General features: G+C 39.4%; 4 protein-coding genes across 4 annotated transcripts; 1 reads left to right on the top strand and 3 right to left on the bottom strand.

The window, feature by feature from the left end:
* The first annotated feature begins 72,119 nt into the window (after nt 1-72,119).
* On the top strand, nt 72,120-107,932 carry LOC133782387 (putative DUF21 domain-containing protein At3g13070, chloroplastic). Its single transcript, XM_062221681.1, has 14 exons — nt 72,120-72,954; nt 73,040-73,137; nt 73,244-73,337; nt 73,755-73,832; nt 73,948-74,051; nt 74,619-74,700; nt 75,376-75,515; nt 75,595-75,673; nt 75,785-75,848; nt 76,833-76,924; nt 77,066-77,131; nt 77,500-77,616; nt 106,661-106,834; nt 107,098-107,932. The coding sequence occupies exons 1-14, from the start codon at nt 72,382-72,384 to the stop codon at nt 107,335-107,337; spliced, it is 2,001 nt and encodes a 666-aa protein (XP_062077665.1). The 5' UTR covers nt 72,120-72,381; the 3' UTR covers nt 107,338-107,932.
* A 1,892-nt stretch (nt 107,933-109,824) lies between these two features.
* LOC133785336 (uncharacterized) lies at nt 109,825-110,214 on the bottom strand. Its single transcript, XM_062224586.1, has one exon. It carries the CDS (start codon nt 110,212-110,214, stop codon nt 109,825-109,827), a length of 390 nt encoding a protein of 129 aa, XP_062080570.1.
* A 1,590-nt stretch (nt 110,215-111,804) lies between these two features.
* On the bottom strand, nt 111,805-112,638 carry LOC133785335 (heavy metal-associated isoprenylated plant protein 47-like). Its single transcript, XM_062224584.1, has 3 exons — nt 112,633-112,638; nt 112,380-112,548; nt 111,805-112,218 (listed from the first exon to the last, which is right to left on the bottom strand). The coding sequence occupies exons 1-3, from the start codon at nt 112,636-112,638 to the stop codon at nt 112,067-112,069; spliced, it is 327 nt and encodes a 108-aa protein (XP_062080568.1). The 3' UTR covers nt 111,805-112,066.
* A 1,520-nt stretch (nt 112,639-114,158) lies between these two features.
* LOC133785334 (heavy metal-associated isoprenylated plant protein 16-like) lies at nt 114,159-114,854 on the bottom strand. Its single transcript, XM_062224583.1, has 3 exons — nt 114,849-114,854; nt 114,674-114,752; nt 114,159-114,563 (listed from the first exon to the last, which is right to left on the bottom strand). Exons 1-3 carry the CDS (start codon nt 114,852-114,854, stop codon nt 114,418-114,420), a joined length of 231 nt encoding a protein of 76 aa, XP_062080567.1. The 3' UTR covers nt 114,159-114,417.
* Between the last annotated feature and the right edge of the window lie 29,325 nt (nt 114,855-144,179).

Below are 144,179 nucleotides of genomic sequence, written 5' to 3'. Positions count from 1 at the left end.
AGGACGAGTTTGAAGTTTTTTAGAAGTCCCTAAACCCGAGGTTTGAGCTTAAAGTTGAAGATTACGAAGAAAAAGCATGCGAGCAGATTTCGGGCTATGGTCGCAGCCACCATGATTCACTGGTCGTGGCCGCGGCCATCATAATCTCTTGGCCGCGACCGCCGCGCATAGTTGGTCGAGAAATGTCCTGTGGCCACAGCCGCCAGGAATCACTAGTTGCGGCCTACGATAGAATTTTTCTTGAAATTTTGATTTTGAAATGTAATTTTTGATGGGCTAAAAAAGGGATTAGGGTTGACTTTTAATACAACTTTGGATTGCAAATTTTAGAGGCTAGAGCAGCAGAGGAGGAGAAAAGACATCAACATATACATTCTTCAATCTAGTTTTTCTTTCTTCTCAAAACTCTTTTATTTTCATTGAATATTTATGTTTGTGAATATGAGTGTGATTATGGAGTAGTTTTTTTTATATATATAGTTGAGTGTTATTTCAAAACCCTAGACATGAGATTTTGAATGCATTGATGAATTTTATTTCTTCTATTCCCTTATATTAAATTGCTTCTATTTTCTATTTGAATGTTATGAATCTTGTAAAAGTTTGTTTAGATGGCCACTAATTAGGGTTTTGCATTGTTCTAATATAATCTTAGGATTGTTATTCACCTAATAGGTTAGGATTCTAAGTGGAGTGATAAATTACAATTAGGATATTGTGACAGATATCTTGATTGTGATGAAAAATAGAACCTAAGTTAAATGAATCGCATGCTTAATGAATTTGTTACCTAGATTAATCTGTTTTCATAGAGTGTAATGCTTTTACTATGTTAAATAGATCGCATGCTTAATGAGTATATTGTTGGGTAAAAAGGATTAATTAAGAGCGCTTAGCTTTAATTAATTATAATAGGGAAACTGGGATAATTGACTACTTAAGTGTTATCTGCGGGGTCAATAGTTTTATTGGGAATAGAGAATATTAATTGTCATTGTTGATAGATTGATTGTCGAAGGTTGAGAGTAATTCTTGACTATTTCTTTAATATCATTTCATCCTTAGTTATATGATCTTTGATCATTATTTTACTTTATGTTTTTAGGTTTTAAAAGTAAAACCCCTATCTAATTTCAGTTTAGTTCCTATTTTGAATAATAATTTGATCATAGTCCTTGTGGGTTCGACCCTTATTTACCGCTATACTGAAGTAGCTGGTATAAGTGATTGATAAAATATACTTAAATTTGATACGGCATACGACACCCATCAAGAATATGATCTTGTATTAGTATGCGAGAATTAAGAACATATATAATGAATAAAATAGTCAGTAACATTTAACGTAAGGAATCTTTAATAAATGGTTACAAGTGTGGTTTACTAAGCATATAGGATGCGAGTGATCTAGATTCAGATTACTGATGTGACTATACTTCTTAGTAAATATGTTGTATATAATAGACATTATATATGAAAGGACCAATGAGAATTAATTATCTTTATAAACTTGTCGTTTGACATAAAGATTTAATTCTTATCATAATAGATGATCATTTGCAGATTAGCCTAAATCTTGAATATTAATGAAGTAATGTTTGTGTTTATTGGATCTTTTGATTCACTCATTAAGGTTTCTTAGTATAATGAGGCTAATGACATTTGTTTTGGAGATTCAATATCATGAGTGGCTGGGAACATAGTTTACAATAATGGAATCCATACTTTCCTAACGGATCGAATATTGGTTCCCTTAAGGGTTAATTTTGGAAATGAATAGTTCAAATCTATAATATGATTATATATTAATTATTTGCTAGTGAATTAATGGTACTTAAGGATCAAGAGGTAATTAGAAGGGTAAAACGATAATCTTGACCAGCTATAATTAACGAACCAATAAATAGAGGACAGAACTAGATTTATTGATTATATCAATTGAACCCAACGAGACAACAATGGAATAAGGTTTTTATTGCACCCTACTGTGGTGATGGTTGTTCAGAGGAGAACCCGTGAGATTTTATATTATATGTGTAACAAGCGCTACAGACATTGGCCTAATGAAACAGTGTGCCAATATTAAGGGGCCCAAAATTTAAAAAGAAGTTGTGTATGCACATTGACATGGGGTAATCATTAGCATTGCATGCATTACTTTGCTTAATGAGATTTAGGCTCACAATTGTCTTGTGTTATAGGTAAAGAAAGAAATGAGTGAATGGCAAAGGAGAACTGAAGCATGGTCCTGACCCTGATTTGTACATATGAACATATCGACCTTATGTGGGTTATTTCAGTTTATCAGTGTGTATGTTTGTAATAAAGTGTGAGGTAATGTTTTGAAAACGAAATGGGTTATTTAATACTTATGTATAATATGTTTGAGACACACTTTATGTTAAATATAAATAATGTGAAAAAAGTTTTATATAAAAAAAATATTCACACTTCCGCTGAAAGTAATTATGATATAGTTTAAAACGTAACACCTCAAACATGGTTTTAACTAAAATATGTGAGGATGTTACAGCCCAAATTGGAAATTAACTATTCACTTCTTGTGGATACCATCTCGATACTCTGAGCCTATTCTGGCTCGGTTACATCGAATCTTTAGCCTCGTTATTTTGAGCTTTCAAGCTCGAATTTTCGAGTTATTCTTTCCAATTTAAATCTTTTAAATTTTTTGTCCCTCATCTTTTTCTTTGTTTCTAGATGATAAAGTTTCCAAAGAATCGATGGGGACCCAAATTCACCATTCCATACCAACCTCCATCCCCTCGAACTGAATCTCCATTTTCATGCAACCAAAGATTGATTCGAAAATACGAAGAACAATCTGAGCGCGAGGACATCAGTGCCCATTTTCAACGTCAAAGATCTGAGATTCAAGAAAGACAAAGAAAAAGATTGCGAGTAGATATTTATCCTGTTCCTGATCAAGAAATTTGGCCCATTAATTTGGAGTCGCGAGCACATGCGAGCAAAAACACTCCTCCCCTTGACGGATTACTTCTGAAATTTTACTGATTGGATCAGAATGGCCCCTTTTCAACTCCACTCCAACTCGTATAGAATCCAAGCGGCATTGAGGTCGCTATACCACGAAATGTCATGGGAGGGACCATCGGCTTACAAGATCTTATATCTATTTTGCCTTAAAAGCAACCCTACTTGAGCTCAAGGTGGGGATGGCTTCTATTACTTGTCGAGCTACCCCAAAGAAGACATAGCTCTTTTGGACCAACAGACTCGATCTATCCAAGTTTTACTCTTTTGAAAGACTCTGTAACTTTTTATCTCGATTTTCCAACTTCGACTTTTCCTTTTTGAGTTCGAACATTCGTCCCTATTTTTTGTGCAGCCAACTTCGATCTCCCGAAGCCTACCAAAGACATGGTGGATCACAAGAAAGCGATCATAGGACTTCCATACAGAAGAAGGTCTCTCATCTACCTCCTTCATGAAGACAAGCTCTGCTTGTGTGGTCTTCTTAGTAAGGGCGAATTTACTGATGATGTTGGGACTCATAAATATGTGAGGTGGGAGGATGTCCCGATACTAATTCCTAAGCCTCCTACAAAGAAAAGGAAAGTGGGCTTGAGCTCGAGGGCTTCTGCTCCTTCTTCCGCTGAACCCTCGAGCTCGGGGAACGAAGCCTAGGATGAAGCTTCTTCTGATCCATCTGATGGAGGTAAAGTAGTCCTTGATATGTCTAAATGATCCCCTACCCTCCTCGAGTGAGAACCCAATGTTTTAATTTCCTTTAAAAACCCTGAGTGTAATTTTATGACCTTGCCAGGGGTAGACTTTAAGGTACATAGGAATGATAGTTGGCGCATAGAATCCCAAACAATGTATAACATTAACGAGGTATGGGAAGGTATTGGGCTAAAATATGGCACAAATGAGTGGAGAGATTTCTCTTAATTGTCCCCCTCTTTCTGAGGTGAGGAACCCGACATAAATATTATCAAAATTTCCTTAGAGGACATAGATATTTCTTGGACCTCAAGTTCTAACCAGGGTGAACCCTCCAGTTAGGTTTCTTTTCGAATGTTGTACTTACTTTTCAACTAACTATGAATAAATATTGATATTTTTCTTTCCATTTTTAGGTGATATGGATTATGATCTCGACAACATACTCGGGATGCCCCCCAAGGCTCGGGGTGGAAAATGAGGCCGAGTATCCTTGAAAAAAGACGCTTCACTTCCTTCTTCTAAGGTCAGTAAGATCTCCGAGGATCCTTCTGTGGTGGTCTCGAAGTTTCCTTCTTCTGCTCCAAAGATAAAGACTCATCTGCCACCTTCGAAGTTGAAGACTCCCCCATCTCCCCCTTCCCTCAGCCGGACACCTGCTGAGGATAAAGGAAAAAAGGTTGATGACCATCCTGTAACGAAGCCAGCTAGCACTACTGCTCCCATTATTACCTACATGGAAGTTGGTAGTCTCTAAGAGATGGATTTGATCCTTATCAATAGAGGTGGATAGTAGAGACCTATCAATGTACCTAATTGAGTTAGCCATGGAGGATTTCGATATGATCTTGGGTATGGACTTATTAGCCAAGTATAGGGCAACCATAGAATGTAAGAGAAGGATGGTGACATTTAAGCTTGAGGGTGAGGACCCATTTGTATTTGTGGGTACTGTGAATGGACCCCACATTCCTATCATATCAATATTGAGGGCTAGAGACCTATTGCCAGGTGGTTGCATAGGATTCCTAGCTAGTGTGGTAGATACCACTAGGGTTGTACCAATTGGGCCTAAAGAAACTAGATTGGTTTGTGAGTTTCTAGTTGTATTCCCAAAGGATTTACCAGGGTTGCCGCCGCACCAGGTGTAACGCCCTGGATAGCCAAGAGCGCTACACTGTGTGTTTATAAAGGTGCAGGACTTGCTAATCAAGTCATTTAGTTAAAAACGTGTCACTGATACCATTAATAAACTAGGGTTAAAAGGTTTTGGTCATGAAAGATACATTTTATATAACTAAACATTTTGTACAAGGGATCCCAAAAGAAACAGTGTTTGAAAGTCAGTTTACAAAATATCTAGATTACAAGCAACCACTAGCCACTCTAAGGGAAAAACAGATATTTGTGGCCCTCCTGTTCCTGTCTCTTCCTCAACCGTGGTGGCCGAGCAGCTGATCATGTACACTCTGCCTTCAGAGCTCTCCGATTCAGGGCTGATCAAGCTTACCCTTGCCTTTACCTGCACCACGTAGCACCCGTGAGCCCAGGCCTAGCAAGAAAACATGACATCTTATCACAAACAATGATAACAATTTGATAACTCTTAAGGAATGTTCATACACTTAGCATACCACACTAATCACATAGTTCATAGTCATAACCAGAGAATTAACAAACCAACACTCAGCTAATCATCATGAAAAATCCATCAACCAATAATAACAATCAAGTCAAATGATAATCAGGGTCGACGCCCTTAGGTCGCACCCTCTGTTTAACCCCACTGACTTCGGTCCGCTTAAACCAAGCTCAGTGAATAATAAGCTATCCTCGGCTACCAGTGGCTGAGCCACGCCCTGTGCGCCAATATAAACTCCGACACTCTTAGGCTGTTTGCTTGTTATTCACATGGCATAATACCATCCTTTATTAAGCATACAAAACAGGGAACCCTTAGTCCCATAATAAATTCACAACCGGGTGCAGTTTTCTTACCTTTAATTTCCAAATGTACTGATTACGAGAGATGTCCCTTGAGCACGATCCGTTTCCCGAGCCCCTATCTTATACCTAGTCACAACCAAGATAAGAGATACCATTAATAATTGTAAAAAGGTTTCCATATAAGGTTCTAGCCACCGGGACATCGAATTCCACCAAACACGGTAGTAGATTCGATTCCGAGCACCCTAGGTTATGTTCCCGCGCTTAAAAACTCCAAAAGGCCACAAATGCCCTTAAGGGTCGCATCTCAAGCTCCCTATGCCGCGGCATGGCCCCAACCAGTGGCTCAGCCTCGACCAAAAACTGACACGGGTCGCGGCCCTACATACCCCATGCAGCAGCCCGCCCTCCATTTCCAGCTCCCATCAGCTTCAGAGGGTCGCAGCACACCAAGAACTATGTCGCGGCCCGACCCCTTCGAACCCAGAAAACCACCATTTTTAACACCCAAACCTTACTCAAAACCACCCATAACCATCCCAATAATATACTCCAATTATCACAAACATTCTTGCATGATTTCATAAGCATAAGCCAGCGAAAACCTAATCTAAAAGCTCATCAAAACACCATTTTAATTTCTGAAACTCACCACACTCAAGAACACTAAAACCAGTCATAAAAACTCATAATTCAAACACTATATCATAAATTGGAGCTTACCTTGACTGAAGACTCAATCCTCCAAGAAATTACTGAGCTAACACCCAAGCTTTCTGCCTTAATTCAACCTTGAAGTTAAGAACCTAAGAACTCTTAGAATCCATCCCCAAAACTACATAATCAATTGATCAAAAATGTAATTCAATGCTTACCTCTGATCCTGGTTAGTTTCCTTAGCTTCTACTAAGTTAATCTTCCAAAATCTCTACTAAATTCATTGAATTCCAGCCAAGTTCTCCTTGGTTCCTTATGGTTTCCCTTAGTTTTTCTATAGTTTTCCTTGAGAGAGAAAAAGAGGAAGAGAGAAGGGTCGGTTCTTGATGTTTCCACCACTTTCTAAGTTTTGTCTATCTATCCTTAGGCAATTAAGTCAATCCCGAGGGCTCGGGGTACCGAAAACGTCCCCGAGGGCAAAATGGTAAAATTCCCTAGTATTCCCACCTAAGCTTCCTAACCTCAAATATATCTCCAATTATTTATTTCCATAACCCGACAACCCAAATAACCTTCTAATACCCGAAATACCCCTTGACTTGCCCCAAGTCAAGTATTAGGTCCCGTTGTGACTTTCCCACTAACCAGCTCCCTAGGATCGCCTCAAGTCGCATGTTGCGGATTTACCCACATAATAATGTGGTCCTCACAATTATAACATATAATCACATTTACGCCCTCAATAGGCTAAAATTACAAATATACCCCTTTAAGCTAAACGGGGCCTACATACATACTGGTACTCGTAGACATGCATCTCACATATACATTCATATAACCATACAAGCATGCTTGTCACAAAATCATGCATTAAACTACTTAATTTACACACAAACCAATCGTGCCCTCCCGGCACACTAATCAAGGCCCTTAAGCCTTATTAGTGATTTTGGGTCATTACACCGGGAGATTGAATTTGTTATTGAATTGGCACCATGGATGGAACTAGTGTCCAGGGCACCATATAGAATGACCCCAACAGAATTGAAGGTATAGTTACAATAGCTACTTGATTTGGGGTTTATCAGGCCTAGCTTCTCACCGTGGGTGTGCCAGTCTTGTTTGTGAAGAAGGAGGAGGGTCGCTGAGGATGTGTATTGATTATAGAGAGTTGAATAAGTTGACTATCAAAAACAGGTATCCATTGCTAAGGATCGATGATTTATTTGACCAGCTATAGGGTAGGAGAATGTTCTCAAAGATTGATCTTTGATTTGGTAATCACTAGCTGAGGATCAAAGAAAAGGATATCCTGAAGAAAACTTTCTGCACGAGGTATGGGCATTATGAGATTTTAGTCGTGTCATTTGGATTGACTAATGGCCTAGCAAATTTTATGGATCTAATGAGCAGAGTGTTCAAGGATTATTTGGACAGATTCGTGATTATCTTCATCGACGACATCCTGGATTATTCTCAGTCAGAATCAGAGCATGAGCATCATCTTCGATTGGTATTACAGAGGTTGAGGGAGCACAGATTGTATGCCAAGTTCAAGAAGTGTAAGTTCTAGTTACCTCAGGTGACATTCCTTGACCACATTGTTAGTAAAGACGAGATTAAGGTGGATTTCACCAAGATTGAGGCTGTCAGGGATTAGCCAAGGCCAAGAAGTGCTTCAGAGATAAGAAGTTTTCATGGATTGGCAGGGTATTATCGACGCTTTGTAGAAGGATTCTCAAGGATTGCTACACCACTGATAGAGTTAACACGGAAGAACCTAAAGTTTGTATGGTCAGACAGATGTGAGAACAACTTCTAGGAGTTGAAGCAACGATTGATCACTGCTCCAGTTCTAAGTCTTCCTTCTGATCAGGAGAAGTTTGTGGTCTATTGCGATGCATCAAAATAGGGGTTAGTGTGTGTTCTTATGCAGGCTGTAAAGGTGGTTGCCTATGCATCATGAGCACAAGTATACACAATTTTTGTAGAAAGTCTATAATGGTGTTATCCTAGCAGACATGAGTCAAGGTTTAATTCTGACATTGATGAAATAGCTAAGAGCATTGTTCCATAGAGCTCGTATGCTTGTGATGAGGTAAGAATACGTAATGGCACTAATGGTACTAATGGCAATAAAATACGCTAGTGAGGCTGAGGGCCCAATAACCATGGACCATTATTAGACTGATGTTGCCACACCCATGACAGTAGTTGATAATTGATATGACTACTGCTTAATTGGATATTGATATGATGCATGCTCTCTCTAATTGATGTTAGGATTCGTTAATTCGATTAAATACAAGAATGAAATAGAGAGATTATTGATGTGATGGTAATAATGGCAATAAAATATGCTAGTGAGGTCGAGGGCCTAATAACCGTGGACCATTATTAGACTCGTGTTGCCACACCCGTGATAGTAGTTGATAATTGATATGACTACTACTTAATTGAATATTGATACATTGCAAGATTTCCCTTATTGATGTTAGGATTCGTTAATTCAATTAAATACAAGAATGAAATAGAGAGATTATTGATGTGATGCATGTACTCTAAGAACTATATTAGGATGTGATTATCCAAATTGCATAGGAATATAAGTTGTAGAGAACTTATTTGGGGTCGAAATTATAAGTTGCCTCTAGATAACATTTATTGGTGTTGTTGCTGATAAGATTGCTCAATCATTGTTCTGACTACTCTATGGTTACAGAGATTGTTCTATATATTTGTTTTGCTCTGGGATCTTCTGCGTGCAGGTTTGATTTTGAATTCGTTTATTGGGCATGACCACAAGTTTTCCAAGACGCTTACGCATTCTTGAATTTTATGTTTAGGTTATAGCTTACCCATTCATACCAGAACCCTAATTCTAGTTAGATTTATGAATGTTGTTGTTATAGCTAAAACTTGGTTGTGTTTATTGATGTTATTTGTGTTGGGTTGATCTTACTAACCATTTTTGCTTACCTAGTTTGTTTCATGTTGTAGGTAAGCTAAAAGGCAAGGCAGAGAAGTGAGCGCAAGAGTCTGCGTTGTGGAAATGTACATGTGGCTCGACCATGGGAAATATACATGTTATCTATGTTTTGGTCGTCCGACACGTGGAAATTATTAATAATTGGGGATAGGCCATGAAGTCCTTGGGGTGTGAATTTCTCAATGTAGTCCAGTCTGGCCGAGTCGGGGATGTCTCCAGGTGAGGCCATACCCCGAAGTCTTCTCTTAGGCGAGGATGTCTCCAAGTGAGACCACGTTCTGAGCCAGTTTCCAAAGCATGGATACCTCCAAGTGAGGTCATGCCCCGAGGTCTTCCCTCGAGGAGAAGATGTCTCCAGGTGAGATCACGCCCCGAGGGGCCCTTCTCACTCGGCCATTCTCCAAGTCTATGACTCCGGTCCTCAGGCCCGGAATTGATGTCAAGTGTCAATCACTGCAGATGTAGGCCTCGAGAGGATCATCTGACAACTTTTTGCGATGCTCGATTAGTGGTGTCGAGTCTGTACACTCGACAATCGTTATTTCACACAACACCGCCTGACATGGGCAAACGTGCGCCGCACCCTGACAGTCACAGATATGTTCCCCATAAAGTTGTTATGTGACTTTCTGCAATGGGACCCGTATAATCCACGTGGGCCATGGTCTTTATTTCAACACAGGCCTTTATGTATTAACTTAACATTAATACCTTGATGTTAATGAGAGATGATAAAAATTGATGACCCAGCCTCTATAAATAGGGATGGGGTATCTCCTTGTAGAGGGTTTAGTTTTTAGAGAGAGAAACTATGTACTCAGTGCAATATATACACTACCTAAGAATCACCATTGAAGCTTGCTACTACAAGCTTCAAGCTCACTAAATAATAGGGACTCGTGGACTAGGGCTCTTTTATAGCCTAAACCACGTAAAACCTTATGTTCTTTCCTTGTTTGTCCTTTAATCTCTTAGATTAAGTTGGCAGCGAAAAAGGCAATCAACATTTTGGTGCTTTCATTGAGAGCTTGAAGGAAGCTTGGAAAATAGTCGCGGTGACCACTCGAAGGAATCCATCAGATGATATCACCTGTCACGTCGCAGCTAAGGGAGGAGAAACCAGTCACAGGCCGCCACAAGACCACCCTGATGCGGTGGAGGACTACAACGAAAATGCCGAGTACGATGGCATGGAAGACGACATGGATGATGGGGGAGATGATGAATACTATGAGGAATATCCTCATCCCATAGACGTGGAGGAGACACCAGAAGTGGTGGCGCTCTGCGATCAGGTGGCCACTCAACAACAGAAGATCAACACACAAGAGGGTAATATCACCGCCCTGCGGGAGATGGTTAACGCCATGAGGGCTACTCTGACAGTCCAAGGGCTACAAGTGGACCCCCATGTCAAAGTACTGTCTGGACAGCCAGCTGGTGTGCCCCCTGTGCCCCCAACTGGAATGCCACATGTTGCTCAAGTCGGTGTGCCTCCCGAGCACCCAACTGAGTTGGTGCGAGATCTGTTAGCTGACATGCCTCCCGTGCACCCAGCTGGAGATGGAACCCCACCTGTGCCACAGGACCGTGGCAAAGGTAAGGTTGACGATAACCCTGCTCCCAAACCAAAGAAGGCTCGTTGAAACCCCAAAGATAACTAGGTTCTGAGGCCAGCTAGCATAGGTGAAGACCCAGGAGCCCAAGGACACCGCCAGGCCGCCAGCACCCGTGGAGCCCAGGGAGACCGCCAGGCCACCAGCACCCGTGGAGCCCAGGGAGACCGCCAGGCCACCAACACCCGTGGAGCCCTAGCACGCCAATACGGATCGCACGAGGCCTGGAGGTGGTGTCCCCTAGGCACCTCCCCATCACCACAGGAACAATGGTCGAGGGGCCAGCATGCAAAATTTCCCTGTCAAAGGAGAGTGCGGCATCGACATCTCGGTTAACAATGAAAATGTTGAGCCTGACAAAGAAACGGAGGTGGCTCATCCTGAGGACAATGGCGTGTTCTGAGGTCAGGCTGACCTGCGGGACGACCTTAATGCTCGTCAATGCAATAAGACCCATGGGTATGAACCCACAAAGAAAGGTCCATCAGACCTCAGGGAAAATCTCAACGCCTGAAGGAGAAATTACCTGGCACAAAGCGCCAACCAAGACAATAACCCACTCCACGCGGGATTAGAAAGCCTGAAAACGATCATGCTTAGAATGGCTCGACGACAGGGCCACGACTCCGACTCAGATGACAAAGATGGGGAGTCATGTGCTCCTCACATAGTGGAAGCCCCTTTGCCGCAGGGCTTCAAGATGCATGCCATCACGTCTTATGATGGAGGCACGGACCCCACCGACCACCTCTCAAAGTTCAACAGGCTGATGTCGATGCATCGCATCTCCGAGGATGCCAAGTGTCATGTGTTCCCGATAACTTTAACGGGACTAGCAAATGAGTGGTTCAAGAAACACATGCTAGGATCCATTCAGTCATGGCACCAATTGTCATCCTTCTTCCGGAGACAGTTTATAGCAGCTCAGAAGGTAAGCTTCGAGGTCAATGCTTTGGCTAATATAAAGCAAGGACCCTTCAAGTCCCTCAAGGCATATATCAAATGCTTCAAAGAGGAAGCTGCGAGGACCAAGAGGGTTGACAATGGCCAACAACTGATGGCATTGCAGGGGGCATCCGTGTGGGGTCCCCATTGTGGGATGACCTCTAGCGGAGAGGGTGCTGACGGCTCGACGACTTCATCCGTCAAGCACAAAAATATATTAGCTGGAAGGATGCCTAGATTGGAGCATTTGGGGGGGAGTCCAGTCCAGTCCAATTGTCCTGCCAACTTGCTTTAGTGCCATGCCAACCGTTGATTTCAGTGTGGCTCCGACGGGATACGGATCGGTGCCCACTTGGTACAGTTCTGTTCAGCCTGCATTCAATGATGGAGTTTCCACTCCATCCCAGTCGAACCCCCAGCAGTAGTAGACGCGGGGGCAAGGGAAATGGCAGAAAGCCCAAGGGAAATGGCATCATGCAGGCTGAACAAAGAACTACCCCTAGCGAGGAGAATGTCTCGCAGTACTCCAAGTACACTAATTTAGTGGACTCCCGGGAGAACATCTTTGTCGCCACGAAGCAACATGTCCATTACCGAAAGCCACAACCCATCCATAGGGACAGGGATAGGCGAGATCCTGACAAGTTTTGTCGTTTTCATAATGATATAGGATGCCACACCAATGAGTGTCACCAGCTCAAGGACAAGATTAAGAACCTCATCAAGTTGGGACACTTCCACCAATACACTTGAAGCGGGCCTCACCAAGCTCTGGCCCTAATAGTAGGAATATATGCACAGCCCACTGCTCCTATATCTCCGAGCACAGTGCCCATAGCTCTGCCACAGCCGATAACAAATAGGCCCCCTCCGGTGAACGGCAAAGTGGGTACTATTTCGGGAGGACCCCACTAGGGGGGCACTTCTAGAGGCTCACATAATAGGTGTGTACGGGCCTTAAACCATGATGATGAGGTGTTGGCCTTGACTCAATTGCCAGCCCAGATGCCACGGATGACTGACCAAGTCATCACATTCTCTGAGGGCAATGCTCAGAGAGTTCACTTCCCATACCATGATCCTTTAGTGATCGAGAGCCATGTGTCCAACAAGATGGTGAATAGGATCCAACAAGATATCTCAGTCCACTTTTGAGAAGATCGGGCTGACCACAAGAGACCACTCTTCATGCACCTTGACTCTTTACGGATTCTCAGGAGAGGGTCTCGTACTAATGGGCCAAATCAGGTTACTCGTGACACTGAGGGAAAAGCCTCGCCAGGCCTTCAAATATTTCCCTTTTGTGGTGGTTGATTGTCCCTTTGTGTATAACGCCATTTTAGGGTGTCCGTCCTTGGTGGAGTTCAATGTCGTCACCTTAATTTGGCATCTATGTATGAAATTTCCCACAGACATAGGAATTGGTACAGTCTAAGGAGACCAGAAGGAGGCAAGGCAATGCTATAACATCTCCCTCCGATAACCAGTAATGGTAGTCGAGACGAGGGACCACGAACAGTCTCTTCCCAAGAATGCGGAAGTGCTAGCAGTGCTGACTAAAGAGACAGATGAGCTGGACTCGTGGGTTCAAAAAGAGATGGTGGTTGAGCCGATGGAGGAAGTCAAGAAGTTGGCTCTCGACCAGCCACTCCTAATAGAACCAAGATTGGGAAAAATCTGGAGGAAAACGTCTGAAACTCGCTCCTAGCCTTCCTCTAGGAAGACCAAGATGTCTTTGCTTGGTCTCACTCCGACATGGCAGACATTGACCCAAATATAATTTTCCATACCTTGATTGTTGTTCCAAACGTCACTCCAATCCAACAAAAGCGGAGAACGTTTGACCATACTAGAGTGGAAGCCCTAAAGGCGGAGGTGGACAAACTGCTTGCGAATTGTTTCATCCGGAGCGCGCAGTATCCTAAGTGGGTATCCAATCCAGTCCTCGTGCCTAAGCCAAACGCCACCTGGAAGACTTGCATAGACTTCTCCAACCTGAATAAGGCCTACCCTAAGGACTGCTTCCCACTGCCGAAGATTCATCAGATGGTCGATGCCATCTTCGGGTATGGGCTTTTGTCCTTCATGGACTCCTACTTAGGGTATAACCAGATTTCCATGCACGTTGTGGACCAAGAGCACACCAGCTTCTGAATGGACAAGGGAGTTTACTGCTATAAGGTGATGCCCTTCGGACTAAAGAATGTTGGGGCCACCTACCAAAGGCTTGTGAACTGAATGTTCAAAGAGCAGTTGGGACGGAATATGGAGGTGTATATGGATGACATGTTGGTGAAGTCTCGAATGGCCCCCGACCACGTGAGGGACCTCGCAGAGGTGTTCTTGGTGCTTTGAATGCTTAGAATGAAGCTAAATTCTCAAAAGTGCACTTTTGGCGTTGCCTCGGGAAAATTCTTGGGCTTCATTGTTAGTGCTCGGGGAATAGAGGCAAACCCTAAAAAGATTAAAGCCCTGAACGACATGCCCTCTCACAGAAGACATAAGGATTTCCATAGCCTCACTGGGAGGATTGCTACTCTGAGTCGTTTTATTTCCAAGGCGACGGACAAGTTCATCCTATTCTTTAACATCCTCCGAGGAGGACAGGGGTTTGAATGAACGAAGGAATATGACATGCATTCCAGCAACTGAAGGCTCATATGGCAAACCCTTCTATCTTATCAAGGCCTGTGGACAAGGAACCCCTCTTACTCTATATGGTTGTCTCTCAGAATGCCATCAGCGCCGCCTTAGTCCATAAGAAGGGCCATGTCCAGCACCCCATGGACTATGTGAGTAAAAGGCTCCTTGGAGCGGAGACTAGATACCTACTCATGGAGAAATTGACCTCTTGCCTGATGGTAGCTTCTCGAAAGCTAAGGCCTTACTTCCAAGTGCATCCCATCAAAGTCCTCACGAACCACCCCTTGCGGCAAGTCCTCCAAAAAATGGAGTCATCTAGGAGACTCCTGAAGTGGGCTTTCGAACTTAGTCAATTTGACATCACTTATATCCCAAGGACGGTCATAAAGAGACAGACACTGGTGGATTTCATCACTGAGTGCACAAAAAATCATAAGGGACCTATGGGTGCCCTGATAGAGGGGCCCACGTGGAAGCTGTATGTCGATGGGTCGTCGAATGAAAATGGGGCTGGGGTAGGTCTCGTTTTAGTATCCCCCGAAGGGCACAAGGTCCACAACGCCCTAAGATTTGGATTCGACACCTCCAACAATGAAGCAAAGTATAAGGCGTTAATTGCTGGGCTTCAAATTATGCTTGAGCTTAAGGCTGATGACCTCGAGATTTTTAGTGACTCGTAGCTGGTAGTTAATCAGATACTTAGGGAGTACCAGGCTCGAGGAACAAAAATTGCCGCTTACCTAGATAAGACCCAAGAAATGCTACATGGCTTCAAAAAATTCACAATTTGACAAATGCCACGGGAACAGAACTCGAACGCTAACGCCCTGGCCAAGCTTGCAACAACCAAGGACGTTGAACTGATCAATGTAGTCCCCATCAAATACTTGTCTTCTTCAAGCATCTCAACGCCCGAGGAAGTGGAGGCGATCCAGCCCCAGGACGGGTGGATGGAAGCCATAATTAAATATCTCGTCTCAGGGGAGTTGTCACGGGACAAGAAAGTAGCTCAAAAGCTACTCTACCAGACGCCTCAGTACATTATCATGGAAAGCAAGTTGTACATGTGAGGATATTCGTTGCCCCTGCTATAGTGCGTATCCAGGCAGGAAGCCAACATGATACTCTGAGAGGTGCATGAAGGTTTTTGTGGGGCCATGCAGGGGGCAGAGCCTCGCCAAGAAGATCTTGAGACAAGGATACTTCTGGCCCACCATGAATGGAGATGCAATGGACTATGTTAATAAATGTGCTCCTCTGAATGAGCTCACTCAGATGACAAGTCCTTGGCCCTTTGTGGTCTGGGGGATCGATCTTATCGGGTCACTATCCATAGGAAAATGAGGTGTGAAGTACGTGATAGTGGCGGTCGACTACTTCACAAAGTGGGTTGAGGTCGAGCCACTCGCTACTATCACATCCAGGAAGGCGTTGGATTTTGTTATCAAGAATATCGTTTGTCGTTACAGGATTCCTCGGAAGACAGTCTCCGACAACGGTCTGCAATTGAACAGCGAGGTGTTTATAGATTTCTGTCAATGGCACGAAGTCATGAAAAGTTTTTCTTCCATCGCACACCCGCAGACAAATGGGCAAGTGGAAGCAGTCAACAAGATGCTCAAAACCACCTTAAAGAAAAGGATTGAGTAGGCAAAAGGTGCCTTGCCCGAGGAGCTTCCTAGAGCATTGTGGAGCTACCGCACCACTGCTAGGACCTCCACCGGCCACTCGCCATTCTCAATGGCCTATGGGTATGAGGTCATGTTCCCAATTGAGGCAGTAATCTCCACGCACCGATGGGACACATATGACCCGACCACAAACCACGCTTTACTCCGAGAATCCTTGGACCAAGTGGAGGAGCGCCGTGAAGCTTCTCAACTTTGAGTAGCGTCCTACCAACAAAAGTTGGCCAGGTATTTCAACTCTAAAGTGAAGGATAGAAATTTTGGGGTTGGGGATCTGATGTTGCGAATAGTCTTCTTAGCCACCCGAGACCCTAGTGCAGGAGTGTTGGGACCTAACTGTGAGGGCCCATACCAAGTCCGAAGTGTTGTATGTCTAGGGACATACAAATTGGCCCGACTAAATGGGGAGTTGATACTCCATGCCTGGAATGCCGAACATCTTTGCCGGTATTACCAGTAATATGAGCAGTGAACTTTATTAATTTTTGCAATCTCCCTTGTAGCCTCCCGACACATTTAATGGAAATTGTGTATATAAAACACGGTAAAGAAGAAATTTGTTTGTCTACTTATATTTTTTTGTTTCCTTTATTCTGTTAACGCTATGTATAAGAGCATCTGCTCACTGGCCTAGACAAGTGAACGCAGACTAGTCTCCGATCACTTGGGGGACATGGATTTGGGGCAACATCATGTCTGGCGTGGAACGACCTAGGAAACTAAGCTTGTCAAAAGCTGAGTAAGCCTAGTGTAACTACCCCGAGAATATAAAAACCTAGGAAACTAGTCAAGTCTGACCTAAGAGGCGAAGCTAGTTCTAAGCAGAGTAGGGCTTAGCATCTAGAGACTTGAAAAAGAATCTTAGTAGTGTGAGAACGGACCTACATCACCTCTCATGGACATTGCGCCCAAGGAGCTCTGATCAAGTCCCTTAATCACGAGATGCGAACGGAAGACCGAGTACTCTGTACTTGGACCTGGGGCAGACTTAGGACACCTCCCGTGGACATTGTGCTTGAGGAGTTCTGCCCAAGTCCTCCATATGCCTTGTGCATGTAGCGTTAGGAAGTCTATGAAATGGGGAGCTTGGCTAGTTGACGAGTGAAGCACCTCTAGTGTCATGGGACCCCATAGCTAAATGGCTTGGTAGAAGATGGAGCCAAAAAGATCCAAGTAACGTGAGATTGGATGCGATGCATTCTCCCAAGGACAATGCGCGCTCGAGGAGTAATGAACAAATTCCAATCCTTGAGATATGAACGGAAGCCCGAGTTATCGGCACTCGGGCACAAGCATAAGTCGCCTTAGACTTAAGCAGAGTGCTCTGCGGGATATTGACCCTAAGAGTAAATAACACCTAAGTAGCACGAGTATGGACTGATGTTACCTCCCGAGGACACCGCGCCCGAGGAGCAATGACTCAATCATATGATCTCGAGATGCGAATAGAGGCCTGAGCCATTGGAACTCAGGCCCAGACCTCTAGCTCTTAAAATCGAGTGTCACGATATACCTAGTCAAAGGGCGGGGAACTCAACCTCCTAGGCTAAGATAATGAGTTCACGACTTCCAAATGATTAGGTCCCGAGCTGTGTACTAAGGGGGCAAATCAAGAATCCCAAGCTGGCCCACTGATGACCACGTTCCCGGGGGCATATAGATTAGTGTGAACGACCCCCTAAAGTGCTGAGTCATTAGGTTTCGGAGGCACGGGATGACATTAAGGTTACTTTCAAGGATACTGAGCCTGGAAGGCAATACTAAATGTCTTAAGGGTCAAGCACTAAGGCAGAACCCCACAATATAAGACCTCCTAAAGCCCAAGTCGTTTGAACTCGAAGGTGTAGGATAGTTAATTGCCCTCACTTGACACCGCATCAAAGTTACTCTTATGACCTCGAGCCTAAGATGAAACACTAGATGCACAAGCATCTAAACACTGGCAAGAAGATCCTTAATCTCTAAGTACCACAGGCAGGCCCTGTCCGGAGTCGTTGGAACTCAAGAACGTAGGGTCGCGTCGAGTAATCTCTTGACCTAGCGTTAAAATTACTCTCGAGGACCGCGAGCCTACAAAGTAACACTAAGCACATAAAAATTTTCTAGGTACTAAGAGAAGTCGATAAAAACTCGAGTCTTCAAGACTCGAGTACAGGACCCGGTTGCCTATTTATTAAAGGTCAAATTTGATAATAATAATTCAATCATGGTAGTAAGGTAGTGCAGGTTGCATAAGTTTAAATGGAAAAATAGTTACAATAGTGCTCAGGGGCTCAAGCGTTGATTGTCTATGCCCAATAAACTAGGGCACGCAGGCCTACTTAGCTAAAATATAATACAAGACAAAATTACTGAGGCCCTTGGCCTGAGGGCACCTCCGCCACCATCTCGATCACATATTCGGCTTTAGGAATGCGACCTGCCACCAAGGCTTCCCTCTCCTGGGCTGCCCTGGCCTTTTCCGCCTCAAGACTCACCTCGAGCATTGTCTTCATGTTGGGCTCATCGGCGAATGAGAGATCCATATCTCTGTTGCTCTGCCACGCAACAAAGAGTGTATCATCGGCTATCACATCGAGGTCTTCTCCAGTTCTTCAGCTCAGCGACGTAGGTCTTCAGCCTCTTTGGTGCCCAGCACAGCATCCTCCCTGGTTTTCTTCATATCCTCAGCATGGGCCTCTAAGTATAAATGTAACGCCCTAGTTAGCCTAGACTGTTACACTGTGTATTTTAAATAGTGCTAAACTCACTAAATGAGTTATTTGGCCATAAACGTGCAACTAAATGTGATTAATGGTCCAAGGTTAAAAATTTCGGTCAAAAGGGATAGATTTTTCATTAAAACGTTAAGTTGTACATAGGATCCCATAATAAACGTTTACAAAGTTGTTTACAGATCCAAAAAGGGTAATTACAACTCAAACATTATAATCTGCTGATCTAAGCTGTAAAAGTAGGGTTTAACCCTAGTTCTTCTGAGAAACCTTGTTCGTGGTGGTCAAGCGGCCTAATATGTACACGTCGCAACCTAAGCTCTCCAACTCATGGCTGGTCCAGCTTCCCTTTCCCCTTACCTACACCACATAGCACCCGTGAGCCAAGGCCCAACAAGAAAACTTAAACATGCTCATAAGCAGTTAATAATACATTATCAAACCATAATAAGCATGCCTAGCAGTGATAACCCTACTCATGCATGCATACCATTCATATAAATGACTACAATGTCATATGAGGCTAGATGCCCTAATTACATGATTAATAAATCATTCCGGGGCCCCTTGCCCAAAACACATGATTAATAAATCACGTTGGGGCTCAGAGCCCTAGGATATGGGACTAATAAGTCACCCCAGAGCCCATTGCCCTATCCTCAGTATAACTAGCCATAGAGACAGGCCAGCGTACCTTGCGCTCAATTTTCAACAACCATTGGGTCGGACAAGCGTATAATGCACTCCTGATTAGATCTAACCATATCGATCAGCGCTCAGCGCGCTATTGCCTCCCTTGACTACTAAGTCAATGATATTCGACCAGTGATATTGTCATCCTTGACTCGTAAGTGAAGCCTTTCCCAATCAAACAATGCAGACAAGCATTCATTGAACCGGAGCTGGTACCACACTCGGCTGTGGTGGTATCCCAGTGGCTGGTGGAGGAGTTGGTTGCCTCAACTGACTAAGCTCTTCCTCTGTTTTCTTCAACCTATCCTCCATCTCGGCTAAAATCTGCTGCCAGTTCTGAGGAGCAGGTGGAGGGTCCTGCCCCTGGTTGTCATCCTCGGCCTGAATGCCGCAGAGTCTCGATGATTGGCGAGGCATTACAACTAAATGCCTGTAATCAGTGACACCGCTCATCAGGCATGATAACAAGGTCCAATTTCCACCTCTCAATCTCAACAACGACCATGATCAATCGACCAAAATGACATACAAATATCATACAGCATACAACGGGCCTTGCCCTGGCATCCTGCATATGTTATTTCAATCATCATGCTCATAATAATCTAGGCAGGTACACAAAGCATTAAACACATATTCATGAATATATCAATCGACCATACCAATCAACCCTGAGTCGAGCTTTTCAATGGCAGCGTGCGTACATGTTCAGTCAATCTCCAGAACCAATAAACCTGGCTCTGATACCAAGTTGTAACGCCCTACTACCTTAGAGCCGTTACTTAGTGAGTTTAAAATAGAAATCGTGCTTTTGACTGACTCTAAGTGGTTTCTAAAACCAAAAGTGTGAATAAACCAGAGTTTAAGGCTGTACTCTTTGAAAATGTTTAGTTTCATTGAAAACGTTAAGTATAAAACATCTGGGATCCCAAAATAAGGTTTGCAAAATATTTACAACTCAAAAATAGATTTACACTTGATCAACTATCAAAAGAATGGTTTAATACAGCCATATACAAAATGCCCCCAACCAAAGCAGTCGGGCAGGTCGAACATGTACGCGCCGCCCCCACGCTCTCCATACTCATGGTCGGTTGACTGATTCCTTACTTTTACCTGCCACACGGAGCACCCGTGAGCCGAAGCCCAGCAAGAAAACCCAAATAGAACATAACATATGCAAATAATATAGCTGGCATAATTCAATGATAAATAGGAAAACCATCAGATTAAACAAGCGCGGCCATGCCGCCCCAGAGGCCTTACCAAAGCTTGGGGTCTCGGTCCTCACCGTAGGATAACTCATGTATCCCTTAGGTCCCACCCTGGCTATAGCATCCCATGTGCTGAGCGTTACTTCCGGCCCCAAGGCCGTACCCGGCCTTCGCCGTTCATTTCATTATAATCACACATATAATACATTCAGAAATAACCATTCAAACATATAATAGTTCATCTAAGATTACACATTTGCACATAATACAATCTAGGGCCATGCCCTGCAATCACACAGTGGGCCCATGCCCTATTCTCGGGTGTTACGGTTTTCTTACCTTTAGATTCGGTAGCCTTGATCACCTGACTCCTTGAGCACGATCCTACCCGAGCCCTAGCGCTTACCTAAGAAAAATCCACAAGTCAAAGTCATCACCAACCTCAAGTCCAAAACCTAGCCTCGGGACTAATCCCGAGCCCCCGGGAAGTCCTAGATCCCCAAAACAAAGTGGCGGAATCGAGCCCCGAACCCTAGGTCAAAATCCCTTCATAAAAGCCCAAAAATCCCCTCTGTGAACAGTGCAACGCTACAGCGCTCAAAAGAGGGCGCTGTAGCGCTACAAGCAGAACCACCCCATTAGAAACAGGGGCTAGCACTACAGCGCCCTCTGACTAGCGCTGTAGCGCTAGTTGCAGCCAAACCAAACCCAAAATCGCATCTTGCGATTTTCTTCTCCCATTTCAACTCCAAACTTGCCCAAACCTTTTCCAAACCCAAAAACACACATAACCACACCTCACACTCATCCCAAGCATCCCATGAACTCAATCCCAAGCTCAAGCAACCCAAAACTCAAAATCTAACACAATGAACCCAAAAACCAGAAATTCACTCAAACAATCAAGGATAAAGTCTTAGAAATCATACCGTGGGTGGAATTTCGACCTTGAATTGAACCCTAGACCTCCTTGGCTTGCACCTTCACAACCTTGACCTGTTTTCCCCAAAATCCCCATCCATTTAGCTCAAAAACACAGTTCAAACCAGTCAAGCCCTAAAACAGAAAATCCCCAAGAACTTACCTCAATTTCTGATGTGATCTTGCTAACCCCTTGCCAATCCTCAAGCCTAGCTTAGGATCCTTGATGCTCAGCCTACCCTAGCTCTCCACTGAGCTTGACCCCAAGAAAAATGAAGGAAAATGGTTGGGAGAGCCACAAATCGATTCTTTGGACAAAACCCTTCAGCTTTCCCTCTTTTCTTTTCTCTTCCTTCCTTCTTTCTTTTCAGCCTATAACTTTTTCTCTACTAAATCCACTAAGTATAAAGCCCTCCTTAACTCATCTCTTCCAAGCCTAAAGACCAAAATGCCCTCCCTTAATAATTCTAAACCTTTATGCCCATAAAGGGGCATTTTAGTCATATTACCCAAGTTCCCACTAATTCCTCTAGTGTTCCTAATAATTCCCGCTCGCTACCCAATACCTGATTAATCATCAAATATACATTCCTCATCATCAAGATTAACCTCAATATATTTCCAAATTCTCATTAAAACTCCCCAGGCTTTAGCCAAGCCGGGTATAGATTCCCGCTTTGACTTTTCCGCTAACCCGCTCACTCTAGGATCGTCTCGAGTCATGGATCACCGATATCAACACAAAACATGCCCAAAATGGCCAAATTACAATTATGCTCAATCAGGTCTATATGCATACTAATTCACATAGTCATGCTTCACAAATAATCAAATAGTCAAATAACGTGCATTAAACCATAATCATGCATTAAACTCATTAAAGTCACACACAGAATCCCATTATGCCCTCCAGGCACACTACTCAAGGCCCTTAAGCCTTGATAGTGAATTTGGGGTCGTTACACCCCTAATCAAGGCCCTAAGCCTTATTAGGTCATTTTGGACATTACAACTATCCCTTCCTAACAAAAATTTTGTCCTCAAAATTTTACCTGAACAGCTCGGGATACTAATTCTGCATATTTGACTCCAGCTCCTAGGTCGCTTCCTCGACCTTGCTGTTCCTCGATAATACCTTAACCAAATGTATAGTTTTGTTCCTTACGACTTTTTCCTTGAGGTTTAGTATCTGGACTGGTTGTTCCTCATAGGAAAGATTTGCCCCAAGCTCCAAATCCTCGTAACTCAATACATGAGTCACGTCTAACACATATTTCCGAAGGGCCAAAATATGAAATACATTGTGTACGACTGACAGTGCCGAAGGTAAGGCCAATCTATAAGCCACCTGACCGATCCTCTCTAGGATCTCAAATGGTCCCATAAATCTAGGGCTCAGCTTGGCCTTCTTCCCAAATCTCCTCACCCCTTTCCATGGTGAGACTCTAAGGAAGACATAGTCTCCCACTTGGAACTCCACATTCCTGCGTTTGGGATCAGCATAACTTTTCTGCATGCTTTGAGAAGCGAGCATCCGAGCTCTAATCTTCTCATTGTTGGGGTTTTATGCGCTAATTAAAACCCAATTTCTTTGTAATCTCATTTTATTATCAATAAAAGAATAGAAATCATTTTTTGACTTGGTCAATCACTTTGTTCACATGTTTTATTTTCATGATTATTTGTTTAATATAAACTTCTATTAAATTCTAAGCATATAGCTAATCGTATTTATAGTGACGTAATCACAGTGGAATATAAATATGATTATATGTTCAAAATAAGTTAGTCCTAAGATTAGTCAGTGTACAAGATTTACACTGACTTGCCAATCTACGATATGATCTACTTACACATTGTGGTGTTATGATCTTTCCAGAACATTAGCAAAGTAGATAAGATCAGATGTATTTGTTACATCAGACAGGACCGATATTGACAGTTGAAAAGATAAGTAAACATATTGTTATTATCTATTCTAGTCATATCATATAGTTGACCATAGGTCAATTCAATCTCAATTCTGAGTAGTTAGTATTCTAATTGATTGTATTATTTGAGTTCTTTGACTTGTTCATTACCAGCTTACCCTACGGACTAGCCCATACTTACATCTTGGGAACTCGGTAGTATAATTGTGTGGGAGTGTTAATCATAGATATGAACATCTATAACTTCTGATGAAGAAGTGACACGATGGTTTCCTTTTAGTTTGGTTCAAGGTGTTAAATGATAGAGATCTCATTTCAGTAATTAAATTAGTTTACTGAAATATCATTTACAAGGAACTAAGTGTTTTAAGGATAAAATACAATGAGGGGTAAAACGGTATTTTAGTCCCAACTCATTGTAGACCGTCTATAGAGGATTGAGTGACAATTATGGTTGTAACAATGGATAATTAATAGCGTATCTATATTTGTTATAGAGCATTCTATGAATTCAAGAGTACAATTCTGAGTCTTTAGTGGAGTCACGAGGAATTAATAAGTTAGTAAATTTATTTGTTATATTTATGATAACTTATTGGAGCTTGATTTCATAGGCCCATGGCCCCCATTGTACCTTGGATAAAATCATCTAGATAGTCTCAATTAATTGGTTTAATTATCAACTAGAATTATCAAAGTTGACCAGGTCAATTTTGGATAGTTTCACAGAGGTATGTAATTTTGAGAAGAAAAGAGAAATTAGGGCAGCTTTATTTATTAAGATAAATTGGTATCTAAATTAATAAATAAGTTGAAATCAAGGTTCAAATTATAAATAATTAATTTGAAAAAGGATTTAAATAATTATTTAATTAATTAAATCAATAGGATATAATACAGGCCTTGATTTTAAGTCCAATGGGCTTATAATCAAATGGAAAATTTCACGGGCCTAAAGCCCATGATAATTTCGACCTAGGGCTTCAAATTGGCTATTATTTTATTGATTTTTTAATTAAATTAAATGGCCTAATTGAGTCTATAAAAGGAGTGCTAAGTGAGAGATGAAAAGATAAGTTCTGATAAAAACACAAGTCACAAGTCAGATTTTCTTATAGTTTTTTAGATTCTCTCTAAACAGAAGTCATTTTCTAAGCCTCTTTGTTATTTTCTCTTCTTCTCTCTGTATCTATCTCATGTGTTGAGAATTGCCCACTCTAGTCTAGGTGATTCTGAGGATACTTTGGAAGACTGTGAAGATAATAGAAGATCGGTTCAGTTTCTTGATAATACTCTGCGACAGAACGGATACAAGGGTTAGAGAAACTGAAGGAAGGACTCATTCATTCTGCTGCGTATACTGTAAGTATTCTTATAATTGTTTTCTCTTTGAATTCAATTTTAGAATCATGTTATAGGTTATCTCATATTGATTTGTTTAATATTAGATCTACATGAAAATATATAAAGATCATGTATAAGTTTTCCCAACACTCAATAGCCTCATTGGTCCTCTGAACTGCCTCAGGACCCAAGTATTTCCTTTCTCCTGTCTCATCCCAATGAATGGGGGATCTATATTTCCTTCCATATAGCATCTCATAAGGAGCCACCCCAATGGTTGACTGATAGTTGTTGTTGTAGGAAAGCTTTATCATAGGCAAATACATACTCCAGGACTCTTCAAAGTCCAGCACACATGCTCGTAGCATGTCCTCTTATATGTGTATTGTCCTCTCAGATTGTCCATTTTTCTGAGGATGATAGGCTGTACTAAACTTCAATTGTGTACCCATATCATTTTGCAAACTTCCCCAAAACTTGGAAGTAAATGTGGGGTCCCGATCTAATACGATCGACCTTGGAGCCCCATGAAGGCACACTATCTCTTTCACATAGAGATCTGCGTACTGGTCAACTGTATAAGTTATCCTCACTAGCACAACCTGAGTGGTATCTACCACACTGGCTAAGAATCCTATGGAAGATTCTTGCAATAGATCTCTAGCCCTCAATACAAATATCATAGGTACATGGGGTACATGCACAGTGCCAACAAATACAAAACGATCCTCACCCTCAGGTTCAAAGGTTACCATTTTCCTTCTGCAATCTATGGTTTCCCCATACTACACTAACCAGTCCATACCCAAAATCATGTCAAAGTCGGTCATAACCAACTCTATCAAATCAACTGACAACTCTCTACCTTCCATTGTCACTGGCAATGTTCTGACCCATCTCCTAGATACTACTAACTCCCCAGTGGGCAATAAGGTCCTGAACCCCATAGCATAATAATCACATGGTCTACACAGTCTATCAATAATTCTACTAGCAACAAAAGAATGTGTAGCACCAGAATCAATCAAAACAGTATAAGGGGTTCCAGCATTAAAAAGCTTACCTGTGACTACTGAGGGACAAGCCTCAGCTTCTACCTATGTTAATGCGAACACTCGAGCTGGGGTCGAGTTTTTCGCCTTTCCTAGTTCTTCATTTCTTACTTTCAGGCAATCTTTCCTTAAGTGTTCCACTATCCGGCACAGAAATCAGGCATTTGGCCGACATTCCTTGTAACGTCCCAAATTTCCTAATAAGGCTTAGGGCCTTAATTAGGGGGTCAGAATGGAAAATCATGGAATTATGTGCATCATTATGTGATTATGTGAGTAATATTATAATATGACTTGATATGCATGTGTAGGTGTATTAGTTATGCATATGGGCCCATTTCTGTTTAATTGGGCAATTTTCATAATTTGGCTCGTTTTGGGAATATTTGGCCTATATGTGAGATGTGTGTGTGTGAGACCACATTATTATGTGAGTATGTTTGGGTTACTCGGCACGAGATGATCCTAGGGAGCAAGCTAGTGAGAAAGTCACAACGGGACCCATACTTGACTCGGAGTGAGCCAAGGGGTATTTTGGGTATTTAGCACATTACCAGGATATTGGGTAATGGGAATGATTATTTGATGATATATTGGGAGTTGGTGAGATCAGGAGGGAATTCTGAGAATTTTGACTATTTTACCCTAGAGGGCATTTTTGGGACCTCGAGCATTAGGATTTGCTTGAGGTACTTAAGCTCGAAGTAACCTGTCAGAAACATAAAAGAACATTCAGTACGTTTTCTCTCTCCCCCGTTCCCTTTTTGACCATAATCACATTTTCAAAGGAAACTTGAGTTTTAGGACTTGGATTTAGGTAAGGATCAAGGCATAGCGATTCTAGGGAAGATTAGATGTTTATTAGCTGGAGGATTTAATTGAGAAACAACTCAATCAGAGGTAATCCGAGTTTTAAGTTTTCGAGTTTTTAAGCTTGAATTGGATTTTATGTTTTGATGAGTTTTTGGATGGTTTGAGATTTGGGTTTTGATGGTTTTAGATCCGCAGCCTAGGCTTGAAGAAGGAGGAGGCTTGCTGATGGGCAGTTAGGGTTGCGGCGTAGGGTAGGCGCGTCGTGTGGCGTGCTGCCCCTTTGGCACACCCACATGGGGCCATTTTGTAAGTGAGCATGCCTTGGTGCTTGATCATTAGTCAAGTCTTGCACCAAGCAACCTCATGGGGTAGGGTACTGGCAATTTTGTAATTATGCATATGTCTCCCAAACAAAAATCATATATGTTACTGGGAAGACCTTGTATCCCTAGAAGGCTCCTTAGGGAGAGGTGACTTGGTGACTTAGGGAAGCACCATGGCCACCAGCAGATAGGGGCCAAAGTTGTGTACTCCCTTGCCCTATCAAGGCTATATATTAATAAAATGATGTTTATCCATACTTGCCCTTGTATGCTTCCTTATTGCCTATGTGTTACTTGTTTGTCATCTTCGTTGGGCCATCGCGTGCCACTTGCCTTGTTGTGTGCTTTGTGTTGTGAAAACATTCCAAGGAATGACTTGCTTTGTGCTTGCTCATACTTCGTTATTGCCCGTTGCCTGTCCGAGATGTGTTTGAGGCTAACCACTAAATTTTTTTGCCCGTAGGTGTGTATTATAGGCTAACTTGCTAGCTTAAAGTGTCTTCAAGTGCCGCACGTTCAGTCTACTTGGAGTCCCCCAATAGCCGGCCCGTGACAATTGGTATCAGAGCCAAGTTAGAGAAAGCTTGGCAAAACACACTAATGGTGAGCAACACTTAAAGGATCGAAGCACTTGAGAAGCGTGTGGGGGAATTATATGGCCTAGACGAAAGGGTCAGGGATCTTTCCTCTGCAAGTCATAACTCTGGATCGTCAGATGCAAGCAATCACATAGCTGCGTTAGAGAAGGAAAATGATGTTTTGCTATCCAGAATAATTGCGTTGGAGCAAAGAAACACTCCAACAAGTACTTTTGTTTCCCCTCAGTGGGAAGAGCACATTGCGGCGGTGGAGCGCATGTTGAAGGAACAACAAGTCCCCATAAATGACACCATGGAAGACTGCAGAGAGGCAGTTGGCGTACTCAGAGAAGAAATGACTGAGCTAACTGCAAAGTTAAACCTAACCATGCGAGCGGTTGGGAATGCACCTACAACGGGGCCAATAGGTATGGAATATGGCCGAGTTAAAGTGCCTGACCCAAGGCCTTGTAATGGGGCTAGAGATGCAAAGGACTTGGAAAATTTTCTCTTCAACATGGAACACTATTTTAGAGTCATGCGAGCCGATTCTGAAGAAGGAAAGGTCGCCATGGCTACCATGTACTTGTCTGGAGATGCCAAGGTGTGGTGGAGGACAAAGTATGACGACATTCAGAATGGTAGATGCACCATCACATCTTGGGGAGACTTGAAGAGAGAATTGGAGATGCAATTTCTGCCAGAAAATGTCGCCTACATGGCTCGACAATAGTTGAGAGAGCTTAAAGAAGTCGGGATAGACTGAGAATATGTGAAGAAGTTTTCAGGACTAATGCTCGATATAAAAGACATGTCCGAAGTAGACAGACTCTTCTGCTTCCTCGAGGGATTGAAACCGTGGGCCAAATAAGAACTTCACAGACAGCATGTGTCTGACCTAGCCACCGCTCAAGCTGCTGCTGAACGCTTGACAGACTACACTCCGGAGAGTAGCTTGCCGAAGAGGGCTACCCCTCCAACCAGCTCAAGTAGCGCTGGGAGTAAAAAGTCTGGGAAGTCATGGCAGGGCAAGAGTGAGGGAGAGAAGAGGACAGCAGAGTCCAGTTCTTCTAGCGGTACAGATGCTGCTGCAAGGAGGAAGTCGCTAGCGTGTTGGCTCTGCAAAGGACCACATAAGTCAGCAGTTTTTCCTTACAGGGGCAAGTTGAATGCCCTCATTGGCCAAGAAGAACAGCACGAAGGAGAAGAGGAGGCTGAAGATTATGCGCACATGGGCGTTGTCCGCCTGTTAAATGCTCTCAAGAAGCACGGCGAAAAAGGGAAGAAGACTTTGGGGAAGGGGCTAATGTTCGTGGATGCCACCATCAACAACAAGCCAGCCAAGAGCATGATGATTGATACTAGCGCCACCCATAACTTCATCTCAGAACTCGAAGCCAAGTGACTGGGACTAAAATTGGAGAAAGATACAGGCCGCATGAAAGCGGTCAACTCAAAGGCCTTGGCCACAACTGGAGTGGCTAAGGGCGTAAAAGTTAAAATCGACACGTGGGAGGGACAGACTGACTTAGTGGTGGTCCATATGGACGACTTCGATATAGTTTTGGAGATGGACTTCCTAACCTAGAAAGGTTCTATCCCAATTCCTGCCGCTAGGAGTTTGCTCATAATGGGAGAGACTCCTTCAATGGTGCCTGCAAAGGTGAAACCACCCCCTGGTGTGAAGCTTCTATTAGCTTTACAGTTCAAGAAGGGTGTGAAGAAGCAGGAGCCCACTTATGTAGCGGTACCAACCATGTTCGAAGAAACAGTAGAAGAGATTGTTCCACTAGAAATTACGAGGGACTTGAAGATGTATGGGGACGTGATGCCAAATAAACTCCCCAAAGCCTTGCCACCAAGAAGGGGGATTGATCACCAGATAGAGCTGGTGCCAAGAGCGAAACCTCCAACAAAAGCGCCTTACAAAATGGCACCCCCTAAGCTAGAAGAGTTGAGGAAACAACTAAAGGGGTTATTGGAGGCAGGCTTCATCAGACCATCGAAGGTGCCATTTGGTGCACCTGTGCTATTCCAGAAGAAATGCGACGGGAGCTTGAGATTGTGCATTGATTATAGGGCTCTCAAAAAGGTGACAGTTCTCAACACCTACCCCATCCCTCTGATCACTGATTTGTTTGACCAACTAAGTGGAGCCAAATATGTCACAAAGTTGGACCTGAGATTGGGCTATTATCAGGTGAGGATCGCGGATGGGGATGAACCAAAGACAACATGCGTTACTCAATATGGAGCATTTGATTTTTGAGTAATGTCGTTTGGGTTGATGAATGCACCTGCCACTTTCTTCACACTGATGAACCAGGTATTCCACGAGTATCTAGATAAGTTCGTGGTGGTGTACTTGGATGATATCGTGGTTTATAGCACCACGATTGAAGAGCATCGAGAGCACTTAGCTCAAGTGTTTCAGAAGTTGAGAGAGAACCAGCTCTATGTGAAGCGCGAGAAATGCTCATTTGCACAGGAGAGCATCAAGTTCCTAGGCCACGTGGTGGAACGTGGCCGAATTCGTATGAACCTGGAGAAGGTGAAGGCAATCCAAGAATGGAAAGCCCCCACAAACATGAAAGAACTATGCTCTTTCCTAGGCCTATCCAAGTACTACAGATGATTTGTGGATGGCTACTCAAGAAGAGCGACACCCTTGACTGAGCTGTTGAAGAAGGGTGTGACTTGGGCGTGGACTGACAAGTGTGCTGAAGCATTCCGAAGTTTGAAGGAAGCCATGATGAAGGATCATGTTCTTGCCTTGTCAGATGTTAGCAAGCCCTTCGAAGTACAAACGGATGCGTCATATTGTGCTTTAGGAGGGGTATTGGTACAAGAAGACCACCTGGTAGCATATGAAAGTCGCAAGCTGTCCGAAGCTGAGAGGCGGTATACTGCCCAGGAGAGGAACTCCTCGTGGTTATCCATTGCTTACGAGTGTGGAGACATTACTTGCTGGGGTCAAAGTTTGTGGTGAAAACGGATAATGTAGCAATTATTCATTTCCTTACCCAGCCGAAACTGACCCCTAAGCAGGCTCGATGGCAGGAGTTCATGGCAGAATTTGACTTCCGTTTTGAGCACAAGGCTGGACGCCTGAACTAGGCAGCTGATGCCCTAAGTCGCAAAGCAGAATTGGCAACTCTAAAGATCTTGGCTAGTTTGTCGGCTAGCTTGGTGAACACTCCACTCAAGGAGCACATCAAAGAAAACCTGGAGAAAGACCCGGTTTTCAGAACCATCCTGAAGCTCGTGAAAGAAGGCAAGACTCTCCAGTTCTGGGTGGAGAATGATCTTCTGTGGGCCAAAGGGGGCCGCTTGTATGTTCCGAAAGCTGGAGAGTTGTGGAAGACATTACTAAGCGAGTGTCATGACACCTTGTGGGCAGGTCATCCAGGGTGGCATAGAATGCATGCCCTATTGAAGCAAGGATACTACTGGCCACAAATGCGAGATGATGTAGTGGAGTACACCAAGACATGTCTCATCTGTCAACAAGACAAGGTCGAAAGGAACAAGACACCTGGGTTATTGGAACCGTTGCGAGTCCCAAGCCGACCATGGGAGAGTGTGTCGCTTGACTTTATAACCAGTCTACCGAAGACAGGGGATTTAAGTGTGATCTTGGTGGTCGTGGACAGATTCTCGAAGTATGCAACATTCATCCCAGTGTCGAAGTACTATTCAGCAGAAGAGACAGCACGATAATTCTTCAAGCATATTGTCAAATATTGGGGAGTGCCCTAGAACATTGTTAGTGACCGAGATGGAAGATTCACTGGGACCTTTTGGTCCGAACTATTCAGTCTCTTGGGGTCATAATTGAACATATCCTCGAGCTACCATCCACAGACAGATGGGCAGACAGAAAGATTCAACGGGATGTTGGAGGAGTACTTGCGCCACTTTGTCAATGCCAATCAGAAGAACTGGCCGCAACTACTCGATGTAGCTCAATTTTGCTTCAACTCTCAAAAGAGTTCTTCATCAAATAAGAGCCCTTTTGAAGTTGTTAATGGACAGCAGCCACTGTTGCCCCACAAAGTGGATGAATACTGCGGTCGGAACCCGCGAGCCTTTCACTTCACAAAAGACTGGAAGAAAATGACAGAGATTGCCCGAGCTTATTTAGAAAAAGCATCAAGAAGAATAAAAGAAGTGGGCAGATCAGAAGCGCAGACCACTGGAGTTCAAAGCAGGTGACTTAGTGTTAATCAAGCTAAGGCCCAAACAATTGAGATTCCGAGGGGACAAAGACATCAGACTCGTTCGCAAGTACAAGGGTCCGGTCTCAATCATCTCAATAGTTGGCCTAACTTCCAACAAAGTCGACCTACCAGCATGGATGAAGATACACCCAATCCTTCACATCAGCAACTTGAAGTCGTATCATGAAGATCCAGCAAATCCAGAGCGCAACTAGTCAACCAGAGGAGGACTCATCATTCAGCTAAGGAGCAAGCGTCAACCTGAAGAAATCTTGGCGGAGAGGACGGTCACCACTGATCGTAAAAAGCATAAGGAGTATCTGGTAAAATGGAAAGGGCTCGCAGATGACGAGATTAGCTGGGAGAGGGTGGAAGACTTGAAGAAGCTCACACAAAAGATTGAAGATCTACAAGCTACTTCATCGAGGACGTCGAAGAATTGAGTGGGGGAGAGTGTGGCGTGCTGCCCCTTTGGCACACCCACATAGGGCCATTTTGTAAGTGAGCATGCCTTGGTGCTTGATCATTAGTCAAGTCTTGCACCAAGAAACCTCATGGGGTAGGGTAGTGGCAATTTTGTAATTATGCATATGTCTCCCAAACAAAAATCATATATGTTATTGGGAAGACCTTGTATCCCTAGAAGACTCCTTAGGGGGAGGTGACCTGGTGACTTAGGGAAGCACCATGGCCACCAGCAGATAGGGGCCAAAGTTGTGTACTCCCTTGCCCTATCAAGGCTATATATTAATAAAATGATGTTTATCCATACTTGCCCTTGTATGCTTCCTTATTGCCTATGTGTTACTTGTTTGTCATCTTCGTTGGGCCATCGCGTGCCACTTGCCTTGTTGTGTGCATTTTGTTGTGTGGATGTTCCAAGGAATGACTTGCTTTGTGCTTGCTCATACTTCGTTATTGCTCGTTGCATGTCCGAGATGTGTTTGTGGCTAACCACTGAGTTTGTTTGCCCGCAGGTGTGTTGTAGGCTGACTTGCTAGCTTGAAGTGTCTGTAAGTGCCATACATTCTGTCTACTTGGAGTCCCTAAGTAGTCGGCCCGTGACACGCTGCAGCGCAAGGCGCAGGCAGAGAAGAGGCTTGACCTCTGTTTGGAGGCGGGTCACGGCTCAGGGCAGGGGGGTCGCGGCGCTTAAGGGCAGTTTTGCCCAGATTTGGTTTTTAGTCATGGGAACTTAACTCTAAAGGCTCAGGATCAATCCTACTACCCAGTTTTGTAGGATTCAACGTCCCAAAGGCTAGGATTTGGTTTGGAAGTATTTATTTACTCAGTTTTTATGGGATTCTATATTATGGTTGTGACTAGGTTGTCGCTAGGGACTTGGAAACAGGATCGTGCTTAAGGGTCGTATATTGGTAACCTGTGCTTGGACCAAAAGTAAGAAAACTGCACCCAATATGAGATGCATGTGATTCATATGGTTATGGCATGGCATGAATGTTGAATATGGAATTGATCAGAGCTTGAGTCTCTGTAATTGTGCATGATTATGATTATGCTTGCGATTATTGATTAAGCATGTTGAATGCCTTATATCTGGATATTTGACATATGATATATGCCTATTTGCATTACCTCATTGAGAAAGCACTGACATATTAGTTAAGAAACGGCAATGGTGTTTAGTACTGGTCATGAAGCTTTGACTTATCAATCATTATCGGCAATAGTACAGAGCGTTGGTCGTATGGAATTGACTTATTAGTCAAGAAAACTAATGCGCTTGGCTAGTCTATGGCTAGTTACTCAGAGCCAGGGCTACAGGCCCAGCAGACTTGTTAGTCACATGGCTTAGGGCACAAGTCCCCAGGTTGACTCCATGGTCATTTATTCAGGGCATAGGACCCCAGGTTGACTCCATGGTCATCTATTCAGGGCACATGACCCCAGGTTGACTCCATGGTCATCTATTAGGGCAAAGGACCCCAAGTTGACTCCATGTTCATCTATTCAAGGCGCAGGACCCCAAAATAACTACAGGTCATCTATTCAGGGCACAGGACCCCAGATTGACTTAATAAGTCATCTATTTAGGGTGCAGGACCCCAAAGAGACTGAATAGTCATCTATTCAAGGCACGAGACCCCAGATTGACTTGACAGCCATCTACTCAGGGCGTAGGACCCCATAATCATTTATTTGTACTTGTCTACATGCATAAATAGGGTTATTACTGCTAGGCATGCTTATTATGATTTGATGACATATTATTAACTGCTTATGAGCATGTGTTTGAGTTTTCTTGCTGAGCCCCAGCTCACGGTGCTATGTGGTGCAGGTAAAGGTAAAATAAAGCTGGACCATCCTTGATTTGGAGAGCTTAGGTGACGATGTGTACATATGCGGCTGCTCAACCACCACAGCCAAGGGTTTAAAGAGGAACTAGGATTAAACCCTATTTTTCCGCGCTTAGGTCGGTTGGTTGTAAATCTTTTATTGCAATTAACATTTTAAATGTATTTTGGGATCCCAATGTATATAGTAAACGTTTTAGTGAAACGTTGTATCTTTGACAAAAAAATTTAACCCTAAACCGGTAATCACATTTAGTTACATGATTATGGCCTAATGACTCAGTTAGCGAGTTTAGTACTGTTTAAAATACACAGCATAATGATCTCTCAGTAGTAGGGTGTTACACTCCCTTATATGGCGCCTCTTACATCTGGCGCACTCTGGAAAAATCCTCCAGCCATCATGTTGCCTTGGCGGCCTATCTGAATACCACGTGGTCTCCTATCATGGCCTGGAGCTGGAAAGGCATCAAGAGCCTTCCTTTTCAGATCACTGGGGCCCCTGCCCCTACCTGAACTCATAAATGGAGGCCCCACCCTCCTGGTCTTGTTCTCGCGCCAAATCTTGTTCTCTGTGCCCTCAGAAGTAAGGGCCATCTCCACCACCTGTGCATAAGTAGTCACTCCTGGCACAGTGGTGATATAAACATCCCAGGCTATCATAGGTTGTAGCCCCTAAAGGAATCTTTCCTTCCTTGTCCCATCAGTGGGCACCAAGTTTGCAGTGAACTTGGCTAGTCTATCAAACCTCAGTGCACATTCTGTAACTGACATATTCCCCTTAAGCAGTTTACTGAACTCTTCAGCTTTTGCAGCCATGATGGCATCATTGTAATACTTTTCATTAAACAGAGTTCTAAACACTTCCCAATCCATGGTATTGATGTTTCTAGTCTGGGATACCACCTCCCACCAAATTCTATCATCCTCCCGAAACATGTATGTGGCACAGGCCACCCTCTCATTACCAACCACCCTCATAAAGTCTAGGATGGTGGTAGCCATGCTCATCCATTGTTCGACCTAAGCCCAATTTGCACTACCCTCAACACTGGAGGGTGTTGTTTCTTGAACCTTTCATAAAGAGGTTCCCATCTGTTCCCAGCCTTTCGCGGCTACTCTACTGTTGGCATCATCACAGGTGGTGCCTCTTGCAGAATGTTCCTTACAGGAACCTGTTGTTGTCTCAGGAGTTGGCAGAGGGGTTTGACCCTGATTTTCATTCTGACCCTCTCTATCATTTTGGCCTTGATCTTCCTAGCCAACTGATGATTCAATCTGCCTTGGAAGCATTGATCGGTAAAATATGATGTGCAAGTACACACAATCAATTCAAGTAATAAAATAGTAAGTAAAGTATTGTTCCCACAAGGATTATCAACCAATTACCAATAATTGCCTTAAAATTTCTATTTGGCCGTCGAAAATAGAATGATTTTGAAACTAAGACTTCAAATTGAAAGAAACTTTGCAATAATAAATATTGATTTAATAATTAAAAACCTAGGGTATTAACTTCATCAACTTTTCATTCTATTAATTTTACTAATCAGTTCTAAATATCTTCTTCTTATTCTAATAGCAGGTTAACAAAAATCAATTCCTATTCTATAAGATCTCAACCTATATGCAGGTTTTCTACATCTCTGTGATAAACTTAAACACATAGCAGGCATTAAGCATAGAAACCCAATTGCTACACAAGCCATACAGGTACTTTCGTCCAATATGTAACCTGTGTCTATATAACGATAGCATATTCAATTCGCATCTTTCAAATTTTGAATCAAAATCATAAATCAAGCAAATATTGATCAGGTATTTATTAGCATTAGGCAAACATTATATAGATTAGAATAATGAAGAAGAATCAATAGAACATCATAATAAAATTAAATAGAAATTCAAGTGACTACATTAACCCCTAGATATAGGATTTAGTTCATATCAGACATGACTAAAACAACAAAATAATTATTCAAAAACATAAAATCCAAAAGCTTGAAAAAGAAATAAAAATATGAAATTGCAGAAAACAGTGTCTCAGAATCAGAATTGCTCTCTAAATTCATAATAAAAAATCTGACCTAATTCCTCTTTAAAACCTAAAGTCTGAATTTATACCAAAAAAAATGAATTCCTCTTTTTTTTTCAAAGGTGGGTCGCGACTTGGCCTTTCTTAGGTCGCAACCTGTGTCTTTTTTAAAACACTCCACCATTCATCAGGATCTCCAGGCACCGCGGCCCTCTTCACCCAAGTCGCGACCCGTGTCTCCATGTGCCTGCTGGAATTGCCTTTGTTTCTTCTAGTGTCACGACTCTCTGGACCAAGTCGTGGCCCTAATTCACCTCAACAGGTTATGCAGCCTCTAACTTTACTAGAGTCGAGACCCTTAAGCCCATGCCACAACTCAAATTCTATTTTTTTTCTTCAGAATTTGACAAATTTAAATCTTCCTTCATCAACTTCATCAAAAACTTCTTCTAGCTCCTCCTTAATGCTAATTTGACTCGAACAACCACCAAAAATTCCATTTTTCCAACATTTTTTCTTCTTTTCATGTTAAACTCATGATCTAAAGCACCGACCTACAACAAAGACAAGCACAAGCGTAATCTTGCCCAAAACAAACATAAAGACTCAAGATTACCACAAAAATACATCCTAAAACAACACTAAAATGAAGTTATCAAACTCCCCCAAACTTACTCTTTGTTCACCCTCGAACAAAGGACTCAAAACTCACACAACAAAACTCAGAACCTAAACAACCAACACAACTGAATCAAGCTGACAACAATAATTCATGCCTCAAGCTATGATGACTAACACACTTATATAATCTTTAGGAAAATTAACTTATAATCCAGAATTTCAGTCAAAGCATTCTTCCAATTCACTTAAGTCCAAGCAAAAATAAAAGCTCTCAAAATCATGATTAATAAATAAAATGCATTTGAATCAATTCATGCTCACCAAATTTTTTCATTACAATCAATTAATATCATTATTCCATAAGCTTCCTATACTTACTAATCTTCACTAATGTAGACAACACATGCTCAAGAATCAATAGGACTTTCATGGCTTATAATTGAGTGGCTTAGGTAAAGGTAGATGAAAAAGTCATTTAGGCTCAAAAATACCATAAGCACACAAACCAAAAAAAACCTTTATCCACTCACGAACCCAAAAAAAAAAAAAACCGATCCCAAATTGTAACGCCTTGGATAGCCAAGACCATTACATTGTGTGTTTATAAAGGTGCAAGACTCGGTAATCAAGTCATTTAGTTAGAAATGCATTACTAAGACTGTAGTTGAACCAGGGTTAAAAGATTTCGGCCACAAAAGCTACATTTCTTATAACCAAACAGTTTTACATGGGATCCCAAAAGTAATAATGTTAAAAGATAGTTTACAAAATTTTAGGATAAAAGCACAGTTACTAGCCACTCTAAGGGCAAAACAGACATTTAGGCTTTTCCCGTCCTGTACTACTCCTCGGCCGTGGCGGCCGATCAGCTAGCTATGTACATTCAGCCCCAAAGCTCTCCATCTCAGGACTGCTCCACTTTGCCCTTGCCTTTACCTACACCACAGAGCACCCGTGAGCCAAGGCCCAACAAGAAAACACAAAAAAAAGAGCATAATCATCAAACAATCAACCAGATAACTCATACAGTATAATCATATACTCAACAATCCAAATATTCACAATAATTAAGTATTCAACATACCAAGTTCATCATTTCATACTAACAACCAATTCACATATGATAACTAGGGTCAACGCCCTTAGGTCACACCCTCTATTTATCCCACTGACTCCGGCCTGCTTAAACCGAGCTCAGTGAATATCAAGTTGTCCTCAGCTACCAATGGTCGAGCCGCGCCCTGTGTGCAAATATTGATTACGACACTCTTAGGCCATTTATCACATGTCCCATGGCATAATACCATCTATGACATTATACAGATATAGGGAGCTCTTAGTCCCAACACAATCACATAACCGGGTGCATTTTTCTTACCTTTGGATTCTGGTAGCTTTAATCAATGATGACAACCCTCAAGCACAATCCCTTCTGGACCCTAGCGTACACCTAGTCATGGTCACAAGTTAGAACCACTACCAAACTTCAATCCCAAAAACCTAACCTCGGGACCAATCCCGAGCCCTCGGAAAGCCCTAATTCCACCAAACGGGGTGTGGCATCAAACCCTGAACCCCCGGGCAAAAACCCTAGGAAATAACCCAAAAATCCCCTTTTTGGAACACGATAGCGCTACAACGCCCTAAAGTGGGTGCTACAGTGCTACAAACAGAGCCAAAAACACCCCAAGCATCCAAGCCTAGTGCTGTAGCGCCCTAAGGCTAGTGCTACAGCGCTAGTCATAGCCAGGCAGCACCCTGTTTTCACCTCTTCGAACTTCTTCGAGCCAAAACCCTCCAAAATCCTTCCAAACCTCAACCAAACTCCAAAACAAGCCTACCAACATCTATATCCCACCCCATATGACCCAACCATACAAAACACAATCACATGCACCTCAAAAATAAGGAAATCACCATAGTTGAGCTTAAAGCTCAAAACTTAGCAGTACAACAGAAATCTCATAACTTAAAGCTAGAACTTCTTACCTCAGATGGATGAATTCGACCTAGGTTATCTTCCACACTTCCTTAGCTTTCACCTCCTCAAATCCTTAGGCTTAATTCCCTAGAATTCCCACAGAAACTCAGCTTAGAAAACCAGTTCAACACCAAAAACCAAGAACTGAATAACAACCTCAAAACCTTACCTCAAATGGATGAATAACCTCTGCCAATTCCTCAAGCCAAATCAAGAACCCTAGTGTTGAGCCTTAGCCTAAGCCTTCTCTAAAGTTTAGCTCCAAATTCCTTCAAGAAATGGGGAAGAAGTCCTAAACCGATAGTGAGAAAATAGGACCTCTGCTTTTCCTTCTTTCTTTTTTTTGTTTTCTTTTCCTTTGTCTCAATCCTTCTTTCAGACTTCTACTGCTTTCTACACATTCCATTAAGGCAATAAAGTAGAATAATACTTATCTCTGCTTTTAACTCAAATGACCAACTTGCCCTCCCATAAATCCTAAGCCATTAAATCATTCTAAGGGCATTTTGGTCATTACGCCCAATTCCCGCTAATTCCTCGAATGTCTCTAATATTTACTGCTTACTTCCCGTCACCTAGATAATCACCAACTATATTCCTCAATATCAGATAATCTCCAACATATTTCCTAAATTCCTAGAAATACCCCCAGGCTCGCCCCGAGCCGGGTATAAATCCTCGCTGTGACTTTTTCGCTAAACCGCTCACTAGGATTGCCTCGAGTCACAAGCTACAAATATATCCACATAATAATGTGGTCTCAACAATTTATCACAGATATTTACATTTATGCCCTCAACGGGCCAAAATTACGAATATGCCCTTCTAACCTAATCAGGGCCTACATGCATACTAATACACATAGTCATGCATCACAGATATCCAAATAGTCATATAAACATGCTTTTAATCATTTATATCACATATAATCCAGTTATTCCCTCCCGGCACACTAATCAAGGCCCTTAAGCCTTATTAGTAAAGTTGGGTCGTTACACAAATTTCCCAATATTTTTAATTTTGAGAGAAAATTCATAAACTAATTTTTTTTTTCTTTTGATGATACTATACTCCCCCAAACTTATTTCTTTGTATTTTCAATTGGAGTGTAGTTCATATTCAATATACTTTTTCTCTTCTCTCAATTTTTCTTCTTCTACTGGCACAAATTTCCACAAATAAATCCCCATTACAAACCATCCCCCAATCACTTTTTATATGCTCATGGTATATCAAAGGGAAGGAAAAATAACAAAGTTTCAAATAAGCTCAAAAAAAGTGTCAAACTAGGATAATCAAATTAGGCTCAAAATTCAGTAACTAGCGATTTAATAAATCAAGGTTAGCTTGAAAGCTCAAATGCTACAAAGAATGGCCTAAATCATCTTCCTAAGCATGCATCATCTAGGATTTCATCTCAAATAGCAAGCAAACAAGTTCTAGAATAACAATATTTTCATAATTTATTTTCATTTTCGAAATTCAGCAAGCATAAAAATTGTTCAATTACACAAAATTTATTAAAAACATGATTAAGCCCTCAATTATTTAAGTAGACAAAGTAAAAATTGGAAAGAAATATTCAACCAAGCACACGGATTTTTATAGCTTCATTCTCATTCAATTTATACAACATATTATTTAATCATATTATCATTGTCAACTTGATTCAACTAACACTCTAAACAACCTAGAAAAAACATAACAAACACAGCACAACATAACTAAAAAAATAACATAATAATACAAAACAATAAATCCTTTCCCCCAAACTTAAACTAAACATTGCCCCAAATGTTTAAATAAAATCTAAGGAAAAGAAACTTACTTGACACCTCAGACTGCTTAAAATGATACGGATTGAGATGGTGAATCAAAAATGGGGAAAGAAAAATTTTGGGTTAGCCCATAATTCATTATGTCGGAGCCCAAAGTAGCACTGGAACTCAAATTAGTCTCATATTTAATAGAAACTACAATCAAATAAAAATAAATAAACAAAATACAAATTAAAGTGTTCATAATCCAAAACTTAAATAAAACTAATAAAAAGAATGCAAATAAAATATTGGAATGCCTCCAAATGCACTGTCGTTAACATCATTTAGCCGAACACTTGTTTTATTTCATATTTCAACTTGGATCAAGACTACCCCTCACATCCTTGAGAGCCATAGTGTCATGAGTTAGCCCCATTTCTTGATATTATAAATTGGTGGAAATTTACCCCTCTCATGTAATATTCGAATCCTCTCACTAAAGAACATTTTTAAACGATGAAGTACTTTTCACATTCCACTTTTAACCATGGATCTTTGCTTAGAGACTTCCAACTTGTTCTCTCCTCTTTTTACCACTTCAACTCTGCAAAAAGTTGGAATTTTCGTTGGTGCAAAAACATTAAATATTATCTCCTCTTTTTTCATTTGCAGCTTTAACTCACCCTTTTGTACATCGATTAAAGCCCTACCAGTAGCCAAGAATGGCCTTCCAAGAATTATTGGAATATTTTCATCTTCCTCCATATCAAGAATAATAAAGTCCGCAGGAAAGATGAATTTGTCCACTTTCACCAATACATCCTTAATCACTCCACGAGGGTGTTTGACTGATCGATCAGCCATCTGCAAAGACACGGTAGTAGGCCGAGGTTCTCCCAAATTCAAATTTCAAAAGATTGATAGAGGCATTAGATTTACACTGGCCCATAAATCATATAAAGTCTTTGTTTCTACTGAACCCCCTATAGAACATGGAATATTGAAACTACCAGGATCTTTAAGCTTGGGAGGTAGCTTCTTTTGAAATATCACACTGCACTCCTCGGTAAGTGCCACTGTCTCATAGTCCCCCAGTTTCCTTTTCTTTGACAAAATTTCTTTCATAAACTTCACATAACTTGGCATTTGTTCAAGTGCCTCAACAAATAGGATATTGATGTGTAGCTTTCGAAAGATATCCAAAAATTTAGAAAACTGCTTGTCAAGCGTATTCTTTTGAAGCCTCTGAGGATATGGAATCTTTATATGGTGATCTATGCTTATTTCTGGTTGTTTCTCTTAGGTCTCAATAACATTTGACCTACTCACTTCCTTCTCCTTATCAACCACTTTTGGCTCTTTTAACTCCTTGCCACTCCTCAAGGATATTGCATTACACTGTTCTTTTGGGTTTACCTCAGTAGTGCTTGGTAAGTTCCCTTAAGGACGGTTGGTCATCAAAGTAACCAACTGCCTTAATTGAGTCTCCAAACTCCTGATAGATGTCTTGATTTCGGTCATGAAATGGTTCAGTACATCGGACTGTGCGTCAGGTTGTTCATATGTGTTGGCTAATGTGGTTGTGGCTTGGGAGGTGGGTATTGTTGCTGATTTTAAGGGAAAGGCTGTTGCGCAGCTTGGTTATTTGTCCATGAGAAGTTAGGGTGATTCCTCCACCCTTGGCTATATGACATCGAAAATGGGTTGTTAGTTGGTCTTTAAAAATTTCATATAGCTTGGAGTTGTTCCATAGGTATATTATTCATATCCATGGTAGGACACTGATTTAATGGATGAGCACTCCCACATGCCCCACATAAACTCTGTACTTGCATGGTTTGAGCTGATAGGTTGCTCTATTGTAACTGCTTCGTTAAAGCTGCCACTTGCGTTGTAAGCATGGACATAGCATCCAATTCAATCATACCAATCACCTTCTTTATTTGTCCCCTTTCAGTTGGCCACTGGTAGTTATTCATTGCCATCTCATGTAGTAATTCATATGCCTCATTAGCACTCTTGCTCATGAACGCCCCTCCTGCTGCAACATCTGTTATGGTACGAGTAGTACCAGTCAACCCATTATAAAAATTATGGACTAGCATCCACTTCTCTATACCATGATGTGGATACTTCCTTAACAACTCTTTAAATCTTTCTCATGCATCATACAATGAATCCCTTTTTGTCTGGTAGAAATTATTAATTCCCTTCTCAACTTTGCAGCTTTTGCTGGAGGGAAAAACTTTGCTAAGAACTTCGAAGCTAACTCCTCCCATGTTGTGATCAAATTAGCTTGCAGTGAAATTAGTCAACTCTTCACTCAGTCTTGTAGAGAGAATGGGAATAATCTAAGTATAATTACATCGTCACTCACCCCATTCATCTTAAATGTTACACATAGCTCCAGGAAATTGGCTATGTGAAAATTAGGATCTTCCGTGGGCAACCCCCCAAACTGAACAGTAGACTGCACCATTGTAATATTGTTGGGTTAATCTCAAAACTATTTGCAGTAATAATGGGGTGTATGATGCATGAATGCACTCCTGTGACAGTAGGAAGTACATAGTCTCTAAGCGTCCTTGGTCCTCTTTCCACTGGAACCTTTGCAATATTTGGGATATTATTAACATTAGCAGCATTGTTTGCTGCATTTCCTTGATTCTCAACCATGGCAAAATCCAGCCTTTTCTTTATCTTTTGTTTTGTCGCACGTTCTTTCAAGTTCAAGATCTACTAGTATGAGCTCATTTTGCCTACTTTGTCGCATATACCAATAATTCCTGAAACACAATACAGCCTCAATCCGAATGAGTGCTAAAATAAAAAACCAAAGTAGAACAAAAAACAATTAATTTTTATATTGGATATTAGTCCCCCGGCAATGGTGCCAAAAACTTTATCGATAAAATATGATGTGCAAGTACACACAATCGATTCAAGTAATAAAATTGTAAGTAAAGTATTGTTCCCACAAGGACTATCAACCAATTACCAATCATTTCTTTAAAATCTCTATTTGGCTGTCGAAAATAGAATGATTTTTAAACTAAGACTTCAAATTGAAATAAACTTTGCAATAATAAATATTGATTTAATAATTAAAAACCTAGGGTATTAACTTCATTAACTTTTCATTCTATTAATTTTACTAATCAATTCTAAATCTCTTCTTCCTATTCTAATAGCAGGTTAACAAAAATCGATTCCTATTCTTTTTCAAGATATAAGATCTCAACCTATATGCAAGTTTTCTACGTCTCTGTAATAAATTTAAACACACAACAGGCATTAAGCATAGAAACCTAATTGCTACACAAGCCATACAGGTACTTTCGTCCAATATGTAACCTGTGTCTATATAACGATGGCATATTCAATTCGCATCTTTCAAATTTTGAATCAAAATCATAAATCAAGCAAATATTGATCAGGTATTTACTAGCATTAGGCAAACATTATATAGATTATAATAATGTAGAAAAATCAATAGAAGCCAAGTGACTACACTAACCCCTAGATAGAGGATTTAGTTCATATCAGACATGATTAAAACAACAAAATAATTATTCAGAAACATAAAATCCAAAAGCTTGAAGAAGAAATAAAAATATGAAATTGCAGAAAATAATGTCTCAGAATCAAAATTGCTCTCTAAATTTGTATTAAAAAATCTGACCTAATTCTTCTTTAAAACCTAAAGTCTGAATTTATACAAAAAAAAAAATGAATTCCTCATTTTTTTTTCAAAGGCGGGCCGCGACTTGGCCTTTCTTGGGTCATGGTCCGTGCCTTTTTTAAAGCACTTCACCATTCGTTAGGATCTGTAGGCACCGCAGCCCTCTTCACCCAAGTCGCGGCCCGTGTCTCCATGCGCCTGCTGGAATTGCCTCTGTTTCTTCTAGCATTGCGACTCTCTTGACCAAGTCGTGGCCCTAATTCACCTCAGCAGGTTATGTAGCCTCTAATTTTTCTAGAGTCGAGAACCTTAAGCCCATGCTGCAACTCTAATTCTACTTTTTTTTTCAGAATTTGATCAATTTAAATCTTTCCTTCATCAACTTCATCAAAAACTTCTTCTAGCTCCTCCTTAATGCCAATTTGACTCGAACAACCACCAAAAGTTCCATTTTTCGCCATTTTTTCTTCTTTTCGCGTTTAGCTCATGATCCAAAGCACCGACCTACAACAAAGACAAACACAAGCGTAATCTTGCACAAAACAAACATAAAGACTCAAGATGACAACAAAAATACATCCTAAAACGACACTAAAATGGAGTTATCAAGCATACTTCCAAGCTTATACCTTGCTGCAATAGTCAATTTGGCCAGTTAGGTAGAGATAGCTAAACCTCTTGCTACCTCACAGTCCAAGACCCAACAAATAATCATTCACATTCAACAGTCATGCTAATAAGCATGTCGATTCATAATCATATCAAAGCATGGTCTAATAAACACATCCTGACATTTATAACCAATAGCGATGCTAATAAGCATTTACTACCATTTATAACCAAATAACAATGTTGATAAACATATTTTGGCATACATGTATCTATGATAGCACTAATGAGTGTGTTTTGACCTACATGTCCATACAACAGTGCTAATAAGCGGTTCATTTGCATTCAAAAGCAATGTCAGTGCTAATAAGCACATCCTTTTAAATCATCCAGCAATCAAGGGCCAGGTCCTATTAGAATATTTCATGCTACCTAATAAGGCATGCAGATTAGGCATTTATATCTTATTTAAGTAGTTAAACACATAACCACGTAAATAGTTACCAAACCCTGAGTTGAGCTTGTCTTTTGTGGCGAGTGTACATGCCCAGTCTGTCTTTAGGAACCCTTAACCTTGGCACGCTCTGATACCAAGTTGTAACGCCCTAGTTAGCCAAGACTGTTACACTGTGTATTTTAAATAGTGCTAAACTCGCTAAACGAGTTATTTGGCCATAAACATGCAACTAAATGTGATTAATGGTGCAGGGTTAAAAATTTCGGTCAAAACGTTAAGTTATACATGAGATCTCATAATAAACATTTACAAAGTTGTTTACAGATCCAAAAAAGTTAATTACAACTCAAACATTATAATCTTCCAACCTAAGCGGCAAAAATAGGATTTAACCCTAGTTCTTCTTAGAAACTTTGGTCGTGGTGGTCAAGCGGCCGCATATGTACATGTCGCCACCTAAGCTCTCCAACTCATGGATGGTCCAGCTTCCCTTTCCCCTTACCTGCACCACATAGCACCCGTGAGCCAAGGCCCAGCAAGAAAACTTAAACATGTTCATAAGCAGTTAATAATATGTTATAAAACCATAATAAGCATGTCTAGTAGTAATAACCCTACTCAAGCATTCATATCATTCATATAAATGACTACAATTTCATATGAGGCCAGCTGCCCTAATTACATGATTAATAAACCATTCTGGGGCCCCTTGCCCAAAACACATGATTAATAAATCGCGCTAGGGCTCAGCGCCCTAGGATATGGGACCAATAAGTCACCCTGGGGCACATTGCCCTATCCTCAGTATAACTAGCCTTAGAGCTGCCTCAGCGTACCAGGCACTTAATTTTTCACATCCATTAGGTCAGACAAGCGTATAATGCACTCCTGATTAGATCTAACCATATCGACCAACTCTCAGCATACTATTGCCACCCTTGACTAATAAGTCAATGTTTTTTTACCAGCGCTCAGTGCTATTTCCGTCCTTGACTCGTAAGTCAAGCTTTTCCCAATCAGATAATGCAAACAGGCATTCATTGAATAACAAATATCGAGATGCAGAGCAATCAACATGCTTAATCAATCAATAAATAGGCATAATCATAATCATGCGTATTTACAAGGGTCCAAGCCCTAATCAAATATGTATTCAACATTCAGGCCAAGCCCTAATCGTGTACATCACGTATTTGGTGCAGTTTTCTTACCTCAGGTCCGAGTGTAATGTAAAATAAGAATGACCCTCAAGCACAATCCTGATCCTGAGCCCTTAGCGATAACCTAGTCACAACCAAGTATTGAATCCATCAATATTGAGCAAATAAAGGCTTCTGGACCGAGTCCTAGCCTCCGAGACATCGAATCTTACTAAACCGGGTAATAGGATTGATCTCGAGCCCTTGGGTTTGAGTTCCCGCACTCAAAACCTGCCCAAGGCCCAAAACCCCTTAAGCGTCGCGACCCGCTCAAGTCAAAGGCCCAAGGCTCATCCCTGACTACACTTGTGCTAGGGCGCACCATAACAGGCGTCGCGGCTCAAATAGCCTAGTGGCACCTGCTTCTACCTCGTCCAATTTGAGGCGCGATGCCCCAAGAACAAGGCCGCGACTCGACATGAAACTTTATTTTTTCCTCCATTTTTCTCAAACCAGATCCCTCCATAAACCTATCCAAACATAGCCAAATCCCAAAAATAAAGTTCCCAATCAACTCAGCTACCCAAAAGCAACAAAACCCAAGATTCAAACAAATAAATAACTCATCAAAACCATAAAGTCCAATCAAAGATTAAGAACTCAAAAACTCAAAACTTAAAGCTTGGATTACCTCTGATTAAGTCATTTTCTAGCTAAATCCTCCGGCTATCAAGATTCTAATCTTTCCTAGAATTGTGATGACTCTAACCTTGCTTGAATCCGAGCTCTAAAACTCAAGCTCCCTTCGAAAATGCTATCGAGCGCCAAAAAGAGAGAATGGGAGAGAGAACGAGAGAGTTTGAACGTGTTTCTGTTTCTGTTAGGTTACTTCATGCTCAAGTAACCTTAAGAAAATCCCAAAGCTCAAGGTACCCCAAAATCGTCCCCGAGGATAAATTAGTCAAAATTTCCAGAACTCCCTCCTAATATCACTAACTTTGAATATATCCTCGTATATTCATTCCCATTACCCAATATCCCGATAATGTACTAAATACTCAAAATACCCCTTGACTCACCTCGAGTCAAGTATTGATCTCGTTGTGACTTTCCCGCTAACTTGCTCCCTAGGATCGCCTCATGCTGAGTAACCCAAATATATCCACATAATAATGTGGTCTCACACATGTATCACATATATGCCAAATATACCCATAACAAGCCAAATTATGAAAATTTCCCTTTTGATAAGAAACAGACCCACATGCATATTTAATTCACTTAACACATGCATATCTAGTCATATTATAATATAACTCACATAATCATGCAATGATAGACATATATATCACATAAGCACATATTTTCCATAAATTGACATCTTGCCCCCCTAATCAAGGCCCTAAGCCTTATTAGGTAATTTGGGACGTTACAATAAATCTCCTTGGGAGCCCCACCACGATCAAGCTCCTTGGAGTGGAGGACGGAATGGGCGAATTCGCAGATGAGCCGACCAATCTCCTGTGTCAGATTGGTCTCATACTAAAACCACGTGGCATACATAGTCGTCATCTCGTCAAGAGTCACGAAGCCTTGGGGGTGTCTCTTCCTCCTTGGATTGAGGAGGAACATGTCGATGAGGTCCTTGTAGTCTTGATACTCTTCCTCAGACCAATGATGCCCCGAGACTTGGCCACACTCAAGAAGCGAGGGCAAAAATGATGAATGGTCGGGACTAGTTCCCTCCCCTACATGCTTAGCATAATAAAGGACAATCGAGGATTTACCTTCAGGCATGGAAGATGACTCGATCCCCGCCTCGAGCTCCGCCTCGAGCTCTTCATCTTCCTTTGCCTCTACGGCTTCTTGATGGTGAGGACGCTTCTCAAATGCTCCTCACGAAGGCGCTGCGTGTATTGAAATTGTGCCTTGCCACCACATAGTCCGTGTGGAGCCTCGTCGAGATTGCTTTGAGTCCCAGAATTTGGTAAGGACCACCAGGCTTATGCTCTGCTCCGCATGCAGTAGCCCATACTACTGGAGATGGGCATCGGTTACAAGGAAGGGGAGTTCCAACTCCTCATCACGAAGGGTGTTCATCGCCCTAAGTCTTTCGTCGAAGGAGACAACGAAAGGTGTGCGACTATAGGGACCTGAAAATAGTCATTTTTAAGATCAAGAATCAGTTACGAGCCAAATACTATTAGAAAAAACTATGCGAGGACGAATGTGCTTACCAACTCTAGCAAAGTCTAGGAGTAGGGTGGGATTGGTCCTCGTCGGGAACCCATTCACCCAGAAGAATTGATCCTTATAGTTCTGAGCGTGATTCTCATTGCCACTCAGAGCTTTGTAACTTCTCCCTGGAATCGTGTGCTTCTGTAATGACCCGACTAATTCTAAGTCCTCGGACCATTAAGAACTACTAAGACATATAAGGCATTTGGACACATATTCTGCTACGTCTTTCTTCATTCCCGGCCACCAATATAGTGCCTTAAGGTCGTGAGTCATCTTGGTCGATCCCGGGTGAACTGAGTATGGGGTATTGTGTGCCTCTTCTAAAATCTTCATCTTAATTCCATGGTCATTCAGAATGCATACCCTTCCTTTATATCTCAAGAACACCTATCTTGATATGGAGAAATTCGTAGTCCTGCCTTCTTTGACTACAGCCATATGCGATACTGATGTGTCATCATGCCCTTCCCCGATCCGTATATCTTCTAATAGACTGGAATATATGGACAAGTTAGCCAGTTGACCAGTGACTACTTCTATTCCGACATTAATCAGCTCTTGCTGTAGCAGTTTTTCTATTCCGGATAATGCTGCTAGATTTCCGTAACTCTTCCAACTTAGTGCATTTGCAACTACGTTTGCTTTTCCTGGGTGGTATAGGATTTCACAGTCATAATCCTTTACTAGTTCTAACCACCTGCGCTGCCTCACGTTGAGCTCTTTTTGTGTGAAGAAATACTCTAAGCTCTTGTGGTCCGTATAAATCTCACACCGTTCTCCATAAAGATAGTGGCACCAGATTTTCAATGCGAAGACCATCGCTGCCAACTCCATATTGTGTCTTGGATAGCGTTGCTCATATTCCTTCAGCTGCCTTGAGGCGTAGGCTATCACTTTGTCATTTTGCATCAGCACACAACCCTAACCTTGCTTTGACGCATCACAGTATACTACAAACTTGTTGTTGGGTGTCGGTACACAAAGTACTGGTGCTGAGCATAACTTATCCTTGAGCAACTGGAAGCTCTCTTTACATCTATCCGTCCAGTTGAACTTTTATTGTTTCCAGGTCAGGTTAGTAAGTGAAGTGGCTATCTTAAAAAGCCTTCTACAAATCTCTGATAATAGCTTGCTAGCCCAAGAAAACTTCTAACTTCTGACGCATTCTTATATCTTGGCCAATCCTTCACAGCCTCTATCTTAGCTGGGTCTACTGCGATTCCGTCCTTAGATACTATATGGCTAAGGAACGCTACTTGTGATAGCCAAAATTCGTACTTCTTGAACTTGGTGTAAAGTTGATGCTCCTTCAGTCCCAACATAGTCAATCTTAAATGTTCCTCGTGCTCGACTTCATCCTTGGAGTACACCAAAATATCGTCAATGAACACTACTACGAATTTTTCCAAGTAATCCTTGAAGACCTGATTCATTAAATCCATAAATGCGGCTGGAGCATTGGTAAGACAAAAAGACATAACTAGAAACTCGTAATGTCCATATCGAGTTCTAAAAGTTGTCTTTTGTATATCCTCTTCCCGTACCTTGAGCTGGTGATAACCGGACCGTAGATCAATCTTTGAAAAAACAGTCGCTCCTCGAAGTTGATCAAATAAGTCATCGATCTGGGGTAGCAGGTACTTGTTCTTAATTGTCACCTTATTCAGCTCGTGATAATCTATACACATCTACATGCTTCAATCCTTCTTCTTCACAAATAGAACTGGTGCTCCCCATGGCGAATGCCTTGGTCTGATGAAACCAAAGTCTAAGAGTTCTTCCAACTACATTTTCAACTCCTTGAGTTCTGTTGGTGCCATCCGATATGGTGCCTTTGAGATAGGCTCGATTCCCGGTACTATTTTGATTGTGAATTCAATTTCCTGAGTAGGCGGTAACCCTGGTAAGTCGTTAGGAAATATCTCTGGAAATTCCTTTATAATGCGGATGTCTCCAACCTTTAGTGGTATTTCTTTTGCCACATCCGTGACGCTTGCTAAGAATGCGTGACATCCTTTCTTTATCATCCTCTGAGCTTTGAGAGATGAGATAAGTGGTGTCCGTAGTCCTGAAACCTTTCTGACCGTCAGAAGTATCGAACGTCACTTGCTTACGTCTACAATTGATGGTTGCACCATGCCTTGCTAGCCAATCCATGCCCAGTATTATGTCGAAGTCTTTAATTTCTAGCTCTATCAGGTCTCCTTCTAGTTTTGTGGCCTCGATTTTGATCGGAACTCCTCGTACTATTCGTGATGATAGGACTACTTCGCCTGAAGGCAATTCCGTAACAAACCTAGTTTTAAATCGTTCACAAGGTTTGTCTAATTTCTCTATTATTCCTAATGAGATATACAAGTGTGTTGCTCCCGAATCAAATAATACTAAACATATATTATCGAGGATAGGAATCTGACCTGTGACCACTTTGTTACTAGCATTGGCTTCTCCCTGGGTCAAGGCAAAGACTCTGGCTGGAACCATCTTGTTGGCCCTCTTTTCTTCTTGTTTGAGGTGTGGACATTTCTTTTCCCAATGACCTTCCTGGCCACAATTATAACAACCTTTGGTGTTCGCACGACACTCCCTAGGATGTCTTTTCTGGCACTTGGAGCACTGCGGGTATTCTACATAACCAGACCTATTACTTCCATTATTTGTCCGTGCTTTTTTGTCACCATCGGCTTGCTTATTACCATAATGCTTTCTTTTCTGCCCATTATTGTTGTGTCGGTGGTTGTTGTTTCTACCATTTTGAGTTTGATTCTGCTGCCTGGGTTTAGACTTGCTTGCCTCCTCCTTACTAACATTTGCTTGGAGCCTTTCCACCTCTATACTTGTTTCTAGGGCATCAACGTAAGAAGTGGTTCCAGGATTTGCAAGCTTGACTCCTAGCTCAATCTTGGGTACGAGTCCCCTGGTGAACTTGGTAACCCTCAAGAAATCGATCGGGACCAACTCTGGTGCCAACTTGGCTAGACGATCGAACTGTCGAGCATACTCGACTACTGTTAAGTTGCCCTACTTCAGACTGGTGAGCTCTTCTACCCTCGTAGCGATGACTATTGAGTTGTAGTACTTCTTGTGAAACAGTTACACAAATCTAGCCCAAGTCATGGTGGCGACGTCATGATTCTGTTGTACTAAATCCCACCAAATTCTAGCATCCTTCTTCAGAAGAGAAGAAACGCAGGATATATGATCCGCATTGCTGAGGTTCATGTGTGCTAGGATCAGCTCTACATTTTTGAGTCATTCTTCCGCCTCAAAGGGGTTGGTTGTCCCTTCAAAGTTTCGAGCGTGCTGCTTATGAAAACACTCGTAGATTTGCTCTATGTACTGAGCTGGATAAGGGGCTAGTTCGCTATCGGCCATCCCCCATATGGACCTACTTGCTGGGGTGCTTGAGCCGCTAGCTGAGGCTGCAGTTGCGACTGAGGCTAGGGCTAATTGAGGCTGCGACTGAGTTTGTTTTCATTGTTGCTGCAGCAGTTCTTCCACTTGTTGTCGTAGTCGGATAATCTCAGCGATGTTGTCAACTGGTGGTGGTGCATTTCTATTTGCAGCAGCATTGGTAGCACGCGTTCCCTTTCTTCAGATTGGAGGAGCTTCGATAGTCTCGTTGGTAGCGTTGGAGGCATTACCGTTTGTGCGTGCAGACCTTCAGAGTGACATCTTCAACAAAGTCTTAATAGTCAAGAAAAACATGTTAGAACTTACCCTAATAAGCTCTAAGGCAAAACTTAGTATAAGCAAACATAACTCGGACCTATCAATTATGATTTCTTATGAAAAATTATGTAAGCCTTCTTTATAATTAATGTATGTTTCTATACTTAGAAAACCAACCATCTTTATTATTTTCTAAGTATGTTTCTAATCACCCTATATGACTTAATTCTCAGGCTCGAAACTCGTCGCTGTTCCAAAGTTAACCATATTGAGGGAAGGTTAGGATTAGTAAAATCGTTCCCACTACTATGCCCCCCTAAACTCTCAATAAAGAACCTGGTCCATTGATTTGTATCCACCCTCACTGAACTCAGTCATTATTCATTGAATTTATTATTTATTATGATTGTAAAAGAAAATCAAACTCATACATGTCATTCAAAAATAACAACTTTATTCATTTGGAAAAAAAAAAGATTTTCACTAAGTACAATCATAAATTCAAAAATTAATTAATTAATTAATTAATTAATAAACTAAACTAAAAATAACTAGGGTAAATCTAAAAATCAAGATCCTCTACATCTGACCCTTCATCTAACATATCATCATCTATTTCTTCATAACCATCATTACTATGAGCCTGAAAACTACCTCGAGGAATTTTCATTAAGATACTATGCTTTTGTTCATTTATGAATTGAAATTCAAACTTAGAGGTGAACCTTAGTATAAGAAAATAATATCTCATGGCTACAAGTAAATCATCTATAGTCTCCCATAATTTTTCTAATGTTGAAATTACAGAAGGAAAATCTTTAAAAAGCCTAATTACTATGACATATTGTTCCATAGCTATCATCATAATTTGCTTAGTAGTTTGAAGGTGAACTATCCCCTTGTGAAATAGGATCAATATTTGAGTTATTCTTTCTAACACTCCTATTGTATTCCTTGGCTCTTCAATCCTTTTCAATGCCCTAATGGCTCGGATATCATGATAGGTCAAAGCTCCATTCATTTTGACTGAAAACATAAGGACTAAAACATTAGTTATTAACATAAACATACTATTCATAACATAAACACTTATATTGGCGGTTGGATCCGGAGCTTGTGCGTGTGTATCAAGGAGAACTTCATGCATATGAACTGTGGGCTCTGATACCAACTGTAATGACCCGACTAATTCTAAGTCCTCAAACCATTAAAAACTACTAAGACATAGCTACTATTTTGGAATACATATATACATAAAATATTAGAACTTTATTAAAAATCCAAAATACGGTACTGAATACAAAATATGGGATCTCATTGTTATTTACATAAAAACATAAACATAAAATTTAATTAATTGTTTAAAAACTAAGTGCGGAAATACATAAGAACATAATTATTAAAAGACTTGAAACAACGTCATCCTCGATCTTCCAGCAAACCATTCAATCAATCCATCCCCAATACACATGCTAAGCTGCCACAAATCCATCCCGCCTTCCAAGATCATTTTCCTGCACCATCTAAAATAAAAGGAATGAGCCTAATGCCTAGTAAAGAAAATCTACTAAAAACATATATCATACATCATAAGACTATATCATAAAACATATACTACAAAACATATGACGTAAAAACATATATAATATAGGACTACAATATTAATGGCCATTAACTCATTACCGTGGTATGTGATTAAACCATCTAGGTCCTCAGTCTACTAATCGAGGTAGGTTAAATCACAAAATAGTATATGATAACCCATCTAGGCCCTCTGTCTACTAATCAAGGTAGGGTAAATCATAACTCTAATCCACGATAATGATAAAAATCTTGGGGTTTGCTATCTAAGCAACTATAAGCCCTAAGTGACTATAAAACATATTTATACATATATACATAGCACATAACATATCATAACACATATAATCTAACCTATTTTCCTTACCAAAAACTGGGATATCGGAGACAAGAACGGGATTGAAAAACTCCTAAAATCAAACAGTAAGAGTCATGAGTTCTAAAGAAATGGAGATGAAAAGGAGATATAAACCATCAAGATAGAAACTTACCGAAGAACCTTAAGTTTCAAGAACTTAAACACCTAACCAAAAGCCATAATAATGAGTTAGGATCTGAAAGAAAATAAAAGAACTATGATGAACTAAATCTGAGGATAAGAATACCTTGATAGAAACATCGATCTACACCTCAATACCAAAATGTCACTCTATCTTACTTCCCAAGTGTTTAGAAAAGCTTAGATTGGAAAGCTTTTATCCCAAAACCCTAGTGTTTTCTCTCTAGAATAAACTTAGCAGCTTGGAGCCTCTGAAGAATGCTTGAATAATGAGTGAAATGGCTGAGTACTAGGTCCTATTTATAGAGTTCAAGGAGTGAAACTAACTCATTTTAAAATAAATAAATAAATGAATATAAATTGAATAAATTTGAATTTTTTGTTTCAACAGATGCCCAGAACTCGGTCAAAAACATTCAAGAACAAGTCCAAGTGGTTGAGGGTTGTTTCTAGGTCGAATTCCACGAATTTTCAAAAATGGCTCCAAGAGCTGATATATCGCCTAGGGTAGGCGATATATCACCCCTACCTATGTCCCGAGCTTCCGTGGTTTCGTTCTTGCGAAGTCGGCGTGTTTTCCGTATCATCCGTAGGCAACATATCAGCCCTTACAGCTGCGATATATCGGCATACACTGATATTTTAAACACGTTTTTTCACATTTTCAACACACTTGAAGTTTGTTAAAATAACTTTGACTGAGTGAAACATAATCCTAACAGCTGCTGGAAGGTTCTAGAGCTTCTAGATCTATCTTTTATTAATTTATTCATCTAAAATGCTAAAGTCCTCAATAAACATACATGTGACAAGTGTCACACTCTTAATTATTCTATCTAAACCTTAGGTTATAATAAATAATATTTCTAGGACCAGCTATATTAATCAAACCTTATGTTAAAATTAATATTTCTAAAATGTAGGTTAAACTTATAAAATCTATAATTGTTTCTATGAGTTTCCAACTAAATCCCGGCTTGAACCAATAACCATGAAAACAAAAATACTACAAGTTAAGTAAAATTATGAGACGCTACAACATCATCAAGGTGTAGTACTATCTAGCTAAGTAAAATTCTGAGATGCTACAACTTCATCAGGGTGCAGTACCCATCCTTTTCCCCCTTCTTCGGGCACTGCTGAATGCTGTAGACATACAAGGTGTAGTACCCATCCTTTTCCCCCTTCTTTGAGCATTGCCGAATGCTGTAGACATACAATATTTCAGCGGGAGATGGTGTGGGCCAGTTCTGCCTCTTGTACAAGACATAAAGTCCAGCCAGTACCTAATATCCATTCAGGGACAACTAGAAGGGAGTTATGCCAACGAACTTGAGGAAGTCGACATAGTATTGGTGCAATGGTAGGGTTGCACAAGCCTGGAGATGAGAGGCCCTCCAGGGCCTGAGCACGCGAATGCTCTCGTGTGCCCTCTCGTCCTCCCGAGATAGGCGCACTAGCATCTCACGAACGTCCACTCCGTAGTGGTCGAGAATCTTCTCTAAGGCTCCCCGGTGTTGGAGCTTGTTGGGGATGTCCTCCACCTCAAACCCTGCGGTAGTGTAGGTGTTGTTCAATGACACCGGCCCTGCATTGGCTTCTTCCTCCGAGAGGCCGGCTCGAAGAGGTCTTGTCACCACCGGGTCGGAGCCCTCTCGTATTACGAGGGCTTGACTGCTACCAGCCACCTGTTTCCCCTTCTTGGGATGTTGCCCAGCTTTTCGAGCCATTTGGAGGATCTTGGCATCAAAAGCATAGAATCCTTGCTTATATAATTGGTGAAGCTCCTTGGACATCCGAAACAACAAACCAAACAGTTAACGCCTTGTCCCAAAGAAAGATGGGTCAAAGTGAGAATCCCTAAGACTACTGCTTGGGGAGGGGAGGAAAGAATTTCTAAGGGATTGGAATGTCCTCGGGGCCAAAAAATCAGCACCGGAGAACACCACCAGAACTCATGAACACTGCCAAAATTTGGGAATTTTCCAGATTCCGGTCGAGTGTCAAGAAAGGCAAAAGTTACCCAAGGTGGCAATAGGCCATTTTGGCCACTCCTAACACCAAAATGTGCCTAACAAGACCTGTAGAAGGTCAAAGCTTTCCCTCAAAATACCACAAAAAGACCGTTCCTAAGCATGCATCTAAACTCCCAAATTAAACCGCAAACAACAAAACGAGTAAATACTTACTCGAGATGTAGTGCCGGTAAATGCTGAAACCGGTTCGGACGCTAAAGAATCACTTGCCATTCGCCCAGAAGTAAGACGACTCTCGCCAATTGTCCAGACTTGTAGAAGAAACTTCGAAACGGTTGAAGGACTTGGAAGTTTAAGGAAGAAGAGAGAGTGTTGGGGGTTTCAAATTTCGAATGGTATGAGTGTTTACTTAAAGGCGGTTATCAAGTTTATACTCAGAACTTGGAGGGGAAGCAATTACACCCTGACCGTTGGATTACCCATGACATAGGCACTTGAGAGTAATCCAACGGTCAGATTCTCAAAGGCATGGATCATGATCATTGGCCTTGGGAAATGACGTCTTGGGTATGGAGCGAAAGGACACCTAGGGTACGGAGTAGACATTTTGAGTAGTGGAATGGACTTCTCATTAATTGCACGGATTGATGGGTACAACAATAGGGAGTTAAAACGTGGTGTGAACTTTTCAGAGAAGTCAGAGGAAGCCCAAGTGTCACCCCTCGAAGACCTTTTTGAATTACTCCTCAATCTAAGTCTCCACTGTTCAAGGACGAGTGAAGACTTAGGGGGAAAATGTTGTCCGTGTTTTGGTCGTCCGACACGTGGCAATTAGGAATAATTAGCAACAGGCCATGAAGTCCTCGGGGTGCGAGTTTCTTGATGCAGTCTAGTCCACCCGAGTCGGGAATGTCTCCAGGTGAGGCCATGCCCTGAGGTCTTCTTTCAGGTGAGGATGTCTCTAAGTGAGACCACGTTCCAAGCCAATTTTCGAAGCAAGGATACCTCCATGTGAGGCCATGCCCCGAGGTCTTCCCTCAGGGAGAGGATGTCTCCAGGTGAGGTCATGCCCCGAGGGGCCCTTTTCACTCAGCCATTCTCCAAGCCTAAGACTCCAGTCCTTGGGCCCGGAATTGATGTCAGGTGTCAATCACTATAGGTGTGGGCCTCGAGAGGATCATCTAACAACTTTTGGTGATCCTCGATTAGTGGTGTCGAGTTCGTACACTCGACAATCGACATCTCCCACAACGCCACCTAACATGGGCAAACGTGCGTCGCACCCTGACAGTCACATATATGTTCCCCATAAAGTTGTTGTGTGACTTTCTGCAATAGGCCCCGTAGAATCTGCGTGGGCCATAGTCTTTATTTCAACACAACCCTTTATGTATTAACTTAACATTAATACCCTGATATTAATGAGAGATGATAAAAGTTAATGACCCCAGCCTCTATAAATAAGGCTGGGGTATCTCCTTGTAGAGGGTTCGATTTTTAGAGAGAGAAACTCTGTACACAGTGCAATATATACGATGCCTGAGAATCACCATTGAAGCTTGCTACTACAAGCTTCAAGCTCACTAAATAATTGAGACTCGTGGACTAGGGTTCTTTTAAAGCCTGAACCACGTAAAACCCTATGTTCTTTCCTTGTTTGTCATTTAATCTCTTAGAGTAAGTTGACAGCGAAAAAGACAGTCAACACTACACTTTTGAAAAATATGTCTTACTTTTATAAGAACATATTTTGGGCTATATATTTTGAATGTTTAGAACTTTATATTCCTGTAATAACTATTTAAGTATGCACATACTTCGAAACTAAAGCTATATCTCTTTCAAAATGTTTTTTTATATGGATTTTTGAGACTTATAAAACTATGAATCTTTGTTTTGCAACGTATGGTCTTGTATTTTGTTGGGTCCTTACAATTTTTTTTTTGTAAATATAATTATAAATTTGATTAACAAAACATAATGTCGATCCAAGACGTGGTCAACAATGATCTTTATATAAATGACAAAATTATGAACACAAAACTCAAGAAAATAGGAAAATAAGTTTTTACGTGGCTTGGTTGTAGAATCAACTTATTTTTTCACTAAAGAATGATAGTTTCAGGTTTCGATAGACAACGAGTTTAGAATACAAAAGTAAAAAAAAATTCTCTCTTTTTATAGGACTTAAAAGAATGTAAAAAGTGAAATAGTTCATTCATCTGCTATTAATAGGAGAATTATTGTCACATTTAAATCTTGAACATACAACTGAACCCTTACTTTTAGGGAACTTCCTATTTAATTAATTGAATAAATAATTTATTAAATGAATGGTAAAGCCGTTTTGCATTGTTCCTAGCAAACAAATTATTTTTACGCGAAGATACCATTGTTCTCGCTACATCCGTTCATGAGCATCCATGTCAGCATCGCTTTTGATATGTCAATTTTCTAAAATTAGGTATAACACATAAAATCTAAAATAAATCAAATTCAAATTTAAACAAATCTAAATTATATGCTAAGTAGATTTGGAATATATATAATTTTGGGTTTATTAATCAATTTTATAAATTGTTTACAAAGTATTATAAATATATTAATGCTTAAAAATGTAAAATATATTTTAAAATTTTATTAATTTATTTTAATTTAATTTTTTTGATTAATTTTATAAATTATATTTATGAGAAATAAAGATATTAATAATTTTAAGTAAGAGATATTTTTTTTTTATAAAGAAAAGTTCGACTAAAAATATGTAGATGGTATAATAATAAAAATAAGGCTATTTATGATTTTTGCCCCCCGAACTATGACATATACATTATTGTGCCTCTTGATTTTTTCGAGCCGTTAAAAATTCCCCTTGAACTATTCACAGTGATGTAAAGTGAGACTTCTGTTAAGTTTTATCCAATGTGGCTAACGGAAGGCTGACATGGCTATCCACTCGCTGATGTGTCATTGCCATATCAGTGCCACATGTGTAATTCATTTTTTAAAAACAATATTTTCTTATTATAAATTAATAAATGAAAAATGACAAAAAAAAAACCCTTTACAATATATTTCAATTTGAAACTTAAACTTAAAAAAATAAGAAAAAAACATTAAAAACAAAACTAAAAAAACCCTAATTATTTTCTTCCTCTTCTCCCGATTTTCTTCTTCTTCTTCTTCTTCTTCTTCTTCTTCTTCTTCTTCTTCTTCTTCTTCTTTTTCGCAAGTGACGTCGACGGAATGGTCAAATCTTGGGCTATGCTTGCGGACGAAGGTGGTGGTCGCATTTGGGGCTTTTGTTTTCAAACGGAGGGTCAGATCTGGGCTTGGGGGTCGTAGGAGAGGCAGGTGGAGGGCTTGAGTTCTAGGCAGAGATGACGAATGGGCTTCGACGTGACGAGGTTGGAAGATTTGGGTATGAAAGCACTTAGTTCTTGCTGGGTGACGAAGATGAGAAGATGGCTTGGAAAATGCAATTTTCAGGAAGGTAGCAGGACGGGAAGATGGCTTTGACGAAGATGGCGATCTGTGTTGTTAAAAGATTTGAGTTTTTGTTTTTCAAATATGGATTTTCGTTCTTCAAATCTGGGTTTTGTTTATGGATTTGGTTTTTGTATTTTGATTGTATTTTGGTGAGATTTGTAGATTTTTTTACTATTGTATACCCAAATTTGAGAGATTTTGAATGAAATTCAATATATTTGAGTTTATTGTGTTCAACATTTTGAATGGATCTAGATTTTTGTTCATTCATAATTCATTGGAAGAAAATGATGAATATGTTTTTTTAATTGGTTGAATGTTTTTATGTGTTCTTCATTTTTTTTAAAATTTACTTTTTAAAATTAATTAAAATATGATTTAAGTTTTAATAATAGTAATAGAATGGTTGAATGGTTTTTTTTATAAATTTTTTGTTTGTTTTTTTTTATATAAATTTTCGTATGTAAAACTTTGATTTTGTTGACCCAGAATTTGGTCAACTGACACGGAGTCAGAATATGTTTGATATGAATGAATGTGTTGAGAAGAACGTAATGACAAAAAGTAATAAGAACACGATATTTTTATAGTGGTTCGGCCCCAGGATCTGGTAATAACCTACGTCCACTTAGACTGATATTGATATAAGAATCAAATGAGTGATCAAAGAACAAGGGTTCAATGAGTTTCACTAACCCCTGAAGAATAATACAATATTCCAAAGAGAATTACTCTAATCTCAAATAATTCAAAAGCCAAAAGTCCCTTCCTTGAGCTATCTTTTCCTATTTATAGGCTCAAGGGGGATTACATGATTTATTTGCCAATATTATCTCCTAAATAATCGGATATTCAGGAGATTGTGTGAGTTAAATTCGGGATCTACAAAGATCTTTACAGTAATATGACATTGCATGCGGAACTATCGACCAGACTGGTCGCAGGTAAGACTGGGCTGCTTACTGTTTCTAGTACGTCCTCTGGTCGATACCCTAATAGAGCTCTTCCAGGTGTCAGCCACGTGTCCAGGAAATCACTTTCCACGTCATCAATGCTAATTTTTTGGATAACATTTGCCCCCCAAGTTTATTTATCACGAGCAATAAATAAACTTTTGAGCGAACGACTCTTCGGTAACCCCACCATACGTGTTAGAACCCTTCGTGTGTTCTTGGAAAAAGTAACCTACTTCTGTCTAATCATGACTTTTCGGTTCCCTAGTAATAATTCGACGGCCATTTCGCTTCCCCATACTTCGAAAAAGGGAAACTGATGATTACACCTTTTTAATGCCACAGACAAACTTATATAATACCTTCGAAATCTTCCCTTTCTTTTTACGCACGCCATTGTCTTCTCAAGAAACCCTAAAAACCAGAGTTTTAACCTTCTCCAGTGAACGTTCTTCTGCATTTTCAAGACTCAGTCCGAGAGTTCCCTGATCTCCGAAGACCCTTTTTCCATCTCCACGATCATTTTCTTGGTAAGTTTTCGAATTCTTATGCTTCAAATTTTCATGATGCATGCTTCTGTATGTTGACTGTTTGAGTTCATCTGCTTCTGGTTTGAGACGCTTGTGAGTAGAATGTTTTATGAGTTAGTTTGATAGTTAGGATCATACTTTTAGGACGTAAAATCGAAGTAAAATTTCGATCTTTAGGCTAGTTGGAAAATAGGTTTTTCCCGCCCTAAGGGGAGTTGAAAAAGCTTTTTTTTTTTTTGAAAAACTTTTTACTTTCACCCTTTGATCCGTTTTTCAAATTGTTCGTGCGGAAAAATTTAGCCTTTTGTTAGAATGCTGTTGTATAAAAGCTTGGCTTTTATACTCGACCAGCGTTATTCTAAAAAGCCTTTAAAAATTCTTTATCCTCACCTCCCCATTCTTCTGTTTGCAAACATTGATGCCAGATTTGTGGGGAGGTGAACGGCCCATCGACGACGATCTTCTCGCCCAGCTGCTCGAAGGCGAAGAACAACCGGCCGCCCGAATCCACGAGATTCCCTTTTCTCGATCCTCATCCAGACCTCGTCCTTCCCCTCCTCAAATGGCCCGTTCCAAATCTGTAGGCAAGAAAAGACCTGAATCTGCCGATAGTCCAAACCTTCCTGCCCAGCCTGATTCGCAGGCTAGGGCTCCCTCGACCAGCGGTCGAGACAATCCTGTCCCTAACACTAACATCCAAGTTAGAGCCCGCCCTCGGCATCAGAATTTGCCTGATGTCGAGTGGTATATTTCCCCGACCAGCATAGTAACCCTTCAGATGGTTGCTAACTATTTCAGGAAGTATCCCCTCACAGGGGTCACCATCAAACTTCCTGCCGCAGACCAAAGGGCTAACCTTCCCGAAGGTATATACAGCGCCTGGTCTCGGTATCACATAGAGGTGGGGGCTTTCCTCCCTCTACATCCTTTTTATCAGGGGGTGGCGAATTATTTTGACGTCGCCCCCTTCCAAATTACTCCAAACGGATATAGAATGCTGGTCGCACTCTATATCTTGTACAAACTTAAAAAATGGCCAGAACCTACTCCCCACGAGGTCAATTATCTTTTCGACCTTAAATCCAACCCGCAACAATATGGAATGGGTTTCTTCCACTTCTATCACCAGGAGACAAACCGGACATTCCTGAGTGACACTACGCACATATCTAACATGGGGCAGTACAGTAAGGAGTACTTCCTTACTCCGGACATAATCAGCAACAACCTGGCCTTCGCTCGAGGAGGTAAGTACCGTCTTTGACTGGTCAATACTTTTAATCAAGGAGTTTCCTTTCATTTTTCTCAAACTGCACTTTGTCTTTCAGGCCCATGGTTACGTCCGACCCCAACACTAGACATGGTGTTGAGGTCCAATAGACTGGCCAGGATGACAGACGCAGAAAAAAGCATCAAGTCCTTGGTTACTGATGAAAACTTGAGGCTGTCTGGCCTCGTGGCTCCTCGCCATGAAACAAGAGGGTCCTTGGTAGACGATGCCACTGCCGAGGGGGTTCCCGAGTAGCAACCTCCTGTGTCTCCTCCTCGAAGGAGGCCAACGGGGGTTACAATCAGGGAGCCCTCAGGCAATCCTTCCGAAGAAAGGCCTTCTGCTCCCCAAGGCAAGGGGAAACAAAAGGCCAAAGAGCCAGTTGTGGATCTGGGGGAATCCTCTGATGAGAACGGTAAAATTATTTTGCTTTTAAATAGTTTGCCAATTCCCTGTCATTTGTTTGACGGGGAGGGCAACTTTACATATACTCCAAATCTAGGGCCAAACTTCTTCTTGCCAGATAGTGAGTGTGTGACTAATATGGTCAATAGTATAGCGACCAGTAGTTGTAGCTCGGGTACTAACTTTGTGACCTTCTTTTTCGTTTTGATGAAGAGTCTTCATCTGCTTTTATCTTTACCCTTTGCATGTTTTTACTTATGTGTAGATATGACCACTCCCAACGTCTTCGACTTATACCAGGCTGAGGAGGAAGAGGAAGTTCCTCAACTTCGGAGAAAGTCGTCACGGAGACACACTGGCGAGACGAGCCAGGGACCTGCCAAAAAGAGTCGAACAGAAGACCCTCCTAGGGACGTGCCTACTGGGCAAACTTCTGCTCATCCTCCGGCCCCTGTTGAGAAGGAGACTCCCCCTGCTCCAATGAACCCTCCTCCGGCTGTGCCCAGAAGGGTACAAGACAAGCGGGAAGAAACTCTTGGGGCCAAACTCTCGAGCCGTGCCGTACGAGAAGCCAAAGAGCGTATTGCGCACATCGGGAAAAATGACCGCGTCAAGGATGCAATGGTTGAGGTAGAGAGTATGACGGTCGACCTGATTCTAACAGGACCCTGAACGAAATAGCCAGCGTAAGTACTTCTTTATCTTTTTGGCCTTATTCTTTTAGTCTTTACCACAGGTTCTAACTTCTATCCTTTGTCCTCAGGCTTTGCTATCTGCCACCACTGCTCGTACCCGCACCCAAGCCACCATCGAACAGGCTAGGGCAAAGGCTATCGAGAGGCACCAGGTGAAGGCAGCCGAGGAACTTTCGGCTGCAGAGGCCAGGCACGCAAAGGAGTTGGAGGCGATGGCTCAGCAGAGGGATGCCGCGGTGACAAAGTTGTCAAAGGCTGAAGCTACAAAGGCAGCTATAATAAAGCAGAGGCAGGATTATCAAGATGCCAGCCGAACCCATCTTCGCGAAGTCAAGAGATTGGAAGAGGTGCTTAAGTCCAAGGACGATGCCATCGCTACTCTTGAGGGCAAGGTGGAGCAGCTGAAGCTCGACAACTCCAAAAATCTGGAAAGGTATAAGAAGACGACGCTCCGGTGTTTTTACAACTTCTGGAAACACAATCAGGGTGCCGACTTCAGCTATCTTTCAGAGGATGTCCGGACTGCTGAGCTGGCTCGCTGCACTGCTCAACTGGCTGAAGAGGAGGCAAGAGCGAGGATCCCTGCTTCCCCAAGCTTGGCTAGTGCTGAAGAAGAAGGGGTCGTTGAGGACGTGACCAATCAGAATGCTGATAGAGACCCTCCTGCTCCCAACGCCTCTTAAGCTTTTCTATTATTTATTTTCTTTTTCTTTTGATTACACGACCCACGGGTTGTGATGTAAAGATAATATTTTTTATTTTAAACTTTGCTGCATGGGCAGCAAACTTTTCCTTTTATTTGAACAGTTACATCCAAGCAGTGATGCTTACGGTGTAAAAGATTGCTTCATGATGCTATAATATTTTTATTTATTATAACACTTGTCCGTATGACCGAACTTAGCATAGTACTTTGGCTTGATTTGACAAAATATAAATTTTGAAAAATACTCTAAGTACCTTAGCATGCTTTCACTCATTTTGTTCATGTGTTTACATACCTCATGGTACGCTTTGCTATCGATGTGCCTTATATGCCCCCCAAGTGATCGAGGAGCTTTAGGTCCTTGGTCACTTGCCTTGACCACGACCTGTTCGAACATTTCTGCTCGGGTGAAAAAGTAATACTTGTAATACAGCAAAACAACACACGTAATGAACAAATACTTGTAAATATAAATCCACAAAGGTTGGCAAGAATGACTGGCTGCGCACAGTCCCTTATAATCTCGTATTAAAAATGGACTAAACATGTCTTTACGAGCGATTCTGGAATAGAATCTTACATATACGAGCGATTAGCCATACAGCGTGGCTAACCCTCTTCGCTAAACTTGTAAAAAGAAAAATTAATACAAGCCAGTCCTTTAAAAAGGACTGTTCACTGATAATACTTGCGCAGGTGTTCTCCATTCTGGTAAGGTCCTTCCCAATTAGGTCCGAGCACTCCAGCAGTAGGGTCGCGGGTATTTAAGAAAACTCGTTGTAGCACCAAGTCTCCGACGTTGAATTTTCTTTCTTTAACTTTGGAGTTAAAGTACCGGGCGACTTTTTGTTGGTATGCAGCAACTCGGAGTTGGACCTTCTCCCGTATTTCGTCAATCGAGTCTAGGGATTCCATCATCAGTTTGCTGTTCTGGTCTTAGTTGTATGTTAGGCGTCGATGTGAGGGGGGATCTAATTCGACAGGCAACATTGCCTCATATCCATAGGCTAAGGAAAATGGGGTATGTCCTGTCGCTGTTCGGTGAGACGTTCTATACGACCAGAGGACTTCAGACAGTTGCTCTGGCCACGCTCCCTTAGCTTCTTCAAGCCTCTTTTTCAGGGTGTCTTTAAGAGTTTTATTCACGGCTTCAACCTGCCCATTCGCTTGGGGGTGTGCAACTGAAGAAAAGCTTTTAATGACTCCATGTCTTTCGCAGAAATCGGTGAATAAATCGCTGTCAAATTGGGTCCCGTTGTCTGAAACTATCTTTGTAGGCAAACCATATCGACAGACAATGTTCTTGATAACAAAGTCAAGGATTTTCTTGGTCGTGATGGTAGTGAGCGGTTCAGCTTCGGCCCATTTGGTGAAGTAATCGACTGCTACGACTGCGTACTTTACTCCGCCTTTCCCTGTAGGTAGGGATCCAATCAAATCTATCCCCCATACTGCAAAAGGCCACAGACTTTGCATCTGTTTTAATTCGTTTGGAGCTGCTCATGGAATCTTGGAGAATCTTTGACATTTATAGCATCTTCGTACAAACTCCATCGAATCCTCGTTCATAGTTGGCCAGAAGTAGCCTTGCCTTAGAATCTTCTTTGCCAAACTCTGCCTGTAACGACCCCAAATTCACTATTAAGGCTTAAGGGCCTTGGGTAGTGTGCCTGGAGGGCATAATGGGATTCTGTGTGTGACTTTAATGAGTTTAATGCATGATTATGATTTAATGCACGTTATATGACTATTTGATTATTTGTGATGCATGACTATGTGAATTAGTATGCATGTAGACCTGATTGTCTTAAAAAGAGCATAATAGTAATCTGGCCATTGTGGGCATGTTTTGTGTTGATATCGGTGATCCATGACTCGAGACGATCCTAGAGTGAGCGGGTTAGCGGAAAAGTCAAAGCGGGAATCTATACCCGGCTTGGGTTAAGCCTGGGGAGTTTTAATGAGAATTTGGAAATATATTGAGGTTAATCTTGATGATGAGGAATGTATATTTGATGATTAATCAAGTATTGGGTAGCGAGCGGGAATTATTAGGAACACTTGAGGAATTAGTGGGAATTTGGGTAATAGGACTAAAATGCCCCTTTATGGGCATAAAGGTTTAGAATTATTAAGGGAGGGCATTTTGGTCATTAGGCTTGTAAGAGATAAATTAAATAAGGGCTTTATACTTAGTGGATTTTGTAGAGAAAGGGTTATAGGCTGAAAAGAAAGAAAGAAGAAGAGAAAAGAAAAAAGAGAGAAAAGTTGAAGGGGTTTTGCTCCAAAAGAACGGTTTGTGGCTCTCCCAACCAATTTCCTTCATTTTTTTCTTGGAGTCAAGCTCAGTGGAGAGCTAGGGTAGGCTGAGCATCAAGGATCCTAAGCTAGGCTTGAGGATTGGCAAGGGGTTAGCAAGATCACATCAGAAATTGAGGTAAGTTCTTAGGGATTTTCTGTTTTAGGGCTTGACTGGTTTGGATTGTGTTTTTGAGCTAAATGGATGGGGTTTTTGGGGAAAATAGGCCAAGGTTGTGAAGGCTCAAGCCAAGGAGGTCTAGGGTTCAATTCAAGGTCGAAATTCCACCCACGGTATGATTTCTAAGACCCTATCCTTGTTGTTTGAGTGAATTTTCTGGTTTTTGGGTTCATTGTGTTAGATTTTGAGTTTTGGGTTGCTTGAGCTTGGGATTGAGTTCATGGGATGCTAGGGATGAGTGTGAGGTGTGGTTATGTGTGTTTTTGGGTTTGGAAAAGGTTTGGGCAAGTTTGGAGTTGAAATGGGAGAAGAAAATCGCAAGATGCGATTTTGGGTTTGGTCTGGCTGCAACTAGCGCTACAGCGCTAGTCAGGGGGAGCTGTAGCGCTAGCCCTTGTTCTGGTGGGGTGGTTCTGCTTGTAGCGCTACAGCGCCCTCCTTTGAGCGCTGTAGCGCTGCACTGTTCACAGAGGGGATTTTTGGGCTTTTGTGAAGGGATTTTGACCTAGGGTTCAGGGCTCGATTCCGCCACTTTGTTTTGGGGATCTAGGACTTCCCGGGGGCTCGGGATTAGTCCTGAGGCTAGGTTTGTGACTTGAGGTTGGTGATGACTTTGACTTGTGAATTTTGCTTAAGTAAGCGCTAGGGCTCGGGTAGGATCGTGCTCAAGGAGTCAGGTGATCAAGGCTACCGAATCTAAAGGTAAGAAAACCGGAACACCCGAGAATAGGGCATGGGCCCACTGTGTGATTGCAGGGCACGGCCCTAGATTGTATTGTGTGCAAATGTGTAATCTTAGATGAACTATTGTATGTTTGAATGGTTATTTCTGAATGTATTATATGTGTGATTATAATGGAATGAACGGCTAAGGCCGAGAGCGGCGTAGGCCGGGTACGGCAGTGGGGCCGGAAGTAACGCTCAGCACATGGGATGCTATAGCCAGGGTGGGACCCAAGGGATACATGAGTTATCCTACGGTGAGGACCGAGACCCCAAGCTTTGGTAAGGCCTCTGGGGCGGCATGGCCGTGCTTGTTTAATCTGATGGTTTTCCTATTTATCGGTGAATTATGCCAGCTATATTATTTGCATATGTTATGTACTATTTGGGTTTTCTTGCTGGGCTTCGGCTCACGGGTGCTCCGTGTGGCAGGTAAAAGCAAGGAGTCAGTCAACCGCCCATGAGTATGGAGAGCGTGGGGGCGGCGCGTACATGTTCGGCCTGCCCGACTGCTTTGGTTGGGGGCATTTTGTAAATGGCTGTATTAATCCATTCTTTTGATAGTTAACCTGGTGTAAATCTATTTTTGAGTTGTAAATATTTTGTAAACCTTATTTTGGGATCCCAGATGTTTGATACTTAACGTTTTCAATGAAACTAAACATTTTCAAAGAGTACAGCCTTAAATTCTGATTTATTCACACTTTTGCTTTTAGAAACCACTTAGAGTCAGTCAAAAGCACGATTTCTATTTTTAAACTCACTAAGTAACGGCTCTAAGGTAGTAGGGCGTGACACTGCCCCCCAGCGTGATCCCCACAGAAGCCTTCATGCACTTCTTTCATGAGTTCCTTAGCTTTTTCTGGTGTAACGCATCTGAGTAGTGGCAAGGAATTTCCTCTTCGGTACATAACACCATCGACCAGTATGTACCTAGCAGCTCGCCTTTGTAGAGTTCTGGCTTTGTTTCTATCCGTTGGTAGCGTACCGTTTGTCAGATACTCCAAATAAGGTGCCATCCATGTATCCTCCATCCGAATCTCCATCCCGAGGCCCGTACGTACCTTCTCAAGTGTCCTTGTCTAATAAGGAACTCGCTTTCGTCTTTTAACTGGTTGCATTCATTGGTGTCATGTCCGTAGTCGTTATGATAACGACAGAACTTGGTAGTGTCCCTCTTCGAAATATCCTTTCGGATGGGGCCAGGATTTTTATAAGGCACACTAGAACTTGTGGCCTGATAAAACTCTCCCCGAGACTCAACGAGGGCAGTGTAGTTAGTGAACCAAGGTTCATAACGATTACCCTTGGCTCGTTTATTGTCGGAGGTGGAAGGCTCGTTATACGGCTGTTTTCCACCATTTTTACCATTGCCGTTGCCGTTGCCATTAGGTTTGGAACCATTGGCGACTTTGGCGGATTCGGAAGCCTTCTTATCTTTGCTTGAGGGCTTTCCATCGTCAGCAATGGCTTCTTTGAGCTTGATGTAGCGATTAGCCCGGTCCAAAAATTCTTGGGTAGTTCTCACTCCTTCCTTTCGGAGACTTTTCCAGAGGGGAGAACGGCGTTTAACCCCTGCGGTTATGGCCATCATTTTGCCTTCGTCCCCCACCGTTTTCGCTCCGGCTGCCGCTCGCATAAAGCGCTGGATGTAGTCCTTCACCGATTCTCCATCTTGCTGGCGAATTTCAACTAGCTGGTTTGCTTCAGTCGGATGCACACGACCTGCATAGAACTGTCCGTAAAACTCCCTTACAAACATTTCCCAGGAAACTATGCTTGCGGGAGGGAACTTAAAAAACCATTCCTGCGCGGCTTCGGAAAGTGTTGCAGGGAAGATCCTGCACCGAGCGTCTTCGGACACTTTCTGAATGTCCATTTGTATTTCAAACTTATTGACATGAGACACTGGGTCTCCATACCCGTCAAAGTTTGGAAGTGTAGGCATTTTGAACTTGCTTGGAGTTTCGGCATTAGCTATCCTCTGTACGAAAGGAGTGCCTTTCCTCCTATCATGGTCGATATAAGATGTCCTTCCCCCGACCAGCTGTTGCACTGCTTGGTTGAGGGCGTCTATCTGGGCCTGTACAGCGGCAGGAATCGCTGTGGCATCTGTTGCTGGGGGGACGTTCTCGCCATGTCGCTCCCGGCGATCGTTGAGTATGTCTCTCAAATCTTTGTCTCTTCTCCGCTGCTCACTACCCCCGAGCCGGTTGAAGACATTATTTTGCCTGGGCTGCCCCCCAGCATCCCGTCTATCGGGTTGGTCATCTTGAGGTACCTGGCTCCTGCCTTTACCTCTTTCTTCATTCCTTCGGCTAGCGTTTCCCTTGCCTGAGTCGGCCTCATTATACCCATGCCCATCTCTAAACCTTGATTGGCTATGATGGGACTGACTGTTCCCTCGATTTCCGTCCCTGGCTGAAACGTTACGAACGTTAGAGGGCGGCCTGCGCTGGTCGTGGTGTCCCCGTGCATTATCATGCCATGGGGGACCCCGGACTGCAGAGCCTAACTCTGAGTCCCTCCTGTTACCAGGGGGATACTGACCTCTGTTCGGTAGGTTTGGCTCATCGCCCCTACGACGTCTAGGACTACGAGGCTGATGCTCGGCCCTATTCTGCCTCTGCGGTGGGGGATTGCCGCGACCAGCTTGGGATGGTGGCTGCGCCTCGGGGTCCAGCGGGACATCGTCATGGGGCACTTGAGGCTGCTCGGGCCTTTGTGGACTCGAAGGCTGGATCGGTGGGCTGGGATTAGGACCCCTCTGGGGTGGCCCATTGACAGGTTGGTCAGGCTGCGAAACAGGTGCGGCCTGATTCCTTGCCAGTTGCAAGGCCGCCTCAAGGGCTGCCATGGCTTCGCTCTGGCGGCGGTCCATCTCCGCCTGCCTTTCACTTAATTCCGCACGCTGCCGTTCAATCTCCTGCTGCTGTCGCGCCACAACTTCGGCGGCAGTCTCTTGACTGGCTTTCAGGCTAGCCAGCTCCTCCTGCAACGCTTCCAGGGTACTCTTCAGCGTTGCATCATCCATTTCTTCCTCCTCAAAGTCCAGATGTGGCTCATCCTCCGCCACGCTTGCAGGGGGAGGAGGAGGTGGATTTGATGGCGCAGCAGCGGTCGCCTGTCCAGCTTTCCTTCCAGTTTTCGCCATTAGTTTTCTCAGCAATGATAAATCAAGCTCTCAATGAAAGCATCAAAATGTTGACCCTGAATTTGGTCAACTGACACGGAGTCAGAATATACTTGATATGAATGAATGTGTTGAGAAGAACGTAATGACAAAAAGTAATAAGAACACGATATTTTTATAGTGGTTTGGCTCCAGGATCTGGTAATAACCTACGTCCACTTAGACTGATATTGATATAAGAATCAAATGAGTGATCAAAGAACAAGGGTTCAATGAGTTTCACTAACCCCTGAAGAACAATACAATATTCCAAAGAGAATTACTCTAATCTCAAATAATTCAAAAGCCAAAAGTCCATTCCTTGAGCTATCTTTTCCTATTTATAGGCTCAAGGGGGATTACATGATTTAGTTGCCAATATTATCTCCTAAATAATCGGATATTCAGGAGATTGTGTGAGTTAAATTCGGGATCTACAAAGATCTTTACAGTAATATGACATTGCATGCGGAACTATCGACCAGACTGGTCGCAGGTAAGACTGGGCTGCTTACTGTTTCTAGTACGTCCTTTGGTCGATACCCTAATAGAGCTCTTCCAGGTGTCAGCCACGTGTCTAGGAAATCACTTGCCACGCCATCAATGCTAATTTTTTGGATAACAGATTTAATATTAATTTTAGTTTATTTTTAGGAATGTTAATTATTTAGGTTTATTTTAATAATCTAAATGATAATGTTCAATTAAATCATATATATTTAGGATTTATAAGAATTTTTTTTAGTTTTTTATTTTTATTTTAAGTTAACAAGAAAATATTTTTTTTAATTTTAATTATTGTTTATTTTAAATTACACTCGTAGCACTGATACGACAATGACACATCAACGAGTGAATAGCCATGTCAGCTTTTCGTTAGCCATATGAGATAAAACTTAACAGAAGTCTCATTTTATATTATTGTGAATAGTTCGGAGGAATTTTTAACGACTCGAAAAAAATTATGGGTAATGTATAGTTCAGACAAAAATATAAATAGCCTAAAAATAATGTTTTCTCAAAAAATAATAATAATAAAAACTGTTAACTTTAACAACAAGAGAGGCACTTTGGTAATTTTACGTGGCTGCCACTTGCGGCTGCCAAACTTTGGCTTTGTTTCACCAAACCAACCAAAGCTAGCCCTTCCATTAGCTTCAGGAGGGCCTTCTTCAATATTTTAACAGGCATTTTAGGCTTTTTCTCAGCTTAGTTGATATGCAAAACCAAATTATCTGTCCAAAGCCCAAATCCTACTTGCCTTTCCTCTAATGGCAGCTCTCATATTCCTTTGAGTTTGAATTACTTGCTCAAAAGTGGTCTTTATTGTCTGTAAAATCTCGTTAGGAATTTTTAATTTTGGGTTTTGTTGGTACATACTTTTTCGGCTCACAATTCATGGATATGGCGCTTGACTCTTCATTTCTGAGTCCACCCAAGTTTATATATAGGACGAACTCATTGAGTTTGTTTCACTGTAACGGGAGAATTAGAATGCCCATGAAGAGTTTTCCCGAGAATAATCGGTACCCATTTCGATTGGCGTCGAATGGCATACATTCTGAGAATTTTATGAGCTTTCCGAGCTCAGTGTGGCGAGGTAATATTGACTTGTACGTTGGCAGTGATTGTTCGAGGCCTAGAGGCAAAGATGGTAATAATTTCCGTAGCGAAAATGGTTTAAATTTTGAGTTTTTTAGAGAAATTTTGAAGCGTGGAATTGTGTGTGTGGCAATGGTTTCTGGGGTTTTGGTATATAGTTGTAAAAAAGCTTTAGCGAGTGAAGGTATTGTCAATGCTGGATATGGCGTTTTTGGGCAGTGCATATTATTAATGAGAAATGCTTGGCCTAAGACGTTACAGGTTCTTCAGGTCTTCAAAGAACAGGGTTTGATTTTGGCTTTGCTTTTGGGACTCTCTGCATTTTTTTCCATGGCAGAGACTTCAATCACGACGCTTTGGCCTTGGAAGGTATGTCGTTTCTATTAAGTTGGTAATTCTTAGTTCTAATGCTTTGCTTTGTCGTTTTGATAATTCAATGTCGTTTCACGGTCAGGTGCGTGAGTTAGCTGAGAAAGAATCTGAAGATGGTCTCTTCAAAATGCTTCGCAGTGATGTTACTCGCTTCTTGACAACTATATTGATCGGCACAACGTACTTCTCACTTGTTCTTGATTTGAGTGTTAACAGTTTTGTGTTAGTCTTTAGCTTTGAAGTTGAGTATCACTTTCTTATGTTGGCTTTTTGTTGATTTTCTCAGTGTTGCTAATATTGGAGCAACGGCTTTAGTTACAGAGGCTGCAACAGCATTGTTTGGCGAAGCTGGTGTTAGTGCAGCAACTGGAGTAATGACTGTAAGTTTCAGTATTCCTACTTCGAAAACCTTATCCTGGAAGTTTAATAGTTATCTAGACTGAAAATTCAAACTTTGAAACTATTTAGCTTGAAGTTCATCTAAACTTTATAAAGACCTATCTAACATTAGGAACACTATTTGAGCCACTATTCATGTTTAATAATTCTGTATATATGTGTGTGTGTGTATAAATATATTAATATATGCATATGTTTATGACAAAAGTAGTTACATGTGGCAGTTTCTTTTCCTAATTTGCAATCCCAGCTGGTTTGGGGTTTTCTGCTTCTGAAACCATGTTTAATAGGAAAAGGAAACTTTAAGATGCTACCCATGGGTTAGAACATCTGTAAGCACATCCATCCCATCTATGTACATAATTGCTTATATTTTTTCCCTGTCTTGATGATGCTAGGTTGCCATATTGCTCCTTACTGAAATCACTCCAAAAAGCATAGCTGTTCACAATGCTACAGAAGTTGCTAGATTTGTGGTAAGTTTTTTCACTAAATTCCAGAGGCTACTGTTGTTTTTCTACTCTATGGTGTTTAATTGAACCTACCCCTGAGTTTTGCATTATTTTACAAGATTTGTCTGGGATCCTGTAGGTCAGACCAGTGGCGTGGCTCTCTGTGGTATTATATCCTGTTGGAAGAGTTTTTACATTTTTATCAATGGGAATTTTAAAAGTGCTTGGCTTGAAAGGAAGAAGGTGTGCTTATAAAAAATCCCAGTTTGATATTCTGTGGTTTTTTTCCTCTAATGTCTGCTTATTTTCTCCTGTTACTCGTGTGCCTTTTTCATTTCTTAAACCCAGTTGAAATCATCAGATCCATAATAAAACTTTCATATAAGACTACTAGTAGTTTGGTGCTCGGAAATTGCTGCTTGACAATAATATAGCACTTTCTGTTTTCTTGTTGATGTGTATCCTGAATGTTGTCATTAACAATCATAAATAACCAATACGAGTGTTTTGTATTGGATGTTTATGGGGTAAGAAGAATGTCAAGGTCCTTTGAACAATTTTTGAAGGTTTGATTTTGTTAACTTGCAAATGCACTTTAAGTATTAAGTGGCCATGGTACTATGATATATAAAACTGTAGTATAAATCAAGATCCAGTGCTAGCAACAACTATTTTGATAAGTTTGAGGATCACCTACCATGTATGATATATATGCTCCTATATCCTTTGTTAAACATGAAGATAATGAGCAAAATTTCATTAGAAAATTTTGTCCCATTGCTTTAAAGTTTGCAATTTTTCTTTGATCAGTGAACCATATGTTACAGAAGAGGAGTTAAAATTGATGCTGCGAGGGGCTGAGTTAAGTGGGGCAATAGAGGAGGAAGAACAGGTATTACTTATGTTGTAATTTTTACACGTTGTACTTTGAAAGTATTTTGCCGAAATATTGTGGTAATATACTGAAAGTGGTAAATTATAGATACCATTTGTGAAAATGTTCTGCTTAAAGGTCAAATTTTGGGTTGCAACTTTGATTTATAAAACAAAAGACTTTGAGGGACTTACTTTTCTAGATCTTTGTAGAGAATGGGGAAGCTTTCTGTACTAATTATGTGTTTAGTTTGCAGTTTTTCTCTTAGTTTTGTCTTATTATTATTGTGTTGCTAGAGTTTTGTTTCTCTTTATCTTTGTATTTCCCTAGTTTTCCTGTTTGTTACCAAGGTTTTCCTCTGCCATAAGTGAGGGCTTTAATACACTTGAGAGGAGGTCACTCATGGACATGTGACCTTTGTCTCTTTTTAAAAAATAAAAAATAAAAAATTGTGCATGTCATTACCCTTCATTACATGTGCTTGGCTTCAAGAGTTTATAGTCATCTGTCAAAATCTATACATTATCTTTCTGATACAAGCTTTTACAATACTACCTGTGCCTTCCCTCAACAACATTAATTTTGCTTCCTGTTTATTTTATTGCAGTTTACATTACCTTAGAAGTCCCGGCAAGTTTGTTTTCTATTTACCAGGTTTAGAAACTCATTTATAAAATAAATATTCTTTTACAGGATATGATTGAAAATGTGTTGGAGATTAAAGATACACATGTTAGAGAGGTGATGACACCTCTTGTGGATGTAGTTGCCATTGATTTTGGTGCAACTCTCGTAGATTTTCACAACTTGTGGTTGACTCATCAATATTCAAGGTACACCCAAAATATAGTGCTCCATCACAGGAATAAGTGTTCGGTTCACTATGACATGACACAGCGAGTATGTTTCCAGGGTTCCTGTGTTTGAGCAGCGTGTCGATAATATTGTTGGTATTGCATATGCAATGGATCTACTCGACTATGTTCAAAAGGTTGTGAAGTTTCTATTTTCTCTTATCCTCTGAAATGTAAATACTTTGATTTTTTAAAATTATATCTAACAATCTCTTAGTGTGCTGAATAATAATGTTTTTATTTTGAAGGGAGAGCTACTAGAAAGTACTACAGTTGGAGATATGGCTCATAAACCTGCATACTTTGTGCCAGGTAATCTTGTATGCCATTTTCTAGAATAGCTTTATTCTCTGTAAGACTTTTTCTGCATATCATTGCCTTCTAATTCTGATTATGTATTTTACAGAGTTGGTATAACAAACTTGTATATGGCACATGATATAGGCTATAGCAATAGAATTCCAATACTCTGCCTTGGTGGCAAGTGTTTCAGAGAAAATGTTTTGGTGTCCTGTCGCTACTAGTTTGGTGGTTGCTTTTTTGTTTTGGCAATCTCTTGCTAGGATAAGTTGCATAAGATGGATGGTAGGTAGGTGGGTCATACTTTAGTAAAGTCTACAGGGATGATCTTAATTTCCATTACTTTGGGATGGAGATAATGCCTAGAAGTGCTATCTACTATGGATTCCCATTGCCTTTATTCCCAAGAACATAGGTAATAGATCTGAATTTTATTTGGTGATAAGAGAGTATGCTATTCGTATATTTCTTCTGCCATTTCTTCAGAGAGATGATTTTAAAATCCAACATAATAAGTTGTTCACACCAGCTTTATAAGGAGGTTCAAGCTTGCCATGATCAAATTTGTTCATTTCATAAAGCTTTTCTTTTTTTTTTTGGTTGGACCATTGAAGTTCTTGTTCTTTCATTTAAAACTGCTATATAATTCAACTTCCTTATGTTTATATTTGTGAGCATATAAGCATATATGAATTGGAATGATCAATTGGACATTGAAAGTAAGTTTTAGTGAAAATCAGATAGTCTCTTCTATTTCTTCAATTCCCAATTAGGACTCTGGCAGTTAGGCAGCCCTTACAATAAGTTCTTATATACTCACTATACAATTATGTTGTTAACCCTTATTGCGCGTTAATGATCATCATCCATATATTATCTTCTACAACATCATCGAAAATATATTAAATTCCTTCAATATTTTTATATCTTTTTATTTTTGGATTCGACTTGATTGTAAATCTTTTGGGTGATGAAATAGTGTTACTTATGGTGCAGATTCAATGTCTGTCTGGAATCTTCTAAGGGAGTTTCGCATCAGAAAGGTGCACATGGCTGTGGTCCTTAATGAATATGGTGGAACCATAGGGGTGTGTTCGTTTATTCAGTTATGATTAGATTCATGATAAATAATACTAATGACACAAAAACATGCTGTGCTCATTACGGTGCTTTTATGTTCCTATCAATAATATCTGTTAACTTTATTTTTTTTCTTCCTCTGTGATCAGTTAGTTACTCTGGAAGATGTGGTTGAGGAAATAGTTGGTGAAATCTTCGATGAAAATGATTCAAAAGTAATGTTGCTATGATTACATTTTGCTTTTCTATTTTCTTTTCTTGATAAGTAGTTCATCGTAATAATGCAAGGACTGGAATCCACATAAAAAAGTGAGAAACATTGAAACATTGAAGCTGCAAAAGACAATAGAAGCTGCAAAAGTGAGAAACATTGAAGATCTAACATGCTTCAATAAATGAGCGTTAGTTTAAAATGCCTAGATGCCTTTAGATTGCTCTCTATCCATAAAGTCTGTAGCACTATCCTTTTTGTTGTGAATATGTATGTTAATATCTTAAGTGAATCATTTTTTCTGGACCGTCTTATTCATAATTAACATCTGATCTTATTTTCTAAAGCTTTTGCTGTTTTTTTATGAAACAGGAGGAGATTCAGAAAAAAACTGGCTACATTGTGATGCGTGCAGAGGGAGTGTTTGACGTAGATGCAAATACATCTATTGACCAGCTATCTGAAGATCTAAACGTCAAAATGCCAGAGGTACTTATCATTATGTCATTTCAAGTTCTGATTATTTTCCAAGGTGTCTGCTAGGTTAACCTATGTGAGACTTAAAAGGGAATAACTAATTCAGTTGTTGTATTGTTAGTTGCTTTGTGGCTGAGATGGTTTGTTTGTGCTATGCAGTTATTGGTTAGTAGAGTAGTAGGTGTTAGGGCGTTTTGGACTAGTAGGAGAGGGGCTATCTTTAATGAACATAGTTACTTCCCACCCTTCTTTTCTGAGTGAAGTGTGAGCCTATGGTTCTTCAGAGTTTACATGGGTCCTCTGGCCATGGACCTAGACGGAGAGTGCACCACGATTCCATAATACCACTAGTTGTGGATGAAATCCTAGACACGATATTAGGGAGGGTGGAGCCAGTAAGTAAATGTTACTAGAGTTTCTGAACCAAGCATGAGGTGTTCATGTTAACGCTTTCTAAGGATGTTGGTGCTTATTAGAATTTCCGAGCGAACCAGATAGATGGGCTATGAGCTATTAGTTTCTGTTGACGTAATTATTTGGATTCTAAAATTTCTTGACAACACACACAAAGCTTAGGGGATATTGAGCTTTAAGAGACAATTCAGAAACATCCCTACGAGTTTATTGTTGGAGATTTTTAAAATTAGAGGGGAAGTTTCATGAAGATATCTAAGTTAAGCAATATCTTAGTAAGGATTATCATTGTTCCAGCAGAGGAGGAGCACTTGGGATGGAGAAAATTTGAGTGTTTGGACAACATTGTTGGAGTTAAGAAAAGTTACAGACAACAAAAGTTCAACTACATTGGTTAAATACAGGATATGATTTAAGAAAAGTTACAACCAACAGAAGTTTCAGAAGTTCAACTTCAATGGTTAGATACAGGATATGAGTCGATACAGGATATGAGTCGTTCCTGGGCAAGTGTTGTGGGCAAAGGAGCTAAGGAGTCTCATTCAAGTGAGGGGTGGAGGGTAAAACAAATTTACTAGCATTCTTTGTCATTCATGGGTAGAAAAGACAAGTCTCATAATGCATGGAGGGGAGGAGAAGATTTCTTTGCATATAGTTAAGCTGGCAAGGTTTATAACATTGTGATCAAGTAGTTCTCTTGTTTGGAAATGACAAAAATATACCATAAGAGGCTATACAATATGGGGTGAAAAATACTCTGAAGAAGAAATATGAGATAACCCTCTTATTTGATAACAGAGTAGTGTTGTGCTTTAGTTCAAATGAGAGATTAAAATTGGAGAGTATGGGCAAGTTAAGATTGCTGGAAGTTAATACTTTGACCTTGGCTTCATGGAACTTGAATAATCAATTTGAGATGAAGCATATTAAGTGTAGATATGGGTGGATTCGGGTTGAAGGAATCCCACTTTACGTGTCGAACATCCATGTGTTTAAAGTGATAGGCTTTTTGTGTGGCGGATTAATTAATGTAAACAACATCAATTAATCTACTACACAGAAAAATGTGTTGTGGAGAACAGGGGTGTTAGCTATCTGGTGGAATGTTAGGCACTGGGTGGCCATTTTGGCTGTTTAATGTAAATGAGTTTAGGGATGTGCCTTTCTCTGATTTAGGTAGAGAATGGCAATACTTTTTGTAATGTTTTGTATGAGTTTAGATATTGTTGTTTACATTTCTCATTAGTTCTTTTCCTAATGATACGTGTACTAATTCTCTCCTTATTGCTAGTTGAGTTTTTGTTTTAAAAAAGAGAAGAATAATAATATAAAAAAGAGCTATTGTTACTAAGCTGTATGATTGTTTGATATTCTTTTTAGTAAGTAAATTCTCAACTTTCAACAATTATATCTGGAAAAAAATTCCCTAACAGCCCTTTTATTGAAACAAATAGCAACTGAACAAATACAAGCTTTCGAGAGGCTTGTTCTCTCCTACCTATCTTTCAAGAGGATTGGTCTCTCCTAAAGAGTCAACTCTTCTCAATCTCTAGCTACCCACAAATAGCAACTGAACAAATACAAGCTTTCGTGAGGCTTGTTCTCTCCTACCCCAATCTTTCAAGAGGATTGGTCTCTCCTAGAGAGTCAACTCTTCTCGATCTCTCGCTACCTTTTACAGAAAGACCCTTCCCATATAAAAAGACGTTATTTGGAACTAGGTGATGCCAACTAGGATCCTCTAAGAACAAGACAACTCAGCCCTTAGACTCATTAATGAGTTGCCAGCTGGATACAAAATTGAAATAACAAATTGAATACAATGAATTCAAAGTAAATTTGCTCCTCTAGATTACTTAGGCGCTTTTCTCTAGTTAGACAAAATGTATGGGAGGCTTATCATTACCCCACCCCACCCACCCCCAACCCCCCAAGTCCGGCAGTGATTTCCATTTGATAAGGACCTCAGTAATGGAAGAATTCGAAGCATTAGGCCGCTGTTGCAAAACGCCTTCAGGCTCTAATCGTAGCTCCAAGTCCGATGTGGGGTGAGGTGGAATTGTTGGCGAGGAATGCCCAGCTCTGATGGCTCGCCGAAGTTGTGACACATGGAAAACAGGGTGTATTGTTGCATGGTTGGGCAGTTGGAGCTTGTAAGCGACTTGGCCAATGCGTTGTGTAATGGGATAGGGCCCGTAATACCTTGCTGCCAACTTCTCATTAGTGTGCTTGGCTAAAAATGTTTGGCGGTATGGACGGAGTTTGAGGAATACTTGGTCACCGTCTTGATATTCTTCATGATGCCGCTTAGAGTTGGCTTGTTTTTGCATTTGTTGTTGGGCTCTCAGCAAATGCATTTGAAGGTCGTCTAGGATGGCATCCCGTGATTCCAGCAATTCATCTACAACCGATACTACAATAGTCCCTTGTCTATATGGCAGCAATGGTGGAGGGTCTCGGCTATAAAGAGCTTTGAAAGGAGTGCATTTGAGAGAGGAGTGGTAAGAAGTGTTGTACTAGTGTAAGTGTTGTGCCAGATTTCAGACCATGCTAGCCATTTGGACCATTTCTTGGGGTTCTCATATGTGAAACACCTTAAATAGGTCTCCAAACATCTATTAAGGACCTTAGATTGGCCATCCGTTTGAGGGTGGTAGGCCGTGCTTCTTTTAAGTTGGGTGCCTTGGAGTGTGAATAATTGCTTCCAAAAATTACTAAGGTAGATTCGGGTCCCTGTCAGATATGGAGTGAGGATTTCTGCATAATCTAACTATTTCCTTCATGAAGATTTCTGCAACTGTAGTGGCTGTGAAAGGGTGCCTTAGTGTGGAAAAACGGAGAGATTGAAGAGAGAAGCCTGAAATTCTTCTCTATTTCTGATACAACTTTACTGTACGTTCATACCCTTTTATATAAAAGATATTTACAAACCCTAGGATCAATGCTATAAATGTAATCCCATAATCCTAACAATTACAATAACAAAAAACATAAATAAAGAAAAAAAACAAATTAGATTTGGGTAACAAATACCCAGTCATCTTATTATTAAATCTGACAGCTGCATTTACAACTGTAAACTAGTACTTCCACACTCCCCCTCAAGTTGGGTTGTAGATGTCTACCATACCCAGTTTGGACCTCAAATCTTTAAGACTTAATCTTGGAAGTGCTTTGGTAAGAATGTGAGCAATCTGGAGAGCAGTTGGAACATACTCCAATATTATAACTCCTTCGATATTTTCTTTTATGAAGTGTCGATTGATTTCCACATGTTTAGTACGATCATGATGAACTGGATTCTTGACAGTACTTATAGTTGCTTGATTGTCACAAAACATTTTCATGGGTTCTTCCAAAGAAATTTGTAGCTCATGAAGAAGTCTTTTTAGCCACATTCCTTCACATATTCCTTGAGCAAGAACCCTAAACTCAGGTTCTGCACTGTTTCTAGCTATCACAAATTGTTTCTTACTTCGCCATGTAACAAGGTTTCCCCGCACATATGTACAGTAACCAGATGTGGATCTCCTGTCTGTTAAAGATCCTGCCCAATCAGCATCAGAATATATCTCTACACTTTTGTTTTGAGTTTTTCTGAAGTACAATCCTCTACCCGGATTCATTTTTAGGTACCTTAGAATTCGATACACAGCTTTGAAGTGTTCCTCTGTAGGATTGTTCATAAATTGACTCACAACATTGACAGAAAATCCAATATCTGGTCTAGTGTGTGCAAGATAGATGAGTTTTCCCACAAGTCTCTGATATTGTTCTTTATCAACCGACACACTTCCTTCTGCTGCTCCCAATTTTGTTGTGTAGTACATAGGAGTATCAGCTGGCTTACAGCCTAACATGCCAGTCTCTTCTAGAAGATCAAGAACATATTTTCTGAGTGACCTTAATACCCTTTTTGGACCTAGCGATTTCCATTCGTAGGAAATATTTGAGATTTCCTAGGTCTTTGACTTCAAATTCCTTAGAAAGATGCTTAAACTATTTAAGCTAACTTATTTCCTCATCATGATCTCCTGTCATTATTATATCATCAACATATACAATAATAATAGACAGTTTTCCTTTTTCAGATCATTTTACGAACAATGTATGATCAGTTTGACATTGAGAATAACCAAACTTCTTTACAGTTTTAGTAAAGCGGTCAAACCAAGCTTGGGATGACTGCTTGAGACCATACAATTTTTTTTACAATTTGCAGACTCGGTTGATCTTGGCTTGAGTCTCCATTCCAGGAGGAATTTTCATATACACCTTCTAAATCACCATTGAGAAAGACATTCTATTAATGAGGTAGGCTGTGGTAAGAATAGCTTCCCCCAAATTTTTTTTGGAACATTTGTTGTGAACATGAGTGATCTCGCAACCTCTAAAAGACGTCTATTTTTCCTCTCAACTATCCCATTTTGTTGAGGTGTATCAACACATAAACTTTGATGAATAATACCCTCTTTTAATAAAAACGAACCAAGGAAAGTGTTGAAATAATCTTTTGCATTATTAGTTTTTAGAATTTGGATTTTGACATGAAATTGGGTTTGAATCATATTGTAGAAATTATTCACTGATCGTGGAAAGATATTTCCTCCCTTTATGAGGAATATCATCAGTTTGTTAGTTTCAGGGTGGGGAAGGGGGATTGAATCCGCTTTTGGGAAGATATTTGGATTAACGGTATTCCTTTAAAGAATCAGTTCCCAGATCTATTTTTGATTTCGATGGCCAGCAATTGTTTGATTAGGGACATGGTGGTTTTAGGAGGGGTTTTGGGCCTTCAAATTCAAGGTTGGGATTTGCGTTTTAGAAGGAATCTGTTCGATAGGGGGGTCACCAGTCTATCTCAGTTATTACTTTTGTTAGAAAGGGTGGCTTTACCAGTAGTTTTAGAAGATCGGAGGGCATGGATTCCAGACAGTAATGAAGTTTTCTCTTGCAAATCGGCCTTTTGGAGGTTAAGCTATGCTCACTTGGGTTCTGTTCGGGAGTGGGGAAAGTCTTTGTGGAAAAGTGTCTCTCCTTCGAGAGTTAAAGTGTTTGGTTGGCTGGTTTTCAACGATAAACTAAATGTTCATGACAATTTGCAAAGAAGAAGACCCTACCATTGTTTGTCCCCTGCTTGGTGCTTTTGTTGTAAGCAGGCAGGGGAGTCCACCAGCCATTTATTCTTGGAGTATCTTTTCTCAAGAGAAGTGTGGGGAAAAGTCTTAGCTGAGTTTGGAATTCTTTGGTGTATGCCCTCTAACTGTTCTCAACTATTTCTCACTAAGTTAGGGGGCGGCAAGCGAGTTTCTCGTCTCTGGCAAACTTCCGTGTTGGCAACTTTTTGGGCCCTATGGCTTGAGAGAAATAACAGACTGTTCGAAGATATTTCTAATTCTGTAGAGACTATTTGGGAAAAGATAAAATTTTGGATGGCTACTTGGGTGTATAAAAACAAATATTTTGAGGGGTTGTCTTTTTGGACCTTATTAGAGATTGATGCAATTTCTGGATTTAGGTTCTATTGGTGGGGTTAGTTGTGGTTTTTTTTTTCCCTGTTTTGTTGTTTTATTTGTAACCACGGTTTTCCTCCACCATAAGTGAGGGTTTTCAAATTTTTGAGTAGAGGTCAGCCTTTTGACCTTTGTCTCTTTTTCAAAAAAAAAGAAATTATTCACTGATAATTTTTCATTGAGAGCAAACATACCTTTAAATAGGTACGGTACAGAATAAAGAAATATTTGGTAAATTAATACCAGAATATTCTAGTAATTACAAATATTATAGACAGCCTATCAAATAATCTAAATATAGAAATATACAATCTGTACACAGTGGTTTCCTAATTAAGAGGATACCGAGTAATAAAGGCTAATAAACACCAATATTTCTTACACCCTCCCTCAAGCTGGTGCATAGAGATTCCATATGCCCAGCTTGCACACTAACTCATCGAAAACTTCTTTTGATAGACCCTTAGTCAAAATGTCAGCTTGTTGTTTGCTGAGAACATAAACAACACAATTCATTTCCATCAATTTTTTCTTTAATGAAGTGTCTGTCCACTTTAATATGTTTCATTCTGTCGTGATGAACTGGATTATGTGCTATGTTGATGGCTGATTTGCTGTCACTATCCAGCTTTCCAGGCTCAGTTCTTTGAAGCTTTAGTTCTTCAAGTATACGTTTAATCCAAATTAATTTGCATTACACCTTGGGCAAGAGCTCTAAGTTCCGCTTCAGCACTACTTCGAGCTATCACTGGCTGTTTTTTACTCTTCCAAGTAACCAAGTTCCCCCAAACTTTAGTACAATAGCCCGTTGTTGACCTTCTATCTTCAATCGATCTTGCCCAATCTGCATCCGTGAAGGCCTCAACTCCTCGTTTCTCGTTTTTCTTGAATAATAACCCAGTCCTTGGTGTTTTCTTTAGGTAGCGTAGGATTCTGTACACTACTTCCAAGTGTTCTTCTAGAGGATTGTGCATGTACAGACTAACTCAACTCACAACAAACGCAATGTCGGGCCTTGTATGAGACAAATAGATTAGCTTGCCCACTAATCGTTGATACATTCCTTTGTCGATAGTTTCCTCTTTGACTTTCTTCTTGTACTTGCCCTTCGGTCCGACTAGTGTTGCCATAGGTTTACAACCACTCATTCTGGATTCTTTGAGGAGATCCAGTATATATTTTCTTTGTGACACCGCAATACCTTGTTTTGTTCTTGCAACCTCCATTCCTAGAAAGTATTTCATCGGTCCAAGGTCTTTTACTTCAAATTCTTGAGCTAGCACACCTTTAAGTTTTTCTCTTTTTTTTATAATCATCACCTGTTATTATCATGTCATCAACATAGATGATGAGAATAGTCACCTCTGCCTTTGAATATTTAAAAAAACAAAGTTTGATATGATTGAGCTTGTTTGTATCCATGTCTTTTTATCACCTGATTGAATCTTTCGAGCCATGCCCTTGGAGATTGTTTTAGACGATAAAGAGATTTCTTTAGATGACATACATTCTCCACTCCATACCTTTCTTCGAACCTAGGAGGTATTTTCATATAATCTTCTTCTTCCAAATGCCCATTGAGAAAGGCATTTTTTAAATCTAGTTGTTGTAGGTGGATTGGCAACAATCGATAGTAAGATTCTTACTGTGTTTAACTTGGCAATAGGAGCAAACGTCTTGTTATAGTCAACGCTGTATGTTTGAGTGAACCCTTTCACAACTAGTCTTGCTTTGTATTTGTCTATTGTTCCACCAGCCTTGTGTTTTACAGTAAACACCCATTTACATCCCACCACATGTTTATTTTTAGGCCGATTGATTATTGTCTATGTAGTGTTCGCTTCTAGTGCACTAATCTCTTCAAACACTATTTTCTTCCATTCTTTCTGTGAGAGAGCCTCGATAATATTTTTGGGAACTGCCACTTGTTCGACCTTTCCTAGGAAAGCTTTATAGTGCAGAGTTAGTCGACTATTGCAAACATATCTGGACATTGGGTGTTGAGTACAACTCCGAACGCCCTTCCTTTTGGCAATAGGTAACTCAGATTCGGGTTCTACCATACTAGAAGACTCAACATTAGGAACATCATCAGATAAAATAGGGTGTAAAGAAGGATTACTTACAGCAGGAATAGTCTATGAGTCGGACTCATGGGATGTTGGAGCATCAGCTGGTTGTATTACATGAGAATTTTTCTATCGCCGAGAGTAAACTAAGATTTCCTTTGTTTTTGGCTGCGACTGTGATTGTTGTTCAAATGAACTTGGAATTGTATTAAACTCAGGAAGTTCAGGAATAGTTTTAGGAAGACAAATATCCCAATTGGAGACATCACTTACAGTCACTCCCTGAAGTGGAAAGTTAGGATAAAATGGTTGTTCTTCATTGAATGTAACGTCTAATGAGACGTACATACAACGAGTAGAAGGATGATAACAATTGTATCCTTTTTTTGTAGAAGAGTAGCCCAAAAAAACATACTTGAGCGCTCTAGGATCAAACTTAGAGTGATTTGGTCCAAGAACATGGACATAAGATATACAACCAAACGTTTTTAATGGGAGAGATAAGTTGTGTATGAGGATATGCTTGAATAAGCATAGAAAGGGGAGTGTGATATTTTAACACTCTAGATGACATTCTATTTATAAGATAAACGATAGCAAGAATAGCCTCACCCCAGAAATGTTTGGGGGACTGAAGTTGTGAACAGAAGAGCTCTAGCAACCTCCAATAGGTGCCTATTTTTACATTCAGCAATCTCATTTTGTTGGAGTGTACGTGTACAAGAACTTTTATGAATGATGCTATGAGAGAGAAGATAATCACCTAAGATAAAGTTATAATATTTAGTTTCATTATCAGTGTGAAATACTTGGATTTGCATGGAATTGATTTTTTGCCAGAGTGAATTTTTAAATGTGATGGCAGCATTAGATTTATTTTTAAGAAGAAAATCCCAGCTAACCCGTGTATGATCATCGATAAAAGTGATAAACCATTTTGTATTTGTAGTGTTTGTTATTCTTGATGGTCCCCGTTTATCACTATGAATAAGAGAAAAATTTGGGTTGACTTGTAGGGTATAGGACGAAAACCAGTACGAGTATGTTTTGCAAATTGACAAATTTCACATTTAAATAAGCTCGAGTTTTAATTATAAAATAGCTTAGGAAATAAATATTTCAAATGCAAAAAACTAGGGTGGCCTAGCCTATAGTGCCACCTCATAATATCACTGTTTTCTGAAGAAATATGACCAAAATTTAAGGAAATACAACCAAATACAACAAATGCTTTATTCCCTTGAGTAGGTCAAAAAAGGAGCAAGGTAATACAACCCACTACATGTCTTTGCATTCCCAATCGTCTTCCCCGGGGACATATCCTGAAAAGTACAACCAAGTGGTGAGAATGAGGCGAAACACTGCTGTTCATGAGTAATCTTACTGACAGAGAGAAGATTACATGACAAATTTGGAACATGAAGAACATCATGAAGGATAATATTAGATGAGAAATGTATAGACCCTTTACCAGCCACAGAATAAAGAGAACCATCAGCAATCTTAATTTTTTGAGTGCTTGGACAAGGGGTGTATGTGGAAAACTGATGGGACTGACCGGTCATGTGATCAGAAGCCCCCCCAAACCTACAATCCAGGCAGAATTTTGAGCAGTAAGGGCAGCAGAGATACTTGGATTGGAAGAGGATGGTGATGGATCGAATTGTGCAGCAAATTGTGCAGGAGTCGTGTTTAAAAGTTGTGTAATCTACGCTGGAGTTGATAAGCCAAGCCATAATGAGAGGAGGATTTGTGGCTCTCCTCCCTACGAACCTCTGAAAAAGCTTGACGAATAGTGGGAAGAGGATTTTTTCCTAAGAGACGCCCACGTACTTCATCCAAATATCAGTTAAGACCATGGAGAAAATCAAACAATCTCTCTCGATCAAGTATTTTTTTGATAAAAAGAGGCATCAGCAGAGTATTTCCATTCAGGGACAAAATAAATCAATCTCTTGCCAAAGATTATAAAGAACACCATAATATTGAGTTACCGTGAGAGAGTTTTGTCGCTGATCCCGAAGTCGCGATTTGAAACTTGAGCAAAATTTTCCAAATCTGAGAAGGCTTCCTGAACGGTTTCCCAAACCTCTTGAGCAGTTGAAAGAAACAAATATGTCTTATCAATGTCAACCTCCATGGAATTGATATGCCAAGCCATATGAGAGTTTTCAGATTCCCATTTAGCATAAGAAGAATCGATAGTGTTAGGTGCAGCAGTGGAACCAGTCAAACACCCCAAGCGCCCACGACCCTGAAGGTACATCTTAACAGATTGAGACCATTGCAAGAAGTTTTGACCGTTCGGCTTATGGATGGTGATTTGGAGAGAGTTTTGGTGGTCAAATGGAGTGGGAGAGACATTAGACGAGACATTAGGAGAGATCTTGTTGATGGGGGAGTCGGCTGAGGTATCATCAATGATGGTGGGAATGGGTAAGGTGGCCATGAGCAATGAGAGAAGGCAACGATTTCAGAGGGAAAAAAAAGCTTGCTTGCGATGTCTAAGAGCAGAAAGAGAAAAAAATAAGATTCTTAGGGTGAATGTAGTGGCTCTGTTACCATGTAGAATTATTCATTGAAAATTTTTCATTGAGAGCAAACATACCTTTAAATAGGTACTGCACAAAATAAGAAATATTTGGTAAATTAATACCTGAATATTCTAGTAACTACAAATATTATAGACAGCCTATCAAATAATTTAAATATAGAAATATACAATTTGTACACAATGGTTTTCTAATTAAGAGGATACCGAGTAATAAAGGCTAATTAACACCAATATTTCCTACACATATGATGGAAGTGTATAAAAATTTGACTGACTTCAGAATTTTCTTTCATAAAAAATATCCAAGAAAGCCTAGTATGTTCATCAACAAATGAAACAAACCATCTAGAACTTATAATATTTTTTATTTTAGATGACCCCCAAACATCACTGCTTATCATTGAAAAATGATGAGTTTTTAAGGCACCATATGATATGAATTGCGAATGTGTTTGGAAAACTGACATATTTGACACTGGAACAACTTGGGATTTTTATTAAACAAAGAGGGAAAAAGTTTACTGAGGTACATGAAATTTGGATGACCTAAGCGATAGTGCCACAACATAACATCACTATCTTTATGGGAAATTGAAACAGAAACAAAGTAGGATTTTTTGTCACAAACTGTAGTGCAAGTTTGTCTTTCAGGATGATTCACAACCTTGAGGATGTAGAGACCCGAACACATGTTAGCATTGCCAATCATCTTCCCCAAATCCAAATCCTGAAAAACACAACCATTTTGAGAGAAATTAGCAACAAATTTTTTATTTTGAGTGAGTTTACTAATAGATAACAAATTACAATCCAAATTAGGAACTAAAAGAATAGATTCCAGAATAAGATCTTGAGAAATTATAATGGAGCCTATGCCAACCACTTTCGAGAGAGAGCCATCAGCAATACGAACTATAAAGTTTCCAGCACAAGGTTTGTAATTTTGAAATATTGTAGCATCTCCAGTCGTGATTTGAAGCCCCGGAGTCCAAAATCCATTATTTAGTTTTTCTTTTTCTCACCTTTAGAGTAGTAAGAAAATTACATTTCTGAACCAAAAAACCGGATCCAATTACATTGTTGGAAGATGATGCACCTTGGTCAGGCTGATTGATCATTTTCTGGAGTAATTCAAGTTGTTCCTTGCTGAATAAACTTGGTTCAAGTTTGGCCTCATTTTCTTCAACAAAAGCTTGATGTCCACGACTCTCTTGGCTTCCAATTAGTAGGTCTGCCATGAAATTTCCAACAGGTTTCATTTGTTTGACTTGGTCGTTTGCAGTGGTCGCACCAAGGCATTCCTCCTTTTCTTTGGGTATTATTGGAAGAGAAGTGTTGACCACGAGTAGCAAGAGCCGAACTCTCAGGTTGAGGATAAGTTGTTTTGGGACCTAACATGACTTTCATGCGACTTTCTTCTCGACGAACTTCAGAAGCCACCTCTTTGATATTTGGGAGAGGTTTGGTTGCTAAGATCCTACCACGTACCTCATCGAGGTCTTTATTTAGCCCCAATAAAAATTTGTAAAGAAGTTTGTTTGCCAAAATCTGCTTGTATTTAACTGCACAACCAATGCAGTCCCAATCATGTTTCTCAAAAAAGTCTAACCTCTGCCAATATCGATTGAGAATATAATATTGAGTAACAGAAAGGTCTCCTTGGCGTAGATCCTGAATTATGCCTTCTATCTCAAAAACTTCTGCAGTGTAGTCCTTGTCTAAATACATCTCCTTTGCTGATTCCCATATTTCTTGACCTGTTTCATAGAGCATGAAGTCTTCTCCAACCTCATTAGTCATGGAATTGATTAACCATGGCATAACTATGTTGTTTTCAGCCTTCCATCTTTTAAATGTTGAATCCTCCTTTGCTTGTTGGATAGCAGCCCTTGTTAGATAGTCATATTTGCCACGACCACTCACATACATCATGACTGAACGCGACCATTGAATATAGTTGTGCCTTTTAACTTTGTGTCCTGTAATAGGAAAAACAGAACCCTCTCATATACCATGGTTATTTTAGTCAGAAGTCCAATGGTTGTTGGCAGAAACCTCATGACTGCGTGTAGTTTCAAAAGTAACATCTGTAGCTTCCTTGTTGGTGGCCATACCATACTTTTTCATGGCTAAACTAAAGAAAATGCTCTGATACCTTGTGAAAAAACAGAGAGATTGAAAAGAGAAACCTGGAATTCTTCTCTGTTTCTGATATATCTTTATTGTACGTTCATACCCTTTTATATAAGAGATATTTACAAACCCTAGGATCAATGCTATTAATCAAATCCCATAATCCTAGCAATTACAATAACAAATAACATAAATAAAGAAAATAAAACAAATCAGATTTGGGTAACAAATACCCAAAGTCATCTTATTATAGAAATAAATCTGACAGCTGCATTTACAACTGTAAACTAGTATTTCCACACTTAGTTTAAAAAAATGGGCGTACTTGGATAATCAATCCACCACTACTAAAATTATATCCCATCCTTCGGACTTTGGCAATCGCTCTATGAAATTCATAGTAATATCGTCCCAAACTTGAGCTGGGAGAGGTATTGGCTGTAGTAAGTCGCCTGGGGTGGTAGGGAGGTATTTATTTTGCTGACATATGGCACAATTTCTCACAAAATTGTGTACATCAGTCCTCATGCCTTCCCAAAACAGCCTGCCTGCACCCTTTCATATGTTTTCAGCTCGCCGGCATGTCCCCCCATAGGTTTGCAATGGAATTCCTTCCAAATCTGATTGATGAGGCTTACTTGCCTTGGAATAACTAACCTGTTTTTGTAGTAGAGCACACCTTGATGTAGTGAAAACCCATGATGTAGTTGTCCCTGCTGAATATCACTTGTAATCTTTACCAACAAGGGAGCGACAACCACTTCGTTCTCTAACTCAGGCCATAATTTCCATTCAGCAGATACTACCAATTGTTGGGGCTCTTTATTTGGTTGTCTAGCTATTATTTAGGATTAATTATTAGGGAATATTTCCCTAACTTTATTCTTTGATTTATTTTCCTAAATAGGGATCCTTGTAATATCTTTGTAAGTCTTTATATGCACTGTTTGTGTACAGTGAATATATCAAAAAACTAAAACCATTTCATTTGACTTGGTATCACAACCAGCCAATTCCTAGACCTAATTGTTCTTTTCTGCATTTGTTTTTTCCTTCTCCTTCGCCATGTCTAATGCCTCAAATGAATCCACAAACCTTCCAGCTATATCCACCACTGTTCCGCAAACTATTCCAGCCAGAACCATTTCGTCTGACTCCCACTCTGTCCAAATCAGCACTATTCGACTGAATGGGGATAACTTTCTGAGATGGTCCCAATCTGTCCGGATGTACATGAGAGGTCATGGGAAGATGGGATATCTAAGAGGTGAGAAAAAGGCTCCTGCAAAGGAGGACTCGACCTATGAAGCTTGGGATGCTGAAAACTCTATGATCATGGCATGGCTGGTGAATTCTATGGAGGTGGAAATCAGCTCAAACTACATGTGCTACCCCACGGCAAAGGAGCTTTGGGAGAATGTTGTTCAGATGTATTCTGATCTTGAAAATCAGTCCTAGATTTTTGAGTTGAATCTCAAACTAGGTGAGATACGACAAGGAGAGGACACTGTTACAAAGTATTTTAATTCGCTGAAACGAATATGGCAAGACCTAGATCTCTGACACATGAATGGAAATCTGCAGAGGATGGCAAACATCACAAGAAAACTATTGAGAACACTCAAATCTACAAGTTCTTGGCTGGACTTAATGTTGAATTTGATGAGGTAAGGGGGAGAATCATTGGAAGACGGCTTTTACCACCTCTTGGTGAGGTGTTCTCAGAAGTCAGAAGAGAGGAGAGTCGAAGGAGTATTATGTTGGGAAAGAAAGGACCTGGATCTGCTATTGAGGGTTTAGCCTTGGCCACCATGGGAGCAGGATATACTAGGAACATCCCATACTCGCAAAAGACTGAAGAAAAACCACGAGTTTGGTGTGATTTCTGTAATAAACCTCGCCATACTCGAGAGACCTGTTGGAAAATACATGGCAAGACAGCAAACTGGAAGAGCAAAGCAAAGGGAGAAAGGTCAGGTCGCATTCCTACTGCACATGAAGCCGAGTCCAGCCCCCTCACTAAAGCGCAGATGGATCACCTTCATGCACTGTTGAACACTACCTTGTCCTCATCTGGTATTCCTACTGCTTCTAATGCACATACAGGTAACGAAATATTAGACATAGATGCTCTAAATTGTTTTCAGAACTCTTCTACTCCTTGGATAATAGATTCCGGAGCATCTGACCATATGACAAATTCTTCTAAATTTTTTGAATCTTACATACCTTGTCCAGGAAATCAAAAACTTAGAATAGCTGATGGTAATTTCTCACCTATTGCTGGAAAAGGTTTAATTAAAATCTTTGAGGGGATAGATCTTAAATTTGTCCTCCATGTTCCTAAACATGTCTGCAATCTCGTATCTGCCAGGAAATTATCTAGAGATTCTAATTGTTGTGTAGTTTTCTATGAATCTCATTGTCTCTTTTAGGATCAGAGTTCGGGGAAGACGATTGGCAATGCTAGGATGATTAATTGTCTTTATTATTTCGAAGATAAGACATCTAATAATAAAATTGCTCAAGGGTTTAGTAGCTTTAGTTCTCTTTCTGTTCATGATCAAATAATAATTTGGCATTAGATTGGGCAATCCTAGTTTTTCTTATTTAAAACATTTGTTTCCAGCACTATTTAAAAGGTTAAATCCTTTATCTTTTCAGTGTGAAAGTTGTTTATTGGCCAAGAGCCAACGAAAATCTTATATTAAAACTCTTTATCATTCTTCAAAACTATTTTATCTATTTCATAGTGATGTTTGGGGACCTTCAAAGGTTACTACCAATTTTGGAAAAAAATGGTTTGTTACTTTTGTAGTCGGTCGTACTCGTTTTTGTTGGGTTTATTTAATGAGGGAAAAATCTGAGGTTGAACAGATATTTACAAAATGATTGAAAATCAGTTTCAAACAAATATTAGTATTTTAAGAACTGATAATGGAACAGAGTATTTCAATAACACCTTGGGAAATTTTTTAAAGGACAAAGGTATTTTGCATCAATCTACGTGTCCAGATACTCCTGAACAAAATGGAATAGCTGAAAGGAAAAATAAACACTTGTTAGTGATAGCTCGTGCCATGATGTTTTATATGAACATTCCAAAATATTTATGGGGCATGCTGTTCTTAATGTCTCTTATTTTATAAATAGAATGCCCACTAATGTCTTATAATACACTACTCCATTGGGATATTTGAAACAGTTTTTTCCAGCATCTAGAATTCATTCAGAATTATCATTAAAGATTTTTGGTTGTACTGTTTATGTTCATCTTCCAAAAAGGTCTAGGTCTAAGTTAGATCCTAGAGCTGAAAAATGTATTTTCTTGGGCTATCCCCCTAATAAAAAAGGATACAAGTGTTTTAATCCTATCACTAAGCGTATCTATACTACTATGGATGTCTCTTTTTTAGAAAATACTCCTTATTTCTCCAAAAATTTAATTCAGAGAGAGAATTTAGCAAAAGAACGAAATTTTTGGGAAATTGTTGAACCTTTACCTAGAACTATTCTTGATGTTTCTCTTAAAAAGACTCCGTCCACATCTATTGAATCTAAACCTGACCTTGGTTTGTCAGAAATAGAATTGTTACGATTGATTAAGAATCGTAACAACCTTGAGCCTGTGGTTTATTCCAGGAAGAACATCTCTGAAAGAGGTAAAGATCATTTAATCATCCCTGCACAAGACCAAACGGAAGCCATGAATCATGGTCCTTCAAGTACTCCAGGTAATCCTTCTTCTCCTTCATCTCCAAATAATATTGTGCCTTCACAACCTGATTTGAGTCCTAAACCTATACCTGAAACACTAGATCTTCCCATTGCCCTTAGAAAAGGAACTCATGCATGTACAAAGCATCCAATTGCCAAATACATCTCTTACAATCACCTATCTAATACCTATAGAGCATTTATTACTAATATTTCAGAACTTGTTGTGCCTAGAAGTATACATGAAGCATTGGGTGAACCGAGTTGGAAGTTGGTAGGATTTGAAGAGATGGATGCTTTGAAAAAAAATGGGACATGGGAGATTGTAGAGTTACCAAGGGAGAAGAAAATTGTAGGTTGTAAATGGGTGTTCACAATTAAGAGAAAAGCTGATGGAAGTATTGAGAGGTATAAAGCTAGGCTTGTGGCTAAAGGTTTTACCCAAACCTATGGAATAGATTATCAAGAGACAGTTGCTCCTATTGCAAAAATTAACTCTATTCAGGTTCTACTGTCTCTAGCAATTAATTCTAATTGGCCTTTGCACCGGTTAGTTGTGAAAAATGCCTTTCTTAGTGGAGATCTGGAAGAGGAAGTGTATATGAGTCTGCCACTTGGTTTCAAATAAAGCTTTGGAGTTGGGAAAGTTTGTAAACTGAAGAAATCCTTGTATGGACTTAAACAGAGCTTGGTTTGAATGCTTTGGTAAGGTATTAAAGCTTTTTTGTTACACTCAAAGTCAAGCTGATCACACTATGTTCTACAAACATTCAGAGGAAGGAAAGATGGCGGTCTTGATTGTGTATGTGGATGATGTTGTGCTAACTAGGGATGATTCTTGTGAAATAGAGAAGCTGAAAAGAAAACTTGGTGAAGAATTTGAAATCAAAGACTTGGGAGCATTAAATTACTTCCTTGGAATGGAATTTGCAAGATTCAAGGCAGGTATTTTTGTAAGCCAACGTAAGTATGTGCTTGATTTACTGAATGAGATAGGAATGATGGGGTGCAAACCTGCTGAAACACCTACTGAACCCAATGTCAAATTGCGCCCTACAGGAGTAGAAAATGTGAAAGATCGTGAACGTTATCAGAGGTTAGTTGGGAGACTGATTTATCTTTCGCATACACGACCTGACATTGCATTCTCGGTAAGTATGGTAGTCAGTTTATGCATTCACCTGGTCCAAAACACTTTGAAGTCGTCTACAGAATTCTACGGTATTTGAAAGGAACACCAGGGAAAGGACTCTTGTTTAAATCACAAGGACATCTGAAAGTTGAAGCCTACACTGATGCTGATTGGGTTGGGTGCATAGAAGACCGAAGGTCTACTTTTGACTATTGTACTTTTGTAGGTGGTAACTTAGTTACATGGCGAAGCAAGAAGCAAAATGTAGTGGCCAGAAGTAGTGCTGAAGCTGAGTTTAGGGCTGTGGCTCACCGCATGTGTGAAATCTTATGGATAAGAAGATTACTTGAAGAACTAAAATCCTTACAACCGTCTCCTATTAATTTATATTGTGACAGCAAGGCTGCAATTGCTATTACTCACAATCCAGTGTTACATGACCATACTAAGCATATTGAAGTGGACAAGCACTTCATTAAGGAGTAAATAGAAATTAGATTGGTGTGCATGATTTATATTCCTACTGGAGAGCAAGTGGCAGACATCTTCCCAAAAGGACTGCTCAAAAAGCAGTTTGAATTTCTTAACAGCAAGTTGGCCATGGAGAATATCTTTCGACCAGCTTGGGGGGAGTGTAGGAAAATCTATTGTATTTTATGTTTTATTCTGTGTAAAGCTGTCTAGCTATTATTTAGGAAAGTAGTTATTAGGGAATATTTCCCTAACTTTATTCTCTGATTTATTTCCCTAAATAGGGATCCTTGTAATATCTTTGTAATCCTTTATATACATGGTTTGTGTACAGTGAATATATCAGAAAACTAAAACCATTTTATTTGACTCGCGACAGTGCATCCGCCACTCGATTGATTGCTTCACACTTATATTCAATATCAAAGTTGAGGCCCATCAACTTGGATGCCCACTTTTGATACTCAGTTCCTATTACCCTTTGTTCCAACAAATATTTTAAGCTTTGTGGTTAGTCCGAACCATAAACTTTCTGCCTATTAAGTAAGGTCTCCATTTAGCTACTGCATAAACTATAGCCATTAATTCTTTCTCATAAATTGATTTCTTCCTTGTTTGTTGTCTCAAAGTTTGACTGAAATAAGCAATAGGTCGTTGGTCTTGTAGAAGGACTGCTCCTAAGCCAAAACCTGATGCATCTTTCTCTACAACAAAAGGTTTTGAAAAATCAGGCAAGGTGAGGATTGGGATCGAAATCATGGCTGTTTTGAGGGCTTGGAAGGCGGCTTCAGCAGTTGAATTTTTCGTAGCTGGTCCGTGAGTGGTGGTGCAATCATAATTTGCAACGAATTTTCTGTAGTACCCTGATAGGCCAAGAAATCCCCTAAGGTGTTTGTGTTGTAGGCGTGGGCCATTCCACCATTGCTTTAATCTTTTCTGGGTCAGCAACCACTCCTTTTTCAGAAATGATATGTCCCAAGTAAGAAATCTCCTTCCCAAAAGCACATTTCTTCTTATTAACAGAGTTGGTGGTGCGAAAGGTAAAAACTTTGTCCAAATGTTCCACATGCTGCATTATTGTTCTGCTGTAGACAAGGGTATCATCATAAATTACCAGAATATATTTCTGCAGATAGGGACGAAAGATATCATTCATTAGTGACTGGAAAGTGGCAGAGGCATTTGTCAAACTAAAAGACATGACCAAAAACTCATAGTGGCCGTCGTGAGTCCGAAATGTTGTTTTGTGTGCATCTTCCTCCTCCACACGAATTTGATGGTAACCTGATTTGAGATCAAGTTTAGAAAAAATTAAAGCACCATTAAGTTCATCTAATAAATCCTCAATGACGGGTATCGGGTACTAATCTAGTATAGTGGCGCAGTTGAGAGCCCTATAATCAATGCAAAAGCGCCAAGAGCCATCCTTTTTCTTTACCAAAAGTAACAGGCTTGAAAAGGGGTTGTTGCTAGGCTGTATGATTTTAGTAGAGAGCATTTCTTATATTAGTTTCTCAATTTTAGCTTTTTGATAATGAGGGTACCGGTAAGGCCGCACATTTATTGGGGTTGTTCCGGGCTGGAGAGTGATGGCATGCTCATGGTGTCGTCGAGGTGGCAACCCATCTGGTTGTGTAAAAAGGGAGTCGTGTTTGAGCAAGATACTTTGTAGAAATGGTGGACACTCTTCTCCGTTCATTGGCTGTCTATTTTCTACCATATTCAGCTCCACCAAAAGTCCATTCTTCTCTGCCAATAATGTCTTTTACATGGTTTTTAAGGACACTAAGCTCTTGCCAAGAGCCGGATCACCTTTTATTGTGGTCTGCTTGTTCCCAATTCGGAACTCTATGGTCTAGAGTTTCCAATCTGTGTGCGTCATGCCCAAGGTTGCTAGCCATTGTAAACCCAAGATCACATCTGCACTTCCCAATTGTAATGGTAAGAAGTCATCCCAAACTTCCACTCCTTGGAAGTGGACATGAACATTCTTGCACACCCCTTCATTCTTCTTTGAGTCGCCATTTCCCATCGTCACGCCATAAGCTTCGGTCAAGGTAATAAGAATCTTTAGTTGTGATACTAAGTCCTTAGAAATGAAGTTATGTGTAGCCCCGGGAAGGATGATTACTTCACTGGTCCCAATTTGTCCTTTCAACTTCATGGTTTTATTGGAAGACAATCCTGCTACCGATTGCAGAGAAATCTCTATAGCCTTGTTTACTTCGGTAGAGTCCAACTCAGGTGCTTCTTCTTGCTCTTCGGACTCTGCTCAGATGGTGCATCATCAATCTCCTTGGGTACCATCAAGATGTTGAGTTCCTTTTGCTTGCATTGGTGGCTTGGAGCCCATTTGTCGTCACAACGAAAATATAACCCTTTCTCTCTCTTTTGTTGGATTTGTGCTTCGGTCAGCCACTTCACCTCCCCTTGGGTCTGAGTGGTAATATTCCTTAAATTTGTTGGGCCAATACTGGAGCTGGGTCCTTGGTAAGCTGTGCGCCCAAATCTCACCTCACTGGTCCCAATCTGTCCTTTTAGCTTAATGGTTTTATTGGAAGACAATCTTGCTACCGATTGCAGAGAAATCTCTATAGCCTTGTTTACTTCGTTAGAGTCCAACTCAAGTGCTTCTTTGTCTTGCTCTTCAGACTCCTATTCAGATGGTGCATCATCAATCTCCTCGGGTACCATCAAGATGTTGAGTTCCTTTTGCTTGCATCAGTGGCTTGGAGCCCATTTGTCGTCACAGCGAAAACATAGCCCTTTCTCTCCCCTTTGTTGGATTTGTGCCTTGGTCAGCTGCTTCACCTCCCCTTGGGTCCGAGTGGTAATATTCCTTAAATTTGTTGGGCCAATACTGGAGGTTGGTCCTTGGTAAGTTGAGCGTACCCAAATCCCCCTGTTTTCTGGCACAAAGAACTTGCAGTCCTCACCTTTTCTTTAATATCTTGGGCAATCTCCATTGCTTCGTCTGCGTTTCGGGGTCGTAATACCCTTAGTTCTGCCTTGATTGATGGTGCTAATCCATTGATAAATGTTCCAAGTTGTACCTCCGAAGCCATGTTGTCAAGTGGGGCTAATAATCAGATGAAGTTCTTCTTGTAATCGCCCACTGACCCTTCTTGTTTAATTGATAGGAATTGATCATAAAGGGACCCCATTTGCATATCTATGAAATGCTTCAGCACAAACCTTTTCATCTCTTCCCAATTCAATATAGCCCTCTTTTTACTCTCATATTGATACCACAACAATGCATCGCCAGAGAACGAAATGAAGGCAGCTTCAATCTTTTCACCTTCATCATAATTGTAGCAAGAAAAATACCTATCTGCTTGCATAATCCAGCCATCTGGGTTTTCTCCATCAAATTTTGGCATTTTTAGTTTCCTCAATCAATGCTCCTGTCGTTGATGGCCAAGGCTTTGGGTTCTTCCTGAGTTAAAATCTTCGGCCCCGTGACTGTGCCTTCGTCCCACTTGTTCGGGTGTTGCCCTAGACCCACTACCGCTGTCCTTGAATGCTCCTGCATTAGAGTTCTTGACTTCCGTCCCTTTTCCCTTGCTTTCTTACGAGTCTTGTGTCTTTTCTTGATCTTTCTTGATTCTCCAAGAAGCTTTGAAGCTGTTGTTGCATTTTTCTACCCACTTCTTGAATAAATTCCTTCACTGCAGCCATCTCCAATTTCATGGCTTCCATCTCTTCTTCAAGGTTGGCTGAAGTTTCTGATCTCTCGATTGCCTTCTTGGGTCCCATGTACGCAGCTCACTGCACCAAATTGATAGTCTTTTTCTTAGTAAGAAGTAAACTCTCAACTTTCAACAATGATATATGGAAAAAATTCCCTCACAGCCCTTTTATTGAAACAAACAACGACTGAACAAATACAAGCTTTAGAGAGGCTTGTTCTCTCCTACCCCAATCTTTCAAGAGGATTGGTCTCTCCTGAAGAGTCAACTCTTCTCAATCTCTAGCTACCCTTTACAGAAAGACCCTTCCCATATAAAAATACATTATTTGGAACTAGGTGATGCCAACTAGGATCCTCTAAGAACAATACAACTCAGCCCTTAGACTCATTAATAAGTTGCCAGCTGGATACAAAATTGAAATAACAAACTGAATACAATGAATACAAAAAAATACAAAGTAAATTTGCTCCGCTAGATTACTTAGGCGCTTTTCTCCTGTTATTGACAAAATGTATGGGAGGTTTATCATTGTTTAATCTCTAGTTTAGAGAGTAGAACTGAACAGAGAGGTTTCTTTGGGTGGTTGCTGAGTTCTATCTGTAGTTTTTTGAATAATTGATATTTATTCATCAAAGAGAATTGCCTATTAATAGGCAAATTACATCAGAAAACTATAGGCTAAGCTATACAATTAACCTAGGTCAACTAATCTCCTAAAAATCAGGAATATACAATATATTAGGAAATAAGATAATTCGTTTTCCTTAAAGAATTGATACCAAATAAATACAAGATATTTACATAATTCTACACTCCCCCTCAAGCTGGGTTATGTATATCAAACATTCCCAGCTTGCACACTAATTCATCAAAGACAATTCTAGGAAGGGCTTTGGTAAGAACATCGACTGTTTGAAGTCTTGATGTAGTATAGATAGTTTGAACTGTGGCACTCTCAATCTTCTCAATGATGAAGTGTCGATCTATCTCAATATGTTTTGTCTTGTCATGATGAACAGGATTTTTAGCAATACTAATAGCAGCCTGATTATCGCAAAGCATTTTTATGGACTCGCCTGCAAATAGTCTTAGTTCACTCAATAATCTTTTTAGCCAAATCCCTTCACAAACACCTAGAGCAAGAGCTCTAAATTCTGCTTCAGCTGAACTTCTGGAAACCACTGATTGATTCTTACTTTTCCAGGTCACTAGATTACCCCAAACATAAGAACAGTATCCTGAAGTACTCCTGTCTGTTACGTTTCCTGCCCAGTCTGCATCAGTGTAGACTTTGATTTCTCTGCTATCACTTTTCTTGAATAGAAGACCTTTCCCAGGATTCATCTTGAGGTATCTTAAGATTCTAGTAACATCTTCCATGTGTTCTTCAGTAGGATTGTTCATGTATTGACTGACAACACTAACTGAAAAACCAATGTCAGGTCTAGTATGAGATAGGTAGATCAGGCGTCCAACTAACCTTTGATATCTCCCCGTCTACTGGTGTTATGTTTTTTCCTGAACCCACTTTCTTGTTGGAGTCCATTAGGGTTGAGGCAGGTTTGCATCCAAGCATTCCTGTTTCCTTCAGCAAGTCTAGAACGTACTTACGTTGAGAAACAAATATGCCATGTCTTGATCGAGCAATTTCCATGCCAAGAAAATATCTAAGATACCTAAGATCTTTAATCTCGAATTCCTTAGATAAGAAATCTTTCAATCTCTCCATCTCCTCCTTGTAGTCACCTGTAAGTATTATGTCATCCACATAGACAATTAGGATAACTATCATTTTATCTGACGAGAATCTAACAAACAAAGTGTGTTCTGCTTGACATTGAGTATGCCCATTCTGAATGATTGCTTTAGTGAATCTGCCAAACCATGCTCGTGGAGATTGTTTAAGACCATACAAAGATTTCTTGAGTTTGCACACTTTGTCCTGATTGGAAGAGTTCTCGAAGCCCGGCGGAATGTCCATGTAAACTTCTTCTTCAAGGTCACCGTTCAGGAATGCATTTTTCACATCCAGTTGGTGTAGGGGCCAATCTTTATTTGCAGCAAGGGATAACAGTACACGTACAGTGTTAAGCTTGGCAACAGGCGCAAACGTTTCTTGATAATCGATTCCGTAGGACTGAGTGAAGCCTTTAGCAACAAGGCGAGCTTTAAACCTCTCAATGCTCCCATCTGCTTTGTGTTTAACGTTAAAGACCCACTTGCAACCCACGAATCTCTTCCCAGGTGGTAGACTTATGATTGTCCAAGTACTGTTTTTCACCAAAGCACTAATATCATTTTCCACAGCTTCTTTCCATCGAGAATCAGTCAGAGCCTCTTGAATTGTGTGAGGAATCTGTATGTTATCAATAATAGAGACAAACGCCTGATAGGATGGTGATAATGTTTTGTAAGATACAAAATTGCTAATAGGATGTTCTGTACATGCACGAACTCCCTTTCTCAATGCAATCGGCAAATCTAAATCATCATTTATTTGAACAACATTATCATGGTTAGAATTACTTAAACCTGAATGAGTTTCTGGAGAATGAGGATCCGGTTCCGATGCATGGTGGTCCTCCAGATGTGTTGTGTGCTCTATATCTTTACCAGATTTTTTTCTTCTCGTATAGACACGAATTTCTGGTTCTTGACAAGGTGCAATAGCCATGGATGGACCTGGAGAGTTTTCAATAATTTGGGAACCTAAGGATTTAGGGGAAGATGAAACTTGTTCTATGACTTGAGAGTTGGAAGAATCCTCATGGTGAATACTTGGAGATGAAGTATTATTAATACTCGGAATAGTGTCCCAAAGATGAGATTCACCTGCATTCTCCCCCTGAATCTCAGATTTGTAGTAAGCATGATTTTCAAAAAATGTGACATCCATAGTGTTATACATTTTCCGAGTTATAGGCGAATAACATTTATAACCCTTTTGATGAGAGGAATAACCAAGAAAAATACATTTGATAGATTTAGGGTCTAGCTTACTACGATTTTGAGAATGAAGATGAACAAAGGCTGTGCAACCAAAGATCTTAGGATTAAGAAGACTAATGAATTTCGTATGAGGGAATGATTGCAAAACTGTGTGACATGGAGTTTGAAAGTTGAGTACTCGGGATGGCATTCGGTTGATTAAATAGGTGGCTGTAAGAACCGCTTCTCCCCAGAAATATTTGGGAACTTGAGTAGAAAACATGAGAGAGCGAGCAACTTCTAAGAGATGTCTATTTTTCCGTTCAGCAACCCCATTTTGTTGAGGAGTATCAACACAAGAGCTTAAGTGTAGAATACCTTGTTGTGTGAGGTAAGGACCGAGAATAGAATTGAAGAAATCTTTGGCATTGTTGGTCTTGAGGATTTGAATTTTAGTAAGAAACTGAGTTTGAATCATAGAATGAAATTTTTTAAAAATTTCACTTAATTTTGATTTTGATTTTATGAGAAACACCCAAGTTAATCTAGTATGATCATCGATAAAAGATACAAACCATTTTTGTCCAGTTATATTGTTTACACGTGAAGGACCCCACACATCGCTATGGATCAATGAAAAAGGTTTGGAAGATTTATATGGTATTCTAGAATAGGTATTTCGAGTGTGTTTCGCAAATTGACAGATTTCACAACAAAAAGAGTTTGGATTTTTATTAATAAATAAGGAGGGAAACATTTTTGACAAATATAGAAAATTCGGATGACCAAGACGATAGTGCCACAACATAATATCACTATCTTTATTTGAAATAGACTGATTATTTAAAGAAAACAAACTGAATTTCTGAGTTGTTCTAACGGATGGAGTGTCATCTTGTAGGATATAGAGCCCAGAACACATCTTAGCACTGCCAATCATCTTCCCCGAATCCAATTCCTGAAACACACAAATTTGAGTAAAACTTAGTCACACAGTTTAGGTCACGAGTAAATTTACTAGTAGACAGTAAATTACAATCCAGTTTAGGCACATAGAGAACAGAAGTGAGAGTTAGGTTCTGATTTATGTTGACTGAACCAGAACCCTCAACCTTAGAGGATGTGCCATCTGCAATTTTCACTGTATGATGCTCTGGACTTGTGTGAAATTCAGAAAAAATATTTGCATCTCCTGTCATATGATCTGATGCTCCCGAATCAAGAATCCAAGGGTTAGTAGTTCTTTTATTGACAATAAAAGCTACTGAATGGTTACCTTTCATGGCCAACAGCCCTGTACCAGGTGTAGTATTCGGCTTTGCAGCGATGTGTGACTGACTTAGGAGTTTCTGAAGTGCCTCTAACTGTGCTTTAGGGAACGGTGATGAATCAAATGTGTCCCCTTTTCCTTCAGCAGCAGCAGTATTTAAAATGGCAGCGACATTCCTGTGACTCTCTGTCTTTCCATGATTTCGGCTTCCAATCAGCAGGTTTTCCATGAAGTTTCCAGCATGTTTCTTTGAAATGCCTAGGTTTACGACAGTGATCGCACCATGGTCGACCCTTCTGCTGTCCTCTTGCAGCAAGAGCAGATGACTCTTGAGTAGATGGAAGAGGAGAAGCGCCCATCATGACCTTCTTTCTGCTTTCTTCATGTCGAACCTCAGAGAATGCTTCTTTGACTGTCGGAAGTGGCTTGATACTCATGATCCTACTCCTGACAGCATCAAGTTCCTTATTGAGACCATGAAGAAATTTGAAAGTTCTCCTTTTCTCTACAATACTCCGGTATAGAGTAGTATCATCTGCACACTTCCAAGAATAGGTTTCAAATAGGTCCAATTGATGCCAAAAATGAGCAAGAGTGTTAAAATATTGTGTGACTGTAGTATCTTCTTGGCGGAGATCGTAAAGAGTGGCTTCAATCTCAAATAATTCTAATGTATTATCAGAATGAGAATAAGAATCTTTGACAGCGTCCCAAAGTTCCTTGGCTGTCGAATATAAAAGAAAGTTTTCTCCTATATCATTATTCATTGAACTAACCAGCCAGGATTTGATCATGTGATTATCTATTTTCCAAGTTTTATACTTTGGATCATCTGATTTTGGAGTCTCAATCTCCCCTGTGAGATATTCCTCCTTCCCCTTTCCACCGATATACATCATTACAGACTGTGACCATTGAAGATAATTATGGCCATTGAACTTGTGGCTGGTGACCAAAGAAACAACATCATTACTGTGAGATGAAGAACTGATTGATGCATGTGGATTAGAGAGGGTTGATGGATAGGAGGATGCATCTGAGTTTAGGCTTTCTTTTCCAGTAGCCATGGTGAAAGTGATGCGTGAAAAGATGAACAAAGGAGAAGGGCTGGTACGATTTAGAGAAAGAATGAGTGGAAAGAGGCTGGTGCGATTAGGGCAGAAAAGAAAGAGAAGGGAAAAAAAAATATTGCGATTAAAACCACCCCTCTCTGATACCATGTAGTTTTTTGAATAATTGATATTTTATTCATCAAAGAGAATTGCCTATTAATAGGCAGATTACATCAGAAAACTATAGGCTAAGCTATACAATTAACCTAGGTCAACTAATCTCCTAAAAATCAGGAATATACAATATATTAGGAAATAAGATAATTCGTTTTCCTTAAAGAATTGATACCAAATAAATACAAGATATTTACATAATTCTACACTATCAATTGTTATAGAGTTTTTATCCAAAACTAGTAGGAAAGAGAGGTGAAGCTAGAGGTGAGGCTTTGGAGAAAGTGGAGGTAATGAGATTGTTACCAAATATGAAGGAGCTCTCTTTACTAAGACCTTGATGATTTTGAGTTACGGTTCATATGGAAATACGAAGTCTTCGAATGTGTACTAATTCGAATGTGAAGTTGCTGCCGTTGCAGGAGGTGACCAATACAGGACAAGCAAGTTCAATGCAATCCAAGAAGGTTGGATATAAGAGATTAACCACAAATATCAAGCAACAAAAGTCAAAGAACTTTGTTTGAGTGGTGATGAGAAAATTTCAGTAGGCAAGGTTAAAGAATTGAATGTTGCCATTGCCCATGACAATGAGTTAGAAGAGCACACAACGTTAGTGAAGGATTGTGAAGAAGTAACAGAGATGGCTAATGAATTGGTGGAATTATCTCTCAATTCTATGGTGAATAGCTCCACCATCTACCAACAGTAACACTAGTTGATCATGCACCATACCTTGCATGTCTGCACAACTTTATAACTTTGGAGTTGGTTAAGAAGTTGGGATTAATGGTGCCTGGGAGACGGTAGAACATAATATTTCAATGGGAAATGAGTTAATGGTTAGGAATAAGGGTGTCTGTAAAGGTGTTTCTCTAAGAATTCAAAAGGATTTCTTACCTTTGACATTGGGAACTACTGATGTTATCCTTGGGATTCAATGTTGGAGACTTGGGGGAATGTCAGATTGAAATGACAAAATTTCACTATGAAGTTCAAGCTTGGGGGAGCAAGTGGTGCTGAAAGGAAGTTCAAAGTTGCAAAAAATCATGGTTTCCTTGAAATCTATGGTGAACCTATTAAGGATGATTGCGGGTTGTTTGGTGCTGAGTGGAAATTCAAAGTTGCAAGAGACCTTTATTACCTAGTTTTGGACAGGAACATACAATTGTGTGGAAGGAAATAGCGGAACCAGTGAAAATAAGGTCTTATCATTATCTTCAATGTCAAAAGAATGAAATAGAGAAGATGGTAAAAGAGATGTTAGAAATGGGAATTATACAGCCAAGAAGTAGTTCTTAAGTTCTTATTGTACTCCGATTCTACTTCTAAATTAAAAAATATGAGAATTGGCGCTCTTGTATTGATAATAGAGCTTTAAATCAAGTGACGGTATTGAATCAATTCCCTCCAAATATAGATGAGTTGTGGAATGAATTACACAGGGTTCGCATATTCTCAAAATTGAAATTGAAGTCGGGGCATAAAAAAAAGGGTGAAAGGACCTTATTAGGCATTACCTGAGAGCTCAGGTTCATTCCATTTTTCATGTTTCACAGCTGCAGTTTCTTTTCTTCAACCTTGGGACAAGGCTCAAACTATGTGAGACTTTAAAGGAAGCAAGTAATTTAGTTGTTATGTTGTTAGTTGTTTTGTGGCTGAGATGGTTGGTTTGTGTTGTAATGCAGTTCGTTAGAGGTTAGTAGAGCATATAACCAAAATGGTTATTGGTGTTAGGGAGTTTTGGACTAGTAGAAGAGTGGCTATCTCAAATGAGCTATTGTTTTACTGAGTTGTATGATTGTTTAATCTCTTGTTTAAAGATTAGAGCTGAATAATACAGTGGGGTTTCTTTAGGTACTTGCTGAGTTCTATCAGTATCATAAGTGGCTGCATGTTTGTATTGTTCTCAGTCACTTTTGAATGTGTTACAGGGTCATCAGTACGAAACAGTATCTGGTTTTATATGTGAGGCGTTTGGATATATTCCAAGGACAGGTGAGAGCATCAAAATAGTTCTAGAAAAGGAAATTGAAGAAGAGGAGAATGGTGAATCCAAACCTGATCACCAGGATCAGAAGGAAAAGCATCAGATTTTTAAACTTGAGGTATGTTTTTGTATATCCACTATAGGTCCAAGAAATCCAAGAATTATATTTCAAATATTTTATTTCTCGTGTATAAAGTTATTAAATTGGTAGAACAATAACAGAGAAGTTTGATAACCGATCTTATAACCCATGCTATTGTAAATAACCCAAATTTTGTAGTCCCCAGGATCAGACAGTAAAAAAAGTGAAGAAGGTGAAATTTTGTCAGTTAGGCTATTCACAGTTTGGTAATACCTTTGCTTCTAATGTCTTTAATGCAGATACTAGCAGGAAATGCCAGAAAGGTCAGTGCCGTTCGCTTCGAAAGATTAGACAATGATGATACTGCAGTGGATAACAAAGAGGTGACTCGGTTGGTTCCCAAAATTGTGAAACGGAAGTGGAGCAGCGACAAAGACTCAGACAGTGCAGAATATGATGAGGATTCATTCCAGAAAAGACCGCAGAATAGTCTCCTTGATGAGCATGAAGAGAGTTATGATAGTCTAACTAAACCTTGATTATGTTTCTTCTTGCTACCAATTTTACAGAACTGCCAACGGAAGCGGTTAAATTTGAGAAACAAGGGATGTTTCCATGAATCAGCAAATGAAGAACACTTTTTCACCCATGAAGCAACTCTCTTCATCCAAATCTTTGGTAGTTATGTGTTTTGTGCATAACTATCTTGGAGTCTTCTCACCTTGACATCAGAATGAGATCTATTCTAGTGTCTAAATCTCTCTCGGCAATTGGCAAAGGGGTCATAGATGAGATGGCAATGCCATACCCTTTTGCATAAACAATGTTATTTTATTATTTTTTTTCTGTGAAATCTGTAATTTTTTAAAAGAGATTGATGGGATTGTCTCTACAAATAGTCTTTGTATGCCTACTTCTGTAAATCATGTATTTTGAAATTACTACTATTGGTTTTAAAAGCTATCTGATGAACTCATAACCAAGTGAAGTTGGGACATAGTGGATGGCAGGGACTACATTGGAGGAAAGAGTTGACAGCTAAAGCCAAAGAGAAGGGGACCTAAACTTTTGAAAGGACTTTGTTATCTTGGTTTGGTGGACATATCAATAGTTGCTACGACCTTTGGCCCCCCATTTTTTAAGCTTGCTCGTTATATTTTTCTTTTATATTTATATATTTTACGATATTGGCGGCAAACTTTTTAAATTTTTAGATCGTTGAACTTAGACCTCCAATCAAATATTTGTACCCTTAAGTTTGACCAATAGTACATGTGACAATTTTCATTGTTTAAAATTAAATGAAAAAATATAAATAATAAAACTAATAAAAATTAAATAAAATATATAAAAAGGGTAAAAAAAATGAAATATTGTAACAAAATATTTATTTAAAGTTAGTTCTAAAACAGATTTTAAAAAAATGAAAAATCCTAAAATCCTATGATAATTCCCAAATATGGGCTTGCGATGTGTGAGAATTCTTTAATATGTTTTCTAGTTTCTATGATTAAAAATGTTCTTTCCGAGGTGTTTTAGTAATTTAATTTTTTTTTGAGAAAGTTAGGATTCCCTAATTTCTCCCAAAAGAATTTTTAAGAAACTATTTCCTAAATTAAAATAACTTTCATATTTCTAATACTCGTAAATTATCTTTTATATATGTATATGTATGTATATGTCGGAATTTTTTTGTATTGATATCAAAACATTTGATAGAAATTTTCATTTAAAAAATACCTTTATTATCCAAAAAAAAAAACTTTTTTTATAAATAAATATATAAAAAACGTCAAACCTTTTACTTATATTAAGCTTTTAACTATAAACAAAATCATAAATTTTGTCCAACGGGAATGAAGGCTTCATGCGACATTCATGAGATAGTTAGACATGGTTTACAGTGGTTTAAAATCTGGTGTTAAAGAGTTTAGTTTTTGACTGAATCAATTATATTTTAATTAATTTAATTAAATTAAATTAAATTTAGATTAACAAATTAAATTAGATTTTTAGTATTTAATTAAATAAAGCGTATTTTAATTGATGTTTTATTATATTGGATTTAATTTATTAGCACCTTTTATATATATTAGGTTGTAAACTTTATTTTTATTTTTTAATTTAATTTCAAATTATAAACTATCTTGGACTAATAAAAAGTTGTCGCGTGAGCTGTTGGTTAGACATAACAAGAGACTTTTAGAGTTAAAATCTTTGAATGGAGTTTAGGTGCAAGGATCTTAAATATTAGGACTTTTGTCGCTTTTTCACATATTTTCAATTAAAGATTAAACTTAGTGCTTCTTTTGTAACAATGTGTACAACTAGTAAAAAAACACTAATTATAAATTGTATGGCAATACCAACATTTGTTGGTAGTGCAAATCAAGTAATACTATCACATGGAAAAAATGTGGGGCTTCTTTCCTAATATTTTTACAAACTAAATGAAGTAGTTACCTTCTCAAATTTGGCAATGAATTGACGCCCTTGTACTATTTATGAATCATGACACGTAATTACTCCAATTGTGTGGGATGTCCGTGTCACATTGATCAAATAAGTAGTACTCTTTGTGGTCAAAATAACTGTTCAAACAGTAATATGGAAAAGATGATGGTATGTATCGATATTGTTATTACCACAAAATATTATGCTCTTAGAATAGAAGCAAAATCCATGCAAATAAAAGCTTTATCTAGTTAAGTGGTTTCTACACTTTAACGTACATTCACTTCTTGGACCCAAAAAAAGTTGGAATAAGAATTTCAGCAGATACAACACTGAAAGGGAAAATGGCATATATTTCATTGAGTGGATCACATAGCCCAAGAGAATAGATGAACTATGGTGAACATTAGATGATCATGATGGTTCAAGTACATATATACTATATATTAGTTGCATTACTCATATATCTCTCCCTGAAAGGTAATACATTTCAAAAACAAAATGACATGACTAATAAAGAAGAAATATACAAGCCACATACCATCTTAAAAATATTCATATATATTTTAATTTCACAGGTGAAGAGAAGTGTCAACATCTGAACCATCCAAATTATATGTTCTATTGTTCATGGCTGCACTTGTGGAGGTAATGTTTCCAATGATTGAAGTGGTGTGATCAGTGGCTTGAAGATTACCATGCTTGCTTTGCAAGTTTGGTTGAAGGTGGTAGACAGAGCTTTGATGAGAAGTTTGTTTATGAGGAAGTAGAGACTCAGAGCGGAAAGAAAACCCTGCTGGCTCGTAGCGTTTCGTTGGATTACTTCTCTCCGATTCGGACAACAATCTTAGAAGCTCTTTCTCTTCCCTCATCTCCTTAGCTCTCTGCAATTGCCGAAACCTCTCTTGTAGCAAGGCAATGGAGGAATGATGAGAAGTGTTATCACAATTCCTTGTGGCCATTGAAGGGAAAAGGAGTACTAAAACTTGGTCAATAGGACTAGTACTAATATAAAAGTTTGATAAGATTCTACGGAGGCCATTTAGATTGCATTGCTATATATAGGAAGTGGATAATTTGAAAAGAAATAATAATAGAGAAAATAATAATAATAATAAAAATAAAAATTAATGACTACAAATAGATTCTGATGATGCAAACTATGAAGAAAATAGAGAATCCGTAGCTGGGGTGCAAAGTCCAAGAAGGCAGAGTTTTGTGACTAATATAAGGAGTTGGGTTTGGTGGGATGTCAGGAGAGGCCAAAAGACTCAGTTGAAGGAAAATGGTGGGGAAGAGAGTCCAAATGAAGGTGGAAGTTAGCTTTTGGAAAGCTTTTTAAGAGGAATAAATGGATAGGTGATGTTCTGTCGTCTTGTCTTTAAAGAGTTGCTTTGGCTTTGGAGAAGATGTTGCCTCTTTTGTTGAGGACTTTTGGTGGGATATATCTTGTAATTATTTTTACCTTTAGATATTCTCTCTTCTTCCATTTTTAGTGGATGCTGATAAAGCATCAGTGGGATTTGTTTGAAAATGCTTTCCGGGTGTGGTTATTACTTATTATTTATGTATATTGGTTTTCTTTGCTTCCAACCTTATAACAAGTTTCATAGAGAAGAGAGAGAGAATTATTTACCCCTTTATATACCAAAAAGTCCATTTATAGAGAGAAAAACTCAACTTCATATATTCTTTCTTTCATTCTTTTCTTCCTTCCAACATTTTGTTTTGTCATTAAGTTGTTGGAAAGAAATGGCATGGAGGGAAAACAAAGATATTGATATTTAATTACTTTCTTGGAATTTCTTGTTTGACCTACATATATTAAGTGCCACACCCCCATTTTGATTTCTTTTTTTTTTAAATATCAAAACTTTGAAGGCCATGCTATGCTAGCTAGGAAGCCACCTATATGGATAACCCATTTACATGATATAGGTTTGTCATGGCACAGTTATTGCAAATAGTTATTAGTAAAACTTGAAAAAAAAATAAGAAAAAAAAAAGGGTCCCGATTTGCAACAATCTCAAGGCAGCCAAACACAAAAACATTCCCTAATGCTTGATCCCAAGATTGTGAAGAACAATGTGGAGAAACAGGTTGTAGAATAGTACAACTCTTCTTAACTTGCTTTTGTCAATGTATTAGGACATGCTTTTAGTTGATAACTTGATAACACAAAAAGAGATTGTTAGTAATAAAGTGAATGAGTACACATGCCAAGAATTATGTGTACATTGTTATTTCAAGAACCTGAAAAACCCTCTTTTATACAGCAATATTTCTATCTGAAACAACCAAATATGTTATAGGCTTAATTAAGCATACCAAAACTAATTAAGCAGCTTAATTAATTGTAGATATTAAAGTAACAGAGTTTTTACTTGAAGGGATTTTCACTTTAAACAATGAACATATTGCACTTCCACCACTGAATTATTCTTGACTTTTTCCCTTTTGCTTATAAGTTTATAATTTTTTTTGGGGTGGCAAATGGCAATATGAATGTTAAACTAAGTTATTGTTTCCAATAAAGTATAACTGCACCATATTTGTAATATACTAATAGATTAAAAAGTTTTCTTCTTCTTCTTCTTGTTCATTTTTTTTAATAAAATTTGAAAGGCTAACTTGCCCACCAAAAGCATGTTCTTGGAGATAGCTGTCTTTACAAATAAACAATTCACAATTTCAAATAAACACAGTACAAGGACATATGAATAAAAAAATAAAACTCAAGCTACTTTGGGGAAGAATAATTTTCAACATTGTACACTTCTAGACTCAAGAGGTGACACCTCTATTTTTTTTTATTACCTTTCTCTGACTTCTTCCACACTCACTAAGTCCGCATAGCCAACCTTTTTCCTCAACGTTTCTGCCAAGCCAGCTGCATCAACAATTCCCTCTCCAATTACTTCTAATTGATTTTTGCTTTCCCCCTTGAAAGCTACTGAGGTAACACCTAAAAACAATACAAAGAAACAGAAAGATAAGAACAAAAACAGACCAATCATGTTCTCTTTCTCTCCATTGATAAGAATGGATGAATCTAATTGAATTTCTTCTTATATTTCTTTTTTATATATACTAAATAAAATATGTTTCTCAAGTGATGATAGGGACCTTTTCTCCCAACTGCTATCTCCAAGGCCTTGGACTGACATTTCTTGCATTTCATCTTCACCTCAATGATTACTTTTTGCTGCAAACATTCATTGATTAAAAAAAACTTTAAGAATCTTTGTCTCCAAATTATTTTTTGAATCAACGAGAGAAGAAGATGAACATGAAACTGATCAAAGAAATGCTACAAATGTAGTTTAAACTACTTCAAATAAAATGGCACAAATCTTTTTGCATGAAGAAGATGGTTTACCTTCATTTTTCTGGCCCGCCAAACAAAATGCTGCTTCCTTTGTAGACTGTTTTATGCAACAAAAGCTGTAATAGTTAAGACTTTTTAAACAATGAAACTGAATGTCACTATATAGTATGAACACTTGTAACATTACAAGTTGTCATACACGTGATTGTTGTTCATAATAGCCTAAGAACAAAGCTTTTGATCCACTATTTCTGGGTTTTGCGTATTATTATACTCTGTCACATTACATGCCATGGTAGTTTTTTGTTTGATAAGTAGTTTTTTGCTAGCTATTTCTTACAAGTCAACACTATCTAAATTAAGTACTGAGTCAATGTTGTTCAATACTAAATTCTGCTTTCCGTGTGAAGAGTCTGATACAGCGAAAACTGTAATGGTGAACACGTGTAAGTTAAACGTGTTGAAGTAATTTGAGCACTTTAAAATTTCAACTATTCTTCACATGATTCTTGTTCATGAAGTCTCTAAGGAATGAGTTGACCATTCACTCTTATTGTTATCTTAATTATCATGTTATGCCAATGCATATTATTAATTTTTTTATTATTATATTATTTTCTGCTAAGCTTCTTAAAAGTCAAAGTTATTCAATTATGATTTAATTTTTAGTAATATATTGAGTCAAAGTCACTTTTTATTAAGTAAACCATTAACAGAAAAACTACAGAACATCACATATTTGGATATCAAATGGAAATTCACCAGGCTGATCTTGATGATAGTATTGCTAAAATCTATTAGCCATCAAGTTGAGAATCAAATTCTCTTGAGAGGAATCGAATTTTGTATCGCGGTTTCTGAACAGTGTAATGTAAGAGATTTCAAATGGAAAATATTAGCAAAACTATATATATAAAAAAGAAAATGTGAACAATTTCTAATCCAGGAAGATTTGATGGAAGAGATGTTCGAACGCTTGATGAATTGGAAATGGTGAACTCGCCACTCATTCATGTCATTCAATCTTTTCAATGTTTGGGAATTCAAGACATTAAGAAAACAAAAAACTATGCACAAAAAGTACCACTCATTTGTACTTATACATGTGTTAATACAGAGGAAGTGAACTTGTAAAACAATACATTTAACCTCATATATTTCAAATAAACTTTCTGGTATGATATGCCAAGAGAAGAAACATATAAGCGGTCAAACTAATCAGAAACACAATTCACAAAATCCACACAAGGTTGAAACTCGATGATAGTATCCAAACATTTAGACAAGATGATCAAGATTCAAAATAGTCTGTTCAATGCTCATACGTTTCATGGATCTAAGCAAGTAGTGATTGAGAGCACTAATGGGAACTGTTTAACCTGTTATGCATATTTAGGAATTCTACTATGCTGCATCAGTTATGTATTCTTTGCAGCATTGTTCCTAAGACTCTTCATGTAAAGTTGCCTAAACAAACTGACTGGGATTGACTAGGCATCCTAATCTATCATTAGCTTCCTCATTGTCAGTAGTCAAGAGTGCTTTTAAATTTAAATAATGAAAATTCAATGGATAAATGAGTATTACTAAAATGAATTCTTTCCGGCCTGGATCTTTATAACGATCCATTATTAATTAAATTAATTCATAATATTTACTACTGCACACAATACAAGGGAATATATGAATGGAAATTATAACTGATGAAAAAGTACAATGGGAAGAATCATAAAGTAATATTGTACGCTTAAAGGCCCAAGATCAGATTGTTTATATATCAATCTGATAGTGTCACCTCCATCTTTATTTTCTTTTGTTCTTTTCAAGTTTTGACATTTATTTGACTTGTTCCACGCTCACTAATTCTGCATAGCCAACCTTCTTCCTTAAAGTTTCAGCTAAGCCAGCTGCATCAACAATTCCCTCTCCAATTACTTCAATTTGACTTTTTCTTTCCCCCTTCAAAGCCACTGAGATAACACCTACGAAAGAGAAAAACATCAATTACTAACAAATCATGTCTTCTCTCCCTTCATAAGAAATTAATTATAGTAAATCAAGTTATGAAAGAAATTCAAGAGAGAATGGCTACCATCTTTCACAAGAGCTATCCCCAAGGCCTTGGACCTTTGTTTATTGTTCTTCATATTCACCTCAATCACAACTTTTTGCTACAAAATCCATTGAAGAAACATGTAATGATGAGTTTGGACGTAAAATATGACAATAATTATTAATCCTCGATGATAGGCATATATATGGTTTACATTCATTTTTGAAGATCGAGTGTAATGGTGAGGTCAAGTAACCTAAGGGTCATTATACACACACACACACACACACGAAGACTTCTCAACTATTACTATCCATGAATATTAATAATTATGATGATATGTCAACATACTGACTTGGTATAGTAAGTCACCAACACCTAAATATTTTTTTCTACATTAAATTTGAATTTAGTTTTTTTTTTTGTCATAATTAATGTTGTTTACAACTAATGAGAGACACTAGCTATATTTAAAAATTGACATGCATTTGAAAAATGAAAAAGTTTGTAATATTATATTTTCATAATAAATACACGTTAACCCTTCCATAAATTTAAAAAAATCAAAATTTATTTTTAGAAATATTAATTAACAACTATAAATATGGATCATTAATCTTAATCCAATAGTTAATATTAAAGTAACTATCCATGAGTAATAACTATTAAGAGTGCACTCATATATATATACTAGATACAAACAACGTGCAATATACACGTTTTCTTAGTTTTATTTATAGAATTTATTAATTATTTTATTAAATTTATATTAATATCATATAAATTTTGAAATAAATACTCTATTTTAATTAAATAATTTATTTATTTTTATTTAACTTTATGTTTGTTCTAGTTTTTGAATTTGGGAGTAACAACAAGAGATTATATATTATATGTTTAATGTAATATTAAATATTATACATGTATTTTAAATTTAAGTTTCTTGCTAGTTTTTTTTTAAAATAATTTGTTGCTAATTTACAATAGATTATATTATATGTTTAATATGATATTATTATAATAAGTAAGTTTAAGTTTAATTAAATTTTATTTAAGTTATAAAACATATGATTTTATTATTTTTAAATAATTATCATTGTAAAATATCTCAAAAATATCATATTTTAATTTGTTTAATTATTTATTATTTTAAAATAATTATCATTGTAAAATATCTGATTTTAATTTGTTTAATTATTTATTATTTTTAAATAATTATCATTGTAAAATATCTCAAAAATATCTTATTTTAATTTTTTTAATTATTTATTTTATTTTATTTAAGTTTAAGTATTTACAAACTATCGTTAAATATAAGAATATTATGTTAAATATAAAAATATTCCGTTAAAGTTAACAATAAAAAAATAAAAAACCGTTAAAATCAAGAATTTCCGTTATCTACACACATATTATATAGAAGAGATATTTATTCTATATAAAAACTTTATAGATAACAGAAATGATTGGTTGTAAAGGTCATTTAAACTTAAATAAATAAATAATTAAACAAATTAAAATAAGATATTTTACCATGATTATTATTTAAAAATAATAAAAACATACATTTTATAACTTAAATAAAATTTAATTAAACTGAATATCATATTAAACATCTCTTCTATATAATAAGTGTGTAGAAAACACAAATTATTGATTTTAATGGTTTTTATTTTTTTAATGTTAACTTTAACAAAATATTATTATATTTAACAGAATATTCTTATATTTAACGGTAGTTTGTAAATACTTAAACTTAAATAAAATAAAATAAATAATTAAAAAAATTAAAAAATATATTTTTGAGATATTTTACAATGATAATTATTTAAAAATAATAAATAATTAAACAAATTAAAATATGATATTTTTTAGATATTTTACAATGATAATTATTTTCAAATAATAAATAATTAAACAAATTAAAATATGATATTTTTGAGATATTTTACAATGATAATTATTTAAAAATAATAAAATCACATGTTTTATAACTTAAATAAAATTTAATTAAACTTAAACTCATTTATTATAATAATATCATATTAAACATATAATATAATCTATTGTCAATTAGCAACAAATTACTTTTTCAAAAAAACTAGCAAGAAACTTAAATTTAAAATAATGTATAATTATTAATATTACATTAAACATATAATATATAATTTCTTGTTATTATTCTCAAATTCAAAAACTAGAACAAACATAAACTTAAACAAAAATAAATAAATTATTTAATTAAAATAAGATATTTATTTGACATTAATATAAATTTAATAAAAATAATTAATAAATTATATAAATAAAACTAAGGAAACATGCATATTGCATGCACATTGCTTGTATCTAGTATAATATATAATCTTTTGTTGTTACTGCTAAATTCAAAAGCTAGAACAAACATAAATTTAAGCAAAAATAAATAAATTAAAATAGGACATTTTAAAGATATTTTATGATAATTTAAATAATTAAATCATATTTATTTAAAAATAATAAATGCATACATATCATTTTTTTTATCTTATAAATTTGTGTGATAGTTTGTTTTTATCAAGTGATTGAAGCTCTTTTTTTTCATAAAATTTATCAAAGAACATTGCGAGATATATATTAGAAATTAAAAATAGTTGATGCATATATATTACTGTCTACACTATGACTTTTTTTATTATTATTTTATTTCTATTATTAATTTCTTTTTAAATATTATTGTATTTTATATATATATGTTATATAGTCATGTAAATATATATATATATATGTCATTGTTATGTTTAGATGTCATATATTTAGAGATTATTGATATAAATATTTATATATCCTGTAGAATTATAATTCATTTTATTATATATATTATTTTTTTAAAAATAAATTTATTTTTATTAAAATTATAGAAAATATTTATAAATTTAAAACTAAACCAAGGTGCATTGTTGGCTATTTCCACATAATATATATATATATATATATAATGTGAACACATAATAATATCACACGTTATTATGGTTCATATATAGTTTAAGGAATAAGTTTTTGATCCACTTTTTCTGGGTTCAACGTACTTTGTTCTTTCGTAATACGCCAGAGAAGGTTTTAGTTTCTCCCACGCTTAAACTTATTATAAATCTGCTATAGTTCTTATAATTAAGTAGTGAGTCAATGTTTAATACTATAATGCTGTTTTTCTCTGTGAACAGTGTGATATAATGGTGAAGACATGTAGTGATAAGTTAAATTATTGACTCTTGATGGCCTAATTAACATACAAACACTTAAAATATTGACAGTAATCTTCTGTGACTGTGTTCGCGTGATTTGTCCATGAAGCCTATGGAATTAATGTGTTGTCCATTTACTTCTATTTTTCACACTTATACTATATGTTCAATGTCTTCAACCACAATACTGTATAATTATTTTAATATTAATTATTGTATTAAGATTAATTATCTATATTTATAGTTATTAATTAATATTTTTAAAAATAAATTTTGATTATTTTAAATTTTTAAAAAAATTACCTGATGAAAAACGTGTATTTATTATGAAAATATAATATTGTAAACTTTTTATTTTTCAAATGCATGTCAATTCCTAAATATAACTAGTGTCTCTCATTGGTTGGAAACAAAATTAATTATGACAAAAAAATCTTAAATTCAAAATTAATATAGAAAGAAATATTTATCAGTTGGTCACTTGTTATACCCAGATTTCGAGCTATGTTAAATGTAACCTCGAAAGTTGGATGCACAAACGAATGGACTCGTAAGGTTTAGAATATGCTCCAGGACTAAATATCGAGCCTGCAAGACTGAGACGACCTTGCATATGGCGACCTCGAAGTGTTCACGATCTCGAAAGGTAGCTCCGGAGACGCATCTATCCTCAGGGATGACCTCGGATCAGGGGTTCCGAGCTCGACGCACATATGATCTCAAAAGCCGTGTGACCTCGAGAGATTTCATTAGCTCGAAAGCTGACGAGAAACCTAGGAGGCTAAGGCCTTGGAGATATATGATAAAAACCGTGAATATCTATAAGTGTTGTCCATAAGAGACGTAATCTTCATTTATTACTGTAAATCCCCTAAAGTCGTGGGATATTATTTGGTTAGTTATACGCCTCCCGGTCTTCAGGGGACGTTTCCTTTTATATCTGATTATAGGCATTTAAGGCCATTTATTTTATTTACACAAAAAGAGTAACTACCCAATATATGTGAGATAGTATTCTGCAACCTTCTCTATAAATAGAGAGGTCATGCACCATTGTAAATGACCGAAATTCTGAACCTGGAGAGAAAACTCTGAAAAATTCATGCTTAAGAATTTTCAGAGATAATCTTGAGTTTAATAACAGAGACTCGTGGACTAGGCAGATTTAACTGCTGAACCACGTAAAAATCGTGTTTTGTGTTGTTATTTTTTAATTGGTCATTACTAGTAATTGTTTACGTGCTCTTCTTTCACTGTTGACGAAAAACGGCGTCAACAGTTTGGTGCTTTCATTGAGAGCCTTAAGCATTCATCCCTGAGAAAGTCATGGCCACAAACAATCAGAACACACCTGAGGAAAATTACCCAAGACGTCCGGGAAAACAACCAATGGAGAACCCGGATGTTGAAGAGAGAAGTGGGTCTTCTGATTCCCGGGGACCACCTCCTCCACCAAGGGAAGAGGATATGTACTACAATCCGGAGCGGTACGTTCCTTTGTGGAACTTGAAAACCGGCAATTGAAGCAGCTGTTGGCAGAGGCCAACAAACGGAATGAGGAGTTGACAAGGATAGCCGCAGAGGCGCAGGTGGCTCAGCCCCCGCCTCCGCGCGAAAACCAAGTCCCTCCTCCAAGGGACGTGAATGTTCCTCCCCGGAGACCCCGTGGGCGTCCACGAAAAGATGCTGCCACAAGGAGGCCGACTCAACCTCCGGCACCAGCAGAGCCATCCGCTCCACCTAGGCCCCAGAGGAGTACTCGGGCTCGGGCCCCGGCTAACCCGCCTGTGGAAGTGCAAGCAGGAGCTGAGAATAACCGAACCCCTGCAGAGGCTCGGACTCAGGTACCTGGGAGCGCACCAAATGCGACCGACCCATCTCGGGCAAGTTCTGGACCCTCTAGGCTGCGACAAGGGTGGCAGCCACCGTCGCCTATACGGTTCCCTCCGTCACCCATAAGATATCCTTCGCCCCCCCCGCAGGAACGCTCAACCCGTTCGAGATCAGGATGAAGGGCGTGCGGGGGGAAAGACAAGGAAACAGGGAGACTTTCCAGGAGCGGAGAGGCGCCCCATTTGAGAAAAGTCAAACGTCTCGGTCTCGCACGGCGGAGACGAGGTGACGTGGGAAGAATCCATCACGAAATAACCGAGCAATGAGTTTCACCAGTAATGAGTCCGGAGATACCAGGTCGCCCAGTAAACATGACCGAGGTTGTAATAATACTGGAAGCCGCAAGAATCGTCCCGACCTGCGAAATCACCTGAACCAGAGTCGGGGTAATGGAGATCAAACAAATCCGGACCTGAGGGATCGCTTGAATAGGCGTAGAGATCCCTCGTGGAGACGCGAGCCTGGAATCACGATCAATGACAATCAATTCCAGACAGTACCTCCTACTGACCCAGTCCAAGAAAGAATCGATCAGCTCGAAAAAGCCTTTAGGCTTTTGAAGAATGAACGAGGAAATGGCCGATATGAGGACTCTGACGAGGAGCTCGAGCCGTTTGCTCCCCATATTTCCAACACTCCATTTCCTCAAGGGTTTCGGATCCCTCACGTCCCAACGTTTGAAGGAAAGACCGACCCGTGTAGTCACCTGAGCACGTTCAACACTATCATGAGAGCCAGTAACATGGGTTACGAGCTCAGGTGCATGTTGTTTCCGACATCATTGGCAGGACCTGCCAAAAGTTGGTTCGAAAAATATAAGAGACACTCAATAACTTCTTGGGAGCAGTTGTCTAAAGACTTTAAGAAGCAGTTCAGAGCAATGATGGGGGTCAAACCAGAGGCGTCCACCTTAACTAACGTCCGACAACAGCCGGGCAAAACACTAAAAAGTTACCTAACAAGATTTAATCTGGAAGTCGCCCGAGCTCGGGACGTGGATGACAGTGGACACCTAATGGCTATCCGAGCTGGTGTATTACCAGGAAGTGCCCTTTGGGACGACATGCAAGGGAAACCGGTAAGGTCAATAACCGAGTTTAATAGACGAGCGCATAGATTTGTCAATGTAGAGGAAGCGAGGTCGACGCTCAATGCGACTTCCCAGCCCGAAACTACAACGATAAACATCAACTCTGCCTCAACCTTGGCAGACCCAGCAGCTCCAAAGCTTGCCACGGAGAACCCCTCCAAGAGGAAAAAGAACGAAGGAAGTAACCTCGAAGCCGAGGGAGGAAAGAAGAAGAAAGGGGAGAGGTATTTCTCCGTGTATAGAGTATACACCGAGCTCAATGAGTCTCGGGAGAACATATACCTGGCTAATGAAAACCAGGCCCCCTTTAGGCGTCCGGACCCGATGAGAAATCAAAAGTCCAAGAGGGATTCCAGTAAGTATTGCCGGTTCCACAGAGATACCGGGCATACAACCGATGAATTTCGACAATTGAAGGACGAGATCGAAGGGTTGATCTCGAGAGGTTACTTCCGACAGTATGTCAAAAACCAGAGTACGGGTCAGACGGCCGCGAGCCAGAGAGTAGCCGCGTCTCCGACGGCGCAAAACAATAATTCCCGAGTTCGGGAAAAAGACAGGCCCCCGCCGATAGATGGAGAGGATGTAATAACCATCTCGGGAGGGCCTCATCTCGCAGGAGTGGGCAGGAACGCCCAAAAGAGATATGTTAACGAACTGAAGACTGGGGATGGATCTCCTTATGAACCCGAACCTAGGGCTCCCAAAAGTCAGAGGATTGAGACACAACCAATAACATTCACTGAGGAAGACGCATCCCATGTCCAGTTTCCTCACCATGACCCGCTGGTCATTACTCTTCAGTTGGCCAACAAAAGGGTCCACCGAGTTCTCATAGATAATGGGAGCTCAGTCAACATACTTTACAAACAACCCTCGAGAAGATGGGACTCTCCCTTCGTGACCTGAAAGCATGTGCAACTACGTTGTACGGTTTTTCAGGAGAAGGAACTGCCTGCATGGGATCCATCGAGCTCCCCGTGACCTTGGGAGATTATCCAGTCTCGGTAACCAAGATAATGGAGTTCGTGGTAGTAGACTTACCATCTGCCTACAATGTGCTGCTCGGGAGACCCACCCTGGTCGGGCTGGGGGCAGTTTCATCAGTGAGGCATCTGGCCCTTAAGTTCCCAACCCTAGCGGAGTTGGGACATTGAAAGGAGACCAGTTAGCAGGAAGGGAGTGCTACAGCATCTCCTTGAGAGGAAAGAAACAGACGAGCGCACAAGCACTCGTCATCATACAAAACAAAGACGGAATGGTCTTAGAGATTGACGAAGAGATTGATCCAAGAATTGAGGAGAAAGCTGACCTCGAACCTTTAGAGGAGCTCGAAGAAGTTCAGCTCGAGGAAGCTGATCCTTCAAAAAGGTGAAGGTCGGAAAACACCTCCCAGATGAGACAAAATAGCAATTAATTTGCTTTTTGAAGAAAAACCAGGATGTCTTCGCGTGGTCACACTCAGACATGGTGGGGATAAGCCCAAATATAGCAAGCCACGCACTGAACATAGACAAAAGCTTTCCCCCGAAGCAACAAAAGCGAAGACAGCTGAACGAAGACAGAAAGAAAGCACTGAAGGAGGAGGTTGATAGGTTAAAGGCAAATCGATTCATTAGGGATGCCTTTTACCCTGACTGGGTAGCCAATCCGGTGTTGGTTCCAAAGCCCAATGGGACGTGGAGAACCTGTATTGACTATTCAGATCTCAACAAAGCTTGCCCAAAAGACTGTTTTCCGCTACCGAGGATTGACCAGCTCGTGGATGCCACGGCGGGGCACGGCCTGATGTCGTTCATGGATGCCTATTCTGGATATAACCAGATTCCCATGCACGCCCCCGACCAAGAACATACGAGCTTTATAATGGATAAAGGGCTATACTGCTATAATGTCATGCCATTCGGGCTCAAGAATGCTGGAGCCACATACCAGCGGCTCGTAAACATGATGTTTTCAGAACAAATAGGGAACAACATGGAGGTTTATGTTGATGACATGCTTGTCAAGTCTCGACTTAACAAGAACCATGTTGATGACCTCGAAGAGTGCTTCGGCATGCTCAGGAAGTATAATATGAAGCTAAATCCTCAGAAGTGCACTTTTGGGGTATCTTCAGGAAAGTTTCTGGGCTTTATTGTAAATTCTCGTGGAATCGAGGATAATCCCGACAAGATCAAGGCCCTGATTGACATGCCTTCGCCTCGGAGGCACAAAGATGTCCAAAGCTTGACTGGCAGGATGGCAGCCCTAAGCAGATTCATCTCGAAATCTACGGACTGTGGCCTCCCATTTTTTAATTTATTAAGGGGAGGTAAGAAATTTGAATGGATGGAGGAATGCGAACTGGCCTTTCAGGAGCTCAAAAAGAACCTTGCAGAGCCACCCATCCTGTCGAAACCTGAAACGGGAGAAATACTGTACCTATACCTTTCAACCACCAAACACGCGATAAGCGCTGTGCTCCTTCGAGAAGAAGAGAAGGTGCAAAGACCAGCTACTACATCAGTAAAAGATTACTGGGGGCAGAGTCAAGATACCCATTGATGGAGAAACTCGCGCTCAGTTTAATTCATTCATCTCGTAAACTCCGCCCCTACTTTCAGGCGCATCCCATCCATGTACTGACTGATCAACCGCTTAGGCAAGTCCTGTCTAAACCAGAAGCTTCAGGACGACTTCTTAAATGGGCTGTTGAGCTCGGACAATTCGAGATCACCTACCACCCGAGAACGACCATTAAGGCACAGGCGTTGGCAGAATTCATAGTGGAATGTGCTGGTATAGCCGACGACGAGGTAATAACCACGGCCCATGAGCTGTGGAAACTTTACGTCGACGGCTCATCAAATGAAAATGGAGCGGGGGCAGGGGTCATTCTGGTTACCCCCGCAGGGAGTAGATTCCATTCTGCCTTAAGATTTGGCTTTAAAGCGCCGAATAATGAGGCCGAGTATGAGGCTCTACTTGCGGGACTTCGTATAGCAAAGGAGCTCAAAGCTAAAGCTATACATTGCTACAGTGACTCCCAGCTCGTGGTTAATCGAATCCTAGGAGAATATCAGGATCGTGGCACAAGAATGGCATCTTATCTGGAGAAGGCAAAATCCGCATTGGAGTATTTCGAGTTTTATGCAATCGAACAGGTTCCCCGAGAACGGAACTCAAATGCAGATGCCTTAGCTCAGCTCGCCACATCCGCCGAAAATGAAGAGCTGAATGTTGTGCCCATAGAACACCTATCAGCGCCTAGCATTAACGAGCCAGAAGAAGAAGACGTGTGTATGATCGAAACAGAGCCGACCTGGATGACCCCAATACTTGATTACCTCGAAATGGGAGTCCTTCCAAAAGATCAGAACCAGGCTCGAAAGTTGATGTACAAACTTCCCCGTTACACCATTTTGGATGGGAAACTATACAGAAGGGGATATTCCATGCCGTTACTTAGGTGCGTAACCCCTCCCGAAGCTCAGAAGATCATTGAAGAAATTCATGAAGGATTTTGCGGAGATCACACCGAGGGGCATAGCCTGTCCAAAAAGATCATACGCCAAGGATATTTCTGGCCAACCATCAAAACGGATTCTTTCGAGTACGTGAAGAAATGCGACAAAAGCCAGAGATTCGCCACAATACCCCGAGCTCCACCATCCAAACTGACCATGTTGACTTCCCCATGGCCTTTCGCGGTATGGGGCATCGACCTCATAGGCTCTCTCCCGACTGGTAAGGGCGGAGTAAAATATGCTGTGGTCGCCGTGGATTACTTCACAAAGTGGACGGAGGCTGAACCATTGGCGACTATAACTTCAAAAAAGATCCTTGATTTTGTGATAAAAAGCATCGTATGCCGCTATGGGGTACCAAGGAAGATCGTATCCGACAATGGAACCCAGTTCGATTGCGACTTGTTCACCGACTTTTGTGAAAAGAACGGCATAATAAAGAGTTTTTCGTCAGTAGCCCACCCTCAAGCGAATGGCCAGGTCGAGGCCGTAAACAAAACTCTCAAAAGTTCTCTGAAGAAAAGGTTGGAGGAAGCCAAGGGACGATGGCCCGAAGAATTTCCCCAAGTTCTTTGGGGATACAGGACCACAGCTCGAACATCAACAGGGCATACCCCGTTCTCTCTAGCATACGGCTGCGAGGCAATGTTGCCCATCGAGGTCGAAATTCCAACGATCCGAACTCAGATTTACGATCAAAGTTCAAACCACACTCAGCTTGAGGAAACCTTAGACTTGATTGAAGAAAAAAGAGAAGAGGCTCAGCTGAGAAACGCTGCTTACCAGCAACAGACTATCAGGTATTTTAACAAGAGGGTTCGAGATCGAAAGTTCAGAATGGGAGATCTGGTGTTGAGACGCGTATTCTTGGCAACGCGAGATCCAACAGCTGGGGTGCTCGGGCCGAATTAGGAAGGACCGTACCAGATAGAGTCAATCATCCGTCCCGGTGTGTACAAACTTGCGAGATTGGACGGGAGCATGGTACCACGAGCATGGAATGGCGAACACCTTAGACCTTACTATCAGTAGTGTAGGAAAAGTGTTACCTATAACCATGAGTTTCTATCTGTATTAGTTTGTTTGCTTTTTGAATTCCATCAAATAAATATTTATTTCGATCAGTATATTATCTCTTTTTATTTTTTATTTTTGCAATCTCTCTTAATTTAATAACCTATGGTCGTACTCATAGGATATTAAGGGGGAATCATTGGTATATATACCATCAGCTTAAAAATATATATATGAAGTATTTGGATATAACCAGATACGCGAGCTTAGATAGTTCGGACGTAACCGAATTATCAAAAATATATATGAAGTATTTGGATATAACCAGATACGCGAGATTAGATAGTTCGGACGTAACCGAATTATCAAAAACATAAAGTATTTGGATATAACCAGATACGCGAGCTTAGATAGTTCGGACGTAACCGAATTATCAAAAACATAAAGTATTTGGATATAACCAAATACGCGAGCTTAGATAGTTCGGACATAACCGAATTATCAAAAACAGGAAACGTTTGGAGTTAACCAAATGTGCAAACTTAACAGGTTTGGAACAAACTAGCCAAAAAACTAATCGACGATAAGTAGGAACCTAAACCTACTTCGAGATAAATCGAGATCGAGGCTGGAATGTCTTAAAGAAAAATAGTTTCGAACTCTTAACCTTGGAGCAAAGACCGAGGATGAGGAAAAGTGACTAAGCAAAAAAGATATAACCAAATCGTTCACATTACATACCATATAAGTACTTTTGGGTTCATGGTTAAAGTAATATCCGACTTTGAAAAATAACGAGGTCAGAAGCGGATAATTTGAACAAACTATGCATGAATGCATTGAGCTTCGAGCCTAAATCCACAATCTGTTTTTGTAACACCCTACTTCCTTAGAGCCGTTACTAAGTGAGTTTTAAGACAAAACAGTGTGCAAAGAACTCGCTAACCGAGGTTTTGAAACAAAAGTGTGACTAATTAAAAGTTAAGGCTGTAATCTTAGAAAAATGCGTTGTTTCAATAAAACTTCTAGTATTAAACATTTGGGATCCCAAAATAAGGTTTGAAAACTATTTACATCGTAAAATAAGTTTACAATTGATCAGTTATAAAAATCATAGATTATTACAGCCATTTTCGAATAAACCCCCAACCAAAGCAGTCGGGCAGGCCAAACATGTACGCGTCCCTTCACGCTCTCCGTACTCATGGTTGGTTGACTCAATCTATGCCCTTACCTGCAACACAGAGCACCCGTGAGCCGAAGCCCAGCAAGAAAACTCATGCAGAACATAACATATGCAAATTATACAGTTAATCATATCAGATAATCCACAGATAAACAAGTCAACCATTAGACTAAGCAAACACGGCCATGCCGCCCCAGAAGCCTTACCAAAGCCTGGGGTCTCGGTCCTTACCGTAGGATCTCACATGTATCCACTGGGTCCCACCCTGACTATAAGCATCCCATGTGCTAAGTGTTACTTCCGGCCCCACTGCCGTTCTCGGCCTTTCGCCGTTCTCGGCTCCATTGCCGTTCTCGGCTCCGCGCCGTATCATTCCACTATAACCACATATAGTATAACTCAAACAACATTCAAACAAATATCAATTCATTTAAGTCTACACCCTAACATGTAATGCAAAATATAGGGCCGTGCCCTGCAATCACCTCATCATGCAATATAGGGCCGTGCCTCGCAATCACACTATGGGCCCATGCCCTATCCTACGGGTGTTATAGTTTTCTTACCTGTACTCCGAGCTTCCTAATGCACTAAAGCCGCGAGCACGGTCCTCTAGCACGAGCCTCTCAAATATCCTAGTCACAACACACATGAAACATCCTTTAATACTAATCAATTCAAAACCACTTCCCGGGACCAATCCCACACTCTCGGGACTCCCAAATTCCTAAAACAATTCATCGGAAACATCTCCCGAACCCCCAGAGCAAAAGCTCAAATTTGCAAAATTTCCCATCCTAAAAAAGGCGTAGTGCCGCGGCGCTACCCGCAAGGGCCGCGGCGCCCAGAGAAGTCAGAGAGCTCCCTGACTGCAAACAGCCTCGCGCCGCGGCGCCCAAGAACAGGGCCGCGGCGCTCCTTCGCGAACCCAGAAAAACTGGGTTTTTCCTCTGCATTTCATCATCCAAAACACTCCCAAATCATCCCAAACTCACACCTAAGCCCCAAAATCACTTCAAAAACTCAAATGAACCACCCAACAACCCATAAACACTAGCATCAAGATCAAAACATAATCACACTCAAAATCCACCCTTTGATTTCTAATTTCAGCAAACTCAAACAAAACTTAAAACTTAACTCATGCATTTAAATTCCTCAAATAAAAAAAAATAGAAACAAACCTAAAGATTGCATAAAATCCTTACCTCAAGAGAGAATTCAACCTTTAAGCTTCCTTGATTCTCCCCCTAAATCCTTCAAGTTTCAGCTCCCTTCTTCTCTTCTTCCTCTTCTTCTTCTTATTGCCCTAACTTTCCTTCTCTTTATTTTTAACAAAGCCATCAAATAACCCAAATGCCCAAACTGTGTACCCTATAATCCCAGCTGAAAATTGTCTAAACCCCTTGCCAAATGACCATGCTACCCCTCCAAATAATCCTTTCCCAACTAAGTCCTCAAGGGCACTCTAGTCCTTTCACTAATATTTCAATTCTACCATTTTCCAACTAAACTTGTTACTCACAGCAGTAACTAATGGTTACCCAGGTTACTCAATCACCAATAACCATAACCCGCTAAATCTCAACTTAACCATATAATTCCCAAGGTACCCCTAGGCTCCTCCCGAGCCGGGTATAGAAATCCCGTTGTGACTTTTAAGTTTATTTGCTCTCTAGGACCGTCTCGGCACGTGCATCACAATAATAACACCACACTCACGTGGTACAATTCACAGGATACAATTATCACATATATGCCCTCAGCGTGCTAAAATTACCAATTTACCCCTATCATGCAAACGGGGTCCACATGCATATTTATTTCACCTAACATGCATACTAACCACGTAGTCATGCATCTCGAATGTTCAATTAGTCATATAACATGCTTTAAATCATAATCATGCATTTAACTCATAAAATCACACATAAATCCCAACATGCCCTCCTGGCACACTAATCAAGGCCCTTAAGCCTTATTAGCGATTTTGGGTCGTTACAGTTTGTATGAATAAATAAACACAAATGATTCATCCATATAAAGTGTGCAAAATATTTCGAGCCAAGAAATGTAAAGCATATATAAGTCAATATTTACAGAAATTGTATCAGCCCCGTGGGAATAAATTAAAATAATTACAAAATAAGGGGACGCAGCCCCAATAGATGGTTTCCCCGAGATCAGACTTAAGAAAGAGGAGTCTCCTTGGCCTTCTCAGCATCAGCAGCACCGGACTCCTCAGGACGAATAGCATGGCTATCCTCCTGAGCTCCCTCCGAAACGGCCTCTCGAGCAGCCTCTTCCTTCTCGAGCCGAGTAGCCTCTTCCTTCTCAAGCCGAGCATTCCACCTGTCAAGAAGTGTCACATCGTGAGGACCTAAGAAGCTGCTATCCAGATCTTCATTGTTGGCCCACATTCGGTACATGGCCGAGTCATCCGCCTGATCCTTCTTATCTTTGTACTCAGCAAGGAGACGAGCTTTTTCATCCTCCATGATATCAAAGGTGGCAGCCTTTTCCTCTTCAAGCTTCTTGTTGGTCTCCTAGAGCTGGGTGATCTCCTTCTTAAGACCCGCGAGCTCGGCATTCTCCTTCTTACGCTCCTCGAGCTTAGCTTTCAGGTTCCCGAGCTCGGTGGCCATACCTTAACGTTCCTTTGCTCCTGCCTCAAGCTTTGCATTTGCTGCCTTCAGATCATCGCTCGCTTTGAGGTGGAGATCCTTCGCCTCCTGAGCATGAGACCTGCTCGAGTGGATCTCGTTGTTCAACTTATAATTGAGTTGGGCAGTAAAGGCCAGGGACTGAAAAAGGAAAAAATCATCATTAACACCAGGTCAGTGTGATTATAACCAAGAAGTAGGACTGTAGAAGGACACTTACCACGGCAGCGAGCTCGATACTCTTCTCATAGAGGACAGTGCAGTCTTGGGTATCGTTCAAGCATTTCCATTGGGGAGCTTCAAGACTGCCAAAGCTCTGGCCGATCCGGGACATGACATCCGAGACCAGCGTAGACCCATGGGACCCAGCGGCATTGTCAACCACATATTCATCCATGTGGGTGGAAACTGATAGCTTCTGAGCTCGAGAAGCATAAGGATTTCTAGAAGGCGGACCAAAGGATGACTGAACCACCACAGGAGGTTGGGGCTCAACCATAATGGAGGGACCGACCAGCGAAGTCGGCGCCACTGCAGAGGCGACGACCTGCGAGGACGGCGCCGCTATGGAAGCGCCGGCCTGGGAAGTCACCGCAGCGATGGAGCTCGAAACCGGCGGAGCAGGAGGAGGGGTTTTCTTGGACCTCTTGGGGCCCTTGCCCGGCCGGTCAGTCTTCAGCGACCCCGCTCTGGGACGCTTGCTCCTCTTGGCGCCACCACTTTCGATGATGTTGTCAAGATCGGAATCCATCTTGCCTGCACAAGTCACAACACAGTGTGAGTAAAAGAGAAAAGCATATAAGTTGTTTCAGTATCACACAGACATATAAAGTGATGATAGAGGAAACCTAACTGGAACTCTCCCCCGAGCTCGAGCTTGGGGACCATGAAATTTCCCCGTCTTCAGAGGAGGCGGGGGGAGTGCCTTCCCTATATGTGGGTGATAACCTCGAAAGGTCCCTATAATCGTTGGTCCCGTACTGAATAGCTATCCCGTTCCACACCTCATCCGTAGTATACATGGTGTCGTACTTCCCAAGCCCACTATCAAACTTATGGACACAGTCATCTACCCAACTCCATATGTAGAAATGGTATCTATCCTGTGGGCATGAGACTAACCTATTGGGCTTATGTTTTAGTAGGGTGGGGGACCACATTCTCAAGGTAGGGAGGGCTTTACCTTCATCCGAATCTGAGCTCGAGGCTTCGTCATTAGCCTCATTCCCTGACAGCGGACTCCTTATGCGAACTGGAAGTTGCGGCCTCGCTTCTCTCCTCGGAGGGAGGGCGCCTGTGGGCAAAGGCACCTGCTCCCAGTGTTCATACTTTTTATTGGACCAGTCAGAGGTGGACTGACCCTCCCCCAAAAGTCCGCATTTTCGGAGCCTGTCCTCGTGTAAAAGGTATAAGAGAGACCTCCTGCCATGGGGGAGTTGGAGTAGGGTCTCTCTGTGCCCCTTCACTGTCTCGTCAGGAGTGGGACGCTGAAAATTGGCTGAAAGACAAAACATATTTCAACTAAGTACGGATCTAAGAGCTAAATTCCCGAGCACAGAAACAAAAATAACGAGAATACTTACGAATCCGCCTGAACGAGTAGTGTCGAGACGGGGACAGACCGTCTGTCCAGAAGAAGGCCCTTTTGAAATCAGGCGGATGATTGGGAAGATCTTCAAAGACCTTCTTCTCTTTGGGATAGCTCGAAAGATAATAAAAGTCATCTCCTCCCCGAGCTCGGGAGGGGTTGCTTTTCAGACAAAAGAGATATAAAATCTCTTGTGGCGAAGGTCCTTCCCACGTCAGCTCGTGGTATAGCGACCTCAGGGCAGACATCACCCTGTAAGAATTGGTGTTAAGTTGGAACGGAGCTAACCCAACAAAATCCGTGAAGTCCTTGAAAAAAGACTTCAAGGGCAACAATGCTCCCGCCCTCATGTGTTCCTGGCTCCATGTCGCGTATTTCACCTTGGTGTCGCGGCCCCCAGGGGCGAAGCAACTTCGTTCGTGGTCGGTCGGAGCTCGACACTTTAAAGAACCTGACAAGCTGAGGCCATGGAGGGCCAAGATGTCAGTTATCTGACTAGTCGAGGTAACCGAGCTCCAATAGTGCTCAGCCTCGAACATTTCTTTCCTCGGCTGTGAGGAAGAAGGTTCCCCCATTAGTGAAAATTGGAGCTCTCCTGGATGGTATGCGACAGTGACCTTTAGTGTAGGGTCGAGGGGAATCGGCCTAGGTCCTGAATTGGATTCCGGATAAAGGGCCTCCCGAAGAATTCTCCTCTTATTCTCAATAACCTCGACTATCTGACGGCGATAATGAGCTCGAATATCCTCCTGCTCGCGCGCAAGCTCGTACTCCCTTATCCGAAGTTGATTCCGGGCGAACAACGATTCTGGGCTCGGGGTTTTTGGCTCATAAGGGATTGTCAGCAATGACCCCCACCGTCTTTCCAGATTCTATGACATCTAGCAAGAAAGAAAAAATGGTGAGGGCCATGCAGGCAAGAATTACGAGTTCGAAAAGACGAGCTCGGGGTTTAGGAACAAAACAAGCTATATATTAAGACCCTTATTACAGAGTCAGGACGTGCGTTCCACGAGAAAGGAAGGAGAGTGGATAATTTTTTGAAAATCCCGAAAATCAAGGGAAAAAAGAGTGGCAGTTAACCAGAAAAGGCAGCCTTGGGTTTCATGCATTGGCCAAAGCCAAAAAAATTTACCTGAAATCTTGGTGTACAAGAAACGTCTCTTAAAATTTTAAAACCCAGGAAACAGGAATCTTGCTCAAACATCAAAACTGGGTATGAACCAGTGATGTAAATTCTGTGTTGGAAATCTAAAAAGCATAAGAGCCTATCGGATAGAAATCTCCTATCGTATTATGCTAAGAATGTAAACTAGTACGTACAAAGACACAGCAAGAACAGCATGAACAAAAACTGACAAAATGGAAAACAAAGATTGCATACTTACACAATAATGGCGATTGCAGATAGATCGTTGAATGAAGGAGAGGTTGCAAATAAGAACTCACGGACTCGAACAAACCAGGGTTTCTTTGTTTCTTTGGCTGAGAAAACATGCACGGGATAGAAGATTTATAGGAAGGTCTCTGGTTTCGTTTTTTCTCTCTTTTCTTGCTCCTGGTGAACGAAAATAAAAAAGAAGATGATGAGTGGGGTCTCGTATATATAGATGGAAAAAGGGGGACTAATCTGGGGCGTTGAATGAAATCCTTGCTAGATCCAACGGATGGGGATCAATGACAAGATGGCGCTGAAAAGGTGGCAGACAGATGATCGTGGGCAGGTTTCCAAGGTACTCAAGTACCAAAAATGAGCAATACCCAGCTGACGCGTGTCCATTTTCAAAAGTGTATGACGGTACGGTTCCCGAAGAAAGTAGTTCAAAAGTTTCCTTCTCTTAGGATTCGAACAAATACTTTTGAGGGGGCAAGATGTTATACCCAGATTTCGAGCTATGTTAAATGTAACCTCGAAAGTTGGATGCACAAACGAATGGACTCGTAAGGTTTAGAATATGCTCCAGGACTAAATATCGAGCCTGCAAGACTGAGACGACCTCGAATATGGCGACCTCGAAGTGTTCACGATCTCAAAAGGTAGCTCCGGAGACGCATCTATCCTCAGGGATGACCTCGGATCAGGGGTTCCGAGCTTGACGCACATATGATCTCGAAAGCCGTGTGACCTCGGGAGATGTCATTAGCTCGAAAGCTGACGAGAAACCTGGGAGGCTAAGGCCTTGGAGATATATGATAAAAACCGTGAATATCTATAAGTGTTGTCCATAAGAGACGTAATCTTCATTTATTACTGTAAATCCCCTAAAGTCGTGGGATATTATTTGGTTAGTTATACGCCTCCTGGTCTTCAGGGGACGTTTCCTTTTATATCTGATTATAGGCATTTAAGGCCATTTATTTTATTTACACAAAAAGAGTAACTACCCAATATATGTGGGATAGTATTCTGCAACCTTCTCTATAAATAGAGAGGTCATGCACCATTGTAAAGGACCGAAATTCTGAACCTGGAGAGAAAACTCTGAAGAATTCATGCTTAAGAATTTTCAGAGATAATCTTGAGTTTAATAACAGAGACTCGTGGACTAGGCAGATTTAACTGCTGAACCACGTAAAAATCGTGTTTTGTGTTGTTATTTTTTAATTGGTCATTACTAGTAATTATTTACGTGCTCTTCTTACACTGTTGACGAAAAACGGCGTCAACACAAATCACTATGTTGTCATATCATCATAATTGTTAGTACCCATTTATGAGTAGTAACTATTGAGAAGTCTTCCATAAATATATATATGTATAATATCCAGTAAAAAAATATATTTATTTTTAATTAAATGTTTTATGATAAAATATATTTGATATTATTTTAATAAATACAAGTATGAGTTGTTCGTTTAGATAATATCCTATAATAAATGGAGGTTTATATCTATTTATTTATCGGGATAGTATTTTGATCATCTCGTTTATCTAGTGTGACGCTAGAATAGCTTTTATTTTATTTTTCGGATCATTAGGAGGTTTGATGCCAATTATAAGTATTTTATAAGGTGGTATGAATTTTGTGACTTAATATATAGTTTTGGTCATTTTGGAATGTGTAGCCGGCCATACACTAATATTGGAGGTTTTAGACCATTTTAAATATATTATTATTATTATTATTTGTGGCAATAATGCCTTTATAGTTAAGTATGTTGCACTTAAATGCTTATGTAAAAATTTTGGCGGCTATAATGTCTACCGTTAATATTTTGGTGCAGCTGTTGGTCCCTAAGCCGTTAGGAGTATACAGGGTACATGTGGCACAACCCGATTGGGTTAAATTATTAAATTTAAAAAAAAAATAAAAATATATATTTATGTTTTCTAATCTAAAACAAAAAAATTAACTACTAAAAAAATTTGATTTTTTTTTTAATATCTTAATAACATTTCTAAAACTAATCTAAAACAAAAAAATCTAAAAATTATTTACCCAGAACATGTCCTAATTCTAATAACAATATAAACTAATTACAAATCTGGGTCACAAAGCTCCTCAGCAAAGATCAAAGCCACAAAATCTAGACCATGATTTGCAGTCAATAATCACTATATCCGCACCCACACCTTTGCAGTCGGCACCAACAATCAGATTTCACGATCTAGGACATCGTGAACGACAATCTTCAAGACCAATCTATGTACATCTATTGTTCTTCAATGTCTAAAATACCCAAATTTATACAAGAACAATTTTCAATCTTCAATCTTTTAAGAAGCCTTCAAAACTCACAAAAACAAATGACAAGTAACAGACTCAAACAATTTCGAATAAAGAAAAATCAGATCTGGATGGTTGCATATCTAGATAGAAAATGAAGCCTTCTACCTTGTCAAACCAGCTCCACCATCAACTCCTTCTCCCTAGCGCACGCAGATCTCACACATGACCCCCTTCAAACCCTTCCTCCCACGACCCCACGCTTGAACCCGTCGCAGTCCTTCGTCTTCGGTGCATGTAGATCCGAAGCACGTTCTCTGTCGAAGCTCTTCCTCCCCAGTGCACGCAGATCTAGCCGCGAGCTTCAACCAAGTTCGTCCCTAGCTTCATCACCGACACACGCAGATCCAACTTCAACCAAGGTTGTCCCCTGATTTGATATCTCGTCCTCCTCCAATGGTGGCCTTCTGAAGAACATGAAGAAGAAGTAGTTGAAGAAGATGAAGAAGCACACTTTTACCCATCGGGAGAAAAAAGAAAATGAAATAAAAAGGTTATCCATTTGATTGGGTTTGACTGATTTCTCTCAAACTCCTCCAATAAACATGTCAAATAAATTTAATATTTTTAGATTTTTTTTTGTTTTAGATTAGTTTTAGAAATGTTATTAAGATATTAAAAAAAAATCAATTTTTGTTAGTGATTAGTTTTTTTGTTTTAGATTAGAAAACATAAATATATATTTTTATTTGTTTAAAATTTAATAATTTAACCCAATCGGGTTGTGCCACGTGTACCTTGCATACCCCTAACGGCTCAGGGACTAACGGCTGCACCAAAATATTAACAGTAGGCATTATTGCCGCAAATTTTTTTACATAACCATTTAAGTGCAACAAACTTAACTACATAGGCATTATTGCCGCAAATATCCCTTATTATTATTTTGAATAAATGAGAAAATTTTCATTCATGGTTACTATCCTCCAAACATAAGAAAAGTAACAAAGAGGGAGCATAACTCTCTCTAAAAATACAATCTGGTTGAAAACAGGCTGCCCTTGCAATATGACGAGCAATCTTGTTAGCAGATCGTTTTACAAAGAAAATAGATACATTATTAAAACTATGAAGCAACTCTTTACAGTCATTGACAATAAGTCTTTAAATATATTATTTATTAAGTATGGATTAATGGTTTAAGTAAAAGATGATGGGTGGTTATCAGATGTTACTAGGTAATTATTGGATGGTTATTGTGTAGGAAATACACATTACATGATCTTGTTTATTTTTATGTAATTCACATATTATCAAACAAACATGAAAATTTCTAGAATATGCTCCTATAAAATTGATACAAATATAGAGTAAAGTAATTAGAAAATTATATTACGTAGCATAATTGAAACAACTCATTCCTTCAGGTTCTCTAACCCTTGAATCCTGGTAGTAGTAGGGTATATTCAAGAACTTGAATTGGATCAGCAACACAGTCTTCCATACCAAGCTTTTGATCAACCTAGAACTTGTGTGGGCTGGTTCTCAACACACGAGATAGATATCTAGAAGAGAAGAAGAGGAGAGTGGCTAGAAGAGTGTTATTCTAGAGTTTCTATGACTGAGCACTCACCAAAGCTTGTTCTTTGTCAACTATCTCTTATGAAAACCCTAGCTATAACACTCTATTTATAAACACATCCATGGACTTTATTTTTTTCAATTAAAAAAATAAAATGTAAATAAAGCATTATCATGACTGGCCCGCACCATATGAGTTGAGCTCATAATATGTGTCTTAAATTTAAGGCACAATGGACTATAATTTAAGACCATTTTATTTATACATTTTATAATTAATTAGTAAAATAATTAAATCTTTATTCAAATTAACTATTTATAATTAGAAAATTGATTTAATATTATTTATTAATATTAACACAAAATTTTCATTATTAATAGATATGCCCAATATTCTCTTTTATTCTCTAAATCACATATATCTGTAAAATTTTTCAAAATTGACCTAGTCAACTTTAAAAATCTTAATTGATAATTAAATTAATTAATTGAGACATTCTAGATAATTTACTCAAAGGTGATGCTGAAACCATGGATCCATGAAATCAAACTACAATAAGTTACCGTCAATTTATTTACGAATAATTTCACTACCTTATTAATTCATTATGACTTCACTATAGACTCGGAATTGCACTCTTAAATTCATAGAACGCTTTACACCAAATGGAAATACGTTATCCATTGTTACAACCATTACCGTCATTTAACCCTCTATAGATGATCAACTAATGAGACAGGTGCTAATTACCATTTTACCCCTCATTTGTATTTTATCCTTAAATACCACTAAGTTCCTTATAAATGATATTTCTGCAAACTTAATTATAGAGATGAGATCTCTATTATTTAATGCTTGAACTAAGCTATAAGGAAATCATTATTTCACTTCTTATTTAGAAGCTATAAATTTCATATTTATGATAAATACTCCCACTCAATTTACTACTAAATCCCCAATATGTAAGTATGAGCTAGTCCGTAGGGTAAGCTGGTAATGAATAAATCTAAGGACTTGAATAATATAATCAGTGGAATATTTATCACTAAGATTTGGGATTGTATTGACCTATGGTCAACTTTATGATATGACTAGATTAGATAATAACGATACTTTACTTATCTATCTATAATCAATATCGATTCAGTCCGATGTAACATAATACACCAGATCTTATCTACTTGGTTAATGTCCTGGATAGGACATGACACCGGATTGTGTAAGTAGATCATATCGTAGATTAACAAGTCAGTGCAAATCATGTGCACTAACTTAATCTTAGGACTAATGCTTTAGAATATATAACCATAATTATAATCCACTGTGACCAAGTCACTATAACTGTGATTATCCATATGTTCATGATTTAATAGATGTTTATATTAAATAAATAATCATGTAAATAAACAAGTGAGCAATGTGATTGACAAGTCAAAATTGATTTCTATTTTTTATTGATAATGAAATGAGGTTACATAGAAAATTTGTTTTACACTAGGCATAAAACCCCAACATATTGAAGATTAGATGATGGTGATAGTTAAGTGCATTTTAAGCACATGTTTAGCAAAGAGAGATGATGGGATTCAACCTATAGGAGTTTATTGGTAGGAAAGGCTTTTTTTTTTTTTAAAAAAGAGAGGTTACCATATAAATGAGAGAAGGAACATGTACTACCCCTCATTTTTACTAAGCCATTTCGAAAATTATAAAATAGGGAAGAGAAAGTTTTGGCACTTGTGAATTTTGGTTGGGCACAGAATACACCAAGGGTCCATTATTTTGGTTTTCTTGATCATTATGGTCTTAGATAGTCACTTAGATATAGTTTGATGTGTTTGTAACGCTTTGGAAATCAAAACTTGAAGAAAAGAGCACCTAGTTTCACATCTTTAGGTAAGAACACATGCTTGTAGTTTAATGATTATGTTCTTGATTAAGTTGATCTTTGGGAATATAACCATGATGTATTGTGCTAGAGATTTGGTAATGGCAATTTTTCTACGGGTTTTGAAGATAAAATTGTTAGCTTCCATGGTGATTAAATGATAGTGGGGTGATTTTAATGGGAGGGTCAAGGTTCGAAGCACCCCAATTGTGCAAGGTTTTGCGAAGAGAACACACCAAGCTTTATGACTTGGTGCATTCAAGTAAAAAAGTCACTGGTAAGTAGCGGTTGCAGGGTGCTTTTGGTTTCGATGCTTAACACTGGAGTTGAAGGGGAAGGATGTCAGGCCTGGCCTAGCATGATGATAGGAGTCAACCCTAGCCACGAGGCTGGGAAGGTGTATGGAGGGCCATGGACTAAGGTTGTGTGCCACTCCATGCACAAGTAAAGTATGTTAGGGTTTATGCATTGAAAGTATATGTAAAGACATTTAATTCTGTAAGTTAATAAAAATACATTTTTCTTCAAAATTGAATATCTAGATTATTAATTGAATAATTAATATAAATATCATAAAATTCCATATACATTTATGAGAGTATGATCTTGTATGAGTACGATATTAGGAATAGTTCCCTTGAAAGCATGTGTATTGGACAATGTTTTATGAAATAAATAATGTTGACGCGGTTCTTCGCCAACAGGTAATTAAGAAACTAAGAGAATGAGATTAGTGCTAAGTAATGAACCGAAACAGATGAATGATCTTAAAATGAACTGATGATACCAATACTTTTTTAGGTGGTTCAAAGGTTAAAATCCTTCTACTCCACCAGCCAATATTATTGCTATCTTTCTGGTATTCTTTACAGGGTATTTCTTTACACCATCGAATCCAACCCTTTGCAACTCCCAGGGTCTCCATATTTATAGGAGAGGACACCTGGGGGTTGGAAAGGGGGGTCATCCCGTGACCTCTTACCCATCATGTCACTTCTGTGACATTCATGATTAATTCCTAAAACCTGACAAGTGAAGTGTGGTCTAATCAGTAGGTAAGGGGGATAATGGGCCGCACGGCCCAACCCAGTCGTGGGTGCCTGAACACGCACGTTTATACTGCGTGTCCAAGAATTCAGGGATATATCAAACACGTGATGTCTGATATATGCACGTTTACATTGCGTGGTTGACTTTATAAAGGGTCACGGCTTCCAACTCAAGCTTGGCCTCGAGCTGGATGCCTTCTTAACCCGCGATCTTCATACCTCTGACTCGGCTCCTTAGTAATCTTAATAAACCTTTGGTTACATCGAGCTAAAGAGGTAGGACCTAACAACAGCAGCTCCAGGCATGTGGCCTCCACGTGGCTGATATAATTATGCCATGTCTCACCTCGCTAATAGCCCGTGGAAAATTAGGGCGTACAAATAATTAAGATGAGTTTTTGCATGTATTTTTTGTTTATTATTATTATTTGAATAATATTATATGAATATCTAAAAATTCCCAAATTTGTTATTGTGACTACAATCTTGTATTGGTACGAGATGATTAAGATTGTTGTGAACAAATTTAAATAGTTCACTGTGAAACAAAGTTATATGAATCTTTGGATTAAATACTGTCTGTATGGTTCACTAGTATTATGAATACATGTAATTTAGATCTGGATTAATGATGTAGTGGGACATCTTAGTAGGGGTACTTTGTATATTGTGGTTATACAAGAACTGTACCTGATATGTTATTAATATTAAATATTGTTTTGTTTTATAAGTATTAGTTAAACATATCAATAAGATGATCATATACAAAATGATTTCAACCCTGAAGTTACTAGGAACTCCTGTTTATGTCATTTAAGTCCTTTGATTTACTAGTTATGGTTTGTCAAAATGATCAGACTGAAAACTTTTGTTTTGGGGACTTATTGATGTAAGTGACTGGGGACATAGTGTTGGGGGAGAGTGAGATTACACAACCACAATATCTAGAATCTACACAAAATTATGCATGACAAAGACCAAAGAAATATTGAGAAAGATGATGCAAACCCTAGTATTGGAACACAATTCTTTAACCTTGATGATGCTTCAAAACCCTTGTTGAATCCACCACTTTGAACTTCTTCTTCCTTGAGAAAACACAACCAAATGCTTATACTTGATTTGTATCGCTATCCTAATTCTCTATTTCCTAGCCCACCATTGATGCTTGAGGATTTTTCTAAGAGGAAATGGGAATTGGGATTGGGATTGAACAAGACTTAAACTCACAAAGTGAATCACTTTCTTTATGAGTTTCTAGGAGAAAACTTGAGATTCTTGAAAGCTAGAGAGAGAGAGAGGTTAGAGAGATATTTGAGAGAGTGATCCAGTCTTCCAAAACTCTATGAGGACCCTTTATAGTGTATACATTGTCATTAGGTCTAACCAATAGGATTAGAGCTAAAGAGCTCGTCATTTGGAGCTTAAAACACATGTCTGTATGGACATGTTAGGCGACACGTCGCCTGCCTATAGGCGATGCGTTTCCTGCTGGGACTTTTGAGTCCCTTTGCATCTAGGCGATGCAACGCCTCCTAAGAGGTGATGCATCACCTCCTCATTTGACTTGTGACCCCTCCAATAGGCCTAAATTGCTCCAAATGTTACCAAACTTTTTGGAGATCCTTAGATATCTCCAAGTATCACTTTGAACCCAAAAACACAGTTTTTAAGTGCCTATAATTGAAACTCAAATTTCACATCTTCACTATGTGACATTCACTAAGTGTTTTATACCTAGCTTGTATAACAACACTTATCATTTGTATTTAACCAATCATAACACATAGCATACAAATATGGAATCTATACCTTTTCGAGAGGAATTGAATAATGGTTCTCTTAAGGGTTAGCTTTTGGAACTAAAAGGTTATTGAGCTCAAATTCATAAATCAGTTTATGAATTAACCTTCACCAGTAAAGTTAATGGTACTTAAGGAAACAAGAAATAATTAAAGATGTAAAACAACAATCTTATCCCTGCTTTAATTATGAACCATTAATAGAGGATTGAATTGTATGTAATGATTAAATCGATGAACGTTTTTTATCTTTAAAAAGTACTCTGTAAATAGATGTCTATAATTGCAAGAGTGCAATCTCATATTTTTAGTGGAATAATATTGAGATTAATAAATTAAGGTTATTATATTAAAGATATTTAATTAATAATCTAATTTTATTGGAGCTTGAATTTATAGGTCCATAGGTCCCCAAGGTAGCTTTATCAACACTATTCAAGGTAAGAGTTGAAACCATAAAAATCAGTGAAAGGGTAGATTTGGAAGAAATTTGGTCTTCATGGCAAATATGTAATTGAGATAAATTAATTAATTAAAATTTTTGAAAATCATTATTAAATAATAATTGTAATTTTTTAAATATATAAATAATAAAAATAATTAATTTTGAATTAATTAGTTTTTATTTATTTAAATAATGTGAAAAATAAATATGATAATTCAAATTGGATTTGAATTTGTTTAAAATTTATTCAATATTTATCTAATAAGGTTGGTTATCAGATTTTAGATATAATTTTTTTAATAAATAAATTATTGAATAATTAATAAATAAAAGTGATTAAAACACATGCCCTGAAAATGACATGTGTCTCACGCCAATCACAGTGGTTGCACTGTGATTGGCGTGTAACTGAGTATGAGACTCAGTCTTGGCTATTTTATTTATTTAATAATATTTAATAAATTTTTTATTATTTGAATTTTAAATTTTGAATTTAATTCAATATAAAAGTATATGATAGAAAAGAGCTTCTAGAGACTTCCAAGTTTAAGATTTTATGTTTTTTTACAGAGAGAAAAACGTATTGTATTTTCTTCTCCAAACCGAAAAATTTCAAGATCTCATGTGTTGAGAATATCTTTTGACTTACTAAAAATCTCACCATTACTCTACGCGCCCACAAGCGTCTTGAGGTGTAGAAAAACATCTTGGAAGCTCTTGGTTTGAGTATTTGGAGACTGATAGGACTGGATGTTCATTAGAGATACGAAAAGATAGCGAGGAATTTTGATAGTTTATCAATTGGTAAAATTCATAATATTTTCTATTTCATCGATTAATGTATGCATATTAATGAATTCAATTATTTAATGACTGTTCAAATAATTTTTTTTGAAATCTCTTGGTCTCACCACCTCGTGTATTCAACTGCATACATGGTAAACTTGTTACCAACATACGAGTGGATTAAGATCATACATAATGAATAAAATAGTCAACAACGTATTAAAGTAAGGAATCTTTGATGAACGCTTGGTAGTACGATTCGGTAAGCATTCTTTGATTGCATGTGATCTGTTGGGGGATAGAGGCTTATAACCTTAGTTTTGTATTGCAACTCAAAATAATAATCACAAGTAATTAAACTCTAATGGAAGATAATCCCAATGTACATAAACACAAAATACAAAGTGTAGAAGTAGAAAATCACAAGTCTATGATTTTATGTGAACCGCAAAAGTAACAGGCTTGACACAAATGAAGATTTGTTGTCCAAAAATCTCTATTCCTAGCATTCTCCTTGGAATTGCTTGAAGCTACAACAATGGAATGAGATTGAGATTCACAAGCCTTGAATTTTCATACATGTCAAGCTTTCTTGATGAAGATCTTGGAGAAAGCTAGTAATCTTGAAAGCTAGAGAAAGAGAAAGAAATAAAGTTCTTTTAGAGAGAGGGAGGTGAGTGATCAAGTCACTAATTATCTCAAATGGACTCTTTAAATAGTATAGGAACCTCATTAGACTAAAATAATGAGACTAGAGAATTTTAATTTGAATTTTAGAGCCAAACACGTCGCTGTACAAAATCGTACGAACTGCCTAGGCAACACTTCGCCTGTGTTATTTTTTCACTAATGAGCGACGCGTCACCTCTATCGTCGATGCCTCTGACTTGACGCTCCAAAACTTTTTGGGTACTCTTATGTACTCCAAAGAACACTTTGGACCTAAAAAAATGATTTATAAATGCCTATATCAAAAGTCAACTCTCACATGTTGACTTTTGTGAAATCGTTATGGTTTTAGCACCTCTTCGTGCATAACCAATTTCACTATGTATTTAACTAATCATAACATTCCCCCACTTTGTTAAATACATCCTCAATTCTCTAGCCAAACGATATTAATACATAAAATAAAGTGCCTTTTGAGTTTGAACTTTATCTTAGTGAAAACACTACAAAGCTTCTACCGAAATGCTAAGGTGTTCTTAAAAGATTGAACCTAACATTCCTAGTGATGAAAACCAATAATGTCTCACACACCTCTATCTGATTATTCATGTATTTCCCACTTTTTGCGCTCAACACTTTTTATTGGCCTCGTGCTTGATCCATTCATGAACCATCTGGAGAGAAAACTCATACTCTCTTAAGAGGCGACACCACCTCTAGGTTCACATAAGTGAAATTCTTACATCATCTTTGCTACCTTTAGAGATGCTTGTTGCTCTTCAAGTTAATTTCATTAAAAGCCCATAGCTTAACCCTAATGTCTGGTAGCAACCAACATTAACTCATCCTTGATGGGACCTTTAAGTTATTAATGTTGAAACTATTCCCTTATCAATGACTTGTTCTTACCCATTGAACTCTACACTAGATTTATACAAGTTTTGAGTTGGGTTGCCAACATTGGGGAATCTATTGGTCAAGGAGTTTTAATCCCATCCCTCTATTTGTGGAACTCACCAAATCTCTCCCAAGAGGTTTATAAACGGACCCGCTAAGTTCTTACAAGATTTCACATATGAAATTGATATGATACTCTTTTCAATCAATTCCCTCACATAGTCATGTCTTAAACTTATACGTCTAGACTTCCCATGATATATCTTGTTGTAAGCTCTAATAAAAGTGGCATGATTACCACAATGTATCAAAATCATCGATGCATCATCCGCAACTTTCGGTATCTCCAACATGAGATCTCTTAGTCACTCCGCCTCTTTGCCGGTTGCCACTAGAGCTACAAACTTGGAGTCCATGTTTGAGTGACATATACATGTTTGTTTCTTAAAACCCCAAGAAACCGCACCCCCACCAAGGGTGAACATCCAACAAGTTTTGGAGAGATTATCTCCACCGGATATCCAACTTGCGTCGGAATATCCCTCAAGTATCTTAGGAAACTTAGAATATTGGAGGCATAACTCTTTGGTCC

This window comes from Humulus lupulus, chromosome 6 (genome assembly GCF_963169125.1).
Source record: "Humulus lupulus chromosome 6, drHumLupu1.1, whole genome shotgun sequence".
Taxonomy (NCBI): Eukaryota; Viridiplantae; Streptophyta; class Magnoliopsida; order Rosales; family Cannabaceae; genus Humulus; species Humulus lupulus.
Note: the sequence above shows the minus strand (reverse complement) of the source record. Positions and strands in the feature narration are given on the sequence as shown.

Coding starts and splice junctions, on each gene's coding strand:
- LOC133782387 (XM_062221681.1), top strand. CDS start 72,382: ATGGATATGGCGCTTGACTCTTCATTTCTGAGTCCACCCAAGTTTATA. Junction 73,338..73,754: donor CAGCAACTGGAGTAATGACT/GTAAGTTTCAGT, acceptor TGATGATGCTAG/GTTGCCATATTGCTCCTTAC. Junction 75,849..76,832: donor ACCTGCATACTTTGTGCCAG/GTAATCTTGTAT, acceptor CTTATGGTGCAG/ATTCAATGTCTGTCTGGAAT.
- LOC133785336 (XM_062224586.1), bottom strand. CDS start 110,214: ATGGCCACAAGGAATTGTGATAACACTTCTCATCATTCCTCCATTGCC.
- LOC133785335 (XM_062224584.1), bottom strand. Junction 112,219..112,379: donor GATAGCAGTTGGGAGAAAAG/GTCCCTATCATC, acceptor TATTGTTTTTAG/GTGTTACCTCAGTAGCTTTC.
- LOC133785334 (XM_062224583.1), bottom strand. Junction 114,564..114,673: donor GATAGCTCTTGTGAAAGATG/GTAGCCATTCTC, acceptor TCTCTTTCGTAG/GTGTTATCTCAGTGGCTTTG.